The 115,871-nt window shown below is 39.6% G+C and overlaps 1 protein-coding gene across 1 annotated transcript; it reads left to right on the top strand.

The window, feature by feature from the left end:
- Positions 1-42,970: 42,970 nt before the first annotated feature.
- sema3b (sema domain, immunoglobulin domain (Ig), short basic domain, secreted, (semaphorin) 3B) lies at positions 42,971-114,409 on the top strand. The gene is made up of 18 exons (XM_085258994.1): positions 42,971-43,681; positions 92,385-92,903; positions 94,923-95,080; positions 96,753-96,815; positions 102,823-102,942; positions 103,276-103,369; positions 103,502-103,621; positions 103,741-103,883; positions 103,975-104,089; positions 106,474-106,543; positions 106,673-106,817; positions 108,145-108,364; positions 108,454-108,545; positions 108,927-108,968; positions 109,340-109,497; positions 109,621-109,676; positions 110,508-110,647; positions 110,868-114,409. Exons 2-18 carry the CDS (start codon positions 92,714-92,716, stop codon positions 111,357-111,359), a joined length of 2,418 nt encoding a protein of 805 aa, XP_085115120.1. The 5' UTR covers positions 42,971-43,681; positions 92,385-92,713; the 3' UTR covers positions 111,360-114,409.
- The last annotated feature ends 1,462 nt before the right edge of the window (positions 114,410-115,871 follow it).

Raw genomic sequence — 115,871 nt, 5'->3', positions numbered from 1 at the left:
CACACTAACTCACTCTTGTCATTCCTCCGTTTTTCATAGAGCTTAGTAGAATTTAAACACGTGGGATTAGTTGAGACATGAAGGATTTTTAACCAGCCAATAATCCTTTTCTGTGTGGCATGATCCTTTTCCCTTTTGACAGGAAGGAAGGAAAGAAAAAAGAGGCTGGACAGAGAATGAAGGACAGTGGAGGATAGGGAGGGGAGGAGAGAAGTAAATAAAACAGAGGCATTTCATTTAAAATTTGAACCTCAGAGCACAGTGAAATGTAGGGTACACAGGCTAGATAAAATATGTGCAGTATACTAAAAAAACAAACAAACAAAAAACGTGTTTCTAAACAAAGCATCAGAAATGCCTCAATTCTTTATGGCATACATTCAACACGGTGCTAGTAGCATCACACTGCAGATTTGTTGGCTGGTCATCCATGATGTGGTTTTTCCCATTGTACCACATTCCAAAGGTGCTCTACTGGACTGAAATATGGTGAACACTGACATGTTCAAAAAAACAGTTTGAGATGATTTGAGTTTTGTGACATGGTGCTGGAAGGAGCCATCAGAAGATGGGTACACTGTGGTCCCAAAGGGAGGGACATGATTAGCTGCAATACTCAGGAAGGCTCTGGTGTTTAAGCAATGCTCAGTCAGGTGCCCAAAGTGTCCCAAGAAAATATTCCCTACAACATTACACCACTACTATCAGCCTGAACCACTGATACATGACATGATGGGTCCATGCTTCCATGTTTGAATTCTTACCATCTCCAGCAGAAATTCAGACTCATCTTCTGTTGTCTGATGTTGGTGATCTCATGTGAAATGTAGCCTCAGTGTGGTTCATGTCTAAACACTGGTGTTGTCTGCTGATATAGTCCATGTGCTTCAGGGTTCAATCTGCTGTGCATTCAGAGATTCTCTTCATATACTTTGGTTGTAAGGAGTGTTTTTTTCAGTTACTGTTGCCTTCCTATCAACTTGAAGCAATCTGGCCATTTTTCTCTGACCCCTGGCATCAACAAGGCATTTTTGCCCACTGTCACTCACTGGTTATTTTTTCTTTTACAGACCAGTGTCTGTAAACCATAGAGACGGCTGTGTGGGAAAATTCCAGTAGATCCACAGTTTCAAAGGCTCAGCTGATCTGGCACCAACAAACCCGTGCCACTCGACATCACTGCATTTTGTAAAGTCACTTTTCTTCCCCATTCTCATGCTTGGTTTGAACTTCAGCAGTGAACAAACGGTGCTTTACTGCTTTTATCTGCCTGTTTAGGATTATATTGGTATACAGTCTTTCAAGTACAAGGTTTGAAGATATGGCATGGATACATGGTCAGGGTAAACCAGGGCTTTGCTGGTGAACACTACAATCTCCCCATTGAGCTCTATGGGCTCGTGTTTTGTTGATCCTTTATCTCAGACATCACCTTTTCTTTAGTAGTTCAGGTATGCTGCAAGAACAACAGGCCCATTAACAATTGACCTTACAAACATAAAAACCCTGTGTTAAACCTGACGTTACCTTCTCGCTTCAGTCAGCCAACATGTTTGCAGTGTGTGCGTGTCAGATTTTAGTTTACTTGGCCTGTATCATCACTCTCAGGTGTGTCTGTTCTGCTAGGTTACTTGGCCTTTGTGTGTGTTTTTGCGGGTTGACAGCTGTGTTTGCGCGGAAGCACTGGCAGAGATTGCTACATGTGGAGATGAGCCAGCTTGTGGTCTGTGTGCTCTAAGGGCGAAGCCTCATGCAGCTCGCTGCGCCTTATGATAAATACTGCACTCACTCTTCCTCACCAACACACAAACACACACAGTGACTAATGTTTGTATATTCGAACCGAAACTATAAGTCCTAACCAGTACGTGCCTTAACCCATCACTCGCCTCACACTTAATCTTAATTCTATGTTGGGCGGTTCAAACACTTTGGCTTCCACCCTGTATCTCTCTAAATTAGCACAGTTAGCACATTTAGGAGCTCCTAAATCATGTGTTATTGTAGCTCTTAGTTCACAACATTACATGCTTTTCTAACAAGTGGTAATTGGGTAGTATTTAGCAAATATCACCATAACAGCCAATAAAATTAAAAGTACAGTGCGTAGGAGGTTATTACATTTTAAAAAGTGGATCTGAGCCAAATGTTGTTCTTAGAGATATTTTATTCCTGTCATTGTTTAAGTATAGAGAAAAAGGACATGGATGCAGATGCTATAGTTAATAATTCAGCCATTGTTGAGACAAAACGGAGGTGATGGTAAAATGTGATTGGCAGCTTATAAACTGACTTTTGAAAAGCTTTTTATAATCCCCACCATCTTCCTCTCTTCTTGTCTGAAGCCACATGAGTCATCAACCTGAGCGATGTATAAACACACTGAACAACTCAGAGTATACACTGAAGCGAAGCACTGCATAATCACACATCAAGCAGGAGGGATATCGTGGATTGATTACTAATCCTAGCCTCATTGTGCGCTTAATCCCTCTCTGGATCTCAGCATGGAGCGGCTCACTCACTCACATTTCCTTATAGCCTGTCTATCACCACGTGGCAGTTACTGTGGTGATGGTGTCTACGCCTGTCAGTTGACTCAGTTAGGGTGCTGCTGTCCCGTCAGTCACTGCTGTTTTCTCAGTCATGGGGATCAGACTAAGTGTTTACAGCCCCCTTATGGTCTCCTAGAGACGGTGACCTTTGACATTTTGCATCCTAGATGTTTTAAAGCAAAACAAATGAAGTTTTTACATGTTTCTGGTATCTATTTGTTGTGTCTTTGGGCAGATTAGTAACTTTTTTATGTTTATGTAGAACTTTATTTATGTAATCATTAAAAAAAAAAGAAAACTTGTAAAGTCTGCCTCGGTTAACTATAAGAATACTTTTAAACATCTGTTTTGAGTGGTGTGTCTTGTACATCTATGTCAAATGAAATGTGTAAGGTTTTTCTTGGCACTCTTGGCTTGTTCTCACATTTGTAGCTACAAGACCTTCTTGCGGTTAATGCTACACACGTCAACTTGTCAGTTTTATGAGCGAGATTGTTGATACTGTGTGGGTTTTTATAATGTATGGGTGGATGTCTGTGCATATACAGTATGGGTATGTCTGTTCCATGTATAGAAGGTCTGTTCTGACTGCTGATTTACTGACAGGCTCCAACAACAACACTCACTCTGCAAGGGCGGAGACACTGTGGAGGTTTCTCTTCGTCTTTATTTATAATTTATATAGATAATTTATATACATTTATATATTATTATGAAGCTTGTGGCTCATTCACACTAGATGCAATTGGGAAAACCGGTTATCAGATTGCAAGTAGCCGTGTGCAACATCATCAAGCTCTGGGCAGCCACCTGTCTACACACAGTTGAGATCTGTCTGGAATTGACTAAACTGGGTGCCAACTGGTTGTATCTTGGTTATATTCCTATTTAAAAGTAAAGTTGCTCAGCACATATGTCATTCTGCAGTTAAATTGCCACCCTACAGCAATTACGTCACTATTTGTGGATCAATGTCTGAATTTCTGTTTCAAATTTGTGCCTGTAATCTGGACGTAATCAGATGATGTGAAATTAAATTGATAAAAACACATTGCATGCAACTGCCAACTTGACCCCATTCAGTCACAGACCAACAACAGTGTTATGGTTATAAAGTGTTACCGTAGTTGATATCGCTTTCTTGATGCACCAAAGTTGCTTTTAAAGAAGCAAAAAATTTCACTGAGACCCAGACACAAGTTTACTGCACACAATCGTAATAGCTTTGGTCATGCTGTTGTTTCCAACCACTAGCAATACACAAAATAAAAGAATAGAAAGACAATATTCAGTAGAATATTAATGAGAATCCTATGCTTCCCATTCACTGAATGCAAGAAAGCTGTTCCATGGAAAAATTATTTTAAAAAGTCTATTTTTGTTTTTGCTATTTCCTATTATGACCTTACCTACTGGAGATCGGAAGCCTTTCTGGATCTTCGTCTTTATTTATAATTTATATAGATAATTTATATACATTTATAAAATGTCCCACCATGTGGGACATAAAATGAACCAGCATTTTGGTTGTGCGCAAAGCGCCACGTGTAGAGTGAGTAAAGTTGAAATGAGAAGTAGAGACTAAAGAAAACAGAGCCACAGGTGTTTCGGATTCTTAGACAAGGGCTGAATTCCTCCAAGTAACACTATAGCAAGTGTGATGTAGGTCATGGAGTTGTGTTAGAGGTCATGTGGCTGTATGAATATGAGGCTTATGTGTTTGCACTTTCCCTTTTTTGTTTATACCCATTTGTATTGTGTGCGTCTGGGCACTGGGTCGTGCAGTGTGTACTCTGTCTGTGCTCCACATGCTGTGTTTTAAGGATAAACATGATATCATGCCCTTGGGGTGTAGCGACAGGCTTGGGCACATCTCTCTTTACAGCACTGCTCATCCCTCTGGCCCCTGACCTTCAACCTTTGACCTTTTATCCCCTCACAATATATGCGCTGACAGCCACACAGTGGGTTAACCTCAGGGACTACAGAGTGAATGCCAAGACAGAATATTTTAAGCATCTTGGCAAACATGAGAAAGAAATTTGTTCCCATTTCGGGACATTCTGTGCTTTAGATGAATTATGATCACACGTTCAAACAAAACCACTGATCTCAATTTATTTTTTCACATCACAAAATCTGGATAGCGTTCAGCCCGCATTTGAGCAACATGAGCATCGACTGCAATGTTGACACAACATGGATCCAATGTCGAGTGCGACCTGAAACTTTTTTCTTCCCAGTTCTTCTACACTGTCCCTCATCCCATCATCTTTTCTACACAGCCCCTGGTTCATGTGAAATGAGTTGTGACCACGTTGCCTAAGGCAAGATGAGGTCATGGGTTACCTAAGACCCCTTCCTTTCTTTCTCCTTCTTTCCTTCTAGTTAGTAAAACAGGTTTCTACCTGTCCAGGTGAGCCAAGAGCCCCATCATTTCTGCACCTACACAATACTTTTAAATCCTCGTAGAGCTTCGTGCATATGGTCTTGGCTTGAAGTATTTCATCTGTATACTTAGTAATGTAATGTTTCACGTGGGTGATCTTTAAGATCGTTAATTTCCCTTGCTGGTAATGTCAGAAAATAGAGGCAAGAAGAACCCTTTAAAGCCTGAATCCTGAAATAAGAAAATTACATTTGTTTGAAAATGGAGTGTTCGTTGAACCTTCTGATAATAATTAAAAATAAGAATATTCATTTGCACTTGAGTTTTGATTTGTTTCGTTTTCGTAAAGGTGAGCATTCAGTGTAATTACCGTTTTATCCTTGGTTATGCTGCTTTTAGACTGTAGTCAGCAACTGTTCACATAAAGTTACTGCAATTCAAGAACAGTGGCCAATTTCCTCCGATCTGCTTTTGAGTCTGAGGAGCAATTTGTATAACCTCCTATTAAAGTTTTCCAAGATTATAACCTGATATTTTCCCTATTTAATTATTTGTTAAAAAAGCCTGGGGTTATGTTTCCAAATCTATTTTCTAGCTGTGCTCAAGATCTTGTTACTAGATCTTTTGCTTCACAATGGCTGTAACGGTGCAATTAGATATATGTTTGCCAACTGATGTGTGACGTAAATTATGTGTAAATGTATCCCCACTCTACCTTAATAACCCATGTCTGCAACTAAAAAGTGTTATAAATCTTTTTTGTTGCTTTCACTGGTTCCACTCTTGGTTGCTGTTTCACATGAGCTCAAACTTCATTCAGAGGAGTATCAGTAACATCTTTGAGTGATTGAGGTAATAAAAAAAATGTATTTCCTGTGTTCCAGTTGTGCGCTTTGTTTTAATGGCAGTGTTAAGAAAATAAGTTAAGAAATAAAGCAAAAAAACCCAAAGCCTGGGAGGAAAATCATGCACACAATAATGCTGTTTATGAAATAAGTATGCTAATATTCTAACAACCATCTTTCTAGATGATTGCACCGGGAATGAATAGTTCCAAGATTTGTCTCAACAGTTGACCATCTACAAGTTCCTCTAGATGTTTACTGACTAATTAGTACAGTGAGCTATTATTTATCCAAAGAGGGACAATATTTCAATGCACATGTGTGTCTGCTGAAAGGCTGAACCTTATCAGTAAACATCTGCGTACCCAAAATTCTGCCCTTGTGTCAAATATGCTAGTGCTTCCACATTGGACTCAATACGTCCTTTTACGCAAATCTCTGATGTCCTGGACTTTTGTCCAACTCACACAAGAATAAAAACAGGATGCTATGACAATGACAAACTAGTTTTTGTGCAGTAATGACATTGAAAGTTTTTTCTGTTGGAGACTAATAGCAAATACTTACAGTGACCAACTGTTCACACCCTCAACCTCTGGGCGACCACTTTTGATTTTAAGTTGATATAGCAGGTTGACTTGTGGGAGGCGACCTGTATACAAAAAGTCACTGTCAGACAGATTGGTGATGGTTTGCAAATTATTGCCATCAGTCAGTCTGAGTCACTCTTGCACAATGAACTTTTTGCAATAGGGCATTCGAATGAACAAGTGTCTTTGCCATTTTCCAGAAAAGTCCCTGGGTTGCATTTTCAGTTTCTGTTTTAAATCTACGAGGTTCTGTCTGGATTCTCATTGGATTTGCTTTACCACTGAGCAAAGCTGAACATTCAGGACACAAAGTTCCCAAACAGGTGAGGAGCTGCACTCTGTTTGGCAACAGATTCTGAAAAAATCACCGACACCCCCGGAGGCTGTTCAGTCAGACTTTGGTGCTTTTTAAAAGAGGATCATTAACCTGCAGCCTACAACATTGTCATGGCTCGTGATTCAAGACCTGGGGCCTGTTCTTCGTACCGCGCTAAGTGAGTTAGCTGGATTTGATTGTTGACGATTTCGCCTGATCTTGGATCGTTCGGTTCCCCGAAGCTCATCCGGGACTTGCTGTCATAGCAACAGAGCCGTAAGCGTAAACCTGCTCGGGAGCAGGTTTACTTTATATAAACAGGATTAGATCGCGGCCACGCAGGTATGTCCGCTTCATTTATACGAAAGCAACAGCGATATTCCACCACTGTTTCACCATAAATAAATAACATCAATGTAACTAAAGACAATGCAGCACTTGATCCATTTATTGATTTCACACAGATACATACAGGTCATTTCCTAAAAAAGGGAAATGTACTATTAACATTCTATTACATGTATGTGATTATTACAGATGTAATTCATATTTCAGAGTAGCAATTGCAAATTACTTTGTGTAATCAAGATGAGAGACCACGGCTATAAAAGCGAAGGTGGATTTGGGAAGCCTGTCGCAGCCATGTCCTGTCCGTATACGCGAGCCACCCATTGCGGAAGGTGCAAGATTGATAAGGAGAGTCCTCAGAATTCAGCGTATATTGCGGGACAGACAGGATCCTTTAGCTCAGCGCGACAGTGTGCTCATAGAGAGATATCGATTTTCCCGTGAGGATACTATTTACTTAACCAACTTGTTGACGAGGGGGTGCAGGACCACCACCTGTCTTTTGTTGCTCTGCCCTTTTCTTGGTTGCTGTTATAAACAAACAGATTATTCCAGGGTCTCTTTCCAAGAGACGAAAAGCAATATAAGTGATAAACATTACCATTCTGTAGAATATTCTTATATTTCACTTTTACCTGTTCCCATGTTCTAGTGGGTCCTGTTGTGGCTCTAATGTGAAAGGGGATATAATATAACATATTATAATATAATATAATGTAATATAATATTGGATAATATAGTGTGATATGATAAATCTACCCTACCGCCTACTGGTGTTGGCCAGAGGGGCCGATGGCGTGATATGGCAGCCTGGCTTCTGTCAGTCTGCCCCAGGGCAGCTGTGGCTACAACCGTAGCTGCCTCCACCAGTGTGTGAATGTGAGTGACTGAATAGTGGCATTGTAAAGCGCTTTGGGTGCCTTGAAAAGTGCTATATAAATCCACTCCATTATTATTGTTATTATTAAATTACTTACGAGTTTAATTTGTCAGCAACTTTCTGCCAGCCCTCTCTCCTTGCTTTTGCAGCCTTTGCAGTGTTCCCTTGCGTTCTGATTAAACTCTGAAACTCCTGAAATCCCTCACTCAAGAGTTCTTGCTCTGCTGCCGAAAAATACCGAGCCGAGCGCGCTCCGTCGACATTTTCGCCGACCAATCAGAGGGTTGCCGATCAATGTTTCCACTATCGATGCGTAGCCCCTTTTACGACACCCAGTGATGTCACATTACTGCGTCCAGCTGTACTAATCGTCAACAGCAGGTGTGTTCGGGGAACCGGATTAGCGAGCTCACGGTTAGCGCGATGGTTTGGTCTTGGATGTGTCATTTGATCTTGGATGTAGTGAGCGACGTACGAAGAACGGGCCCCAGGAGTCTGACATCACATGTTTACTATTTTAATGTGTTTTGCACCCAGTCAAGCGTTTTTTTTTTAAAGTCCATCATAGCCTGAGAGATTTCTAGAAATAGAAATCAATTATTTAATTATGTGTGTCTGTTAGTTTCTTACAGAATTATAGGCAGAAAAAAAACTAAATAGCTGTGTTAACTCAGTGTATCTAAGAGGTGACTTTTGTGTCTTTTCTTTAGAAACAACTCTAAACCAGTAGTCATATCTGCTTGTGCCATACATGTGCCTTACAAAAGCATCAGGATGAACTCTTAACGTACTTCCAATTCATCTTTTAAACTAAAAGTAAAACCACAATCTGAAAGTAACAGAGGTGATTTACTTCATCTCAAAATGTGATATGCTTCTCTCTGTCTTACTACAGTTTCTGCTACATCTTTTATTTCCAAAACAATCTGCTCATTGGTTTGTTGCCTGACACATCTTGGCTGTGATTACACATGCAGATTTTAAGTTAATGTACTTGAGCAAGAACTACATCACTGCTATCAATTATTTTCAACCCCCCCCCCAATACTGCAGTGGGATTTATAGTACTGTCAGTGATGACAGGTTTATGGAGCCTCATGACTCTGCCCGGTTCATTCCACAGCAAAAGAAGTTGGATGAGTAAGAGGGTGTATCTGAACAGGGTCATCGAAAAATAGGAGGGGCCCTGTCTTATGCAGGTATACACAGGCAAAGATATGCTCATTCTCATAAACACAAAGGTGCCTAAACACATGCTCACATACTGTACAAATGCTAAAACGTATAGCCATTGCACACACACACACACACACACACACACACACACACGCACATACATGTTGCAGCATGTTTGGTTACACATGTAGAAGTCTTTCTGTACAGAACTGGTATGAATGATATGATAACTGAAATGACATATTGCTTAATTACTTCAAATATTTTATTGAAATATATTTGTATATATATATATATAAGGCAGCACGGTGGCACGGTGGTTAGCACTGTTGCCGCACAGCAAGAAGGTCCTGAGTTCAATTCCACCATCAGGCCGGGGTCTTTCTGTGTGGAGTTTGCATGTTCTCCCCGTGTTTGCGTGGGTTCCCTCCGGGTACTCCGGCTTCCTCCCACCGTCCAAAGACATGCAGCTTGTGGGGATAGGTTAATTGGATAATCCAAATTGCCACTAGGTGTGAATGTGCGAGTGAACGTGAGTGCGAATGGTTGTCTGTCCCTGTGTGTTGGCCCTGCGACAGACTGGCGACCTGTCCAGGGTGTACCCTGCCTCTCGCCCTATGACAGCTGGGATAGGCTCCAGCGCCCCCCGCGACCCTGAAAAGGATAAGCGGAAGCGAATGGATGGATATATTTGTATATATCATCTGTCCACCGTGTACCTGCGTGTTGCCCTAAGGTAACTAGGATAGGGGTTAGGGCTTAACGCCCCCATGATCCTGATAAGAATAAGCGGAAGTGTATGGATGGATGGATGGATGGATATGTACATATTTGCTTTCCTTAGAGTGAGTGTATGTGTCTCCCTATTAATTCTATATTGATTCTTATTCTTTAATCCAGGCTATACCCCAAAATGCTCCTGTATTCATCTGATGTTCTGTGCCTCCTTCTTTTTCATTTTTTTCCCTTACTCCATTTTGTTTCCGTCTGTCATTTTTGAAAGGCTGGGCCGACTGACCTTGGGGTTTATAGTAAGGGAAAAGAAAGAAAATAAAGGAAAGCGGTGGAAGCAGAGGGAGAGGAAATGAGAGCAGGAAAAGTAAAACTATAGTTTTAGTTTCAAAGTTCAGACAGGGGACTCTTGATGGTTGAGGAAAGTTGAACTGTGACACTTTTAGAATTAAAAATCATTTGTTGCTGCACACAGACAGCTGAAGGTGTGTGTAAACATGCTAATATTGTTATAAAATGATAACAAATGATAACATTAAACTGAAATTCAGCCAGAACCAGATTTGAGACAGCAATTGTTAAATTCCTCCACAAAGAGTAATGTTGTTGCTGCAAAATGACAAAGGCACTTGGTAACCTTGCTTTTATATAGGAGTATAACCTGAATACAACCAGCTGAGTAAAGTCCACTGTTGCAAAGAGACACATCACAGGTGCATCAGTGCAGCCCGGGGCAGTTTACTGACATGTGCAACCACCCATTTTTCCTAGTTCCTATTTTTACTACAGTATGACGGAGCCATAATATGTGAGAGAAAAGGATTGGGTTAATTATGAGTTGCAATAAAAAAGTGAAAACAACAACCAGCAACTTCCTAGTCAAAGTAGACAGTTCAGAATAGTCAGTGTTAATCAGAGCCGAGCCTACAGAAGAGTCTGCATTAGAGGTCATAGCCAGCTTGGATGAATGCTCACACAAGAGAAACACACCCATGTTGGAGAGAGTGACATTTTGATTCATAGACTGTTGCCAGAACCGTCACATGCACACCTGGAAAATGACATTTTGGCTGATTTTGTTTGGCCTAAAAAGTAGTTTCCAATCAGGTAATCACACAACTTTTCTGGAGTTCTTATAGAAATAACTAAGCTTACTCAAATCCCTCGGTGCTTAATCCTGCCAGGCCAGCAGGACTCTTTGTGTACAGCGAGCTGTCGCAGTGGGAGAAAAGTATAGGAGGAAAAATAACCTGACATGAATCTTGATGTAAAGTGCTTCGTGACACATGCTTACACAGGAGGGCCTGTCCACTCCATCGCCATTAGGTCCAGAAATCTGTGTGCGTGTGTGTGTGTGTGTGTGTGTGTGTGTGTGGGATAGAGCGAACTCAGTGCTGACTCTGCTAGAAGTGCCTGACCTATATTTAAAGTCATAAGGAGTGATGCCAAACCAAACCAGACTTACCAGTGAGTGTGTGGTTTCTTGCTTAGGAAATCAGGATATCATTTAAACGTATAACATTCAGATTGTCAGATTCTTTCCAACTCTTTCCTCTTTGCTCTTACATACTTATTGTCCTTGAAATTTTAGACCACTGCAATGCAAATGCAAGGGAGGCTGTATTTTTTGATGTGGTACTAATGATAGCGTTCAGCAATCTCCCATCTTCACAAATATTGACCTTAAATATCAAAGGAGACAGAGTACAACGCTTCATTGGGAACTGGTACTCATACAGATTTTGTGAGAAGAAAATGCTCTGAGAAAAAGGTTCTGTGGCAGAAAGAGTGGGCTTCTGGGCTTTTCTGAGCTTTACAATTTGCGTCCAGTGCATACTCCTCAGTAATAAACCTCAGTACCCCATGTTAAAGGATGTATCAGTTCCTAAACATATATCTGGGGGTCAGCGGAGAGAGAAGGCTGACTAGAGGAGCTGTAATTAAAGATGCACAGGTGAATCCTTTGGGTGTGTTTCTTTCCCTGACAACAAAAGATGTGTGGCACACAGCTGGAATGTGGAGGGAAGATAAGCATTTCTTTGTATTCAGAAGATGTTTTCTAGCTTGATACAGTTTTCCATTTATGTGTAAGATCAATAAAGAAGATCTGTAATGACTCATCCGCCTGCTTTCCTGGGCGTTAGGCTGCTTTTCTGTTCTCTACATCCCTACCTCTTTCCCACGCTGTCAATCTCAATACTGTCATCATTACTCTTGTCCAATCATCTTGCTGTTCGCCTTCTTTGGGCCAATCAGCCTCCACTTTCCATGGTTTAAATCTGTGCTCTCTGTCATTCTCCCTTTCAGACTCTTGTTTGTGCAACGCACCTCCTACCCATCTCCACCTCACAGACACCTCCTCAGTCTTCATCTTCACCACCAACAGTGTTTAGACTCCAGGGGATTCTGTCCTAAATCCTATCACCGCTGGGATCCTGTTCTGCCATCATGGGTCATACATTATTTTCTTTATCTCAATAAATCAGCTTCAAATTCTTCCAAGTGATCTCTCCTTAGTGAACTTAGATCAGTTTAAAATGATGGTTCAGAACATAATCATCACAAAAAGATAGCCCCCAAGAACCTGAAGAGGGAGCCTATTTATTAGGTGGCCATTGCTCTGTTATCTTTTCACTGTGGTATATAACACAAACCTGCCCGTGGTGCCTCATCCTGGCCATCCACCTCTTATGGATCCTTTAATCAGATCTGATCCTAATTAACATTATCAGTGAGATTTAAGGAGGCACCTTTATTCTAATGGCATGTTCATGTTTAAGCTAAAAACTTTCAGAGTGTTTTGTTGTGCAAGCTTTCATCATGAAACAATGGTTCTTTTCCAGTGATGTTCCACCAGTTGAAATAGACACTACCTAGCTTTTGGAATTGACCAGAGCCCTCTTTCCATATGGTTTTGAAGATTCTTACTGGGGAGCATCACTGGTGGAATATTCCACTTTAACTCTAGGTGGTATTAATAGAACGCCACTAGAAGGTTTCCAGTGCTTTAATGAAATCTGTTTAACTCCCTGATGGAAGCTTGTACATCAAAATGTGTTGGACTTCTTCCAGGTGACTGTGCCGTGAGAACAAAGGCATTTTAAATGTTATTAAAAAAAGAAAAAGAAAAGAGTGCTCTGGAATTTCTTGTGATGTTGTAGCCAATACAGCAGGTATTAGGAGGGTGGCAGTCTGCTCTATTTTCTTTTGTTTTTTTACCATCTCTTTCTTTTTGCTGCTTGGTAAGCCTTTGATACTTAAATACAGTTGGTTACATTTATTGCAGGTCAAACCTGCAGAGCCATACTTTGCATGTTGAAAGAAAAATGATGTTTAAGCAATGTGTTGAGGACATAGGGTCCTTCAGTGTCCATATGGCAGTGGTTTAGCTCACCAGTGCGCCGTGACTTTCCCTTAAAAAGCATCATAGTAGCTGTATCATGTCGTCTGTGATAATACTACGGTATGTTCTATCGGTGGTTCAGTATTTATTAATTTTTTTGGTGTAGTATTGCTACTATATTGCCCACCAATAGATGTTTTTTAAATGAGAACGGGCCGCTTCTTCTCACTGGACCTCACTGAAGGCTCGGTCAGAACGTCACAAGAGTTTAGCTCAACTTCAGGTTTGAGCTTCTCCATCTGTTACCCAGGAATTCAGTGTGTGGTGTAATGCAATCACTTCCAGTGAATCTGAGTTCTGAATCTTCACCTGCTCCTTTAAAGCATCTGTGTTTAAGACTTCAGTCTATAAACAGTAGGGGTTGGCATCCTAAAAGGATCAGAAATGCTGTTTTGCTGTAAAATAATCACAAAAACATTAACAATGAAAGCATGAATGCACGCAGGTGTAGCTTTTACTAATTGGACATATTGTGAGCCATTTGCGGTTCACTGCTCTCTTCCTCTCTCAGGCATACACACAGCAGGGTGCACACACACCTTGAATAGGCGAAGGTTCTTTGCAGAAATGAACGCTGTTTGTTTGGAAAGGAAACTTAGCTGAGCAGAACTGCAGACTGAATAGCAAAACAGAAAAGAGAGAGTGGAGAGGCGAAAGCGACGACAGGAGAGGAAAACAGCGTGTGATAAAGGAGAATCAGAGATGTGTGTTTAACGGGTGAGAGCAGGAGCTCAGGGTCAGACCTCCCCCGAATGCTACACAACAGGAGCACAGGGCAAGCAGATGGTTATCGACCACACGTAGATCCTGACAAATCGCATCCTTGAAATTGCTTCCAGTTTCAAAAATGGATGAGCTGGTTGGCTATTTAGCGCTCCTGGTATGCGGTATTTTTACTTCTGAGGCTGCCTGAGTAGGAGAATAATTCAAAGACTCCTTCAGTACCATTTAGCCTACAGTGGAGGGCACATTAGGTCACAAGTGCCTGCTTGGCTTCACTCTAAATAAAAACCTTCATTGACTTCTTTCTTTCTTCTCTAACAAAGAAACTGCTGAAACAAATACAGTGCAGCTTGTCTGGATGAAGGAGATTTAACAATACAGCCTTGAATAGAAAATTACTTAGAGTATTTTCTCTTTTGTCTGATTTCCCTACAGCAGTTAATACTCACCGTTTTTAACCGGTCAGTCTCAACCGGAGCGTCATACTGAATACAAGGGAAAATTTAAAAACAAATAAATAAATTCAAATAAAACAAACACAGCATTTTTGTATATTTTGATACACAATGGCTAATTGTATTGACACCAGTTGCTAGATTACTATATTAAAACATTACACATTAATGTAATTGATTAATCTGTATTACTATAGATATGATTACTGCTGCTGCCATTGGTGCTTGAGCTTGTACTAGACAGGTTCAGGGAGATTTTGGTGGACCTCCTCCTCCTGTATGAGCATTATGCACATGTGATGGGATTGGTCTTTTTTTCAGTTTGTGTCCTCAGCTAAAATATCTGAGTCTGGCTTGCTGTTTGTCTTTATTCTAATATTTATAGTTCACACTCTTATGGGGTTTGAGGGTTTGATTCTTTTGTTGGTTTTATTTTGGTTCTGGTAATACTTCACAGTTTTTTTCCTTTATTTAATTATGTTTCCTGCCTCCCACATATTCCTCGGTATTATGTTTTACTGTGAGTTCCTTGTCTCTGTGTTTACAGGTTATCTTCTGGGTTATTTAAGGTTTAACTTTGATAGTTCGACACAAGAGTGTCTTGTTCTGAGTTGTACTTCCTCCCCTGTGATTGTCTTGATTCAGTTTAGCTGTGTCATTTCCCTTCTGTTCCCAATTCCCGATTACTTGTGTGCGTAGATGGTGCTGTCCTTCCCCTTAGTCTCGTTCTTGGTATCTATGTATTTAGCTCTGTGCCTGCAACAGTTTTGCCTGTTGCCTGTAAGAATTCGGATCTGATTAATCACATTTAATCCTTTGTTATGAACTAGACTTTCGGACTTTACATTTGGATCTAAACGTAAAGTTTTCTTCGTGTTGTTCAGCCTACTTTAAGTGCTGACTTTGTTTCCTTCTCTCTGTAATATGTAACTTTCCATCTAAAATATTTCTTTCTAGCAGGTCACTGCGACCTGTTTTGTGTGCTAATGGTTAAAAAAATAATTACATCTGAAAACTACACATTGAGTCCTTTGATTATTGACATTAATGTTGCAGTAAATCCTCTTCTAGTCTTCTATTTTAAGAAAACACACAATTTAGTACTTCATCTTCCCAAATACATCGTGTGTGGTCTGAATATCTACACCTGCACAGGTCATTCATTCTCTTTGCGATGGGCAGTTAACACTGAATGAACATTACTGAGCACGCATGCATTGTGGACACCTGCTTATACATATGTCTGTGTTAGCGCTCTCACTGCAGCAGTGTCTCTATTCAAGGTCAATTATGTGAAACGTTTTGTAGCAACAGAGGCAGACGGAGGTTGTCTTCACTACACCGTTACAAAAAACTTAAAGCAAACCAGCGCCTTCTTTTTGTTTCTGATTTCCAGTCAGAGTTTACTCGAGGTTTCCTCTTCTGCTAGTCATTGCTAATCATGTAGTTGCAAAGTGAGTGGCAGTCCAACTTTAAAGCCTCACGGAAAAGAGAGCCTTAAAAAAGATGAATTTATCAAATGAGACGTGGGCAGTCAAACATGTATCCACCATTCCCGTGTATTAATGTGATTTAATAATTAATTTATGTCTGCTCTACATGCAGCACAAATATAGCCTTGGCCTTGAATGTGGAAGTGGTAGAGATACAGTAGTATACATCATTGAAAGGGTAGCAGGTTACAGGCTGAATGATGGAATGGAAAGTAGAAGTAAAAAGAAGTTTTTCAAACCTGTACAGCTGAAAGAGTCAAATGGGGCTCGTGGAAGTAAGAGTGGGGTTAGAGGTGCAATGAACAAGTGATTTCAGAGCTGAAAACGGGGAAAATGTGAAACTGGGCTGAGGGCAATACAGCAAGGAAGTCACCCTTATCGAAGGGAAAGGAAACAGGATTAAAATTGCTGCAGAGCCAACACACACACACACACACACACACACACACATACACACACACACATGCTCACTCTCTCTGAAGTCGAGATGGAATTATTTATTTGTAAGATTGTTTGTTGAATGTCAGGGGTCGTTGTTCAGTTGTAAATGCACACGTGGATTTTTGCAGGAAAGAATTCTCTCGGCATAAAATATTCAGTTATCACATACATGAGTGTGTCTGCATGTGTGTGCGCACTCAGGCAAGCTTTCAAATCAGGCAGCAAGCATGTGCTTTTTAAAGCCTCATGCTTATTATTACATCCACACTGTAGCACGCTTTTTAACAAGAGGTGTGGTGTTTAGTCAAACCTCTAAGTTTGTTAACCCTGAGGTGAGAAAAACTCTTTATTGGAGAGTTAACTGAAACAGATGTTTTGGTTTAACAAACCCAGAGTTCTGTCTTCCCTCCTTGCTGAGCCTGAAGCAGGTGTTGGGCACTGGCCGTCGTTGTCTTCCTCATTATCTGTTCATTGTTAAAACTGAACACAAATTAATTCAATTCAACCTCTTAGGCCCCAATGCCCACAGATACGGGGGCAAAAGGCAGGAGATCGGTTAGGCGTTGGGGCTTAATAGGCTAACTCGAAGGCATAAAAGTTAACAGGACTTACTGCCCCACCACGCCTCCAAATGCAGACTTTTGTCACGGTCTGGGGGGCAGACGCTGGACTTAATGAAATGAACAGTGGGTTTATTTACAGTGAGGTAAATGTACACCACACATTGAATCTCCAAAAGTGCTCCCTCGACTCCCGTGACGTGTCTTCTCCCAAGTGCTGGTATCCCGTGCTCTCTGCCCCTGTGCCTTCACACACCCCGTGTGTCTTGCAGTCCTGTGTTCCACTCTCCTGAGGAAAAAACACAGACACAGCCGTTATGGCACCAACTCCAGCAGGCATACACTGACCAGCACTACAAACACTGACATGGAGTCTAACTCAACGATCCTGCGCCGGAGGAAGCTCCATCGCTCTGTTAAGTAGCTCCCCCGACGATCCTGATCAGAAGCAGGTGTGTGGTAAGCTAGGCGTGACCAGCAGCTGGCAGGGCCACACCCATCAGGCCTGCAGGTGGCTGTCCTTCATCCTCCAGCCTCACACACATACACACACCAGCATTGAACACAAGAACACAGTGCAGCAAACATACATCCAATACACTAATAACAATAAAGGTCCACACTGTTCACGAACCCCGAGTCCCCGGAACCGGGTCCGTGACAACTTTTTCATGCCGTTTGATAAGAACATGTAGGAGCGGCCTGGTGAAAAATTGCATTTGGGAAATTTGAAGAACACAAAAAATCCACGAGAAAATGCTATCAAGTAATGCAAATCAACGGGTCACAAGTGCATCACAAACTGCTGTGATATAGTCAAAACCAAGCGTGTCACAAGTGAATAGCATCTAATATTGGGGTTTTTCATGAGTCTGTTTGTTTTTCCTTTTTAAATCTCATAGTTTCAGTTACATTTTATGTCTTTTAGTCCATTCATCCATCCATCCATCCATCCATCCATCCATCCATCCATCCATCCATCCATCCAAGGGCCTGATTTCAGCACTGAATTTTTCATACTCCAGAGAGCCCCGAAGTTTAAACTGACTATATCCCTGTAACTTTAGGACTCATAATTCACCCATTTAAAAATGAGTTTTTTACTATGGAACCAAATGGACATGACTCACTCCTGTAATAGTCAACACATGGTCACTGGTCAAACTCAAATAGATGTATCTGGGGTGAACAAAGGAAAATATGACAGAAATGGAAGAAAAAGAATTTGGGGAAATTCACAGAAAGGGGAAATATTACCATTGTTGTTAATGGGTGGAACAGGCACGCTTTAGTCATGGGGGGTGGTGGATGTGCTATGCCAGTAAATGCAGGTTTAACAGAGACGTGCTTGAAAATTATAAGGATTTGGAAACAACGTTTATAAGGTGAGAGCAAATTAAAAAAACACCATCAAACAACTGGCAACACTCAAACCGACACCCTGTAAGAACCAAGGATGGCATATGTGTTAATTTTAAGTGATAGGTTGGGGGGAAAAAGTGTTATCATAAAGTTAAGTCAGATTAATGGGAACCAGGATGTTGGAAAAAGGAACAAACAGAGAAGAGAGAAGAGAAAGAAGACTGAGGTCATGTCTGTATTTGTCTATCGCTGTTTTAACAGGTTAAGAATGATAACAGTGATGCATCGAGTTAAAGCGAGAAAAATAAACAGAAAAACATGAACTCTGGAAGGTTGACCAAAGAAGGAGAGAGCAAAAGAAACCAGACAGACGAAAAAAATAAAGGACAGGAAAGGCTGATTCATACTTCGGGATAAATTGTGAACCCTTCATGGTATTCTCGGGAAATTGTCATTACAGTTTCTTCACCACGGTACTTTGTTCGTGTTATGCTGTGCTACAAAAGAAAAAACAGGATTTGATGGCAGAATCACAGGGTGTCAGACACAGGCAAAAGCATGTGGCTATTATAAATCACTCACGATCTGTCATGTTTAAAACAACACGAGGACGCAACTTTTAAACCAATCACTTTGATTTGTGAGCCTAAACAGCAGTTTGAGGCCAAGTGTGGCAAGTGGCACCCGAAGCTCTCACTATGTTCAGTGTAGCTTTAGCCTGATGGAAGAAAAGAGGAGAAAGAAATGGAAAAAATGACAGAAGAAAAAAAAAAAAACAAGGAACGAGCTTAACAGGTTGAAAATAAAGATCCAAGAAAAGCATAATGATGGAATACCCGACTTCGGCCAAAACATCTGCAAAGTTAAATATGCAGAACAGAGAGACACTTTGCACAGGAAAGAGTGAGGGGTGGGGGGTGAACTCCCTGGTAGGGCTGGGCTGGGCTCAGCTCACTGGAGAAGAGAATCTGTAAGTGATGGAGGGGACACAGGACACAGACTTTTGTGTATACGTGCACAAATGTACGTATGATTACACACACTTTCAGGAGGAAGTAGGGAAACATTCATATATTCTTTTAAAAAAACAGGTTTTGTTGAAGCTGCTGACTGGACAAGTTCTGGTTCTCCAGTTACTGGAGTGTGAAATACCACTGTACTACAACAGATTAGGGTGAGGGTTAAGGTCATCTTACAATGTCATGTACATTTACTGCGCATTTGTCAGTTGGAGACAGGTAGTTACAGTTGGATGATTTCCTTATAAGTGGAGATTTATAGTATGTTACACCCAGTAATCCATGAATGATTCATCTAAAGTTCCACAAGAGAACTACTTCGTTATAGGCCAGGGGTAGGCAACTCCAGGCCTCGAGTGCTGGTGTCCTGCAGGTTTTAGATCGCACCCTGGGTTAACACACCTGAATCAAATGATTAGTTCATTACCAGGCCTCTGGAGAACTTCAAGAAATGTTGAGGAGTCATTTAGCCCTTTAAATCAGCTGTGATGGATCATGGACACATCTAAAACCTCCAGGACACCGGCACTCGAGGCCTGGAGTTGCCTACCCCTGTTAGAGGCTTTCACACATTAAACTGTCTCTTGTAATCCTCATTAGCTCTGAGCTGTAACATCCGCAAACTTGTAGTTTATTGTTAAGTCTAATTGTTGAATGTTGTCATTGTGCTTCTTAAATTTGTAACCTCTTAGTTCAATCTATAGGATCAAGACATTCCTTCGTCTCTGACCACCTCTCCAGCCACTCTGTGCTGGGGGAGGATTATTGTAGACACATCCCTTGTGAAGATTCTGTTTGATGTTTGGTAAGCTTCCTGCCCTTTGTATGGCTTCACTGTGTTGTGCAGTTGTGCAATTTCTGTATTGGTGAACCAATACAGAAATTGAACCATATATTGGGTGTGGGGGAGATTACCATTCTATGACTAAGGATGTTGTTAGAAACAGTTGGAAGTCACGCACACAGAGAGACACACATTCTCACACACTCACTCAAACACACACACACACACACACACACACACGTTCTTGCACATGCATACAGATGCTTACACATACACACACATAGTGCCTTGTCTTAGAACCATTGGGGGTTTTACGGTGGGAGGTGCTTGTGTTGTATTGTGTATTGTAACAGTTGTCAATAAATAGCTGCCAGCGAGCTGCTCTTTGAAGGACTTTGGGCTGGAAACAGGTTAGGAGCGTGAGCTCCAAGAGCTGGTTCTTGACCAAAGACTTTCCTCGCTAGCGGGTTGAAGATGTTCTGTTATGACTTGTTTTCTTCATGATGAATAAGTCTCTAAACTAGCGGGGCTTGTGGAAACACAGACCCAACATTTATAGTAATTTACACTGTTGTCACGCTAAATTTGAGATATTCCACACGCAGTTAAAATTGACCAAAAAGACCAAAATGCCAAAAATATCCCCAACTACAGTTGCTTTAATTATTTCGTTTCCACCGCTCGGTGAGACGGGGTGAAAGAAGGGTGAGGCAGAGGATGCTGAGTGAGTAGTTTCCAGAGGAGAGCAGCACTGCTCACATCACGGAAAATACTGGCAAAGACAAAGTGGCTTCCCTGATGGGAAGATACCAGGAAAAGAGCCGGTCGGATGAAACAGGGAGGAGAAAGGTTAGTGAAAGGTTGCTGACTGTGAAATTTCTCCAGAACAGGATCAGCTAAACATAGCAGCTAACAGTATGGAACAAGCTGGCAAAGCACGCATAGATGAGGACCTTCAAAGTTAAATTGATATTTATTTTGCTTTGCATTGTAGTACTTTTTAATGTTCGGTTTTTCAGGTAACACAGTGCAGGTGGCCAAAAGTGCGTGAGGGCTCAGTAAGAATAGAAAGGAGCTCTATAAGAACCAGTCCATTTACCATTTACCAAAAAAGAAGATCCAAATGATTTGTCCTTGGCAAGGAGCTGTAAGCATTTCGTAATTTATAGGCTGTCTATGCTGAGGAAACAATCCAAGATCATAAAGAGCAACCTTTGTTTTACCACAGAATATTTTCAGTAAATAAGACTAACAAAACTGAACAGAATTAAACCAAACACAAGCATCCAAAGAACAGCCCCACTGGGAAAAACCAGACTGTAAAAGAACAGACAAGTTTTGAAGTTAATAGCTGAGATCAAGAAGAACGGGTGGAGCAAAGCAGCAGATCAAATACAGAACCTAAAACACTGGAGGCACAAGCACGCTACACTGAAGCTATGATCAGGAAAATGTTCAGATGGAGATTTGGCTAAAAACAGATCATTTGACCTCTGACCTTTGCTATTTATATGTTTGAGTTATATAAATGAGGAAAATCATCACTTGTATTGCCTTGATGCTTTAATTATTTGCTTTTATGTGTTAACCTGAAGTACAAAAATAGTAAATTACTTAGCAAGTTATTGTATCTTTCTCTAAGAACTTCACATTACTGCGTGATTTCTCCAGCTGGACTTTAAACCACCACAGGCAATAATTACTCAGACATAACCAATTCCATCTGCTTTTATTACAGCTTTTGGACGAACGCTCAGCCCGTGTTTCAAATTTCAGCCACACGGCATAAAGAGCAGGCGCTGGCCAATGTTGATGCTCTCCCTACCTGCTGAATCACACTAGGCTAGGAGAATTTAATCCAAAATCCAGATCTCAAACTGTGAAAAAACAGCCAGCATATCCCCTCTGGAAGAGATTAGCAGGTAAAGATCAAAGAAAATAAAAGAAGGAAAAAAAAACTTGCCATGCAGGGTAATCAAAGAAAGAATGAAACCAGCAGGGAAGGAAAGGCACGCTTGCACCTTCTTTTTTTTTTTAAAGGTGCAAGCGAGAAAACAAGGCGAGAAGTTAAAGAGAACAAAAGAAAGTTGCAACAATTTGAAATGACAGGGGGAGATGAGGACAGAGAGGCTATTCTTAGGACACATGGTGGGAGAAGACGGGCTGATAAGAGAAAATGGGAATTAAAAAAAAACTCAGCTTAATTGTAACTCTAGCTAAAATGTTTGATGTGAGAAAACCAACGTGCACGTAAGACACATAACTTGTTATCTCTGTTCTAAACATCCATTCCTTAAACCTACTTAAATGTTACATTTTGATCATCAAGTCTGAAGAAGTGCGATTCAAAAGTTTCACCAATTAAAAAGAAAAACAATCTTTCTGCACCTTTTGACCACTTCCAGGACTGTGGTGCTGTGTTCAGGTCGCTCTGTGGAAGTCCCATTATGACCACGCACTGTTGGTATACTTTCGATATTATGTCACAATATTTCAAGACATTTTGCTGTAATGACAATAACTGCATTTATGAGGGTAAATAAATGAGGTTTTTTTCCATCCTTCTTTACAAAGTGTTAATCTACGGAAACAAGGTGCCAGCAATAGTATTACAGTGCTGTAATTTCCATCCACTGATTGCTCTTTCTGTCTTACGACACATATTGGCAGCTGCTAGCAACTCGTTCTTCGTAGCTTGACTGCACTCATCTATTTTTTTTCACCCTAAGTGTTGAAATATGCTTGTTTCTGTTTTTAGTGATAACAGCCTTTTTCAGATTTATTTCAGATTTTTCAAAGTACGGTGCTTTATTGCAGGTTGTTTAACTAGCTTACTTTTCACTATAGATGCTAAATCCTCATCGCTGGCTAACATGTTGCTCCTGCTCTCGCATGTGTCTGGGCTTATCTGGTTGTTTAGTGAACTAGGGAATGTAAATGCATGGTGTTTCTATCTGCTTCTTAATTTTGACATCATTAGCCATTTCCGGGTCCAAACGCTCCTTCACTTTCCAAAATCAAACAAACACTGTGGCATCACTGAGAGTCAAAAACGGTCTTTTTAGTCTCCAATTACAGGATCAGTGTGGCTGTGCTCACAGGTGTTTCAATAAAGTTTAACATCCAAGAATCTTTGAAAAACAGGATTTACAAGGTTTAACTGACTTAGAGGTTAGCTCGCTAGTTTCCATCTAAAGATGATGTGCTGTATTCTGACTAAAATATTTCTAAAACGCTAAAATATACAGCTTTGCTATCACGTTCGACATTAATAAGGGTGTAAAACAAACACAAGCAGTATCTGTAGAATTACTGAAGTTGGGCCAGCTGACATATCAAAATTACCTGGTGGCTACCGACTGAGCTATAGCTGTGGTAATATACAGTGAAGCATTAGCACAGTGAAGATGAAGTGTTATTTTTTCCCCTCAATAAAAGTTAATTTGAGGTTCCCCAGTCGACAGAGAAAATTCAATCATATGGCAGGAAGAGGAAACAGATCAAACTATTCATCATGAGTCTTTAGTATGCTGCTGCGTATGAAAAATCTGTAATCCTGAGCTTCATCTCTCAATTGAAATCCTAGTGAGCCTCAGAGTGATTATTTCCTGCAGTGTTCAGATATTTGATGTTTGCTAAACTATGAACTGATGTGCTGTAGGTACACCTTAAGCTTTTGAAAAATGAGGTTTGCAGTAGTGTTGGACGGGAATAGTGCTAATAAAAAGCCAGAGAGGCAGACAATAACCACTGAGTAATTTTAGAGGCTTGTTTATAATCAATAAAACACAATACAAAGAATTACAACGCATTAAAAAGACAACTGCCTCAATGAACCCAGTAGTACCTTGGACCCAGAAGCAGGGTTGGGATATCATCACTTAACAACCAAAGCAATGAAACTCCGATATGTCTTTTTTATATCACATGAAAATTTATACTGGTATGATAGCAGACAATATAACATGGAGACACAGGGATACACAAGCTGGCCTTGAGTCTGCCCTGGGGCCTCCTACTGGAAGGACATCGTCAAAACACCTCATTTAGGAGGCATCCAGGAACTATCCCGGTCTGATGCCTGCACTGGCTGTTGAACTACGTCAGTAGCCAGTTGAGGTGGTTCAGGCAGCTGACCAGGATGCCTCCTGGCTCCTTTTCATGTAGAGAAGTAGCAGCTCCAGTATCAGTCCCTCCCAAGTGACTGAGCTCTCCACTCTGTTTCTAAGGGAGAATATAAACACCGTTTGGAGGAAGCTCATTTCCACAGCTTTCCAACCTCTGAGAGCTTGTGACCATAGATGAGGGTTGGAGCATAGATCGGCTGGTAAATCAACAGCTTTGCATCTTTCTCGTATGCCATAACAGATCACTACAGCATGTGCATAGCAGCTAGCAGTGCATCAATCCCTCTGTCAGTCTCCTGTTCCACTCTCTCTTCACTTGGGAACAAGACTCTGACATATTTAAATTCCTCCACTTGGAAGACCAACTCATCATATATCCAAAATGGGACCTCCACCCTTTTCCAGCTGAGAACCGGAATCAGAACTGGAGGTGCTAACTCTCCTTCCTGCCACTTTACATTCAGTTGCGACCTACCTCAGTGCAAGCTGGAGGCCACCACAGCAGAAACCCTCTGCTGCTCGACTGTGTCTGGGACACCCAAGTGTCCCAGAGGTGCTCTAAAAGACAGGATTGAAGAGGAGATCGTCTAAACTTAAATAAGCTGTAGTATTTTTATGACTAGAGTCTCATAAGTTTTAGATCACGCCTTATACAGTGGAGTCCTCACACAATTTTTCGTCAGGGAATAGTTATAATGGCATTTGTGGTTTATTCATGCTTTTTCCTTCTAATTAAGCGGTTTCGATGACATAATTGTTGAAGTTAAGCTTTGAAGGAACTCTCACTTTTTAGGTACCCCCCACTGTTTGTTATCTCTGAGGCTTTGTGTCAGAGTTTAATATCATGCAATGCCAATTAGTGAGAACCCAATTCTTTGTTGCACAAAAGCTGTTTAACTGCTTTATTTCTTACTTTCTTTCTTTCTGCCATTGCTGCTAAAAGACACTGCAGTCAGGCTATCGAACTAACGTGATGATCTTGCCATGCTGAGATAATAAAAAAGTATTATTATGACACTAATTGGAAATTATTCCTTTGGATAGGGCTCATTAAAAGCAGTATGCTGCCACATAGGTTCATACAGGAGGTGTTGGTGTTTGGTTGGGTCTGGATCAAATTTTCTGGCCCATCAAACTCCGAAAGGAAATGGCTGTTATGAGGTCTTGTTAAGCTGTTACAAATCTCTCATCTGGAATTCAATTTTAGAATTGAAAGCTGCTTTCACCTTTATGTGGTGAGCGTAATATGACACATATGCACAAGGACGCACACTCTTCTCTCTCCGTGACAGGATGCAACCAGCAAAAGAGCGACTTTGAGAGAATTATAGAAGAAGACAGAAAGACCCTTTGGATGTCTTGAAATGAATCATTCTTTTCTCCATTTGCTGAGGTCATATGGCAGAAATGATGGTCTCATGGGTCACAAATGAAGTGGGCGGCTCTGGTTAATACGTGGCCCAGATTACTCCGAAATGCGGGATAATGTGAGAGATGGGAATTTATATGAGAAATTCGTAGGACCCTTATCTCCGGCTTCCCTCGTAATCAAACTGAAATTGTTTGGTAGCTTTAGTAAGTCATCATGTTTACAAGAGCAAGAGACTGTATTGTCCAAAATTACCAGTTCAGAATAATTACTTCCTTCCTCACAGGCTCACACCTTTAATTCATCTTGGGTGTTACTTTGTCATTCGCCACGAGATGTGGTTATTTTGTCATCAGCTGACAGTTGTGTTTCACCGGTGACTTCACTGTTCACAAAAGTAAATGGGTGAGCTCACTGCTATTCATCACAACAACCTCTTTCTGTTATAATTTCATGCATTTGCTCTTTGCTATCTTTCCATCTACCAGCCTTTGGATAAGATAAATATAGTCTGTGAGTGCGTGACAGAGAAAAAGGATATATATATATATGAAGAAAGTGAGTGAATGGATGTGATGGCCATTTCTGATAAGCATCATCTAGCTTCTCATGTTATTCACAGTGCTCCACATGGGCTCAGTAACTAATGAACAGCGTTCCCTGATGTACGAGGAGTGACATCATTCACTCCTGTTGTGGCTAATTTTAGGCTCTGTGAGGGTCTGCTGTTCAGATGGCAGCGTGTTTGTGTTTGAAATTTGATGTTTAAAAGATGTCGGTGTTTGTTTGTCTCTGATGGAAATGTTCTGTTGGAACGTCGCAGTGCTCGCTGGCTTGTATATTTTGTTGTATAGCTGCCTTTTAACTAAATAAACAGTTTCAGTCAAATTCTGTTAAATCAAATATGTGTTCCTTAAAAACTGTCAAACAAAATTTGTGCTTTTGAACCGTCGCCGAAACTTTACGCATGTAGTTAGACTGCAGGCATAACGAAATCTATGGCGCAGATGAGAACTGTGCTAGAGATTTAGTTGCTGCAATCTGGTGAATTTTTGTGGGATTTTGCAGGATTCAAAGCCCATCATTAAGACCTGGTCTTAACAGCTACACCCGCATTTTTTTTCTCTTTTTCCCTTTCTCTGGCTCTTTTCTTTCTCTCTCGCTAAGGCTTCTGCAGGTGTGCCAGTTTACGACGGGATTAACGATTTAACAACAGCTCTGTTTCCCCCGTCAAATCGGCTGTGCCTGTGAGGAAATCAGGTAGGACCATTAGTAAGAATTTAAACAAGGAAGCCATTTTTTTTTAACTTCAAATCCTAGTCAAAAATAAATAACTAGTATATAACTAATACCCAGGGCATATAATACCAATATGCTCTGGTTTTTGGCTGACCACTTTGTGGAGTGATATCAGCGGTGTTGCAGAAATTCTTTAAAAAGACTTTATGTTTCCTCCTAACAACAGTGGTATACCTTCTTCTTCTACACGACCGAGTTGTTAACCTTCACATGTATTATTCAACATTTTCTGGCCTTTGAATATCTTTATCTTCAGCCAGTTATCTGATGGAGCACCAAATTCCTGACCAAAGGCTGCATTTTAATGTTAATCTCCATGGACTTCTTGTTCCCTTGTTATTATCGCATTATCCCTCTTATTATCTTGCTGTGGATTTATATTCTAGTTCTTGTCTGTCTCTCTGTATCAGCATTTCTGTTCACAAAGAGTGCATTCCTCAGACCCTGGCCTTTGTCTGAATGTGTCATTGTGTTCATATACTTAGGGGAAATGTCTGGGACGTTGGCCGGTGTGTCAGTGGGTCTGCATGTGTGTACATGTGCATTTAAACAGAAGTAAATAGTGATGACTCTCGTATGTCTCTCGGCCTTACATAAGCCTATTTTGCCCCCCGAGAGGATTCTCACCTTCTTGCTCGTCTTCTCTCTTTTTACTCTTTATCCTGCTAACCCACCCACTCATCCCTTTAGCGCACAGACTTCAGCAAAGAGTTTTACCCATGCTTAAGGGTTTTTGGCCGAGACTTTAATCATGTCTGGCACAAGTTCACAGTCTTCACCAGTGTCGATACCCATCCCCGGTACCTTTGCATCTATTTGTCTCTCCTCTATCGTCTCCCTGTTCTCTATCGCTTTCTGTCCCAATCGCTCAGCTGATCCATCTGGCATCCATTCTTCCCCTTTGGGTCACTTTCTTATCCCCTTTGCACACATTCATATTCTCCCATCCTCCCTAAAACCCATTCAGCCTACCCTTGCTGCTATCTCCTCACACTCCCACCCAGCATTTACTGTACCTTCTTCCTTTCCCCCCAGCGCTCCCATTCAATCCCTTCATCCAGCTGCCTTTCTGTTGTTGTTTTTAGTTCATTTGTTTTAAGGATTGTGTGAATCCGTGTTTATTCTTTATTTATTTATAGCTTGGCATGTATGTAGCCTTTGTATGTATCCTATTAAAGGATATTCCCTCTATTTTCCATATTTTGTTTTCCTGTCTTTCACTGTCTTCCATATGTCTTCTGTCAAAATTGTTCAACAAATCACTTTAACTTGTCTGTCCTTCAATTTCAAAGCCAAGCATTAAATATTGTTTTCATTACTGAGGAAAATGACAAACAAAATATTCAATGAAAGAAACAAAAGGACCAAAAAAAAGTAAAATGTTAGTTTGTTGCTAAAATAAAGAAAAGCAAAAAACCTTCACAGCTGAGAGGGTGGAACTAGGTACTTTTCCATTTTTCCAAAATTGATCTGCTATTTCTGGTGACGTGCTAAATCCAAATGATTGATTTATTTACTTAACATAGTTTAAAAAAAAAAACTGTGGTCATGTTCAAAATAAAAAAAAACCTGCCAAGTAAAACATGCCACCTGTGTGGTGAAGTCTGTGAATAAGGGAGAAGCTGAAAAAATGTTACTTTAAAAAACAAAACAAAAAAACAGTCAGATTAGAAAATTTAGATAGAAGGAAATCCTGCATGTGAAGAATAGACACCTAATGTACATCTACCTGACTGTTCGAGCTTAAACCATTTAATTTAATTCAATTTAAATTAAATTAAATTAAATGTTTTTTGTTATTTTGTGAACAATGCAATTCAGTTTTTAAAGCTTTAAAATCTTTAACACATATGCAGAACATTTAACAAGTCAAACTTAAGTGAGCCCCAATCTTGTTAATTTAGTTAGGTTTAGTTAAGCTCGTGTAACTGTAAGGATGGGCGTGGCAGTCAGAGAAAATGAAGAGAAAAAATTAAACATCCAGTTGTGAATATTAATACACTGAACATAAAATACAAAAACATTTTAGATTTATGGGGTGTGTACTCAAGATCTTAACCTTCCTGATAACAAAGATTTTTCCTTTAATCTTTTAGTGAAGTCTTTCAGTTTAATGAAACTGTTCTGTCTCATTTCTGCTGTGTGCCTTGTGTTTTCTCCTCCAACACCTATTTCTCGCTATTTATTTATTTTATTAAATGAATGAAACCCAAAGATTTTTCCACAGTCACGCATACATCTACACAAACCTTTGTTCCTGTAATAAATCAGCACACAGTGCGGTGAAGCCTCTTAGAGGATGGCAGTTGTATCTGGAGATAAAGCAGGAAAGGCACACAGATACAAAAAAAGGAAAAAAGCTACGGATGATAATAGGAGCAGACAGAACAGGGATCAAGGGATGAGAGCCAAGGACAGGAGAGTGAGAGAGAAAGTGACGGAGAAAGTGGTATGAGAGAAGACAGAACAGAGGGAAACATAAAAGACAAGGACAGGACAGAGACAGAGAGGAGAGTGAATTAACAGAGAGGGAAGGGAAAAGGAGAATGTCACCTAATGTGTGTGTTTGTGGTGTGTATTCAGACATTAACTGCTTTCTACTGTTTATTGCTGTTGCACCTCATCTTCCACATCATGTTCATTTGTCTTCAGTTTCCAGTAGCGGCCTATTTTATAACAATAATAGGAGTCAGTTTCTGTGTGTGTGCGAGTGTATGTGTATATATAGGTATGTTTATCTGTTAGCGTGTGAGACATCTTGGCTGACTGCTCCCATGGTTCCTACATGTGCGTCTGTTGTGCCATGCAACTTATCAGCATTTAAGCGTCCTTGAGTTAAACTGAAGAACATACACATATTAACACACATCCAGACAATCGCTCTTAAAGAATGTGACACACAAAGAAAGTAGAGATGACAAGTATGTGTGTGAGGACATTCAATGATCAAACCCATAAATACACTTTGTTGAAAAAAACAAAACAACATTGGCATAAAATCAAACACACACACACACACACACACACACACACACACACACACACACACACACACACACTTGTTTCCCACAGAGTAGACGAGTGTATTTAGTCTGTGAGCGCCAGACTTATCTCTTTGTCCTGTCCTAACAGAGGTATGCTGTGGGTACAGCACACACACGCACACGCACGCGCGCGCGCGCGCACGCACGCACGCACACACACACACACACACACATAAAGAAAGACTTGGGCACTTGGCCTCTGAAAAGGTCAAAGAGACCTTACACAGGAAGCAGTGATATGGAAACTAATAGCAGCACTCCTCAACAAGAAACGTACACACACATACAGTTTTACTGTTTGTGCATTTCAGAGGTCAAGAAATGTTTTTGTCAGAAGTGATGAAGAATTATAGGTTATAGGTCTTGCACATGTGCTGGTTTACAAGTACTGGCTGCAACTGTGTGATTTCCAAACTTCAGGCTTTCACTTTCACCATCAGTTTTATTGAAATCTGTTGCTGTATAAAAACTGTCTTTTATCATAAAACAGGAAGGTGTTATAACTTAAATGCATAGTGTGATTTCTCATGCATCTGCACATTCACATCATATGATTTACATGGGGTTCACATGGCAACATCACATACTGAGCATTTAACATATTGTAGATGCAAGTAGTGGTATGTAACTCATTAGTCCACCTTCCCATAAGAGTTCAGGTCTTATAATTGCTGCTCCACGGAAGTGTGGTGCGCAGTGGCATGCTCCACCTTACAAAGACCCATTCATCGCCGCTTGCAGCTTTAATGGCGATTGTGACCAATTTTCACAGAAATTTATGTGCAGGGATGAATGAGGTTTTTTTTTTAACCGTTAACCCTCTACACATTTGGAAATTGGTGCCACATGGTATCAATTTTCATTGAAAGAAGTGCTGAAACATTTTTATAGATGCAGATGTGTCTTTGCTTAAATTTGGGACCAATCTGGTGGCCAAGCGACACGCAACCATGGGTTCAGTTTGATAGAAAAGGTATGACTCTTGCATACAAAACAGACTTTTCACACCCAAATAGCTAAATTGTCTTGTTTTATCTTGTTTTTTTAATACATGTAGGTGTAGAAATGTTGTACATGGCTGTGGGATTTGTCATTACAATGAAAGAAGGTTACTTACAGTTTGAATACTGGTAACTGTGTTACTGAAAAGGTCATAGCTGCATAGAGAGCTGTAAACCCCGAGCATCAAAAGAAAGTTTGGATGATATGCTCGTATGCTCTTCCTCCCTCTGACTCTCACTTAATATTGAGTTTCGTTGATTTCTATCTCACTCACGATGTATGAGCAAATCAAAGAGATCAGGAGAGGAAAGCAACTCAAGGCTACAAGAAGAAAGGAAAGAAAAAAGGCCTTAGGAAAGACTGCCTTAGGATCATGTTGCACTGCCAGTAAGGTCAGTGTCCTACTTGGAGGTAGAAGGAAAGAAGGAAGTTAAATGTAAAAAAAACCAGCACAAAATTAAGGTGTGCAAAAGAGGGCTGCAAATACTGCCGTGTAATATTTGTCTCTACAAGACAAGTACAATTATCCATGTGCAAAGTGACAAAATGAAGAGTTTTACTCACAGATGTCTCATTTGATTAAAAAAAAGCGTCAGAGTAGCACAAACCATGTAAATTAAAAAAAAAAGAAAAAGCTCCTGAGTATGGACATCATGTGTCTGTAAAACACATTCCGCATCTTTTACTTATTTGTAGTTAAAAATAAAAACAGCGTTCAAATGAAAAGAACTTTTCAGCCTGTAAAATACATGTATAATTAATGAAAGACTTAAGACAATGGGTCTGGGAAAACAAAAGTTCAAAAAAGAAATATTTAGAGAAAAATAGAAGCAAATTTTCTTCTGAAATTATTAGAACGTTATTTGATTTGAAGTCAAAATGCACTAATAAGGACTTTGGAAAACAGATGGTCTAAGGAAGGCAAGTAGTCAGTAGTGGAAGGAAAAAGATGGCGCCAGTGATGGATGGATAGGAGTGGTAGAGATAAAGAGGTGTACCGTGATGGAAAGAGCCAACCAGTTTAACAGAGCTGGAAAAGTCAGATAACCAAAGCAGAACTCGCTAAGAGAGGAGTGATTATATATGTGGGTCAGTTATAGTTGGTACATTTTAAAAAAAACAAAACAGTACATATAGTGTTACAATTGGACAATGATTGTGGTAAATGATTCCAGTAAACAGAAAATGAACAGTGATGTCCTGTGTTGGAGTTTATTTTTATGTTCAACCATCCATCAACCGTGACCTCCTCCCTGTGTAATTCTACGTATAATACCATTACCTGTCTTTTTTTCTTTGCCACTGTAATTATTGCATGATTTAAGCTAAACTTAAACTCTGTTGATCCCTGAGAGACTTTCCTGAAGAGGGTAACGTGTAAGAAATGAGGTGTTAGACTACACACTGCACAGAAAACTTGACAGAGTACCAATAAAGAAAAATGAGAAAGCAAGAGGAGAGGAGCTGGTGACTGGGGGGGAGGGTGACGTTTAGATACAGTAGCTACCAATTTCACTGCTTGGACAGGCAGTTTATCTAATTAAAGGGGCCCTGTGCAGTGAACTATGGCGGGAATGAAGAATGATCAGTCAAGTGTGTTTACCTTTGGACAATTCTGAATTCCTGTCATTACTTAAAGGTCTGGACAAAGGCACAATGAGAGGGTTAGAAATAAAATGAGGCTGGCACATTTGATGTGAATCTTTTTTCTGATTTTGTGCAGCAGTAATGCATTCTTCTGAAATTGATGAAGCTCACAAGCATTTGTTTTTTTTTCCCTTCTCCTTTTTCCATATATCTTTCACCTGTCTGCTCCTTCTGTTTATGGGAGCTCCTCCGTTCATGGGACTGTGCCACCGCATTCCAAAGCCATTCACCTCAAAATATTGTCTCAGCTCTGGCGCTTTGGACCTAATGTGCTCTGGCAGTGTGTATTTTCCCCTAAGCTTCATTGTCATTCAGTCCTGTCCTGGCTCTCGGTTCTGGTAACTTGGTTGACCCCCAATCCTGGGAGAATCGCCCAGAACTCTGGAATTCATAAGGGAGCACAGGGAACACTTTGTCCTCTCTTTTTCTTCTTATCATCCTCCCATTTTAATTTTTCCCAGCTTCTTCTTCTGTCTCTTTGTTCTGTACATTTCTCTTTCACGACTCACTCTTTCAGAGCTCAGAGAGAGAGAGAGAGAGAGAGAAATCTGTGGGCTCAAATGTCAAAAAGTCAAGGGTTTCCCAGCCAAGCAATTACACAGACTGCAGGACAACAGTACCACACACAGCAACACACACACATACACGAAGGTTTACATCAACATCATACAAGCATGCAGTCTACCCCCCCCCCCCCCCCAAAAAAAAAAATACAATTTCCATATGTCTAACCATGCGCATACTTTCCTGTTGGCCACCTGTCACTCATACGGAGGCCTGCAATACTCACACACACACATGCAGTGCAGCGGTCAGGTGGTTTTCCCATCAAAGCTGCTGTGTGCTCTCCAGAGCAGTAAAATGATTTTTAGGTCCACTGTTAGCAGACTTTGATGGGTCTAACACACCAGTGCGTTCTGGTTCATTCTATCTGCCTACAAAGGCTCTGACAGACGGCTGGTCGACTGTTGTTAAGCACTGCAGATGCACCTGCTTGATATGTGTGAGAACGCACACACAGACACACACACACACACACTCATCAAGAGCTATTTTATAATGTACACTTACAGATTACAGGAGAATACCTCAGTGTTCTCAGTGTTTTTTCCTTGCGTTCTTTAAAAACACCCTGGCCTCTTCAGAGAAGACATAAAAAAAGGCCACAAATCCTCTGAAAATAAACGGTTAGAGAGGTTTAAAAGCCACCATATGAAAACAATTGCAGCTGTTGCTGAAATGACTGATTGTTCAAGTCTTCAATGGCAAGAAAACAACTCTTCTGTAAGAAACTGAAGGCCAGTTTACTGTCAGATAAAATTAACATGACACTGCGTCTGAATATTTTCTTTTTACTCTGCTGATATGATCGATTCATACTTCTATATCGCTTGTCATCATCTAGATATGTTACTAACTCTTTAACTGATTGTTACTCATGAACCTGGTGATACTATAATGGTCCATGTAGATCCTCATCAAGTTATGAATTTATTTATTTCAGTTTGTTCAGTGCTTTGCTTCATGAAACATACCAAACATGTGACATCACCCTGGTTATAACCAGTGGTGGACAAGTTACTTTGAAAAAGTAATTAATTATAGTTACTAGTTACTTTTTCAAAGTAACTGAGTTAGTAACTGAGTTACAGTATTCTAAAAGTAATTAATTACTTCAAAAGTAACTATTGCGTTACATTAAAAAAACGTTTAACTCTCTGGGGTCCAGGGTATAATTGGCCATTTTTCACTACTTTTGATTTACTTTGCCTTTTTTGGTGTCATTCTTTTCAGCACAACCTCACGTGTCTAAATTTACAGTTATGTTTTCATTTTGACATACTGTATTAACACAATTGATCTAAAATCAGACAAAAAACATTGAATCAGAGTAGAAAAAGTTATATGTTTTACTGTAACAACCACAAACACGTTTAATGAATCACATTTCATAACTTTAAATGCAAATATAAATTGTCAATTTTAAAATGCACAAGTTATTTGCATCCATTAACCTTTTACCTTGATTTTTTAAATAACCATTTCAAACTATTTACAGAACAATCAGCTGTTCTGCATTAAATAAGATGCCACACAAATTATTTGTGCCACTCCAAAAAAAAAAAGAATTTCTGTCCACTATAAAGGAGAACATCACAGGCTGATACCTGCAGGTCTGACAGCAGCAGGTGTATCACTCCTTTTTCTACCTGGAGAAAGCAGTTGCCTCATTGTTCTGACACACAACACAAAACTATCCACAACACTACACACTAACTACACAAGACAACACATTAACTACACACCCCAAACATGCTAAACGTCACAAATCTCTCACATCTCAAAACTCTCTCTCTCCTTTTCTGCTCTCTCTCTCTCTCTCTCTCTCCGTCACTCCTAAAAAAAGTTATGTTTTAAAACCTAAACCCCGTTATTTTTTGGTTCTTTGCTCATAAGCAGAGAGTGCTTGCTAGCGCTGTCCTTAGACAGTAAACATGACAAAACTATATATTGTTTATCATGACTCTGGTTTTACGTGGCCTATCAACACAATTTAAAAACTGGTATATATCACCTTGTTGCTTTTTCTTTAAGTGGTCATGTGACTGGCTTACCACAACTACTTTATTCTTCCTCAGTCAAACAGCAGCACTCATGCGATTGTTTTGCCCAGGTGTTGTGCTAGAAAGTGATCGTGATTACCGTCCGTGGGAGCGCGTCCAGCTGCTTAAAACTGTAGCGTTCAGATTACTGACAGCTACTTCCGTGCAACTGATATAAGCTGAACACAGCTTCAACCGTCTGTTTGTAGCAAAATAGTAACGGACCGCGTTTTCTTGTTAGTAACTGTAACGGCGTTGTAACGATAGGAATAGTAATTAGTTAGATTACTCGTTACTGAAAAAAGTAACGCCATTAGTAACGCCGTTATTCCCATCACTGGTGCTAACATGCAAACTCAGATGGGGAACAGCAGTAACGTTATGGTATTGATTTTGCATTTTAAGCATGTTAGCGTGCTAATGTTATCATTTAGCTGTTGTTTGGCTCACATTAATAGCTAATTGCGTGTGTGTGTATATATACTAGAGATGGACCGATCCGATATTACGTATCGGTATCGGTCCGATACTGACCTAAATTACTGGATCGGATATCGGAGAAAAATAAAAAATGTAATCCGATCCATTAAATATCACGAAAGCACCTCACAAAACTTGCAACACGCTGTAACTCACCTCAGAACGTTAGCACGTCGGAGCAGTATGCATCACGTGATAGAGCGGCTGTGGCATGCGGGACCTGTCGGTGGTCTGGATAGCATTTGGAGCTTCGCTAGCAACCCGGCATTTCATCTCCGACAAAGTTATCCCGAGAGAAGTAAAGCAAGTGTGTAAGTCCATCTCTGAATGTTTGTAAAGCATTCCTGCGTTAAGCTTAACAAACGACTGCCTCTCCTGCTGCTACTTCAATCATGAAACTGCTTAACGATCAGCTGATCGGCTTTTCTGTCGCGAGTCCGTGTCTCTAGTTTGCTTTTGGCCCACTTTGCACCAGAAAGAGGAAACCAGCGGCTGAACAACAGCAGCACGTTTAAGCTCGATAAGCTGTTGTTAGAATTTATTTAATATTACTTTCTACTCGAGGATCTTTTTCTACGTAGCTGACAGCTGGTAACTGTGCAGGGGCGGATCTAGCAAAGTTTAGCCAGGGGGGCCGATAGGGCATTAACTGGGAAAAGTGGGCACAAAGACATACTTTTCTTTCTTATTCTCATTTAAAATGTCTAGCTTTTAATAAATAATTATCTGACAGCCAAAGTTTTAATTTGATGCAAAATGAATAGAAGTCCATTACTGTATATAGTAACTATTAAGTCTAATATATATATATATACCCTAGTAAGCTATAGTGCTTTTTCCTTTGGGAAGGTACCATCTGTGCAGTCTGCAATTTTGTTGAAGAAAGATGTTGAATCTATTTAATATTTCTTGAAAAATAATTGATTTCTGTGCATTTTTTTTCACACTGCATCAAATTAAGGTTGATTACGTCGATTAAGCATCATGAGGTGGAGCGTGAGGGGTGGTTCCCTATTTTTTATTTATTTATTTTTGTTGTTGCTGGGAGTTGGAACCCTATTAGTTAGGTTGCTTAATATTTATGCTAAGTACTCTTTAAAATACCAGAATAGGGAGGATGGTGTAGGTCTAAGTTTATTAGATTGATCAGTATTGCTGAACTATGAAATATTTTTTTTTGCATACAGGTATAACAGAATAGCTTTAGTGTAGTTGTTGTTTTAAACTTGAGTATGAACTTATACAAAATGCAGCAAGATATTTAAAAAACAGTTTTGTTGATTAAAAAACACTATATCGGATTCATATCGGTATCGGCAGATATCCAAAGTTATGATATCGGTATCGGTATCGGACATAAAAAAGTGGTATCGTGCCATCTCTAATATATACCACACAACACCTCACCTCACCCTAAGAAAAGAATCACTGAAGTTATAAATATGGTCAATCTTAGTGTCTGCTGGTGTCAAGATGAGTTTTATATAAGTATACCGTGTAAAAAAGAAGTACATCCTGAACTTTTATAATATAACTTCTATTTTCCTCAGTCCTAAATATAGTCAGTTACTTTATTTTTCTTAATAATCTAAAAAATCTATTTCCATTTACACATGTTGATTCAACTACTGTAAAAGCCTTCTATGATCTATTTTTAAATTTGGTTAAAGAAATTAAAATTTTATGCTCCTCGCCTATCAAATGTAATCCAGCCATTAGATGTGATGGTTAATATTTTGATGATGCACGGTCTCATGTTAGATATACATAAATATATATATGAGACCCTCTGAGATATCTTTTGGCTAAGTATGGAGCTACAGGAGTTTTTTGGAGAGCAGAATCTATCAGCTCTTCTCATCCTCATGACATGAATCATTAATGGGGTGTGTGTATCTGCCTTCACCTCTGCCTGGTCAGTATTTAGTGTGTGTATGTGTGTGTGTGTGTAGGAGGGATACATACATTGGGGTCTTTGAAGTGTAAAGTAACAGGCCTTTTTAACTTTTGGATGTGAAATATTTATTTGGGCAAGAGTGCTGCTTTGGGAGAACGGGGCAGAAAAAGAAGAGAAAAGAGAGACAAACTTAAACAAAAAAGCAAAGGTCCATTAATGAATTGCATTAAAACAGTTTGTTCATGTTCTGTTACGTATGTGCTATATTCTTTCTCATTGCCAGAATTATTTTAAACATTGTGACAGGTTTTAAGAATTAAAATTACACTGGAATTCACTTATTTGTTAGACCAGCTTTCTGTATTTCCTGTATTTCCCTAAGAATGAATTCTAATTATTCACATTGGAAGAATTTTTTCACTCTTCAGTAGTCTCAGACTTAAACCTTCAACTTTAATTGGTTTTAGGATTAGAATCTATTTCCTTTTTTCAGTCGTTGTCATGAAGTCACTGTATTTGTTTTTTTTTTATATTCCAGTTTCTTTTAATTTTAATTTGAAGAATTAAAAAGCACTTTTTTTGCTTTTGTCAATTTTATTTTTTATTTGTTTGAATAAAGTGTCACAAAGATGATCGATTCACAATATCATCTATCCATAGATACACGTACAATTCAGGGTCACAGGAGGCTGTGGACTATCTGATCTGTGACTGGGCTAGAAACATGCTACAGCCTGCACAGGCTGACAGTGCATCACACAGGCAATATCAGTACCTTTCAATAAAATCAAATATAAACTTCAGATTCAAGACACGGTTATATGGGCTGGTTTTAATAACAATGAAGAGTATGTATTCATATTGAATTGCAGTTAATCTTGAGATGCTTCTCTAAATGTACATTTCTTTGGTGAATTTCAATTGTCAATGCTGCTCCCCTCCCTCCAGTCTAATTGAAAGCGAGTATTAAAAACTAAACCCAGCGATTAGAGGACATGACAAAAGACACAGGAGGCTGAGACCTTTATAGAGAGCCATGTGTACTTTCCGGCGCATGTTTATAAATGCATGCGTCCATGTGTTTGAGCACACATGAGTCTCAGTGTGCATGTTTGTCTCTGTTCTGCAGGCCAGACGTCAGTATTGACAAAGGGCTGACCTGGGAGGAGACTGACTTCGTTAAAACAGGCCTTGAACAGACAGAGAATAGAGACTGAGGGATAGAGGAAGGGAGGGAGGGAATGGTGCAAGGGCAACCTTTGGTGGGGGGTAAGAGAAAGAGAGGGTAGAAAAGGGAGGGAACGGTGCAAATGAGGGAAACGTAAATTTTCAGCATTTTGGAAAATTCTGTAAAGAGTAAATATTGGCTTGGAGGTGTGTAGCAGTGAAAAATAGGACTGAGGATAGATTGATAGAGGAGTAAATGAACCAAACAAGTGGAGGCAGAGGGGGGGATTAGGGAGGTAGTGGGAAGCAGTGGGAGAAGGGGAGCTAGAGAGGAGGCAGGTGAAGTCAAAATATGAACGTAAATGGTTAAATAAGGAGGAAGAAGGAGGGCAAAAAAGGGTGGGGTGAATGAGAGCCAAAGGTGAGAAGATTGGAATGGAGAAAGCAATTTTAGATAAAGGCAGGAGAAACCTAAAGAAAAACCACAATCTTCTCTGAGTAAACGTTAGCTGTGACCAAGGAAAGGGTCAAGCACGAGTCTGTGTGTGAGTCTGAGAACGAGAGAATGAAAGAGTAAGAGACAGAAACACAAAGACACAGGAGAATTCGCTTTACTTTGCACATCTGTTTCTGTATGAAAGAAAAGGCTTGGCGGGGGAGAAAGGGGCTGAAGCTGATATGTGCGCGAGAGTGGGCTGCTGTAGAAGGAATCAATAACTGATAAATAAATTATAAGCCACAAATTTCAAAAGGCACCGGCAAAAACTAATGATCCAAGCAAACAAATGATTTGAGCTAGAAGAGGGAAAAGATGAGCGGGAGAGCTGATCTTCAGTGTGTGTGTGTCTGTTTGTGTATCTTTTGTTGCAGTGGAAAAAAAATATGGGGGACTCTGTTGTGGTGGTATTGATGATGTCTGACATCCTATATCAATTAATGTAGAACTCAAAAACATGCAGCTGCTGGTATGATCAAAAGAAAGGAAAGGAAGCAGGGAATTAAAGAAATCCAAAAAGAGGTTAAAAATGCCAGCAAGAAAAATGCTGCTAATTAATTGTTATTGAAAACAGTAAGTTGCTGTAAAAGCTAATGTCTTTGGTGCAATACTGTATCATTTCTCTGGCAAATGTACATTTTTATGGTTATGTAAATATTAAACTTTTTGATGTGCTTAAACCTTGGTTGTTCTGTCAGTGTGATGTGATTTCCAGTCAGATCCCAAACAGTGCAAAGCTTTAGCTAGGAACAGTCCAACATGACTGACACTCCTGTAGTGATTAGTTAAGTCTGGCTAGTGTTCATCTTCAGGGTCAGACACTGAATTCATGCTCCACAGGTGAGGAGACGCAGATTATTGTAGTAACAATCAAATAACAGCATGACTATAATCCCACTAAACAGCAGACAGCATTATTTTGTACAGCTTTTATTCATAAATGGCACAATATATAGTACTGTGCTGTTTACACATGAAGATAATGCTACTGTAGTTTACAGTAGGCACACTGTAAAATCACAGTAAAACGCTACCAGATCTTTACTGTAACTTAGCAGGGAGAATTGTTACTGTGTATTTGCACTATATTTTCAGTCATCTATCTTATGGGTACATTTATTTGTTAAACACCATTAATTGTGAGATATTTTTTATAGTTTTGATATAGAAAGGAACAATTACCAGGGCAGGTTTCATCCTTTGTTGAGAGTACAGACCATCTGCTGTCTTACCGAATGACATAAACAAGATTATTTTATTGCAGAACCAAGTGGACTCAAACCTCGGGTGTGCATGAGGAGAAACAGTTACAGTTTTGTACATGCTATTAGTTCATTGCACAATAGCAAACATGTTTTGAAATATCTACACAAAATTATAAATGGCACAGTTATAATTGTTCTTTAAATCAAAATTTCACTTGAGTTTTGTATGATCCGTTTTCAAGGGAAACTGCAAACTAACAAGGATGAAAAGACAAGAAACAAACAAACAAACAAAAACTTGAAGTGAAACATGGTTAACAAAAATTCCTGCCCAAATCTTTACATCAATATCTTTCTGGCCTCATAAAGCACATGTTGTAAACATTTTAAAGGAGTTTAATATTGTGTACTTTCAAAGAAATGAGGTCAACATTTGCCCCACAGTGACACTGACCTTCAACCCTCATGAAACCCTCAGCAAAATATCTTCGCTCATCTAAATTTTCTTCATTTGATCTAATTTACTATTTATTTATTTTTTTTGCAAGATTTTGTCATTAGATTATGACTGATTGAATTATGAGGCAACAGTGATCTTTGACTAGCAGGTTTTAACCCTATAATGCCAAATGTATCATATTTGATACAGGAGTTTATGTCAGTTTTTGAGACATCACTGTGATTTGTTTTTCTCTGAAAACCCGAAATAAATTGTACAATCCATTTCTACGCAATAAACTAAAAAAAAAAAAAAAAAAATACAGAATGTAGCAACGACAAAATTATATGAAACAAATTCAAAATCGTAAATGCAAATTATAAATATACACCAAAAGAATTTCTATAAATTATTTAATGGGTCAGCCTTTACAGGGTTAATTAGTTCATCCTGTAGTCCAAGTAAATGTTTTTATTAAATGTGACGAACTGAATCTGTTAATCAAGCGATGTACTTACCTGAAAACAAACAAGTCTTTGCTAATCCTATAAAGGTAATGATGAAATGCTGGCTGGTGTTTAAGATTTAATGTATAAAATGAACTGTTGTCCAGGCTGCTGGTTTCTGTCTAAAAAGTAGAAACACTTAGTTAAACTCAGCGCAGCTGCATTAAAACTGATTACAGTAGAAAGACAAAATCAGCATCAGCTAATGGGGGCACATCTGTTGATACCACATCATTATAATCTTTAGCATTTGTCAGTTTTCTGTGATTGCATTGCCTCATTATCACATCACACTCGGTTGTGTTTTGTTGTCTAATTTGTTTCGTTTTATTCGACAAACTGATTTGCAGATTTGCATTTGAGTACCCACAAAAACATGTGTATACACACTTGTTCCCCCAGTGTGGACTCTCTAAGGACCTGCCATGTGTGTATTACATGTGTGTGATAATGAAAGCTGCTGACTGGCAGTTGTGATTGGCTATGTAAGCAGCCTCTAGAGATGGCTGTCCGAATGGTGCCAGCTAGACGCCAGACAGACTGCACAGCGTGTTTGTGTGTGTGTTGTGTGAGGTTGTTTGCATGCAGTTGTGCGTAGATGAATGTACCATCAGCAGGTGTTTGTGTGTGTGTGTTAATGAGAGTGTGTATTTGTGTGCATACTTTATGTGTGGGCTTGTGTCTCCAGGTGTAAGTGGGAATGCCCATATTGCCAGTGTCTACATAACTAATACAGACGTAGACACACACACACACACACACACACACACACACACACACACACACACACACACACACACACACACAGATACCATGCTGCATCCAACTGTCTGGAGCCTGATTATAAATACAGTGAATTAGTCCATGTTTTTTTGTCAGTATGTCCCATGAGATGTAGGTTTCCACTCAGGATGTTTTCCCTTTCTCTTTCCTCTCTGGTTTTTACCTTGATATAAATATTAAAACAGGGCTTTAGTGAGGAGTGCGGTTGTTGTATAAGTACATCATTAACTTTAAGTGTAGACTCAATGGTTAACAAAAAAAAGAGTATTACTTAGTTTCTCTTCCTCCTCTATATTTATCATTGTGCCCCTGAGATTCTTTCCACTAACAATTTAGCGATTAGACAACACCGACGTGTGCATCTTCCATAAGTGTTAGACAGCGAGGACTGGAGATAACGAAAAATTCCCAAGGGTTTAAGTGATGGCGGTGGCTGATTTGCACAATCGTGTTGAGATTTAAAATGAGCCTGGGCTCGTTATTACCAGAATTTCACCAAATATTTTTAAAAGCCTTCTGAGAGAGCATATTTGGGTTTATTTTAATTTAATCTCATCATCTGAAATCATGACATGAGCCACAACATAACAAGGATTGAGGATTTGATTATTAAGGTGTCACTGTTGAATTGAAAAGCTTTGACCAAGAGCAACAAATTCGCAAAAGAGCAGTGCACTCATGGGTGAGATGTTTAAGATTGTGTGACCCCCGTGAGGGAACTTCAAACCGAAATGAAATCCAAGTTTTAAGTGCACCCCTATCTCCTCTCGCCCTCATCCTTATCACTACTACATCAGGCAAAAACTTTGCAGGATCACTTAGACGCACAAACACAAAGATCCGGCTCAACCTTTGAGGATAAGGTGTGCAGGATAACAACGGTGAGAAAAAGACACTGTGGCTCGTTGACAGAGCAAGGGCGACTTTACCTCTGGACTGTGGAAGAGGGAGTGGCATTAAAAGAAAGAGGAGGGTGTGAGTGTGACAGGGAGAGCTTTGCTTTCACGCCTTGCTGAGCAATGAAAGAGTATCTGTCACAGAGAACACGCCAAAAGACAGAGTGCAAAAGTTAGGCGAAATAAAAGAGACACACAACAGAGGAAGGGAAAGCAGGGGATAGAGGAACAGACAGCGAAAGAGTTGGCTGAAAGCAGCTTCTGTCTTCTGTCCCACCCCCTGACTGTCTTCCCCTCCTCTCTGCCCGGACGGGGAAAAGGAAAAAAGAAAAAGAGTGCAGGGAGAGAAAGACGGAGAGGGAGCTCAGCCACGCTCGCTCTATAGCGCAGGACTCAGGAATTCCAGGACCTTTGGAGTTGTGAGCTCACACACACACACTATCACACACACGTGCTGCTTTTCTCGAGGTGATACAAATCGAAACAAGACTGAGAAAGGGAGGAAAAAAGGAAAGGCTGACAGCAACAAAAATTTAAAATTAGCTATTTCCTGTGGACTATCTGACCATGATGGCACCTGCCAAGGGGAACGTGGCTCGGAGGGACTGAGGACTGAAACGGGACACAGCCAGAGGAAGCTGCTGATGAAGGTGAGGATTTCATGAAATGGCACAATCCCTGAAACTGAAGCATCTCCCTTTGTCCTTTAGACAGAGTCACTGTTTATATGACTACAAGTAAAGTATTTACTCTAGAGACTCTGATTTAATGATAATCTGATATAGGTGGGATTATTGTTTTTATTGTACTGCTATTTTTTATTCATTTTTAAAAATGAATTAATAAGTAATAGCTAAAAGATACTTTAAACTACTGTTAAGTACTGAAGCTGGGGAATGCCCTGTGTAGGTGTTTGTACTGGAACAGATCTGAATGCGTGGTCACTCTGCTGTATTTGTGATTTCATATCTGTGTTAATCATTAGGGTGAGTTCCATGAGTAACACAATAATGCTGCTTGATGGTGCGTGTGTGCGAGTGCGTGTGTATGTTTGGACATATTGTTTTCAGAGGAAGTGAGAAGGCTTTTTTGGGCATGTCTTTAATTGGATTTGATCAGTGGGCGATTCATCTGAGCAGGAATCAGGAGAGGAAAAGAGTTTTCACGCATGTGGGACTGTCTGTGTGTTTTGGATGTTTTATTTCCTGACGGTCCATCAGTGGAAGTGGGGGATTTCGACTGAATTATTATTGCTTTTGCAGGAAATCTGGCAGCACTCATCAGTAACATTGAAGTTTCTGTTTCAAATTGAGAACATGATAAGGTCTGATAAGGCCTTTGTGCAAAGTTTAAAGCTTTGTGGTGGAATAATAGTGACTGGAAATCACTGCTGCCATTGGTGCTTTTACACCTGCTGTCCCCTCTGACCTTCATCCCACCATACTCTTCTGCTTTTGTCCTCTAATCTCATTGACTTCTACCTTTTTTGGGTTTTTTGCAGTTTTCTACTTTCTTCCACCTCTCTCTTCTTTCTTTATCTTTGTCTTTTTAACTACACCGTAAAAAAAAAATCCTAAAAAAACAGTGATATTCCGGCAGCTGGGGCGCCAAAATAATACCTGAAAATAACAGAAAATAACTTTCTCATGAAAATACGGTTATATTCAGTAATGACAATACAGTTTGTTGCCCTACATGGGATTTTGCCTTTTTCAAGTGCTTTTAAACATTAAATTAGGAACAATTTAATGGGATTAAACAATGAAATTACCTATAAACAAGGTCAATGAATGCGGTAATATGAATAATAATATTTAAATGTACAGAAATATACAGTTAACAGTTGGTTTAAATATTAATGGATTGCATTCATATAGCAATTTTTGAAACCCTCAAAGCACTTTACAATTCCACTTTATAATTCCCCTCTGGCCATCACCAGTAGGTGAAGTGTCTTGCCCAAGGACACAACGACCGAGAGTGTCCGAGCCGGGGCTCGAACCGACAACCTTCTGATTACAAGGCGAACTGCCAACTCTTGATCAACGATCGCCCTAAATAACATTAATAATAATAATTATTTGATGTAAACAAAGTTTCTAAGAATCATTTTATATATTTTTCCATAGCATTTCATTTGAATTTAACAGTTCAATCTTTCAAATAACGGACAAATATTTGTGAAATTATGATGCATTTGTGAATGTATTTTAACAATATAAATATGCATATGTACAGACATTTAAAAAACAAGAAAATTATGTTTTATTACATTTACATTGATTTTATGTTATTTTACATTTGACATGTAAAATCACAGTCTATTTATGTGAACTTAATGATATTCGCAGTACAAAACTGTAAAATACACAGTAAACTACTTTTATATTGCAATTTTTTTTTACAGTGTATTCATCTGCCTTCATAAAGCTTGTTTTATGTAACCTCAGAGGCCTACTTTTTAGTATTCTTTCTCACTCAGTATCCTTGGTATTTTGCGTGTGAGCGGGTGTATGCGTGTTTTCAAGCTCACAGGTGTGCATTTTGTCTGTCATTTTACCTATTCAGTCTTATAATCCGTGGTGTCACGGGTCTTTATAAGCCCTCCCCCCCTCATCTTTTACCTGCATACTAACCCTTTCATTACCATACCATTAAGTCTACACATTACACCTTAATTTACCTTTTCAGTCTTCGTCCAACTAAGAGCTAAGTAATCATTTTTGAACTTGTACACACATTGTTCTTGTGTTTTTGTGATGTCTAAGTCGATAAGCAGTAGTTTAGTTATAGCTTAGCCAACAAGTGCGTCTTGTTTAAACAGAGGCCTCGAGTTGATGCAGGTTGAGTAAAAAAGATGTTTTATGACAGAGAACCTGTTTAGCCGTCTTTGCTTCCATGAAGGAAAAGAGTATAAAGCCCCCTTTTCTCTCTTATGGGAAGTGGACATTGAACTCAAAGATAGCACCCACTCGCTTACGTAAAAGCGCTTGCCTAATGCGTGAGCCAAAAAAAAGTTTTATCACTTCCATGTTTGCTTGCATGTGTGCATTATGCAGTTTGGTGTGCGTTAATGTTGGTGTGCTGAGCCGCCAATGTTGTTCACATGATCGACTCTGGGAAGGTGTGAAAATATGAAACCTCTATGGATTTAAATAAATTATGTTGTTTGCAGCTGGGGTAAAGTTTTGCATATGTCTTCTGCATACTGGTAGTCTAAAGGGAAAATGCTTTACAGAAACTTTTTGTCGCAATACCACAAATGCCCACTGGGGACTGCAAATCGAGGTCACAACTAAGTGTTCATTGTGGTTGAGGATGATAGGTACAACAGTGAATTGTTTCGGGATGTGTTGTTTATTGAGGGAAGCGAGGGTCCCAGACATTTCAAGCCTCCTTCTCGTCTCTGCCTGAGGTATCCCTTTCTTAATATACTAAACTCTCTAAATAAACCGATCAGGTTGCATTGTTGGTAATTCAGGCATGGGAGAAGAATTTGCCGAAGTACTGAAATATTTATGTTTATGATGGACAAAAACTGTCCATTTGGGCAATGGTTGAAAACCAGTCACTCAATGCATTAGTCATATATCTCTGATTTGCACTCAGTTATTTGTTTATCAGTGTGATAACATATACTATGGTGAAAGCAGATATGGAGTGATACTTTTGTGACTAGGCCTTTCACTTTAAGGAACATACAGCAGTCTAGTGTTTGTGGTTTACCAGTGTGTAATATAGGTCCAGTGTTGTGGTGAGTTAAGTAAGTAAGTACACTGTGCATGCCTACAGGGGTGTTTAAGTGATCATCCAGTGTCAGATATGCTTAAATATTGTGTGTTCTCCTGTTAGAAAAGAAATGTTTTAAACAGTAAAGATCCAACCAGACTGAATACAAAAGCTTGAAAAACTAAGTACATGCATGCTGCCTGTCTTCTTATTCAAACATCATGTCAACCAAAAGAAAAAAAAGAAGAAAAGGAGTGTTTGAGTCATCACAATGAACGGCCAAGTCCAATTCAGCTTAGAAAATTATGGATCTGCTTCCACAGTATCCATTGTGTGTTCAAAGACATTATTGGAGTGCAAAAATAGCTTGTTGAAGTCCAAAGGCAGTTACGCTTTGCTTTGGTGGCTTGTCTTGATATTGAGCAGAAACATTTCCATAGTTGACAAAATCTTAATAAAGTGTTGGACAAAAGAGCTTTCCATTCAAAACAAAGGAAACTGGTTCTGTATTGAATTTGTTAAAGACTGTGATTGGTTATTAAGCTGTTAGCTGAATCTGATGAAACATTTGTCTGACTAAGACAGACAGAGGCAGACTCAGTGAAGAACCTCTGAAACGCCGTCTCTGCTCACAAATTGAATGTCCTGCTGGAAAATGTAGTTCTCAAACGTCCTCTCTGTTTGCACAGAGTAGATTTAAATCTGTGCAATTTAGACTCTTTCACTTAGGCTGACTGTAAACTGTATACAGAAAACTTACAGACTAAAAACAGATATACTAATAGAGATAAAAGCTTGGAAAATCTTATGGAAAAAACGTAATAATAATAATCATAATAATAAACTAATAATAATTTAACATCAGAGTGCACAAAATGTATTTAACCTAGAGTTCAAGGTGGGTTTGCTGATTGTCTGCTGATGAATCGACTACCAAGGTAACTGATGGTTAAGGTGGTTATACACTGATCAATTGCCACACCTTAAAACCCATTAACCCCTATCTCAACCCTTGCTGAACAGAAAAACACATTAACCTTGCTCTTAACCTTGTGCTAAGCTGGAAATATCTACCAGGTCAGCGGAAAGTAGGTAATAAATGTATAAAGCAAAAATATAAGGATTAAGATAAGTTACAATACCTATAGGATATGTCTGTGTAGGCCATTGCTTTCATAGATCCTGTTATTCTATCACGTGTTCTCTTAATGTGTATGAAGTAAGAAGAAAACTGGACAGACCTGATGAGTCTAGGTGTGTAAGAAAGACAGAGAGGCCAGGCAGCGATGTCTTTGTTTGAAATATTCAATGAGTGCCTCTGCTCTCTTGAAATATTGACTTTTTCCCCATATAGCCAGAGGGGACAGGCAGGAGAAGAGGTTGTTGTCCCATTCAAATAAAAAGCAAAAGGCTGTTAGCATCAAACTTTTATCAGCTTTTCCTTTTATTATTTATTTTATGTTTTCTTTTTCAAACCTTCTAATTAAACATGATACTAGCCCTTAATCTGAATGCAGCAGCTAATGAAGGGTGTAATCTGTGCATGTGTGTGACAAAGTGGGAAAGAGAAAGCCTGTGTTTAGCTCTTAATTCAATTTGCTGTTAGCAAATATGGACATGTACAATATGTGGAAATTTGTGTGTCCTTTTTTGTGTGCATATCAATGTGTGTCTGTGATGCATTTGTGAAAATGAGCATATTACAAAAATTGATTCTAAGTGTTACGCTGTCTCCTGATCTTCTCACACGTCTGAAAATTGCTCTTTTCTTCTACATCAGCAAACATTTAGTCTGCGACTTACAACACTGCTGAGGAAAGAGCTCAAAATCTCCTTTAACGGAAACAGCCGTTGTAGTATGCTACAAGTTAGTTAGAGTCCTTCAAGTATATGGTAAACCATATAATATTACATAGTGTGCTTTAGAAATGGATTAGTGCTACAATTATGAGAGTATGAATGCCTATGTACACGACTTATTGTCGGCTGCAAATGTCGTTAAAGTTTAATATCACAGTTTACCCAGTCATATGTGCATCAAATGAAATATGTGCGTTATAACACATAGACAAGAGATTTGCAAAAAAAATATGGAAATTGTGGAAAATGATCAAACTCGTGTTTTAAGGGTGTCATTTGATATGTGTGGCTAGCCTAGACCTTAACGGATGGCTGGATAACAAATGGGTTGAGCTTGAGGTCAGCGAGGATAGTTTCCCTAATTCATCACTTTGTTAAAAAGGTAGATAAAGCATGTAGGTACCTGATTTTCTTGAATGAAGCTCAGCCTTTCAAGGTGACGTGATCCTAAAAGATAAGACATTGTGCACAAACACTCAACACACAGCATTTGTTTAACAACTATAAGCTAAAGGAGAAAAAAAAACGGTGGCGCCAATATGAAAGGATCGACTTAGAAAAGTAAAGTAAGTCTAAATAAGGTTAATTAAGATCAGAGTGGAGTTAATTAGGTTTGCTTGTGTGCACAGATGTTGCAGATACAGGGTGGTTAATGGGGCCGTGGCTCTATGTCATCAGATAAAAGGAGCTCACTTATACACCCCGATGGCCTAAAGTAAAGGTTAGACTGGGGACAGCACGGTCAACTCACAATCAGTAGACGGCTGAAGACAAAATGATGTATGATCCAGCCATATGTTTTTCTATTGACAGTTATAAGGACTAAGAAGTTAAAAATCAAAGAATTAAAGCTCTTCGGTGCAATCGATTTGTTAAAAATGTGTCCGTAGGTTGATTGAGTAACATATTTTTCATTTAGATTCCACTGGGTTAATGGTTTAATATGCTGTACTGCTTTCCTCTGTCAGATTGTTGTACTTAGTTCTGCAGAGTAATGGACTCCGAATTACAGAATTACATTTTATACTAGTCAAATAGTTGAGTATCAGTCATTGCACCATTTTGTCAATGAGCGCAGGAGAAAACCTGCATTAGTCGAACACCATCTGATCCAGTCTGCCTCAAACACTGAATATACAACATTTTAACTGAACAATATAAGCTTGTAATGTATTCTAAAACCCAACATCATTCCCTCTAAACCTTCTTCCAGAGTTACCTTTCCTTCTTTTATGGCCTTATCCTCTGATTCCCCTTCCTGTACGCAAAAATACACACACACACAAATACTTGCTGTCCCTCCTAATTTCTTCTTTTTCACCACATGCTCCAGCCCATCTATCAGTGTTGCAGAAGAGCTTCTTGTTTGCCAGACTAACCTGTAATTGCTCTCTTGATTTGTGTAGCTGTGTGTACGCATGCATGTGAGAGAGTGTGTGGGTCTCCAGTCCTGTCCTGTCCTGTCACCTTGAGCAGTCATGCAATTTGGAAGGTGAGGTGGAATTAGTCAGCTTTACACAGGAAGACAGGAAAATAACGAGTTTCTCACCGTCCCTGTCACACATGCATTATCACACACACACACACACACACACACACACACACACACACACACACACACACACACACACACACACACACCTTACAGTTTCAGGAACTCTTTCTCTCTCCATACACATACACGTTGGAGTGTCCCAGTGGAGTGCTCGAGGGGCTTATGCAGAGGATTTTGCTGTTCTGCAGTGTGCCTGTCAGATAAGGGAAGGAGATGCAGGCGTGCCTTGTGACACAAGACTGAGCGTGAGCAGTACAGCCTCTTCTCTCCTTCCCCTTTCCTCTTTAACCTGTCACTCAACTACCTGCCACACTCTGCTGCCACTGGTGATGATACCACACGCAGGAACCGTCTGGCATCTCATTTAGTAAACTCATGAAAAACACACACACACACGCACGCACGCACGCACGCACGCACGCACGCACACACACACACACACACACACACACACATTGGAGGGGATTCTCCTGAGTTCCCTATTTTATCTGTGTCTGATTGGCTGATTTGGTTTTGGGGAATGACTGCACAGCAATCACCAGACTGACATATAACCACACCTATATTTTAACATTGTAAACAACCCTAATGACCATACTTGATGATAAAAGACAGACATTTAATTTTCAAATGACTATTTTTGGCTTTTTTTAATCTCTTTGTCATTCCAATGATTATTTCATCATCAGCCTCTTGCTCCTTTGTACTCGCTCTTCTCCTCCATGCATTCTCTCATACACCCATACTGTTTCAGGCTTCTTTTACCCTTTCTCCTATATCTACCCTTCCTTCTTTACCCTTTCTCTCAGCCCCCCTTCTTCTCACCACCTGTAATTCTGCTTAACGCTATTCTGCAGCTGCTTGGGATAGCAAATACAGTGTCATAAAGACATACCAAGTTTGCATATCTGTTGCAAGGATCTGTTTATGTCACTGTTTTGGGAGAGGCTAGTTGCCAGTGGTGATGTTGGTACATTAATCCACTCCATGGATGGCAAGAAATTTGCGCACTGTCACTGTTACATTATCATCCCTATATTTCTTTTTATTCTTCATCACTCCGTTCTTGGATTTCCCCCAAAATCCTCAGTTCTCGGTCTCCGACCCAACAATGAGAGGAAGGTTGTTATGTTTTATGAGGATTATAACTGCAGGATTAATCAAGAAATAGTTATTTTTGTTATCTTGAATAGAATTTGAAAAGATTAAGGATATTGGTTTTACTACAGATCAGTCTGTCTTGGATCAGTCTATTCTTGGCTTATTGTTTTTACACTTTTTAATAAAAAACTACGAAGATATGAAACAGCTGGGAGGCTTGCAGTGAAGGGTAGATGGAGTGCATCTATTCTGTCACTCGGCTCATTCATCTACTTACACACTGGGGACAGTGAGTGACTATGAAAGATACTGGGCTGACCATTGGGAGCAATTTAGGATTCAGCATGTTCCCCATGGACACTTAGACATGTATACAGCAGGGACTCTAATTGAACTGCTGGTACTGAGATTAGTGGACAATCTGCTCTACCTGAACTAGACACGGAATATATTTGCTATGTAATTAACATTTTTTTTTTGGATAATATTCAAAAGCAGGATATATTTCTGTGTTTGGTAGACATGTACAACCCCCCCACTCCCACCCCACCCTTGTCTCTGTTGGGATTTAGTGCCCAGTCTTTCATTGAACAACTGCAATTACATATACTGTAGGCTCGGTGGGAAGGTCTTGCACTTGCTCTACAGACATCAAAATATATCACCGTTCACCTCTCATAGTCTCAGCTTTCTCAGGTTCTCACAGTTTTCTCAGTGCGCAGCAAGATGCACGCTGATCTATTCTGTTTATTCTAGCTTCGTACCCTCTTCATATTCCATGGAAACCCTCCTTTCTATCGATGCCTTGTCCTGTCTCAACTCGTCAACGACCAACGCCCCCATGTCTACCATCACCACCCTCTTTACCAGCACCATCCCCCCAGCCCAAGCCTCTTGGCAGCTCCTCCAGGCAGGCTAATTGACTCACTCCCAGGAGGGGGGGGATCATGCCACATTTCTAATTTGGCTTCCCCTCCTCCAGATAAAAGCTGCATACATCCATTCTTCTAAACCCCCCTCGCTTAAAGCCCTCAGTCTCTATCAGTGTACCTTATCTCTTCTCTTCAATTCCCTTTATCTCTAAATTTTTGTATGTATTTATCCTTTTCAAGTTATGTTAGTTTAACTGAAAGACAAAAAATGAAACAAAATAAAAATATATATACCGTATATTCTTTTTTTGTTTCATTCATTTTTTTTTTAGTTAGCTGTCTGATCACTAACAGCCTAAAATACAGATATTATAGACAACTGAATACATAAAAGGGCAGATCGAGACACACACACACACACACACACACACACACACACACACACACACACACACACACACACACATAGAACACAGCACCCCGCCTTTGCTCACCATGGGGTTCACCTTCAGAGAGCCTCCATCTTCACAAACCGCACCTGGGGACTTTGATGGGCGTGTTTCAGTGTGTGAGTGTGTGCATGCACATGTGTGCCTACAAACCAAGCTTTACCCAGCTAACATGCAGACTGATGGAGAACAAAGATGCTTTCTGATTTCCAAAATCTGTAGAAATAACAAAAACATCTTCGATTTCTACATTAGAGAACATAGCAACATATTAAATGTCACGTTATTTATCATACAATGCATTGGTTGTGCATCCAAAGCTCATGCTTTTGTTGTGTGTGCATACTCATTGCACATAGCAGAAGTGCTATGTGACCTGTTTGGTTTAGAGTAAGAGCTGTAGCTGTCAGTGAAATGGTGTTTTCAGATGTACATAAATTTTCTTTCAGGTACTTTAGCTGGATGGTTGGAGTCAGCTTGTGCTGTGGAAAGGACATTTGACAAGAAGAGAATTGTTACCTACAGTGCAATATGTGGAAAGAGTTTATGCCTGCTCTACATATTTTCATATTTGTTGTGAAATACTTATTATGTCATAACAAGTATTTTATTATCTTTATGGCTTGACAACTATAGTAAAAAGAAAGTGGGAACCATTTAACAGTTGTTGTTTTTTTCAGTAATTTTGCCCTGTTTCAGGTAAGTTGTGAACTTATATGTAGTGGGAAGTGGTAGTTTGTGTCACTAATGACCAAACAAAGAGTTCACTAGAATTTTTAAAGGTCATCTACTCGTGACAACTGGTACATAGATCCATAAAACGTAATGGTGCGCACATACATAGTAGAATCTATGTCACTACTATGTTGCTGTCTAAGGAGCTTGGAAAGAAAAGCGTCTGGACTTCTTTAAGTTGCTTGAAAAACCAAATGTGAACCCGAGCAGTGCAAAGCAATAAGAGGTAGCCAACCAAAATCTTATTGTATTCTTTGCTTTGACGATACCAGAAATGCAACTGATTGCTGTTCTTTTTATTATTGTGCCCAGTTACAATATCGCCTTTCCTCCAGGTTAACAACAGGGGTGTCACCAGAACCAATCCTTCCACTACCCTTTCAATGCCCAAATTTTGATAACGGGTCAGTACTTATTTTACTTTGGTATTGTACAAAGACAGCTATTCTTCCAGAACTGAAGGGGGCAGCATACAGCTACAAGTGTTCTAGTCGACCCTTATATAGAAAAGAAGAAGAATAAAGGCCACAAACATAGGAAAACCCTACAAATGGAATATAAAAAGCCCACATGTAAGATGGCAGCTAGTGCAGTTGTTGTGATAGCAAACAACTATCGTGTTTTACAGACCAAGGGAAGAAATACTTCAATTTAGCGAAGCACATGTAAGTCTGACATCCAAGTCTGTTCAAATAATTCAAGCTGAATAAGTTTAATTCACAGTAACATCATCCAAAGTATTATCATTCTTATTTTATCCTGAAGTGCATACAGAATGATGATGGCATGATAATTTTGTTTTGGTATCAAATTGGGGGTTTGAGAACTACATTTCTGGTATTTTGACAGCCCTAATTAAGAATGCACTTGTGGACTGCAAGGGTATAGTGTGCTAGTGTTCCCCAGAAACTTCAAATTCAGCCAGTCTGTATTCACAGTAACAAAACAACAATTCGAATGTGCTCGTGCAAAGCCATGCAATAAAGATATAAAATACCATGAAATAAGGAAGCAGTTTCTCTTTTACTGCATGAAAGTGCAGAACCTGAGATATTTCCAGAAGAAATGTTTGTAACAAAAACTATCATTATTTTACTTCCTAGTTGGTTTATTTACTCTGTTTTCTCCTATATAATCATCTCACATCATTACTAGGCAGATGTTGATTGGTTTGGTTATGTAAGAATAATGAAAACACGCTGATAGTATCAGGGTTTACGACATCCCTTGACATGTGGGTATGCTTTAAAGAACTAGTAAAGCATTATCACCTGCTCATGCTAGAAGGAAAAAATGTTTACAGCTGCTCTGAAGAATTACTTGACCTCTAGACACCTGGCAAATCATCGTGTGAAACGGGTGTGAACATCTCCGGAAAGTTTCAGGAAACTGTCAGAATTAGCCCCAAGTTAGAATATAGGAAAGGTGTGGGGGAGTAGCTTTCTCATCCCATTGGACAATCCAATATCCTTTCTGTAGGAAAATACCATTGCCTTCAGGGACACTGATAAGGAGGTTGGACATCTGGTGGAGCTTGCAGGAGGACAGCTTTTTTTCTCGCTTAGAAAGGACAATTAAGATACTTTAGCAAGGACTTGTAAAGGGATTCTTGGTAAGTCCAGCTTGAGGGAGAGCCCCAGGCAGCCCTGTAACACAGTATTTTATATCCCAATAGGACTTCCATAACCCCTTTACTGACTTAACTTAATTTATAGCTAATATGGTTTAAAATAACTTTGCACTAACAAAATGATACAACCTATAACAGCTGGGTCGTTTGCCAGAAAAAAGCATATACAGATATGCTGAGATGGGCGCTCGTTGTGTGTCTCAGTAAAGCTTTTGTCCTTTTCTATAATTCACATAACTTCTGTCGCTGCGATGTGTCATTAAACACCCCACATGAATAATGAATAAATGTACATTTAAATGAGATAGAAATTCACAGTCTGGACAGTCATTAATGTGACCACTAACTATAAAATGGAAGAGAGTTGGCCAGTGCTTTATGTGTGGGTGAGGCAGCTTCAAACAGGAAAGCCTTTCATGCTTCAAATCCCATATGTTTATATACTGCTCACTGCATCCCTCATTAGCAATGATCTAGTGTGTGTGTGTGTCTGTGTGTGTGTGCGCATCTTTAATGAGCATCTATATGAATTTTCATGTTGATAAAAGAGGAAGATTCTCTTATCGCATATATGCATTAAATTGCCCAAATAAACTTACCCAAATGCATCTTCAATGCATGTTTTTGTGATATAGCACGGTGTTTTACTAATTACTGGAACTTACAGGAAAAAGTTTCCCTATGATCATATTTTTCTTAATTAAATTATATATATATATATATATATATATATATATATATATATATTTTTTTTTTTTTTTTAATTGATTTTTGGTTTAAGCTTCCTTTGAATCACAAATATAGACAAACACAGTCTGGCAAAACTAGTATTACATAAACAGTATATTTCATATCTGTGGTGTATGGATTACAGGCCCCTATGAGCAAGCACTTAGTGACAGTGAGAAGGAAAAACTCCCTTTTAACAGGAAGAACCCTCAATCAGAGCTAGGCTCAGCCATCTGCCATGACTGGTTGGGGGTGAGAGGAAAAAGACAAGACAAAAGACAAACTGTGGAAGAGAGCCAGAGATGAATAATAACTAATGGTTAAATGCAGAGAGGTCTATAAACACATAATGAGTGAAATAAAGTGAGTGAAGAAGAAACACTTGGTGCATCATAGGAAGCCTTCAGCAGCCTAGACCTATGGCAGCTTTACTAAGGGAGGGTTCAGGGTCACCTGATCCAGCCCTGGCTTTATCAGAAAGGAACGTTTTAAGCCTAATCTTAAGAGTGAAGATTGTGTAGCACTAAGATCTAACTGTTGGAAAAAAAAAATCTACATGTCTTCTGTTTCACAATTTCTGTTATTCTTTGGGTATACTTTGGGTAATTGTCTTATATTAGCAGCCTCTCCTAGGCTTTAAGTGATGGACTGCTGCTCCTGACATTCTCCACTGATTACAAGGTGTTCTCCCTGAGGTGGTAAAGCAGCTCCAAAGCCTCTACCACCATGTCTGACAGAAATTGTGTAAGGTATTATAATAAGTTGATAGGTTTATGGCCTTCACTGTGTGTGTGTGTGTGTGTGTGTGTGTGTGTGATTAGTGACAGTAGTTACTTTAGTCAGATTGCACTTGTCTAAAATTGTGAAGGTTAAGGTCGAACCACATAGTCTATTCAGGACAGAAGTCCTGTTACATAAAAAGGCTCTCAACCTTTTCTTGAGAAAAGAAAAGAGAAAGAGGAGAAAATGAGGTGGAAGATGTGAGTACGAGCGAGGATAGAACAGTGACAGATTAGAAACTTGCTGCAGCAGGTTGTCTGCTGCTTGGCGTAAAGATGATAAACCACATTATTCTCAAGCAAAATTCCTTGTTTAGGACAGAACGTTATTGGTGATTCTTCTCCATGAAAGTCAGGAAAGTTTTTCTTCTCTTCTTTACTGAAAAGACCTTTTCCTCACTTTGTATTTTCTTAATTCCTTGCCTTTTCTCATCTACCCTCTCATGATTTTTATCTCTTCTCTTACTGTTTCAGTTTCAGTCTTTGTATCCCAAAAAGAAATGGAATGGGAAAGAAGGGAAAGACTGATGAATGATGTAAGGAGGGTAATGAGGCGGGTAAAAACTGGGGCAAGTGTTTGCTGATAGGGTCAGAGTAAGAGGTCATAAAAGTGATACCTGCCTGAGGGCAACATAAACACACCCTGTCCATCCTCTTTAACTCTCTTTTTATCTTTCTTTCTCATTTATATCACTTAATTGCCTTTCAGTGAATGCAAAAGTGTAGTTCATATGGTGAATGTATGTTAGAAAATTTAGTTTCATTTTTACTCCAGTTAAAAAAGTCTAACTAATTCTGTGTTCTTGTAAATTCCTTTGCGTGTGGTTTTGACAAAAAGCCAGCGACTTAGGTAGTGACTGTCGTCCTACAGGGGGCTTAGTCTGTGTGCAGAAAATATAATTGGAAGGGGTTTGTGGGGGAGAGCAAGCAGTGACATGTTGGTTTCACCTACATACCTGGACACACATTCATGCTGCAGACAAGTACTTTCAATGGACTCTTATGAATCTATTTGTGTTTAAAGTAGAAAAACATCTCAGAGTGTGAGAACCCTGTGCTTAACGTGTACAGTCAACATGTGTGTGCTTTTTATTAAGAAGTTCAAAAATCTTTGTTTAACTCACGTGTAAAGATAACATAACTAAGATAACCAGCATTGCTTTTGAGTAGAACTTTTTCTGTTGTTGTCATGATTGTAATATAATAATAATAAAATAGTGGTTGCACACATGCACGCCCGCACTCACTCACTCACTCACTCACTCACAGACACCATACCTGTTATTAACATGTGTAATATAATGCATAATGTAATATATGCAGTGTGGTTACTTTACGGACAACGCTAAAACATTGGTCCCTTGTTAAAAGTTTCAATTATTGCTAGCAAACTCCTGAAAATCACTGATCACTTAGCTACCACGATTTTGTTTTCCCAATTCAGAGCAGTTGTTGTACAACTTGCAGGGATCATTGATCTTCTTACTTATGTTGGAAAAATGACAATTGAGCAGGAGTAACTTGAAATATGATTTTAACCAATTTTAACCATCTCTCACATTATTGCAAAGGAATGTTGGTTTTTCACTTGTACTGTGGATGGAGGTCTGGACATTGGCTGGGTCATTGCAACACCTTGATCTTTTTTTCAGCCATTCTGCTGCGGATTTGCTGCTGTGCTTGGGATCATTATTCTGTTGAATGACCCAATTTTTGCCAAGCTTTAGCTGTCAGACAGGCGACCTCTTTGACTCTATAATACTTTACTAGTACAGAGGAGCTCATGGTTGACTCAGTAACTTCAAGGTGCCCAGGTACTGCGGCTACAATACAACTTCTAATCATCACCTCTCAACATTTTGCTTGACAGTCAGTGTGAGCTTTTTAGAGATGTGACCCTTTTTCCTGACAACCTTTTAAAACAACTCATAGTCTTTTTGGCATTGTGCTGTCCTGAACTTCAACGTGCTGCATGAACTTTAACTGCTAATTAGTCTTTTAATTCCTGTGGAAGCAGCAAAGGTTTACCTAGTTTTTCACACAACTCCATGGAATCCTGTGAAAACCTTTTTCAAGTGACTGTACATTCATGTGAAATCATAGCACCCAGTATTGGATGGACATGGTTCTTATTTTACAACCAATGGTCTATTGGTTTTCCAAGAGCATATACTCAAACTCTGCCACTAAACATTCACTTCCACATAGCAGTCCCACAAGATTGATAACATACACCGTAAAAAAAAAATCCTAAAAAAACAGTGATATTCCGGCAGCTGGGGCACCAAAATAATACCAGAAAATAACAGAAAATAACTTTCTCATGAAAATACGGTTATTTTCAGTAATGACAATACAGTTTGTTGCCCTAATTTTACATGGGATTTTGCCTTTTTCAAGTACTTTTAAACATTAAATTAGGAACAATTTAATGTGATTAAACAATGAAATTACCTATAAACAAGGTCAATGAATGCGGCAATATGAATAATAATACTTAAATGTACAGAAATATACAGTTAACAGTTGGTTTAAATAATAATGGATTGCATTCATATAGCGCTTTTTGAGACCCTCAAAGCACTTTTCAGTTCCACTTTATAATTCCCCTCTGGCCATCACCAGTAGGTGGTAGGTGAAGTGTCTTGCCCAAGGACACAACGACCGAGAGTGTCCGTGCCGGGGCTCGAATCGGCAACCTTCTGATTACAAGGCGAACTGCCAACTCTTGAGCCACGATCGCCCTAAATAACAATAATAATAATAATTATTTGATGTAAACAAAGTTTCTAAGAATCATTTTATCATATTATATATATTACATATATTACATTTTAATTTAACAGTTCAATCTTTCAAATAACGGACAAATATTTGTGAAATTATGATGCATTTGTGAATGTATTCTAACAATCTAAATATGCATATGTACAGACAAATACATTTAAAAAACAAGAAAATTAAGTTTTATTACATTTACATTGATTTTACATTAATTTACATTTGACATGTAAAATCACAGTCTATTTATGTGAATTTAATGATATTCTAGAAGAACAGTACAAAACTGTAAAATACACAGTAAACTACTTTTATATTAAATTTTTTTTTTTTACAGTGTAGTTTGAGAACAGCATATGCATGTGTGTGTGTGTGTGCGTGTGTGTGCGCACGTCCAGGCAAGTGGGTGTGCACAAGTCCAAGTTATTTGTGTTTTGACAGGGGTGTTTTTTTGACAACCATTCAGCCGAACAACTTCAAGTAAAATGATAGGAAGCCAAGTATGTGGAGTATCTCGTTTGCGCTAATTCGAATGAGGGATGATCCCATTAATGGGTTTTCCCCCTAATCGGAGTGTGATTTCATCTGAAGACTGATGAACTACCAACTTGAATCTTGTTAGTTTGGATCTTATGGCAAAATCAATGAGCAGCAGTAGTCAAGCCTGCTATCTGATGTTGAAGAAAACACAACCAGGGCCAACAAGATAAGTTTTTTATGATAACAGACAAAAATAAATGGATCAGAAAAAAAGAAAGTACAGAGATCTGCTGAATCCAAGCCCGTATTTAGTTTCTGGCCTTTTGTCCTCCTCTCTGCTCTCTTTTCCATCCTGACATGAAATAGTCATTAGATGTAGTGGTAATTCAGCCCAGCCGTCTTTCCACATTAGCTAATGTGCATCAGATAAGTCAGAAGGGTGTAGGTGTGTGGTGTGTGTTCGTGTATACAGTATTTGGAACCCTGTATATGCAGGTCTGTGTGCGTCAGCATTCAAAGCGTGGTTCTGTCAAGACTACAGCTTTAGCACTTGTGTGTTTCTACGTCAGACAGCTTGCATGACATGGTTTTCTGTTCTGTTGTTGACAGGTGCTAAATAATAAAAGCGCCAAGAACAAGTACGGATGACGGAAAAGGCAAAGAAATACACGAAGAAGAGACACGGAGAGGCAAGAATAGAAAATAGAGATGAGAAGAAAAAAGTGAGAGAAGGCTGGAGATGTTGCTTTTAAATGCAGTTGCATAATCATCATAGCTGCCTTTCATATCCTGCATCCATTTAAAGCATTTGTCATGTGCACCATTAGAAATAAGTGTTCAAAATACGTAAAATGCAGCTCTTGAAAATGAACAGTAAAGGTAGTATGGACATATGTCCATATCATATCAGCATATCAGCAGCACAGGTCACGAGGAACATCATAATGACGTGGAAAAATTGCAGTGTTGGCAAATAGTGGAGAAGAAGAGTGAGGATCACAGGGATAGTATGCTTCTCGACCAGTTAACAAACAACCCTTTGAAACTGACATTAGTTTTCCAAAGAATTACATGAAAATTAAGCCAATGGAGACAAATGCAGTTCCTCTACTGGCCACTTGGGGCCAACAGAACAAGAGCTCGTAGACCTTACCTATTCTACTTTGTCTCTTTGAAGTAGACATTTAAACCATGTTTGTACCTTTGGTGGCTTTTGAATTTGGTTTTCTTTTTTAAATTGCAATTACCTAACATATATTATGACTTGGTGGATTGCACCCATACTGTTAATACTAATGGAGCTTGCATCGGCTGACAATTTGGTAGACCCCTCTCTGTTCTGCATGTGGTCACTTCTGGCTGCACAAAAACCCAGAGAGGCTAAAGAGAGTTGCACAAAGACATTTATAGCCTGTTGTTTATACTGTAGGTGGTTAAAAAGCAAATCTCTGGCCTGAAAGTCCAAACCTCTCATTCACATTATAATATTCTACTTCTTTGATACTTTTCCTCCCTCCTTATCTCTCCCTACCTAATGAAAGCATTTTTCTTCATTCCTTCTCAGCTGCTGCTGATGAGAGGTGCCAAGCAGCAGCAGCAGCAGAGTTCTTGTAATTATGGATAAGAGAGGAGTTTGTGAGAAGTGGAGGGAAGCCAGCACTGAAGGGCATACCTGATGGTTTGTTGGTATTGTGTGACTTGTGTGTGAAAAAGATAATTTCCCTCTTTGCAACATGAACTCCTGCCATAGAGAGAGGCAGAGAGTAGTGTGTGCAGCTTAAACTGGAAGAGAGACACAAAAGAGAGAGGGGGACATCACAAGGTGACATCACCTGTCAGGTTTCTGCGTGTCGCCTCTGTGCCCGTGTCCTTAATTGTGTGTGTACGATACATTTGTGGGTGCATTTGTATAATAGTCCAGTATGCTGTCGAGTCGAGTCTGCTTTCAAATGATTGTGATTTCATATTAGCAGTTTCGTGTCTAACTCAACCAAAGATTCACCTGTATCTGATGAAATGCAACTGCTCTGCTCAGCATTAAGCAGAGGGCACAATGACAGTGTGTCAACAGAAAGTGTCAGTTATCTACCAGTGTTGCATTTCATGGATTTAAGCAGATCTAAGACAGCTGTACTCTGGGGCCCCTTAGTAACTCTATACGCAACACACACATGATCTCAGAGGCACACACCTGGGCACGGTGAATCCTATCCCAAGGGCAGCTTTGAGTGGGAGAAGGAGGCCAAGATGAAGTACCGGAAGGGTTAAGTGTTACTGAGAAACTTAAAAGCTACCACACTGAAGTGCTACTGTTTATAGTCTCAAGATTGTTGATTACAGATGAATAACGGTGCTAAAGGTGGACACTTTTTCCAGCTTCTTATTAGAATTAACGTCAGTAATTTACCCTCTACAGTTAGATAAATAATTTTACAATTTTGTATAATTTGAAGTTAGTTTGCCGATTCACATTTGGCTGGTGATGTCAAAACAACTCCTAAATGAATAAAAAAACAGCAGCAAGCAAGAAACCAAAAAAATAAAGCCACATATCTGCCTTCTTCATGAATGATAGGAGGGTTAGATAAATCAATACATCCTACCCTTTCCAAGGCCATGTAAAAGGAGCTTCTGAACTCATTTTGATTTCTCACAGTTGGCCAGGAAAAACTCCGAGATATGGGATTTACTGGAGGTTGGCAGTGAAGCATTGTGTAGACAGAATGATTGCTATGTATGCATCTACAGTGTCAGGATGGGTGAGTAGGCTTTGGCCTGAGGCGCAGTTTGGACAATTAAAAGAATTCCTGACTGCATTCTTTCTCCCATGAAAAACTCCCATACTCACCACTACGCAGTATCTCTCTATCCTCCTCCCTTACGCTGGCCCTCATTGTTGCTCTCTTATTCACATAGTTACTCTCTGTCAGTGTTTTCGTGCTCTTGTTTCATACTCTCTTTAAATATATTATTTTACTGTACTATTTTACATTAACAAAATACATAAAAAAAACTGGAAAATTTGAATAAAACCAACATCCATTACCCTGCAACTCCTTAAACCTTATATTTAACTGAAAATAGTAAAACGGCACCATATTACATTGAAGTCAGAAATATATGCTGAATTTGACTTAACAAGTTTGACCAGGGGCACATTTGTCACTGTGTAGTATTATTTCTTCTTTTAACAATCCTCTGTAAGTGTTTGGGAACTCAAGAGGGGCGTACCACGAAGTGAGAATAATGAATTAGTGACGTACGTTGCAGTTACAGTCAAAGTTTTGAATGTCACTAACACAGTTGTCTCTAAACCTTGTTAAATCACCATGGTTATGCCGAACACATTACCTGGTTAGGCCCAAGTTATGTAGTTTATTGCCATTGTAGGTTACAGAAGCACAAACTGCCCGTTGTATCATCACTTTCTATCTAACATGTGTGGTGAACACACTAGGAGTAACTCAGGATTTGGGATTCTTGCCCAGGAATACTTTAGCATGCAGACTGGAGCAGGGATTGAACCACCATTCTTCTGATTAACAGATGACCTGCTGTACCTCCTGAGCCACAGCAGCTCCAAAATGCATATTTGGTCCTGATCCACTGCCTATACCAATGACAAATGACACTGCTGGGATTGCAGCAACACAGATTGCAAAAATAAATAAATAATTCAAATTGCTCAGTTTCACCACAACATTTTCCCTCATAGTACTTGGTGTTTCATTTAATTTGGGCTTGGAATGAGTTGCTAATTTTCACTACTTGCTTTACCTCTCTTCCTCTCGTTCTGTTTGACAAAAGGATGAAGGGACAGAAAGAGAGAGTTAGTGACAGTACTGTGCAATTCCTTCCACCGTATGTGTGTGTCACTTCATTATGACACCATCGCACACAGTGAAGCTTATTACCTCCCTGCTGCTTTCCTCCCCCAGCGTGTTTCGTGCATTCCTCAGCGACTATAGATGTTAGCTTGTGTTTACAGCGTGTATGCATGAATTTAACATGTGATTTCAGATTATTTCTCAATGAAAGCCCAAGGTGACTTTATCTTTACACAGCATATTCTCAAACTGCTGACGGCAGATACCCCGTGTTGTTGCTGGAATCCATTAATGCTCCACTGCCATGTGAATACCCCAGCATGCAACACTGGCTGACTTAATGTACCAGACACATGCATCTAATCTGCTTTTGCTGTAACTTCTTCTTTTTCTGCAAGATTTTCATAATGTTGACACTTATGGAAATGAAGTGAGCTGAAGATAAGGGGATTTCCGTCCCATCCCATCTGTCATCTTTCTAAGTGGTCTCGAATCCCAGCTTGCAGTGACGGATTATATACTAGTACCTCTGAGAGGATAATGAGCAGGAATGTGACAGAGGCCGTTCACAGGTTTCACTTTTTACTGCTTATATTGAGAAAACTATCATTGGAATGGCTATATTCCCAAGAGTGCCGTGAAAAGATATGTGAACAGCTGTTGGGATGAATTGCTGAAATGTGTTACTGTTGACTGGTTTTACAATCGCAATTCTAAAATTTCCACACCATTCCTGGGTCTTTGGAAACAAATCTGTAAATCGCAAGAGCTCTTCAATTAATTTATTCCGAAGCTTTATTTTCTGATATTTATTTACTCTCGTAAAGACTTTTTAGTTAAAGCAAAAAACAAACAAACAACAATGCAAAAAGTCTTCTTCTGCCCGTTAACCTTTAATTCTTCACCCTCCTGAGTCAGGTCTGACATATTGGAGCTTCTTTGCAGACGACTATACTTCACGTTGTCACTATAGGAAATGAAATGAGCCAGAGCTGCTTTGGATTTGTTATAAATCCCATCTGCCATCCCTTTTAAGCATTTTCAAATCCAAGGCTGTTCATCCTTACTAAAGCAATTACATTTTTAGGATTTTATCACTAGTGTTTTGACAGTAGTGGATGTACAGCATCTTCAAAGTAGCTTCTTAACAAGTGCTGCACCTGTTTGGTTTCACTGCCAGAGGATATTTTGTGGTTTATTAACCAATTAAATGTCATAAAACATCTTGAAAAATGTGCAAATACTGACATACTGGTAAGGATGCAACACGTGAATGTGATTGTTACATATGGCTGAAGTTATGTTCTTTTATTTAGTCATTCATTTATTTATTTATTACAAAGGAACATTTTGAAGATTTTATAATTCATACTCTCCATTTTCTCTGTTGTCACTGTCTGTGGACACTGCAGTAATGAATACACCACAAATACTGCCCAGTATGCAGTATTTATTTCACTCTCACTTCTTGGTCAAATATGAAACAGGATATTTTAATTCAGTGTGAAGTCAGTTGCATTTGCAGTTGATGAGATACAATCGGTGGATGTGTTCAATGTGTTTCAGACTCATTTCTCCAAAATGGCCACAAGCACGGTGGACCTTCAGTTAGCCTACCTCACTGTGATATTCTTCTAAAGGAATATTAAAAGTGAGGGCAGCAAAGGAAAAGCCTCTATCTGCCCCTTCATGTTTCAATTAGCCTTCTTGATCATGTTTACAGAAAATGTGAAATCAAAGGGAAACAGTTTCATGTTCCTCTGACAGAGGTTTCCTTCTGGTCTCAGGATTTAAATTGCTAACTCAGAAATTGAAACTGCACCGCTAACCTTTTGACCCATTCCTTTCCTTTACTCTCCACCTCCTTCCCATATATTATTAAGCTCACATGACGCTTTTCAGAAAATGAGTAAAACTTGTGATACTGGTGTTCCATGTTTTGCTCCAGAGTCAAAGTGAATTATGTTGGAGTCTCTCCTCACTGTTGTCTGATCCACCCAAAATCAGGAGCATAAGCCACAGCGAGGCTTAGCTGGCAGACCGAGATGGTTAATTGGCTAATTAACTCCATGAAGCCCCAATCAAAGAGCCAATTAACATGGGACACATGCAGTTTGGCATGGCCAATTAGTGCCAGTGTTCGTAATGAACTCGTTATGTATGAAACTGTTAAGTGTGTTAATGAATTAGGCAGGGTGAATGAGGGGAGCAGTGAGGACCGAGTAATCACACATTTTATTTCTTAAGTATCTCCCTGTGAAGCAGATACTGCTGAGGCTTCTGTGTATGGTAAATGGCCTGTATTTATATAGCGCTTTTCTAGTCCCTAAGGACCCCAAAGCGCTTTACATATCCAGTCATCCACCCATTCACGCACACATTCACACATTCACACACTGGTGATGGTAAGCTACATTGTAGCCACAGCCACCCTGGGGCGCACTGACAGAGGCGAGGCTGCCGGACACTGGCGCCACCGGGCCCTCTGACCACCACCAGTAGGCAACGGGTGAAGTGTCTTGCCCAAGGACACAACGACCGAGACTGTCCAAGCCGGGGCTCGAACCGGCAACCTTCCGATTACAAGGCGAACTCCCAACTCTTGAGCCACGATCGCCCCATGCATGTATGCATGTGCAGCTTTTAAATTTGTGTGTACTCGGTACAATGTGCAGATTATAATACAAAATATATGCTTTGCTGCTCAGATGTGAGTCTTAAGAGCCACATTCACTGAGGGAAATTAGTACTACTTGTAGTTTTTTGTAAGCTTATCTTTGTGTTTTCATCTGAATTGTAATTATATGACAGTTGGAGAATGATCTAAATATATTTAGATCATTCTCATAAAAGTTAAATTATGTTTTTGTATGGCTCACCAAATGATATGCAGGGAGGCATGGCTCCCTTCAAGCTAGAGCAAGAGCTCCTGCACCAATTTTTCAGTAGGTGCTTATTTGAAGAAGATTCGCCAAATGGGGTATTGCTATGTTTGCAACAGGGAAGTGAACTGAAGTTTGTAAGTATGAAGCCTTTAAGTGTCACTGTGCATGCATGATTGCAGTAATCAGGGATGACTCAGCCGCGCTGGAGTAGGAACAAGACAGCAACTTTCTGACGACTAGGAAAAATTGGTCATTGCCCGGTGGTTGCATTTAATCTTTTGCTGTTGGAGACCAGTTACCACTACAAAGTATAGTTGCAGCGACAAACTGCTCGGTCAGATGATCTGAACTGTAATGGTTATTGAACAGAGTGACTAAAATTTCACTTTTTCAACAAATAAACCCACAAAATCAAATTATAAAAATGAAATTAAATTAAGAGACACAAGGTTTTGTAAGTGTGCAGTAAAAACTATTTAATGGTCCAGTAGAGGGGATCAGAGGGAGGTTTCTGCTCTGTGAATCTCTTTGTGAACTACTTATATTAAAACCTGAGAGAAATTCCTCTGCTCTGCTCTGACCTCTTTGTGTCTTTTTTTTTTTTTTAGCTCATTAGTTTAAAGATGGCGTGGCTGACATAATTATTCAGCCATACCAGGTTATGCTGGGGTTTATTATTTCAGTGCTTGGCACTCAGTGTTTGGAATAAACACTGCACTGGAATTACTGTCATTGGGGCACACACACAAAAAAGGGTTTGCAAAGTACGGCAGTATTTTTAACACAAAGAATAAAATGAGTTCACGCTGTGGAGTTTCAGTCGCAGGTGTCATCTGTCAGCCAATCCCGGCCAATCGTTTCATTCAAAAGAAAGCAAAAGTGCTTTTTTAACATATAAAACCAGCAGCATACTTTCAGACCACTGCAGTAGTTGTTTATCAATGTATCACAAGTGCACTACAAGTGTTTTTGATACTGTGCGATTTTCACTTGCCAACAACAAAGGCAATAAACTCTCAAACACAGCAGTAAAGCAGGAAAGCATGAACTGGGAATCGATTATATTACCTTATATAGCAGCTGGTGAAATAAAGTAGGAATCCAGACATTCACAATATACAGTAACATGTCACAGACTGTTACCTTAACTGATGTAGTTATGTGGTGCTCCAAGTGGGACTCTGATATTTGGCAGCCTGAGAGCGCCACGATTGAAGAGGAGTGAGATGTGTAGTCAGGAGGGCAGAAAGTGGAGAAATAAAATGATTTATGAGTCGGCACTATTATTCTTTCCCTGGTTATTCCTCGGAGTCTCCCGTCTTTCCTCTTGCCAGCTGTTTTCTCTTTCTCAAAGTTTTTCTACTGTTTTTATCATCCCGTCCTCTCCTCTCATTCCTCCATGTTGTCGTCAGAGCCCACCTCTGTTTATAGAGCGTGTGTTGTTTGGCTAACCTAATTAACTATGTGAGGCCTTTAGCCACACATACTCTCTGGTGAGCATAGATAGTAGTTCCATTATATCACCCGTCAGCCACTGCAAAAAAGGGCATGGGAAATTAAATTACAGATAAGAGGAATAATCTGTTTTTATGACAAGTTTCCATGCAGAGGAAATAATCATTCATAATAAGGATTGTCTTTATGTAATGCTATCTGGCCTTTATTTCGAGGAATTGATTAATTGCACCAGTTTGCCGTAAGTTTGGGGACTAACAGGTTGTTTCAGATTTAAAGATACTATTTTTTTAAAACTTTTGCCTCAGTAGTCTTTTCAAAGATAACAACAGACTGACATAAAGTAAGACTTCAGATTGACTTTTAAAGTGATATTTATATCCATTCAGATCAGAAAATAACAGAGTTAACTGGAAGATCTTGCTTCCTCTTTTCCTTGAATTCTGTCCATATGGATTCAGTTCAGTCTCTTATGAAGTAGAAGGGGCATAAAAGCAGTGCGGCCCGTGTTTCATGTCTACAGCCTTTTGTTATTCAAGATGGATATTTTAACTAAATTACTTCTAAGCTCTGAAAACCTTCTATCTTTAACAAATCTTTGTTGCAGGTGTGGTGTGTTTATCTGGCTTTGGATAGAGCGCAGATCCGAGTGGTTGTCAGTTTCCGCAGATCTTATGGTGTCTGATGCATTCTCCATCTGAGGGAGTGAGTGGATCCGCTGGCCAGAAGCTGCACGCAGGGAAATCCGTGGCAATATGAAAGGCAGAAATAATTAACCACAGTGGATACGGGCTGCATTTGCAGTTAGTTTAATTTATACTTATTTCATTTCATTTTATTGTACGAACTCTTTTAGTGGAAAAGACAGGAAAGGGAGAAGATAAAAAAAAGTCACCGACGATGGAAAGTTGATCTTTCGGGGCGGAGGAGAAGCAGGCAGAGGAAGATTAAGAGGGAGTGCAAGAAGAAGGAAAAAATGAGAATGACAAGGAGGGGAAAAAATGAAATGATTTGTGAAGAAGAGGAAGACACAGAGGTTCAGGACATTTTAGAGGACACGTAAGAGATTCAAGAAAAAGGAAAAGGGGAGTCAAACCTACTCTGATCTTCTCTAGATGGCATCATGCTCTTGTGGTAGTGGACCGTTGCCAGACTCTGCATGTGTCTGTGTGTGGTTTTCCTACCCACTGTACAACTTATTCACAACTTTGCTCCTTCATTTTTTCCTCTAACCATTATTGGACAAGTCCTGACCACATATTTACAGTTTTGAAAGGCACCACCTATTTTACAATCTTTCCTTAAACATAATGGTGGAGAAGCAATTTGCGGGCGAATTGCTGTGCTGACCAACGTGCTCGCTATCAGTTTGCTGTGGTGGCCTTGACACGTGGGACATCACTCATGGGGCATCTCCTTTTATGAATTAGTCTTAGATTTAGAATAAGCCCACCATGTGATGGTTTTGCGAAAGTTACACTCGTGAGATGCACAAAAGGGCGGGGAAAACATGAACACGCTAGCATGCTTGAAAACTTTGTTTATTGGATACTTGATGAGCCAAACCGCTTATATGTAACTGTTTTACATCTTTAAAAATAGAAATAAAGACTAAAGCCACTAAAAAACATTTACAAATGAGACAGACCCTAGCAAGCAAGCTAATCACACAATCGCACAGTGCTGCATTACATGAAAAAGTTTGCGGTAAAAGAAAGAATGTATATGTTGGCTCATTATCTCTATCTTGAAAATTCACATTTTTTATTTCAAGGGCTTTGACCAAGTCTTGGTAAACCACAGGCAATGTTCTTTCAATATCCTAAAACACTCAGCATATGCAAGGGTTATGTGAGGTTGCATCCAACACACACACACGCAGAAGGAACACACACTGTCATAACATCGTCTGAAAGCTTGAGTGGAAAATTGAAATTTACCACTTCTGGGCTCGTGCCAGTTATCTATCATGTGGAAAAATCTGAAAAGGGAAATTAATGTAACATATTGTGCATCGCATTTCATCCTCTGTAAGCTTACCTACGTCAAGCGGCTTTGAGATCGTAACCCCCTAGTTACTGGTTGTCAGCACAGAGTCTTTTAGGAACCTGTGTTGAATATTATATGTTACATTAAATATTTTCTTTGGGGAAGTTTATCCTAATCACTTTAATTTAAATCATTCCTAAAATTCATCACATCAGATTGTGGTTTTGGAGAGAACAGAAACTCGGAATATGATAAATGGTCAAAGCACAGATGCCAAAGGGGAAAGTGAGTGTAGTGTAGAAAATACTGAAGCAAACAGAGGAGCGTGCAGCAAGAAAGAAAGCAGGACAGAGAAAATATCAGAGGGAGAATCCCACTAATGAAGAACAGATGTTTGAGATGACACACACAGCTCACTCCTGCTGCAATCACACTAGAGAAACCATTTGTTGGAGAACATGGCACAGCAAAAAGTTCTGCACTGAACTTAAGATCTTGTTGCATTTGAAGACAAGGAAGAGGTCTGCAACCGCCTGCAGTTTGATGCCAATTTTTGTGCATCAACACAGCATTAAAGGAGCAATAAGACTGAGTCAGTCTGCTGTCAGTCTGATGCCAGAAGCAGCTGAATGGGGTCTATTAACATGCCAATTACATACAATCTGTTATATATATAAATGATAATTAGAAATCTGTAAGTATCAAAATTAACTATGTACAGCCAGAGCCCAACCGGAGATTCGAACTGAAAGAGAAATTCATAAGTATCTCCACAAAAGTGACAAAGTTGCTGCAAGATGGCAATTAAACTGCAAAAATGACAACTGCTCGTCAACCTTCCTCTTATAAAGCAAAATAGTCTGAATACAGTATAGTGGGCAACCAGCTGTCTTGAGTCCCTTTTGCAAAAAGAAAGATTTGCAGACTTGTTTTGATTGTAATGTTTTGATAACCTGTGTTCAGAAATTAGACAGCAATATTTGCAAACCGTTTGAGTCAGACTGTGATTATTTATACTCCTACCAGATGACCTGTGCACTTGGGAATGCAAGGCGTGCTTCACGCTCAACCTCTGGCAACCAACTTGCCAAAGGGTCCACACTATCAAGCCAAATGAAGTGTGTCAAATGAGGCCTGAGACTAGGAGCATCCTCATCAGATTTGTCTCTCTGCAACGTCATCCATGCTGTAAAAGTAAAAATGGATTTCAGGCATCACAGTTATGACACAGCTGGAGAGCAAGGGACTTCCACAGAGAGATCCAGAAATAGTAGCAACACTAAAAATGGTCCAGAGGTGGATAAAAATCTATCCCCACAATGTAAATAATGAACCGCACTGATCTGTAACCTTAAGACCTGTCCACATGTCCATCAGAATTTTTTAAAAACAAAACTTTGTCTATTTTTAAAGGTAGACACTTTTTTAAGGAAACTGAAAACTGAGCTTGCAGAAAAACAGCTTGAAGCATGAAGCTATTAGGAAACTGTGTTGACTTTGTTCATGTGTAGACATGAAGAAACTGATGCTTTTGAACTCAGTGAAGTGACCACCAAACCTTCGCTTCCTGATTGGGTCTTAGGCAAAGCTCAACATCACTTTCCAATGCTGACCCCACAAGTTTGAAAATGATCTTGACACTAAAAACAACCCATCTCCCATACACGCAGACACACATTCCTCTTTATCCACGTCATCTGCTCTATCTCTTATGTGTTTAATTCAGATTGTGTGCATCGTATTGGAAGAGAGATATAGCCAACAAATTGTAGCCAACATGGCAACTCATATTTAATAAGCAAAAGCACATGAGGCGAAGATGTACTGTTATGTTTTTTATGGGAGCGGGTGTGCTGCGGTCGCAGGAGGGAGGTTGCAGGCTGTGTATTTAATGTGCTCGGGAGTAGTCGCTTCAGCCAAGTTGGCTGCAGTGTGTTGGTGAAAATGGCTTTGTGGTTTCATTTATACAGAAAAGGGGATAACGTACCATGTGAGGCACTACTGAAAGGTCTTGTGTCGTGTCCAGGTGTCCTTACTTGCGTTTCCTCCCAAATAAAAAATCCTTTTTTTTGGATAAAATTATTTCACTGAAACCTTTAAAAACTGCTAACATCTAGGTGTTCCATAAATGATCCACTCAACAAAATTCAGCGAGAGCTGCACACAGAACTCAACTTTGATAGAATACTGACACTATGAAAGGATGGCACTAAATCAGAGACAGATGGCCTCCAGAGACCCTGCAGCTGCTGGATGAAACGAAGTCTCTGTATAGGTTCTGAGGGAGTGTCTTCCAAGTTTTATGTTTACTTCCAACCTGACTGAACTGATTATTTCAAAAGAAATGTGAAATTCGTCTATTTAAAAGCTAAAATGAAGGACTGTGCGTGTGTTTGTCGGATGTTTATTACGTGTGACCCATCCTGACGGTGACAGTAAAGCTGTTTGCTGACTTGAAGAGTCAGTGTGTCCTGTCCCAGTGTGGTCGTGACACCACATTGAGACCAGACCTAGATTTTGATTGGTGCCTGCCATGTTTTTCCCTCTGGTCTGCAGATTTTTGCATTTCCATTTCTTTTATATTTGCCATACAGATTCACGTTTAAATCCAAGATTTTGACTGACTTAAAAAAAACACTCACGTTCAATGCACGTGTTTATATTGACTTCACTCACTTGTTGAGAAATGCAAGAGGGAAATAGAAATAGTCAAAACAAGATCGTGCAGCAGATTAGGCAGGGTGTAATGTTGCCGTCCTGGCATGTTTGTGGAAAATTATGAAGTAATACAGCTCTTAAATCTTATGATTGACTGCTGTGTTCTGTGCAATAATTGAGATGGTTTGTGCTGTTCTTGCCACTAACACTTATATTCAGGATGCCAACTCTAAATCATGCCACATCCACTTTATTTCTAGCATTGATTCTTAAAGGTCATTTGGTGTCATTACTTTACTATTAAGATGTGTTTCTTGTGTTGAAAAGATGTCAGGAAAAGCGAATTAAACAGTGAGGATTAGTCTGTAGTCTGAACCAGAGGACTTCTAGTTATGAAAAGTTATGACATGTGTATGACATGTGTAAAGGTAGGACACATCATTGGCGAAACTTTATGCTTACCTATTTTTGCAGCAAGATGACTCTACAGAGGATTAACCATTTTGCTGGAAGAAATATTATTTTTATAGGATTTGAGCATTGCCTCCCTCTGTACCTTTCTCCTCTCCTCCTTCCCTGCTCCAAGTTTAAACAGCTTTGTTTTTTTTCTCCTTGACACGTTGGCTCTGAAAAGAGGGGAGGAGTGGCAGGAGGGACAAAAAAAAAAAGGGGAGGAAAGAGAAGATTTTCAGCCAAAACAGAGAGAAATGACAGTTTGTTTGGTTAGGGCACCCTATTACTTAGAACACACTAATCTTCCTCCACTTGGCTGGCTACCTGGAACCTCAAACAGGAGGCATGGAGGGAGCCTGCAGACAGATGCTGTGGTGTAGAAATAATTTCGTTATATACTTGTATATTTAACCCACTTTAGCACCATAAATAGAATAAACTAGCAGGTTCTGCTTGAAATAGAAGCAGCAAGGGTATTTCCATAAATTTTAGTCTTAAAATAGCTGGGACACATGAATGAGGCAGGAAATATTTGACTTATTTTATAATCAAAGGAACACAAAGATGACAAGATTACAGACACGAGCAGAAGCACCACATTTGTAACTTTCCTGAACTCAGAGTTGCTATGTGATGCTTCAGTAAAGCCTCCTGTTAGCCAGCTGTGGCCGGACAGCTTGAAGTGATATGCTTGTCCAACGCAGAACATGTTTTTCTATCTTTATCTAAGTTTGGCATAAGATGAAAATGAAAGTTGGTAAACACTTTTTTCTAGAATATATGGATTCCAGATTTTTGGTGTGTTTAGACATCAGTGGGTGATCATGTGGTTCTTTTTTTGGGGGGGAGTGTTTATGTTAATGACAGCTGTTACCCCTGCAATAATGAGGTGATTTCCTGTTCCCCCGGTAACCCAAAATCTCACCTTATGTCCTCTACTGCTGTACAGTGTGTCTGTGTGTTTGTCAAACTGGTTGACAGACTTCTATTTGCCCTGCTTCGTGTCTGGAATAAATATGGACTCAATAGTTCCTTTAACAGCCTTGCCACTCAGCTGCACGATGATAAAAATCTTTTGTTCTCTGTTCAGGATCTGTACAAGGTCTTAAAATTTGAGGGGCATTCAAATCCTAAACATGTGGAAAATTTTCTGCAAATTCTCATTATGACTTTGTTAAATTCTTGGTTGTGTGAGAAGTTGTCATTGCCAGTCAACAGAATAAAAAGATGGTGTGCTGAACATAATAAAGAAGAAAAGGTTACTTACTTTTTTTTTTACTTTATTTCTCTACAATCAGACATCAAGTGTGTCCACCCCATTCTATTCCTAGCGTGCCAAATGCTGGCGACACACAAAGTGCCCTTTGGCGTTTAAGCAGCTGCAGTGAGTGGGATTCAAAAACCAAAAGCTTCTACTATAAAAGAGCAAGTGTCTGCTTAAGGGAGCAGAGGGATAATAATTTGTAAATCAAATTCATGCATGAGAAAGCAGTTTGGGCAAAGACAACATGCTGCACTCTAAAGGAACATTAATGCCAAGTGGCGCAAGTGAGGTTGACACACAGATTTAAAAATCACTGCAAATACTTTAACTCTATTGCTGTCAGATGTTATTAGTACCAATTATTTGCTGGAGATCTTCTCTTATGAAATAGCACAAAGAGCATGAGGGGAGTTTAGGGACGAATTAAACCATGATCCTGTTGGCTTACTGTAGACTTGCTGATGGAATGTAGAGTAGAAAAGAACTGTATCATCTGCATAAAATAAAGAGCAGCTAAAAAACATTGTGAGGCAGAGCGTTGTGTTCACCGCTGCAAAAGAAAGTTTCTTAGCATGGTAACAGTGTTTTCACATTTTGATTTTTCAAACTTCTGCTTGGTGTTATGCAAGTTTTTTTGGTGCCCATATTTAATGCACTACTAGATACTTTGTGTGTCAGATTGTAACCCCTAACATGTATGTATGAGGTTAGCAATATAACTCTTTATTTCTCTTGTGCTGCCAGGGAAGCTTTCTGGCAGTGCTATGTTTACTAAGTACATTTTTGGATTTGAAGTTATTTATTTTAGTAGATACATGTTTTCCTATGCAGATGTTAACTGCTGTCTTCCTGAATTAGAACTTGGTCTCAAAAACTCAGAGAAACCCAGTATTACTGCTGCGTATTTTTCTGTAACCATTCTGACCTGCAGTAAGACAGTAATTAACGGCCTTGAAATGTTCACATGATATTACTTACAGTACCATGAAATAAAATAGTCTGAAACTGAAATGTTTTAGGTTTTGAAGATTAAGAGCTCTGCTGTACAAGTAAAGTTTGTATTCAACATCACAGAGAAATATCCTTCGATTGCCTGCAGCATAAACTGCGCCTTGGCTGTGCATTTGAACAAACAGCTGCCTGTGTTAATGGGTGGCGGTCTGGTGCAAGATCATGCCCTTGTCAGTGCATTAGTGGTCGACCTACAGAGTTGTGTTCGCTCTAGGATGGATATCACCAAGGAAACTCGTGTGTCATGACATGTTTCCACCTTCAGCAGTGAAAAGCCCTGCAGTGCGGGAGAGGTGGACATTTTAAAATGTAACACAACAGGCGCACAAGTCTGCAGCAAGTCTCTCCTTTTTTATTTTATTTACATACTTTCTTAATTTTTCAATTTGATGAATGATTATCATGTATTTGTTTTTATATTTCCACATACGTTATGGGTGGCCTTAATAATAATTGTATAACTATTACATTTCATTTAACCTTCCACTCATCCATTCCTGCATCTCCCACCCACTCCTTTATTCATTCGACACACTTTTTTTCTCCCCCTCTAACTATCCTCAATTACTGGTTGATGGTGGGGATTTCTCTTCCCTGACAGACACAGACAGCTGTCAGTGCACCTGAGAAATAAGTGTATATGCGTGTTTTTGTCTAATTGTTTGTTTTGTGAGCAGCTGTTTTGACTGCCTAATTTACAGAAAAGTGAAATTTTGATTATGAAAAGCTGAAGCCCTTCAATGTTGCCCTCTGGCCCTCTGCGTCTGGCATGTCAAGTTTTGTGAAAGTCAAGGGTTTGTTCACAGTGTAAGGTACTGAAAATGGGTTGTAATGCATTTGTGTATATATATATATATATATATATTTTTTTTTTCTGACTTTAATCTCAGAATTCTGAGATTAAAGTCAGAATTCTGAATTTTTTCTCAGAAAAGAAGGAAAAAAAAGATGTGCCCACTTTTTTTTTCCAGTGGCCCTAATCCTCTTCCGTATATAATAGCATGTAGCATGCATAATCTTGAAATCGGGAAATTGGATTATGAATAGTAAACTCACTCAGTTACTCAGAATGTGGTTAATTATAATACACTTCATTAAAAAAGGGATTTTGTAAGGTATAGCCAAGCTGTACAGAGACATTTCTTCATTGTGTTTATATATGTATTTAGTGGCACTGAAGAAAAATTTCAAGCTTTAATAAAAATTCTGAAAAGCAAAACTGTCACACAGTAGCAAAAATAGGACTAATACACATTATTAAAATTTGTGGGATGACCAGAATTATTGCGATTGAGACAGCAGTAAAACTACAGTAAGACTGAGTAAGTCTGCTATGATTGAATACGGTCAGTTACATGCATCCTGTTTCTAAAAATATGGCAAATAATTGTGATAAATCAAGGAAATGCAAAGAGAAATCTGCATAGACCACTTTTATTCAGAATTCAGGAAAAACTTCATAGATTTAAAACAAAAATCCAGAAATTTCCCCACAGATGGAAACAGGCTTAACATAAAAATGATGCAGGTGCTTAGAAACCTTTCTTTCATGCAGAAATAATCAGAATAAACCAGTTTAAGTCAGAGATGAGTCTTGCCCATCAGTGCAGAGTAACTCTGCATTATATGTCTGCATTTATAATGGAGTTATTTGCGGACCTTTGACAATTTGTCTGTGACTGACAAACTGAGGGACTTGTGCAATCATGATTAAAAGTGATCACCAAGACGCTGTTGGAACCAGCTGGTTGCCCGTACTCGAATCAATTTGCAGAATACAGATAAATATGATTCAATCAGTGGATGAGTACTGTCTGTCTAGTGATTCAGGTTTCTGTCCTATTTTCACTGTAGTGTGACTGAATAAATACTTTTTATTGCAAGTTATATTCACCCATTGAAAATGGCATTCATACAGTACTTTGTTCTACTTATACATATTAAATTGAGCAACTTTGTCAGCTGGTGCCATTAGATCTGTTCATTACTTAGCTTGTTAGATTTTCTCTGGGGCGGGGCAAATGTGCAAACTGTCACACTAATAACTGCACATTCTAGTGTTTCCACATCCCCTCAAGAAAGTGTGTCTTTTCATGCGGCTGCGTTTATGTGAGTGTGTGATAAATCCTCGAAGATGCTGAGAGTGGCCTGTCTGGGTGGATCAGTGCCCATCAGGATCAGGAATCATTTCACTGGATCTGCTCACTGCTATCACGGCTCAGGTCCTAACGAGGCAGCACAGCAGTACTGCAGTAGTATCTGCGTGCCACATTTCCTTCAGCCTGTATGTCAGCAAAACTGTCTCTGCAATCCAAGTCCCTCTAAGTCTCAATTTGTGTCAACAACAGCTTGTCAATTGGACAACTTTTGTAATAAAAAGACATGTCCGTGGGACGATATTACAGATTCCAGATCGGCTGCAACCACTGGTTCATTTAATCACTACAGTTATCAGAGAAAATATTCTTCATTTTAATGAGCAAATGCTGGCCTACAGATTTGCTTTTAATCCTAATATATACATGTAACATCCACTAACATATTTGGCACTATGTGAAATGTGCGCTAAAAGCAGAATTCGCTGATCTTATCTGCCGCAGTGACTCATTAGAAGCAACATTTTCTGTACTAGAAAAAGTCTGCATCCTCATTTTTATCACAGAGATTCACATCAGACTCGAGGAACAGGTTGAGTTGAATCACAAAAGGAGGAGGTATGTGTATGAGATGTATATGAATGGACCATGCGACAGGCATGATATGAGAAATATATTCAGAATATTAAAGGCAGAATTTCAAAGCTTCTGTGTAAATAAAAATAACTTGTGGCATCATTTTATAGCATGCAGGCACTGATACATGTGCGGGCTTCTAAAAAATGTGTGTTTGACTGTCTGCGTGCGGGCTGAAGTTTCAAGGCTGTCTTTAAGTAGGTGATTTCCCCATTTTTTGTCTTTTATCCAATCTTCACTGTGATCTGTAGAATTTTCCTCCGAAATAGTAACAGTGCACCGACAGCACCACTTTGATTAAAGTGGAGCTCAGAATTACAGGGCCCTTTGTAGAACATCTGGCTCAGAAGCACCCTGTGCCTGTAAATATGACTGTAACATTCGTCTGTATTTAATAAAAAAACTAGTACCTTTAGTCCGATTTTGTGCACCGATGTCTTAGTGAGTATGCTGATTCATCATAATACAGTATTTCAACTGTCAGTGTGACAATCCAATAACAGAGCGCACAACCCAAAACTTATAATTACATTAAAAAAATAATACATCAACTGCGACATGTGCCCTCAGTGCAGAATAGCAACTGTCACAATCAATGTTGACTGAAAATGATTTTAATATATATATATTTTTTTATCTTTTTGTCCAAAACTAGTTGAACTAGACCTTCATTATCTCCCGATTAGTCATTGAGATTTAATAGTGGTGGGAACTAGTGCAGAAATGTGCATTCCACTGAGAAGTAGTTGATGTGCTGTCAAGCTGTGTGTGTGTGTAAAACTATATTTGTGTGAAAAAGACAAAGCCTTGGTCATGCAAGGTGCTGTAATCCAGTCGGTGACCTCCAGAGCCTGCTCGCTATGTGAATGTGTGTGTGTGAAAATGTGTCACCAGAGCCTTGCTTATGTTTGATGGTGGTCTTATCCACCCGATGACCCTCTGAACCAGATGGTGTGTGACTGCATGCCTGTGAGAGTGTGTGTATGTGTGTGTGTGTGTGTGTGTGTCCCACCTCTGAGCCTCCTGGCACTCCAGTCAGTCCCCACACCCACCAGTCCTCCAACACCACACACCCCACTTCCCGCCCTCCTTCATCCTTTCAGTTGGGTGTGATCACATCAAAGCAAAAAAGGGAGGATTACAGGTTTGTGCCCCAAAGGAAGCTAGCATCCCTCTAACTGTAACTCTCTCTCGTTCTCGCTCTCGTTCTCTCTCTCTTTCATTCCTGCCACTTTCCCAGTGGGGCCCCCGTAATCCCTACGGTGTCAGAAGGTCAGGGGACCGTGTCATGGATAACCCACTGGGGCACATATAATACAGCTAATAGTTAGCTAACATGAACATAAAGACAGATCCAAATTTTTTTATCTTCTCTTTTTCCCCTAGGCTCTATTGTTCATTTTTTTTCTTTATCATCTTTGTTTTATTTCAAGTCGTAGTAAAAACCATAATTCCCAGCAAGAATGGGAGTTTTCTGCTGTTTAGAAACACTTGTATATGGCTACAAGTGTTGCTGAACAGTAGACAAATGGTTCAACTCCTGCTTTTAAACATAAATTCACACATACGCAAACACACACATGCAAATAGATAAGATCGGTATGGCGATACAACTGGCAGAATGGACTCGACAGTTGTAATGACGCTAATAGTGCACTTAGTCCTGGCATTTGTTTTATGTTGGGTCAGTGCGCGACACGCACATAGCCTTCAAAACACAAAGAGAAAAAGCAAAGCTCTTGTTTTGGATCAGTGTTATTTTATGCTCTACTTTTGCAGCCGTGGCATCTCGGCCCTCATGCATCTGTTGAGCAAATGTTTATGATGCGACGCCGCTAGCAGGTGTCACTCTAGTCTCAGATCAGTTTTCAGGGTACGGTTGGTCCACTGTGGATGTAGGCCAATTGAAACTATTGTTTCCTGTTACTCTTGAAGAGTCTATTGGACCGTGCATCTGTCCTCGAGGATTTTCATAACATTCCACGTCAGGGTGCAGCAGCAGTGTAATGCACGTGTGCAAATTCGTCTCAGTTTCCAGATAAATTGAAAGAGTTGTTTAGGAGAATGGATGTATGGTCACTGGTCGCAGTGAATGCCAAAAAGTGCGTGAAGTTTTATTCTGGGTTCCTCACCCATCTTCATCTATAAGTAGGAAAGGAGCCTCTGCTGAAACAATTCTCCAGTCTCGATTTCAGATAAACACTCGACCATCTGTTAAACGGTCATGTGGCCTTATTGCAACTGTGTGACAATTTAGTGACAATTCACCAGATGCATTAAGATTTTTCAAAAGCCATGTCCAGCTAACTGAACTAAAATGAGTTACTTGCCAGTGCTTGCCTTCTCTTTTGAGAAACAGGAAGCTGCTCAAACTGGACACAGCTATAAGATGCCCTGTAAAGCCCAGGACCAGTGAAGTTCACTGCTGCATTGAACATGTATGCATTTTATTGTTAAGATTGTTGAAATTACCACAAGGTTCAATATTTGGCCAAGTAATTTCCTTCCAACAGCAACCCACTGCTTCCCTCAGCACTCATGCTAATGGGTGCACCTTTTAAAGTCAGTATGGCGTCATGAACTTCAATGAAGTGTAGAAGCACTGGCAGATTTTCTTTGTTTCTGGCTGGTTTCTTTACAGTTTCCTTCAGAAATCCTTCCTCAGAAATGTTTCATCGCTACATTAATATTAGTAGTGTGGATGCCTCATGCCATTAAATAATCTGGCTACCTTGCAGACTTATTCTGGGGTTTGGCCTTAAGGACAAGAAGCCAGACTCTAGCCTGGCTGTACTTTTTTCAAGCACCAGAAGTTGTAGGCAGCAGAGCTTTAGGCAGCTTCTGTTGTTCCACATCAGTATTAGTGCTGTTCTCACAGCTGAGTAACATGTTTCCATAAAGAAACTACATCTAAAAACTACAATCTTCTACAATATAAAGGTGATATATATGCAGGCTTAAGCAATTTCTTCTTATTTTTTCAGGACTGATGTAATTCAAAGTGTTAGCTTTTGGTGGTCATGGTTTATCATGCCGTCCATCATAAATACGGTGCTTTATATAACACAGAGACATGGTAAAGTTAATTAATCATCCTAAGAAACCAGGAGTCTGTGGATCCATTTCTGTAATCTTAGAAAAAGATAAATATTTTTGTGTCATAAAATATGCACTAAGCATATTTCAAAAACACTATAAATGTTTCTGATTCATCAAATTAAGAAATCTTTCATGAGGGCGAGGATTAGAAATAATGTGTCGCTCTATGAATAACTATGTATGAAAGGAACATCTGTCAAAGTATAATTAATTATTTCATTATAGTCAAATTAGAAATCATGCCCACATAACGTGCACTGCTTAAATGGTCTTAAATACATACAATAGCCGAATTAAGTCCTAGGCTCTCCAGTCTGATTACACAACATGAAACTAACACAACCAAATCCCACCCTCAGCTTATGAAACTCAATCCAGTTAACACACTTTAGCTCAGCAAACCCTGTTTTTGTAACAAACTATTGAATCTAAATTACTGCCTGTATCTATATTTTACTGCGAGTAATAAGCATCGTGTCATGAAGAAGCATTTTTTAATTATTTATGATTTCATAGTTTGTCACACTTGTTTCAGATCATCAAACAAATGTTAGTATTAGACAATGATAACCTGAGTAAATACAAAACACTTTTTAGATGATTACGTTCATTAAGTGTAAAACCTGCAAAGCCAGAACTGCAGTCGAGCATTTGAGATAACTGGTAAGGAGTTCATGTTTGGATCAGTTAGAGCGAGTTATAGGAGGTCCTGAAGAAGCAAAGCAGCCCAGACCATCACACTACCACCACCCTGCTATGATGTTGTTTATATGAAATGCTGTGTTTTACACCAGATGTAACTGGAGTCAAACCTTCTAAAAAGTTCAACTTTTGTCTTGTCAGCCCACAGAATATTTTCCTAAAAGTCTTGGGGATTATCAAGAATATTTTTTTTGGCAAATGTGACATTAACCTTTGTGTTGTTTTTGGTCCGCAGTGGTTTTTCTCCTTTGAGCCCAGTCTCTTTCTTATCACTGAATCATGTAGACTACACTAACTGAGGCAAGTGAGGCCTGCAGTGCTTTAGATGTTGCTCTTGGTGCCACTGTTCACAATTTAACAACTGCATTTTGTATTTCATCTGGTTATCTTTGCCTAATAGTAAAGCTTCTTTGATCTGGAACGTTTAAGTGTGACAAATATGCAAAGAAACGTAGATCTCCAAATGGGCCAAATACTTGTTCACAGCACTGCAGAGCACAATGAAGACCCCTGCGTGGGAGACACTTGTCTGATGGTGATCCCGGGCAATCTAAAAATCATTTCAGTTCAGTGACTTGTAATAAAACAAAGATTCACTAAGACGCTATTAGGAAACTGAGCCCTCATCTTCAATAGCTCACAAGCTTCAGCTGGGACAAAAGCCTTTGTTGGGACACAGAGCTCACTGCACAGCCTGTAGAGACATCAGACTAGTTTATGACAGACGGGTCAGCAGGGGGCGGGCGGTGGGCTGAAAACATACATATAGCTTTAATTGTACTCATGGCAGTGTGCATGAAAGTCTTTAAAGCGCTGAAGATAAGTGTGCATTGTTTGTAAAACTGCGAGCAATCAGGGAGACAAGACACACACACAAACTTCAGTGAACCCCTAATGTGAGACCCATGACCTGGTGAAAGGGGTTTTCTAGGTGTGTGAGAGAGTGTATGAGTGTGTGTGGGTCAGGGTTGCCAGGCACAGTATGCCACCTGCGACTGGAATGAAGACTAAAGGAGTGGGACAACAGAGAAGAAGATGCACAACACAATGTGACTGTGAGTGCTACACTTTCAGTAGACAGGCCCTACAGAGTGCTTTACATCTTATGAGTGAAATATCTTACTGATGGGCAAAAAAACCTCCTACATTAGAAGTTGAAAAAATAACTAACTAAATAAAGAAATGGCACCCTCTGCGACTGTCCTGCCCACCTAGTTAGCAAGGCATCAGTTTGTACTGCCTTGGTAAAAACTTCTCTCGTTAAAACTTTTCATTTATTTCTTTGTTTATTAGAATTTCCATTAGCTCAGCTCTAAAGTGTAGCTACTCTTACTGAGATTGACTTTAACAGCAGTAAATTAAATTAGAATTGAATTCCAAACTTGAAGTTTCAGTGGCTTCTTGAAGGAAACATTTGATGCAGATAGAAGTCATATACTGTAATCAGTCAGTGTGCACTGTATTTCCAGCTAGTCAGTAGTAACTTGAAGTCTTGTATGTCCTTGTTGAAAATCCTGTATGTCAGGAACTACATTTAACTACATACTCACATCTTTTATCGGTATCAAACATCTAAATTGTCAAAAGTGAAACTCTGGGAGCTTTCAGGTTTTTGAAAGGAGGCTGTGAAAGCTCTGTGATTAGCTTAATACATTAAAAAGCCTTTGGAAATGACCAAACTCCAACAACGCTCTGGTCCTGCCTTGGAGTATTTGGGATGTACTGACCGTTCTGTTTGAATGGACGGACGAAAACATCGTCCTGGAGGAGTTGTTGCAGTTGAATGAATGCTTTTATACTTTTTTCCCCGTGAAAATGTATCAAAGGAATACATTGTAGCTTACCATATAGAGACTGACCCCAGAGAGCGAGAGAGAGAGAGAGAGAGAGAAGACAAGGCTTCTGAGCCCACCATCACATCAAAGACTGTCACTAAAGATTTTGCAAAATATACATTTTTGGTCCATCTGTAAACCTAAAACACATGTAAGCTGTTTGAAAAAAAGAAGCATATTTATGAATTTGTGTATTCAAAAGCCCGGGCATCATGAATGGTTGACCAAAGCTTCAACTCTGATATGTGTCTGAATGATGTAAACCCTCATGTTCTATAAATGTGTGCCAATTACCCTCTTACCAGCTTCAGCGTACGTGTTCTCCGCATCAGCCTGAGTCACTCTTATGTATCTGGAAATCTCTGTTTCTCTGTGTGTTTATAGTGACTTTAACTGATCTCTTATCTAAATGCATCAGTAAACCAAGCCATGAGTCATTCACTGTAAGTGTCAAGTCACGTCTCACAGCACATATAACCCTGTTTCAAGGCTCACCTGAGCTCGCATGTTTATGTGCATGTAACAACACCAGGAACGCACCAAACCAAACCAAACCAAACAGTTTTTAATAGAATGTCACAAAATGCAACGCAAAAGCAATGTGAAAAGAAGAAAATCTGACTGGTTTATTGGGATAACAGCTGGTAGCATGAATTCTTAAGGCTCATACCATTAGACCTGTAGCTCTCAAACCGTGGACTGGGCCACACTGGTGTTGCAGAGAGCCATTCAGGTTGGGTGTCGATGGCTAGGCAAAAAAAATGGTAAAATTCAATTGAACAAGTATGTATTTTTGTATGAAAACTGGTTTAGCCAACTATATTTAAGCAAAATTTTAACATCAGTTCTAAATAAATTATCAGGTGGGTGGCGAGGCTTTTGGCTTCTGAAGCATTGCGTGTCAGAAAAAGACTGAGAACAGCTGCATTAGAACAGCTGCATTAGAACAGCTGCATTAGAACAGCTGCATTAGAACAGCTGCATTAGAACAGCTGTAGAATAAGTGGAAGCAGTTTAACCTGAAACAGTGGAAAAAATGTTGGTAATGGTAATGATGGACTCTGAAAAAGAAAACGTTTCAGCCAGGTCCCATCACAGATACACAGTAGCATATCCACACACACTACGGACAGCTCAGTGTGTGTCTCTGCCCCCTTTGACGCCCCTCCTTTAACCTCCCACCTTTTCTTCAACCCCTCCCCCTCTCTCTCTCTCTCTCTCTCTCTCTCTCTCTCTCTCTCTCTCTCTCTCTCACGTTTTCCCTCTATCTCTCTCTCCCTCCCTTGAATTAAGTCCATTATCCCAGCCCGCTCTGCCTCTGAGCAAGTCTACTCTGCTCAGCTGCTGCGAAAACTCCGTGTATGTGTGAACTCCTTGCATGCATGTGTTAAGAAGAGTTTTATGTGTGTGTACAGGCTTGTGTGTTTTTGTAAGTAGAGCTGAAGTGCAGCCGTTCATCAGTGGAGCTGACTGCAGGCAGGGGGAATACTCAGATCTCGCTTTGCTGCTTTTTAACTTCACTTACTTACTTTTTGGACTTTTTGAAGACTCACTGGACATATTTTGCACCACAGTGGAACTCTGCTGTTATTCTCTTTCTGTTCATGCACCATTCCCATAACTGGAAATAAATTATTTTTTTCTATTTTTTTTAATCAGATTTCTTAAAAGTATTTTTCAGGTATTTCCACCTGTTTAGCTGATCTCAGCTCTCACTTTCTGGACTGGTCAGTAACTGTTTTTTCATTACTCCATAACTTGTCTTATCTTTCTTGCTTAAATCAGATATGAAAAATCTTGGGAATGGGTTTTTGAAAGCACGCAACAAAAACTGAAAAGGTTTGTGTTCAGTGATTTCTGCATATAAGTAGAGGAAAGACTATGAGAAAGTAAAATGAAACAGAACAGTGTGGTAACAATGGATACTGTCTGCGCTGCCAGAGGCATGTTGGGCTCAGGTGGATGCTGATCCCGACCTGGAATGTTCTGAACTCCTGTGGAATTTGGTTCCCCTGGAAACGGATAGGCAGGTAAGTTAATTTGGACTCTGTTCCAGTAAGATCACCATTTAAGTCCGTAAAGTCAATAAAATTAGTTCAGTTTAGTGAAAGACACTTCCAACCACAAACGGACTTAACTTGTAGATGAAGTAATAATGAAATCATGACTCCTGCTGTGCCGTTAAGTTCCCGGTTCCCTGAGCCTGCTGTGCCTGTGACATGACCACCACGTGCAGCACTGCTTATCCCGCACCACTTCAAAACTAAAATATCTTTCTAAAAGTCATGCCGATGACATGTGGGATTTCTCTCAGAGTGTTTACTTGAAATCTGCTCTGTTGTTTCATTTGAGAGAGTCAACTGAGTTGTCTTTCCTCTGGGAACAGTTTGGAGCAGATCCAGTCAGGAGACCAGAGGCTGCTCTGTAAGGTCTCGCCTTACTGCTGCTTCAGGGCTTTACACAGCCAAATGGATAGCTACCAGGGACCAGCAGGCTGCCCTCGCCTTAGTGACTCCTTCATTATCTCTTATTTCAGAGTTTCTTCCATGAGATGAGAGATTTAAGCTGCATGACCGCAAGGCAATTTTCCCACAGTAATTAAGCAGATTTCTTTCTTCAGTAGTATCACTCCAATCACCTCTTCCCATCCCGGCGATACAGGCAAAACTGGTGAAAGACTGAAAAGTTATCCATCCTCACAAATGAGACCGGTATGAGCATGAGCATAATTAGTGAGGACAGCAAACACCCAATTAGCAAGTTTTAGTGACTCCAGTTTCAATATTTATTTTTTCCCTTCACACTCTGAATAATAAGAATAGTCAAACTGAATAAATGCTAGCCATGGGGTTTGTAGACTGGGAAGTTTTCCATTTGTGATGCTGGGCCAAATGGCTCAGGACCAGCGGACTGCCACAGCATCTCCAGCTCCTTCATTCACTTACACTCTTTTAAAGGGACCCGAGGACTCTGCTTCAGACTGTTTCGCTTTTCTTTCTCAATATGTTTCAGCTTAAATCCCATAAAGACCGGTGCTCACTTTTGGCTTAAAGCTAGGGCTTACTTTGTTTCTGTTGAGTGTGTGTGTGTGTGAAGCTTCACTTTGCTTCTATGACTAGCATTGCCCAAAGACTTAAAACACTTCAAATAAGAATGAACTTCTGAGATGCTTATTAAATTCTTTTGTAGCCTTCATATGACTCAGGCTTGTGCCCTTTTTTCCTATGTACTTTAAAAGTTTTTCAACTCAACTTTTAGTTGTAATTTTTTTACATTTATGGGCCATTTATATCATAATTATAGCAGAAAACCATCATTTCAACTTACTGCTTTTTCACTATAGGTGGTCTGTCTTTATGAATGTTTATTTTTATAGTTATCAAGGGAAATGAAGCGCTGCGCACCTCGTTGTCCTTCCCAGAAAAAGCAAAACGCTGTCATGCTTCAGACCAAAGCGCTGTCACAGCTGTATTCATGGTTAAAGTCACAGTTTTGCATGACTCTTGTAGAATTTGTTTGTTAAAGTCTGCAGCATTTACATTAAGCAACGCCTCCCTGCATCACCCACACATCTAAGACTTTCTGCTTCCGTGCTTCTTTTCATTCTTGGAAATGGGGCAAAAACTGGCAAGCCAAAATTTTTCAGTCAGAACTGAATCAAAACACAACTGTGCTTTAAAAAGTATTCTTTAAATGCCAAGGTGGTAACTTAGATTGGAGGTCCACGATTTGACATGCTCACTATACTATGCTACTATATATTGTACAGATGCATTCGGTCCCTGGATGGGTTCACTCTAACCATCACATTTACACCCTGAATACCATTTCCTTACTAGTGACTTAGCTGTCACTAGTTAATATTTATCCTTTTAATCCGAGAAAAATAATGTGACACAGACTATTAGTGCTTTGCGTTCTGACACGTATTATGATCACTTCATCAATACATGAGTCAAATTTATTGCAAAACAATTTCTGAATTTGATTAAAACAGCAGTAAATAACCAGAAGGAAAACAGCTGGTGGCATAACATTTGTGCTTCCAGCTTCAATTCTTTTCAGATGTGTTTTATTATGTCAAAATGACATGTTTCAATGAGAATGCAGTTAACTCTTTTATGTGGTCATATGATTTCAAAACTATAGACTTTATAGTATTTCTGGAAAAACATCTTGGTTTCTTTGGAAAAGACTTATCTGTTCACCTTACCAGCCCTCTTCTTAACCTTCTTCTCGCTCTTTGCATCCATCCTCTACTGTCTTCTCTCTTGCATTCCTTCCCTTCCTCTGATTTACTTCCACTATTTCACAATTCAGCAGTACACATAATTATAAATAGCCATAGATTAAAGGAGCTGCATTGTCAGTGATAATGGGAGAGAAGCAGATCTTTCTCTGGACTGACTTTTAATAAAGGCTTTTGTGTGCCAACATATGTTTTCCATAGCACTGACTGCTTTCCTGCATTCAGTGCTCCACAGAAAACCAATCAAATTAGATAGTATAGATGGGAGGGGGACTCATCACCGTGATGATAAGCAAGTATCTCTTTCACAGTGAGCCAAGTCTTTTCTTAAACCTGACCGAGTTGGGGAGCTAAAAATCATAAAATAAGATGGAACTATGGAAAAATACATGGAACTCCTATGCTGTTCTCCTGCCGTATTCCTCATTCATATGTAAAACACACTTTGTAAGAAACAGAGAATTCAAGTGAGAGCTTTGAATTACATACGAACTTTAAAAAAAAAATCTTACTGTATTCTCTTTCACCCCGTCGCTCGTCCCATCTGTCGCCCCCTTAGCAAATTAACTGGTGCAAAAGCCACCAGTTACCTGCTGTTACAGCTATTTTGCTCTGTAAAGCTCTCCCTCCCCTCCTCACCCTCTCCACTTATTCTTCATCATCATCCATCCATCCCTCCCGCTTTTCATTTCTCACTTGCAGGGAGGCTTAGACTTATTGCTCACAGGCCAGGGAACTCTTTTTTTCCCCTAGGGGAGAAACAATTGGCTCCTTTCTCTCCATCACCTCCTGCCTCACTTGTTTCTTCTCCATTCCTCCCTCCCTACCTCTGCTGCATTCTCCTTTTTTGTAAGACTGCATGCATGCAGGCTGGCTGCAGGGTTGAAGTGCAGAAATGTCTATATCCTGTTGTTTTGTTCACTCCTTTCCACGTTCTCTCTTTTGTTGTCTTTCCCTGCCTTTTCAATTCTCCCCTCCCCGTTCTCCCTCCTTTTAGACTTCTAATTCTCCTTTCCTCTCCCTTTCATTCACATTGCCTTACTGCTTCATCCACAATTCATCTTTCAACTCTTTTCACACGTTTTCCTTGCTCTGCTCCTGTTGTGATTCCCCTCTCTTAACCGGCCTCTCAACAACTTCTTGCCTCCTGTCTCTACATCATTTTGTCATCTCTTCATTCTTCCCTCTGTAATGTTTTTATTTGTCTTTGCTTCCTTTTCACCTACCTGTCTCTTCATATATCTGACCCTCATTGTTTCCCCCTCTGGCTCGGCTTGCTCTTGATCTCCACTGTGACCTGTGGCAGTGGTGGTCTACAGGTTAAACTGCAGATATCCATTTATTCATTACTGCATACAATACAGTAAAGTTGCACTCTAACCCCACTCTGAAAAAGCCGTTTCACCCTGGAGGCGGGCTGCTTTGTCTGCCCATCTCAATTTACTCTGGTTTTGACAGGACAGCCTGCTCCCCCCCCCCCCCCCCCCCAGAATCTCTCTCTCTCTCTGTCTTTCTCTTTACTTTTAATCCATTCCCTCTTGGCATGCTGCTGCTCCATGTCTATTGAAGCTGAACTGAATGCAAGTGTCAGCGGCCCCAATGGCTTTTTTTTATTATTAAGATCCATTATGGAACATGCAAGGACTTTGTGTTTGCCTCTGCATGTGCATGCATGTGTGTGTGTGTGTGTGCTGAGAAGGGCTAGTTTTTTAGGTGGGGATATATTCTCCTACATCCTTGTTTATGAATACATACAAACGTTTGTGTGTGTGTGCCTGCTCACAGGGCTGTGATGTGATGTGATGAAGAGGAACAATAATAGACTCTTCAACTCATGAAGAGTTATAGGATGCACACAAACACTGCAACACACAGCTCGGGGTGTCTCGGAGGAACAATGGGACCAGTCGTTCCTTTTATAGCAGCCAACAGGAGTGTGAGGGTTTCGCTGCTCCTCTTGTCGCTTCCAGGGAGTGTGACGTGAATTGCGCGCGTGTGCGTGCTCGCTTCTGTTCTTGTGTCACGTAGCTGCAGCTGATGAGAGTGCTGATGTCCTTCCCCTTGAAATACTGCAGCATCTTTGCAGTTCAGTGCAGAAACTTGAGCGTGCATAGACATGCAGCCTTGTGCTTCGGCCTTTCTGTTTCACAGACCTCAGCACAGTTTAGTGCTCTTGTGATCACTTCTTTAATGCTAGCTGGGAAACTTTGCACTCAGCGAACATCTGTGAAATCACCCAAGACCTCTTCAATTCGAAAACAGCGAGTTAAAGTAGCAGATAGCAGGCTGTGCTGGGATATAGCCTTGCATGTATGCTTTTGTCCATTCACAAATGTGCGTGTGTTTAGATACTGGAGGCTATGTGAGAGTTTATGTTCCTGTTAAGCTGTGTCTTGTTGTGTTGTGGCCTGGGAGCCATGAGCTTATGAGAGCTCTCCTGTCTCTACGCTTCAATAGCTCCATTATTCATAAAACTCTGTGCCAACAGCGCAGACGGGTCTATGTCTGTATAGTGTATGTGTGTTTTCTCATCTTATGTATATTGTGCTTTAAAGTGATTCTTTAGTTTTCAGTGATAACCAGGAATTTGAAACTAATAAGAAAGTTGTTCCAGCTTAGAGCAAAGTGCGTATTTGAAAGCTTGGCATGCTTTAAATATGGCTGAGATGATGTTGGTGATGACAGGCCTCACTCTGTTCACACAGTCATCCTCGCGGAACGTAGACACAACACCTCTACGTACACTGAGGTCAGTGGCATCCCACTACAACTAATGGCTGACAAATCTCAGATTCTGATATTAAACTTCTGCCTGCATCTGCAAGCCACTTTACAATCCAAAATCAACCCATATGTGTCTGACAATCAGTATCATGTCTGTTGTTGCAGATGCCTAGTCTATTCTTCCCACCTTATTGTTTCTGTAGTCGTAGAAAGGTGAGGAGGGCTGTGTACAGCGCCATGCTGCCAAATCTAAATTACTCCAGGGAGAAATACTGCTTCTTCTTTTTCTTAGTTGCTCTGACTGATATCTTTTTCTCTCTTGGATCATCTTTTGTAGTTATTAGTGGAAAACAAATGTTGTATTCCTTTATAGTGCATTACAAAGTCAGCTGATTTGGCTCTAGTTGAAAACATATGGCTAGCAATAGACTGCAGTTTAAATATATCCACAAATCTTTTTTGGCCTTACCCCTCATTTAAAGTATCCCAAGCAAAGAAAGACACTGTTATTTTACGTCTAATATTGCCCCAGTCAAGACAGGGAGATCTAGTCTGCAGTAAAGAGCAGATTATTATTGAACAGCTGATTTTATTGCCAAGACACAAGATGGGTTTTTATAGAGGGTGACAGATGAAGGGAAGTGAAAGAGGTAATTGTTAGAAGGAGGAAAATAAGTAAAGATTGAAAATGAAAAGAGGGGAAAAGCCAACTGTCTGCCTGTTACTGAGTGCCAACTGTGAGGTGCAATATAATAAAGGAGACTGTTTCTACTGAAAGGCTTTATTGTTCCTGCTGCCTGCAGAGTCCAAAGTACTGAAAGAGAGGTGTGTGTTCACTGCGCACTTTTTTTCCCTTTTTTTTTTTGCAGCACAACATTCATATAGATGTAGGACTACAAGCCACTGACCTCCCTCATGCTTTGGCATTGACAGTGCCGTAAGATGTTATTGGGGAATTTTCTGAAACAATAGCAAGTCTGTCTCATTAATTTCCGCAAATCCAATACATCAGGAGACCGAGAAAAAAAAACCATTATAGAAGCCATGTGTAAACTAGATTGGGGAAAAAGCAACACTGTAAATCTCTAAATAACTTGTAATTTCATTTATCTATTACTGTGTAAGTCAATATTGATATCAGAAGCCAACAGTCGCTCATTTTGTGAGGCTGGATTCGCTCACAAGTGACACTGTTGTAAGAACTGATGTGCTCATCCATTCATCCATCTTCATCACTGTCGGCTCATTAGTCCCTCACAATGAAGAGATCTCATTCAGTGACACTGTCTGCCAGTGTGGAGGGAGCGAGGAAGAGTGTGAGCAAGCAAGCGAGTGTGTGAGTGCTGGATGCGTATATGTGTGTGTGAGCTGGCAGTGCCACAGACATGGAGAGTTTGCGCTTGGCTTGGCAGTGCGCAAAGCATATCTCTATCTCGCACACACAGTATTCATCACACAAGGTCAGAGATTATGTGTGTGTGTGTGTGTGTTTGTGTGTGCGCGCGCGCTTTGGATACTGTCCCTGAGTCTTGCTGTAATGTGAAGAGATTATAGTGTTGCCATAATGGAGGCTGGCATTAGCATAGCCTGGCAGGAGCATCAATCTGAGTCTGACTAAAAATACCTCAGACAGCAGTGTGTGTGTGTGTGTGTGTGTGTGTGTGTGTGTGTGTGTGTGTGTGTTTGTGCATGGGGGCATCCCTGGCATAAGCACACGTGTGCTAGCAGTGCATATTTCTAAATTTGTTACTTCTCTGTCTTTATTTTCAGGTCTATGTGTCCATGTTTAATGTTTATGGCCCATCGTTGATGTGAGAGTTCAGCTTGATCATCCTTCAGAGTCCCAAGAGAACGACGTTACGCTGATTATTGAGACTCTAAAAAGAAGACTGGAAGAGAAAAAAATAGAAGCCAACACTTTTTCAAGGATCCTTCCAATAAATCCTTAAAAGGCCGGTCCCTGCTTCTGTCACACAGATTCTGAAGACTGAATCAGAACCAGGACACAACTATAGCTTCTATTAATAAATTAAAACTTAAATAAATAAATTGACAGACTCCGCTTTTGAAAGAAAGGAGTTTGCTTTACGTTTGCCAAGATGATGACTATGATGATGATGGTGGTGGCCACGATGGTCACCTGCAGCTCTCTGTTCCTGCTGGGGCTGGCCGCTGCCCATGTGTCCTCCAGCACCGTGACCCGCACCTCCTCTTCAGCTTCTTCTTCTTCTTCTTCTTCCTCCTCCTCTTCATCATCCACTTCACCGCGCATGAAGTTATCATATAAAGGTAAGAGCAAAAGCTTTGAGGATAAAAGTTCTGGTTCTTTCTAAAAAAAAAAGGCAATTTCTCTCTTCCACTGCCCGTAATAGTTAGAAAAGTATCTACACAAACCACACGCACACACACACCCCACTTTCTCTGTTTCATGTAATATTCAGCTTTATCCTTTTGAAAGTATATGCAGCTGAACAGTAGCCAACTGTAATTTGTGGCTGCTGTGATTCACAGCCATAGACACACACACACACACAACTTAAACACACACACACACAACTTAAACACGCAGTAGCACGGTTTTGTGTTTCATCTTGGGTATTGTATGTTAGAAGAAGGCAGCTCAATGCCCAACACAGCCACATAAACCAAGCTGGTAATTACAGCCTGAATGAACTGGCCAAGGCCATGAAGCTGGCTGCAGACCGTTTGCACAGCTGAGACATATACCCGCCTGAATTTGGGCTGAAGGTAACTTGAAGCATTTATTATGAGAAGACTTAAGACTATTCTAGTTTTATTTGAAACACAAATGACAAATGAGTGTCAACAGTGAGAGTTTCTTGGTTCCTAATTAGGCTGTAGGCGGTTATTAAAATACTACTTTGACATAAAAGTAGAGTCCTATAAACAATTTTAGCCACTTTAGCAATGAAGCTAAATTGCTGATGCCTTTCTGTGTGTTTGGTAATGGTGCTGTTGTTAGGATTTTAGCAAACATAAACATAATATGTTAAACATTAAAAACAAGCGTTTCACAATGACATGCTGTACAGCTGATCTATCTGAGAGTATATTAATTAATACTACATTTTTTGTTTTTAGTTAGCAATGTAGCATTAAATGGCATTTTTGACTGCTGCTTTTTATTGAGTAGAAAGCATTATTACTTGTTTAAAGGATGAAGTAACCATTACTTAACTCAACTACTTAAAGTAGATTTGGGCTGTCAAATAATATTTTCTTGACAGATATTCTGTACCAGCGCTCAAGAAAGGAGCAGTAAAATATTAAACACCAATACACTTGGATCTTAAAGTAAAAGTAACTGCATTTAGCAGAAGGCAGGTATCATACGCATGTTTTTAACACACTATGCCCTCAAGCCCAGGGTTATTGCCACCACAGTATGGTGGGGCTGAATAAAAGTCCCTGATGTCATGCTGGCGGCTATTGGGTGGCGTCAAAGACTTAATTAAAGTTATAAATTCACATTAGAACAATGGCAGACTAATAAAAGACATTTTAATGTCGAAGTGAGGAGGGCTTTGGTCTTGTTTTCTTAAGCTCCCAGTTTGAGCTGAGCACGTAGGGGAGGATGTAGTCCCTTTATTTCTTAGTTTCCTCAAGCCAAGAACACAGTTTTTAATTCTTTTTTTTTTCCATTAAGCTTGGGGTGACTATTATAGTTTAAATTTACAAATACAAGCTAAATTTTCCTGGGCACTGTTCCTCTAGAACTTTTTCTTGCCAGTTTGGAAATGGTAAAGACATTCAGTTTTTCCACTGAAACTAATATAGTGTCATTACTGTCAGAGGATTTCATCCTGCTCGTTTCACAAGTCACTGGCCTTAGGACACAGCTCAGAAATATACTGAAATACATAAGATGTTGAGGGTTTTTTTTTTTTAGCAGCGTGACTTGTGGAAGCCCTGTAGCCAACTAACTGATGTGGATCTGAAGACGCCGATGACAGCTTTGAATGCAAAGATTTTATGATTCTTTACTTACTTTCTGAAGAACATAATTAATAAAAAAGTTTACTTCGCTATACAACAAAAAAGACAAGTAAAGAACAAAAGACTGGTCCAAAACTAAAGCCCCTGCAAAGTTATCCGAGTTATCTCTTTTCTGTATACATATAAGAACATTTCTCCATAAATACAGGCAAACACATTGGCACCTACACACTAACACAAATGCATAGGCGGGTTCTCCCATACTTAATATCTTTATCTTTAAGTTATGTGGAAATCATCGACTCATATCAGTGTTTGACTGAGGTCCACCCTGTAAATCTACATTTTCAGAGTTGCAGCAGTTCCACGGAGTGCGACGGTTTGAGCTGGAGCGTTCCTGCTGCTTTAGTGCCCTGCTGTTGGATGAAGAGAGGGGTCGACTGTTTGTGGGAGCCAAGAACTTCCTGCTGTCTCTGTCGTTGGACAACATCGCCAAACAAGAACACAAGGTTGGCCAGAAACAACCCCCAAAACCAAACTTGTACAGCTGTAAAACATGTGGGAGTGTGAGCGGTCTGTTGATCAAAACTAAGTTACTGCTGCTGAGATTTCAACATTTTCAACTCTGTGTTTTAACGGTTATGAGTAGATTTAATTTTAGATTCTCATGTGCACAAGGCTTTTTAAAAAGTTATCCATAAAATAAGGAACTGTTTTATAAACACAGCATTTTCCCTGGTAATACACAAACCATTACCAGAAGAGATAAATCTCAACAACTCCAAATACATTTGCCATGAAAATATTTTGTGACCTTTTGTTAACTATCTTAGGTGATTATACTGGCAGAAGATGAAAGTGAGTCATTCTTACAACCACTGCAACATTGTTTACTTTCTAAGAATCATTTATTATTTTGACTCACAAAGTTAGTCACCTGTGGTTTGTATTCTTGCATTCCTGAAGGAAATATTCAGAAGTGTGGAAACATTTTTTACAAACACACCCTTTAGAAAATAACATCCGTGCACATATGAGTCTACTTAAGTGTCTGACCTGAGGGGAAAAGAGAAGTGTTGTAGCCATAGAGGAAGGTAGAAAATCAAAGAGCTGGACGGAGATAAGAAAAAAACATTTATGCAAAAGAGGTTATGATTCATATCAAAAAGGTACACTTTGTGAGGCCTTTGCCTTTGGAGTATAATCAGAGCTGCAAAAAGACTTGAGTATACAGTACACACACTGGCAAAAGAACTGAAATGTATAGACACTAGAGTTACACACAAAAAAAGCCCACAAAACACATCCGTCCACAGCTGCTTGGAGTAAATTGCAAGTTTCTATCTGTCAGATATGAAACCTCTGTTGGTTTTAGGTAGATGAGGGAGTTTGATTTATGAGCTGGGTGTGCAGATTCACTGTAGCTCTCCCTGTTTTTTTTTTTGTTTTTTTTTTTGGGGGGGGGGGGGGGGGGGGTTGCAATGTTGTTGAATGGCTGCAGGATAAAATAGGTTAGAAAGAAAGAGATGGATCAAACTGTTCTTACACTTGATGGTTTAAGTCCTGATATTAGAATAGAATAGAATAGAATAGAATAGAATAGAATAGAATAGAATAGCCTTTATTGTCATTGTACAGAGTACAACGAAATTGGAGTGCCACTCCCTTGGTGCAAGTTTCAATAATAAATATAAATGTAAAATATAAAAAGTACAAAAAAAACAATCGTAAGTACTGAAACAATAGTATGTACAATATATACAGGATAGCAGCATTAATATAATGACAGTATGAATAGCAGCATAATATAATGACAGTGACGGTATGGAATAGGTTCAATTGTTTTTGTGCTTATTTACTACGGTGATAGCTCTGGGAAAGAAGCTATCCCTGAATCTGTTTGTCCTGGTTTTATGTGACCTGTACCGTCGGCCTGACGGTAATAGTTCAAACAGTTGGTTGCTGGGGTGAGAGTGGTCCTTGATGATATTGCCAGCTCTGCTGAGGTACCGAGAGTTTGCAGTGACCTCCAGGCTGGGCAGAGAGCAGCCAGTGATCTTCTGGGCTGTGTTATATTATGAGGGAATGCATCTCTGGTACACTCTAAATAATCTAATTTAGCCAAATTAAAAATCCAGAGTAAATTTACAAGATGGACTGATCTTTGTCTGCCTGTTTCAGATCTATTGGCCTGCCCCTGTTGACTGGAGGGAGGAGTGTAACTGGGCTGGCAAAGACATCACTGTAAGTGATCACACCACACGTCACCTTAGCCCTGTGATTTCATGTTTTCATTTTTACCAGAGAAATAAAAATTGATGTGGGTACTGTGATATCACCTGGTAAAGCCCTGTTTTCAAGCCTTCCAATAAATGTTTTTGCTGTCACCAGCTTGGTTGAAAAAAGTAAGGGCAGGTCTGACTGTGAAACCACGCGCTCATTCACTAATGACTTGTGATTGACAGCTAGTTAACCAATGAGCTTGTAGTTTCATACCAAAGATAATCCATAATTCTGAAGCATAGAAGGACTGAGATTTGCAAGGTAGACTTCATTTTTTATTCAGTATAACACAAAACAAGTGACCGGGAACATAAACGAGGCAGGAAATTGCTTACAGAGGTAAAGACAGAGAGCTGTTTCCAGATAGGCTTCAATGGGGCTGGAAGTCCTTTTGCAACCACAGCTATCACCATCCAGAAGCCTCAGATAGAACGATAGAAAGTTTTTAAGAACACCAGGTATTGGCTTTATTGGCCCGACCCCACAGCTACGCCTGTGTTTTATCTTGTCTGTGATCTCTGCTTTGATTTATAAAAGTTTACAGCTGATACAGTTCAGATGTGGAACCTGAAAGTTTTTAGAAGTGTGTTGTCATCATCCTATGCAATAATACACACTGCATTATTATTATTATTATTATTATTATTATTATTATTATTATTATTATTACTCAAGGAATATTTAACTACAACCTGTTAGCTAAACTGAGTTTTTATGAGACATAATGCATCATAACATCCACTTTAACCATGTCCCATTTTACATACAGTTCAGTAAGCATTGCTACTGAGCTCCAAGTGCAGAATGTAAGCGTCCACTCCTACCCAGCCTAACACAATGCTACCTTTTAATCCACTCGAGTCATGGGAGTCATCACAAGACAGAAACACCACATTTAAACAGATAACATGTAATAATAGGTGCAGCACTCCTACTTTTGGACCTGCCATGTGGTGAGATTACTTCCTCCAAATTTGTTTCTTTGAGCCCTATTTGAATGATATCCACACAGTCTGATGTAGAGCTCACACTCAGTGTTTACACACACACTGTCTAACCAGACAGGTTTGGGATCAATGCAAACATTTCATTTTTTAAATGTCACTTAAATATTAAACTTTGTATTGCACTGGGTTAGTGAATCAGAGAAACTCAGTTGGAAACACAGTTCTTGCTGAAGATCTTTGATATATTCACTATGAGAGCAACTCACTGGGTTCTTCCTCACTGGAAGAATATGTGCAGCAGAAAATAACAGTTACATACCTTCGCTTTGACGATATGATGCAATGCAGTGAGGTCACAGAAATCTAAATATTTACCCGTTGCTTGTAAAAATGTGGCTCGTTACATTAGGTTGAATTGGATGTTTATTATCTATATGAGGATGGACGGACTGAGTGAGGTTAATAAAGAGCATCTTGGACATGAACTGCAGCAGTAGCAAAAAGATGCAGATTAACAGGAAATGAAGCAAAACCCTGATTGTTAAAGTGTTTCTATTTGGATGATTTGATCTGATTCTGATTCCGTTCTGAGATGACTGCATGCACAAAGTCTCCATGGCTGAACTCATGACCTGCTGCAGAACTCACAGCAGAGTTTACCAAAAGATACGCCATCATCAAGTTCCCTTGACTTATTATTTAAGTGCCAAAAAAAGATTTTCTGTGTAATGTTCTGCATGTGGATGTAGTGTGGGCAGGGGAGGCTTGGCTTCACTGACCAACATGTAGAGGCCACCAAGAACCTATAGACCACCCAAGATTACAATTAGATAACTGTACAGGTCAGTGTGTGTGTAGGTACTTCGTGGCTTTAACTGTTTAAAACAGTAAAATCACATCTGCTTATGCAGATATACCATAAATGTGTCTATTTATACTCAAGTGTTTGACAGTGTCTGTGTGTACATTTATCCCTGTATGTGTAAGTTTCCAGTGTGTGTGTCTAATGTCTGTGAATGTGTCTTTATGTGTGTGTAAAACAAACCCGTCATCAGTGTGATTATACAGCTGTAGCAGACAGACAACGGGCTCCATTCATACAAAAATCCAGGCTCTAATTTCACCTGACCAGGAGTCTGTGTGTGTGTCTGTCTGTGCATGAGTGTGTTCAGTTTTCTGTATGCATATGTCCTGTTCGAAAGTGCGAGTAACTGTGGAGACTGTGAGTGATGAAGAGAATTAATGTAATGAAGAAGATAATGAGTTATTGTGGGAGAAAGAAAGTGATAAGACAAAAGTTCAAAGAAAATGACAGATTTTGCATTAAAGTAGTTTTTTTACTCACATTTCTATCCTTTGAAATGTTATTTTTATCCTCTTTTATCCTTTTCTGTGTGAAAACTCACCCAAACCTCCACCACGCACTATTGACCCTAATTACAGAGAAATGTGTTTTCTATAGGAAGAGGTCAAAAGCTCTCCCTGCCACTTGATCTCTTCCCTCCATTCATTTTCCATGTTTGGTCCTTTCTTCATATTCCCTGTCCTCATCTAATATCGTTATTTACAACCCTCCAGTCCTTCAAACAGTAAAACCACCTTGCATGTGCCAGGACACTAAGACAAACACAGACACATGCAGATAAACAGAATTAGAGCGGGGCAGTAAACAGTTGACAGTTTACCCAGACACTTGGTCTGACTCAGCACTCTGAGGCGTCACTGTAAGGCCGGAGTCATATTCAGAACCGCAGAAGTGATAGATTGTGTGTTTATGCTGTCATTTCAGTACCCACTTGGTAACTTTCAGTGCCTTCCAAGACCCATTAATAAATCAATGGGTAGGAATTAATAATAAAAATCCTTTTCTTTATTTCATAAGTATATCATTCAAAGCAATTTCTTATGTAAAATGCTCTGTGGAAGATGCATTAATCACAATTGTAAATCAAAATTGATTTTTTTTAAAGGTATCCAAGAAGCTGCATGTTGCACAATGAGTTCTGGGACATTATGAATTAGATTATGAATGAAGTCCAATAGCTCAATGGGAAGAATTAATTTAAAAAGGAGAACTCTTCCAAATACTCATGTTAGTCTTTCTGGAAGACACAAACTGAATTGTGTTAATCTTTAACTACTGAGAGAAGAAGCTCAGTGACCACCAAGTATGTCTGAAACCACCAAAGAACATTTTCTTTTCCAGCATTGTGTAGACGATCACTGTGCAGGAATTCACACACAAACAACGGTGAAAAGAATTGGAAACAAATGGAAAGAAGGCACCCTCTTATGTATATCACTTAGAGAGTTGGATTCCAGAAATCAGTCCATTTTTAGGAGAAATGTGGCCTGCCAGTATCCCCTGATACTGCATTGTCCCGTTTCACAGAGATGATCAAAGGCATTCCTATGTTATTACACTGTGATATGTTGTGTATCTAATGAACATCACCATTCCCATCAAGTCAAACCCTCTCTGCCATTAACTTTATTAAAGCTTCCTGCATCTCTTGGAATCTTTGCTTTTACACAAATTCAAACAGTTTGTTCTGGTTTTAACCAAATGGAAAATACAAGCTTCCAGCAGCTTTTATAACAGCCTAGTTGTTTTTTAAAGTTAAGTGACCTCCAGAAACCATGTCATGTCTTAGATGGAGTGCATCTAGGCACCCTGGTAACTTAGCCAGTGGAACGAGCTAGCCAAATAGCTTTGGTGCCTCAGCCTAACCAAACAACAAGTGAAAGCAAAACATAAAAATGGTCTCACAGTCAACACTCCAGTCTCAGTGAAAAGTCAGTGATGTTTCTACTTCCACACTCTTCCTGATCTCTCTGATCGTATTATGGATTTTATTTGTATTTCAAAAGCAAACTACGCTGTATATATATTTAAGTAATCCTTACTTGAAGTGTTTCAGATGTCGAGGACAAATGAAAAAATCTGATTTAGTTCAAGGACATCCTGGTAGATTAAATTTTATGCACCTGACAAACACAAAAATAGCCACTGAACCAGAACACGTTACACTTCACATAAAATGCTCAAAGAAGCATAGTTTATATGATAGCAATCGATATGGAGCCAAATACCATAAACAGAGCACAGATAGTGGCTAAAATACTACATTAATGCTGTAGATCAGGTTAATCATCAACAGAAGGAACAAAGAGAAACAGAGAAAAAGACATCTACAGCAGAACAATGCAGCATTATAAAACGTGAAGGCAAGACTTAGAGCTCAAGCTGCTGTAAGGTCACAGCCCTCATTTTGCTCACTGTTTCAACTAATGAGTCAGTGGCATGTCAAAGGTTGTCCAGGGAACCCGTTAACCCCCCCCACACACACACACACACACACACACCCACCCAACCCTTCCACACACCCAAACCCTTCTGTATGTATGCACACACACACACACACTGATCAGACAATGAGAAAAAGTGATTGCTGTCATCATTTCACCTCATTCTTTTTGTATCTTTTCAGGGTCGCTCATGCATCTTTTCCCTACCCTCCTGATCTCTCTCCTTTGTCACATCAAAGACTTTTCTCTGTCAGCCTCCTGCTCTGCTGAGTGCCTCACCTTTCTCTGCCCCCTGAGACACACACACACATATCTATAACCTTCAGTGGTTTAGAACAAAGGCTTCCCATTCAGCCTTTAAAACCTACCAGGGGATTAGAGATGGAGTTGTTGTGTGAATACACAAGTTTACTTGTTGTAGTGTATACACGCACACATAAAGGTGTTTAACCAATCGATTGGCTGACTAAACTGTTGCCGTGCAGGAGACCTGGAAAACAGCAGGCCAAACAATTCACTTTCTATGAACGCTTACACAGAAACTGATATTCTGCATATTTACTCCAAAAATGATTAATTTGTCTTTTAATTGTCCAAATGATCCAGGCTCTGAGCTGTTTGCATTATGACTGTCTGCTGTTGACAGTGAGATTCATGTCTTTCCAAACCTTTAGATCCACCAATACTCACAACAATCGACAGACAGATGTTACAGTGACCTGTCTGGGGAGAAGTAGACAAGCGCAAAATGGAAAGATAAAAGCTTAAATGTGTGCTACAGTGTGTGAATATATAAGAAATAAACAATGTACTGATGACATGTTGTTTTGAACACTTTCGTAATCACAATACAGAAAATCATTTATAAAAATTCATATTCAATATAAATCTGTGGTGTGAGATTCTCATGATAATGGCAATAATTGTAGTATCCACAGCAGTCCACATATAGTATCATCTCTTTATGGGCTAATCACCTCAAAGCGTGGTGTTTGAAGACAGGAAGAAAAATGTACCATCCATTATCTTAGTATACAGTAAATCCTTTTTTTCCAGCACTCTCTTGAGATCCATCTCAGTGTAACCTGATTCTGAGATGAACAGATGTGTCTATGAATCAATAACATGCTCGCTTGTTATTAGAAAGAAGCCAGGATAATGGAAATAAGAAGACATAGAACAAAGATTAAAATGGTTTGAAAAGATATAAGTCTGGCAAAAATAAAATGGATAATGAAATATAAGTTTATCTTATTTCTTTATGTAACTATTTTGCATTCTTTTCTATAAATGTATACATATAAGTCAAAGAAACTTGACAGCAAGGTTATTATAGAGATTGGTGATATTATAGCAGTTTAGGAAACATGGTTAAATTACGTGTGGATATTCATTTGACCATTTGATTGTTAGTCAGTCGTATTAACCAGGACACACATGATGTCAAACCTGTGAGTAGGAGATGGATCTGGGGACATCATAGACTAAATGGCAGACAGCTATTTACTGTATTTAAAGGTAAACACTACCACTATGTCAGGCTTGGAAAAAAGGGCATTGTATTTCATGCAAGAATTGTGTTTCAGTAGTGTACCTAACACTCTGTCTCAGAATTTGTAGAGTGCCAATCACAAAACAGTTTCCTTCCTAAAACTTCCTAAAGATCAGCCTTTAAGTTAATAATAAGTACTATATGTGTGTGTGTCTTTCAGTCTGACTGCGTGAACTACGTGAAGATTGTACACCACTATAACCGCACCCACTTATACGCCTGTGGAACGGGTGCTTTCCACCCCACCTGTGCCTTTGTCGAGGTGGGACACAGGATGGAGGTGAGGAATGTACAAAACACAACCTACACGACACTCACTATGCAACAGTGTAACAAGAAAGTCTAAAAATATTATACAATGTCTTTATCTGTTCTCATCTGCTGAAAATAAGATGTTTCAAACACAGAAACTTCAGTCCTCTGCCAACCAATTTAGTCTCTATTCAGTGTACCTGTCGACAGACCCTTAAAATATGGTCTTAAGTGTATAAAGAATTTGGCATTTACATCTACTTTACAACAAATCTCAAAAATAAAATTAAACCCCCAATTTATAGAAGGACTATGCAAATATAATCACGCTGTAAAATCCCTTCCCTCCTCTGTCCATCAGGACCACGTGTTCAGGATTGACCCCTCTGAAGTGGAGGACGGGAAAGGAAAGAGTCCGTATGATCCTCGACACAACGCTGCATCTGTGCTCGTCGGTAATTGCACCCATGCAAACTAATATGAGATGACTGAATAAGAACGTTCATTTAATGGGTCTTGAAATTGGGCTGATTTGACGTACTACAAATATATTATCCAAACAGTCGTTGACTAATTCTGTCTCCTAGGTGATGAGCTGTATGCAGGCGTGGCCACAGATTTAATGGGAAGGGACTTCACCATCTTCAGAAGCCTGGGGAAACGCCCCTCTATCCGCACTGAACAGCATGATTCAAGATGGCTTAATGGTGCACTTTTGTCTTTTTTTTATCAGATTATGTGTTGAGACGACTCAAATGAAGAATTACACTGTGTTGATAGGAAAGGTTATTTTTGACTAATTTTTTTCTTTGATTTTCTTTACCAGAACCAAAGTTTGTTGGGTCCTTTTGGGTCCCTGAAAGTGAGAACCCAGATGACGATAAGGTCTTTTTCTTCTTCCGGGAGACAGCGGTTGAGGCTCAAGGGTTGGGAAAATCTACCTACTCCAGAATCGGACAGCTGTGCAGGGTAAAATCCAGCAGCAATTCCAGCTGGATTGTTGACAAATATAAATAAAATATCCTCTTAAATTTATCTTGGCTATTTTTTCTCCAATCAGAATGATATGGGCGGTCAGCGAAGCCTGGTGAACAAGTGGACAACATTTCTGAAGACCCGTCTGATCTGCTCGGTACCAGGAGCTGATGGCAGCGACACGTACTTCGATGAGCTGCGTAAGTACAGCTGTGCAAACTGTCAGAAGTACAAGTATGTACTGTGTGAACTATTTTAAGATGAAAATTGTGCTGAGTAAAAATATGCTATAACATAAATGAAGTAAACAAAGCTTTCACTCGACATCCTCCTCCTGTTAGGTTGTTTGCCACTTTCACCAAAAAACTTTGGTCATTACTAACGTTTTGTTTTTCCTGTCACCGCTTCTAAGATATTGTGCATTATAATCTGGTAGTCTCACTTTTCAGTAGACAGAGAACAGAAAAGCAAAAAAAAAAGTGCTGATTTTCCTTTTTGGATTTTTATCCAGAAGGACATTCTGCGGGCAAATGGAGAAAAGGTCCTGGAACGCATAATAAAAAAAAAAAAGGATTTCTGACCTCAATTGTAGATTACCATTCAGTCTAACATTCCTGCAGACTTGGAGCAAGCATGAGTGAAAGATTAATTGGTAATAGATTTTGGCCTGATCGAAAGCCAATGTTTTTGCTGTGGGTTTAGAGAAAGTTAGAGGCTCGTCTCTGGTAACTCTTCATATGACAAAAACCTATAATGTGTTTTCAGGGGATGAAATCCAGAAGTGAGACTAAATTTATAAAGCATATCAAATGACAAAGAAACCACAATTTTCCTGTAAACCTATATGAATTTCCACCGAGAAGTTATACTTTTCATTATATATATATGTATATATGTGTATATTTTTAAAAGCCTTTTCTAAAGACTGTCCTGTACACCTTGCACACCAAGCACACATTCCCAGTTTTGTGGTCTGTTTAAGCTCCAAAACCTTCCATATCTTCCTCTGACATGACGGTGCCACTCTTTCAACCCCTATCCTTTGGCTCCAGGAGGAGATTTATGAGTTTGGCGCATAGACGCCAATTTCTAACCACATTTTGCAGTTGTAATAAAATGAATGTCTGGTGAAATATAGTGTGATTCTATGAGGGATCCTTGGACTCAGAGGACAAATGTAAATCATGTTTGTTTCTCTGGAAAAAAATGACCCTTTTTTGAACCCATCCTCAGAGCAGTGTCCAGTACCCATACCCATAAGAAGTTATAAAATGCAAGTCAAGCTGATGAGTATCCTAAGAGCAATGTTAGGCACATTTTTTGCCTTTTAAAGCTATCTGTGAATACAAAATGGACATAGCTGTGATGTTTGGTAGTTTGGCACTCCTCATCTTGTTTTTTGTTTTTTTTATAAACTGAAATAGTCCTGTTTATAATAAATTTAGCATTAACCCGCAGTGCAAAAACTAATTGTGGAAGTTATTCCATCAGAGAATAGACACTAACAGTGAGTCTGTCATGAAGATCAGAAGACCTCAGTATCACTTTAGCACAAAGTCTAAGTTTTTATCAGAGACCTGACATTCAAACATGATTTACAGTCGACATTCAGAATTTTTCTGTTGTAATTTTTAAAATCAGCAATAGTGCTTTAAAATATAAACAATAAAGCATTTAGGAACCTTTTTATGGGGTTTTCACCTTCATAATGAGTCAGTTAGGTGTAATAAAAAGACATGCAGGCCAGTTATTTAGCTAACTATACCTGAGATGACCAGAGATTTCTTTCAAATAAAAAACAAGTTGCTTTTGGTTTGTTTCACTCTATCTGGAATTCAGGATTTACTTTTACCAAAATGAGAAATTACTTATACGTATTAATAAAATTATTATTGGAATATATTTTTAAAAGAAGGAGCTATTTGTTGTTATACAACTACTCCCCGAACCTGCAGTCATGTGGTTTGCTGAGCAGCTGCACGAGTTTCAGCTCTCAAGATGTTTCCGATAGAGCTTTCTTGGCTGTATCTGTGGGCTATAATATGATCTGTCTTTGTGCTTATCTCATGACATAGTGAAAGGAAAAGTAAGTGGTTTAGGCTAAAGTCTAAATTACCCTTTGGCCACATCTGTCCATCACATTCCCTCATGAACTTTCAGTCTCTTGTCTTGACCTTGATTTTTTCCAACTATATCCATGTAAAAATAAATAATTGTTAATCTGAAGTTTTTGTTCTATTAAAGTATGTGCACCATGTTATGTCTTTAGAAGCAGGAATTTCATTAAAGTACATGGAAACACATTTTGTGGCTCAAGACTAAGAAATACGCTCTTGTTTATTATGGAGATCTCAAACCTGACAATTGAAGCAAAAACTTAATGAAACTCAGTTTGTTTAAAAGATTTTTATAAGCTGCATGAACCTGTGGTGGATTTTGTTCCATGTCATGACCCTCAGTTATCAGTAACATGTCTCGTTAAGGTTCTTAGACATGGCCAAAGGGTTTTGTTTATCTTTCACTCAACCTTTGACCGTTAGTCTACTGCCACCTGACCAGTGTGTGTGTGTGTGTGCATCCTTAGGCGATGTTTTCCTGCTGCAGACGAGAGACAGAAAGAACCCTCTGGTTTACACCGTCTTCTCCACTTCCAGGTCAGAATCTGTTCATATTACGTGTGTATGTTTGTGCATGTCTGTGTGTGAGGAGAGACGTTTTTGTGTATTTTGCGTGTTTTGCGTGTTTTTGTTGCATCTAACCCAACTCCCTCTGTCCACCAGCAGCAGTGTATTTAAAGGCTCAGCTGTGTGTCTCTACTCCATGAATGACATCCGGAGGGCCTTCCTGGGGCCATTTGCTCACAAAGAGGGGCCCAACTACCAGTGGGTCCCCTTCCAGGGAAAAGTGCCCTATCCCCGCCCCGGAATGGTATGTCAGTAATCATAAAAGCGCATCAGCGTCACAGTATCTAGAGTTTCCAGAAGTGCAGTGTTGGCTGATCAAGTAAATGTACACATATTTGCGTAATTGTGAGAAACTTTTACTTGGAAGTGTATATTTTAGATTACGTTAATGTTTAGTTATTACTTAAAATCTGATTTTAAGTACAAAACATATATACATCCTATAATATATAACACATTGCCATAGATTTAATGACCCAATAAATTAATAATGCTAGACCATCACATACAGTGGAATATTCTTTAGTATGTCTTCAGTGTTGAATTTGTTGCCTCAAACTAAAACTCAAAACAAAACAAAAAAGTTGCAAAAAAATGGCCTCATAGTCACATTGAGACAGTATTCAATATTAAATATTTTTTTCTTCCAAACCCCCTTTCCTTTCAATCAATATGTGCTCATTATGGGCCTTTCCATTCAGCTAAGCACACAAGTGTAGCATCAGCATGATTTGTTATGCAGAGCTTCAGCTGTTACTGCTGCTGGAGAACAATCCCTATTGTATGAATGCAGAATACTAATTGTATTTGGCCTACAGAAAACCCTCCCTCACGCCATCATTACCTCGCTGGATTGTAAAATTAGCAGAACAAATCAGATTTTAAGAACGCGATCTTGCTTACAAGTATATTTACGCAAAAAGTGCACATAATGCACATTCTGATTTAAAATGCATAACCCACAAAAAAAAAAAAAAAACAAACAGTGTGGCTCAATAAAGTGCAAATTAGTAAAAAGAAAAACGTGGAATTGTATGAGAATAGACGCTGCATGATGCTAAATTGAGTTTTCAGCATTTAGAAAATCCAGGACTGGAATTTTAATTAAAGAGGGTGGCTGGACTCTGACCTGGTGTAAATCTCTTTTAAGTCCTTGAGACCCATCACACCATAATCACCTCTCTGTTGAACTGTGCTTTGTGTACTTCAGGTCAGCTAAAGTGCTGAGAAGTTCGGCATTTAATTTCAGTTTACATCCAGAAAGACAAAACAAGTTTACTCATCAAATATCAGTCATTGTGCAATGACCGAGTCCAAACATAGTAAATAGGAGAGCACTGACTCAGAGTCAGCTGTTTTTTGCAGAGCTTTACAGCAGCCGCATGCATGCACGTTCACGCATTCAGGTCCTGAGAGAAAATGTGTACTCACAGTAGTTTCACTGTAGTAGTAGTTTTTTAAAATCCTCTTTTTATTTGTATCCCCACTGATGTTCAGTAAAGTGCACTAACCTCAATGTAAACTTTTTAAGTTCCCAAAATACTAATTCGATTTTTTCTGCCCTTCTTTAGTGCCCCAGCAAGACATTCGGCAGCTTTGAGTCAACAAAGGGTTTCCCAGATGATGTGATTCAGTTCGCGCGTCACCACCCTCTAATGTACAACCCGGTCTACCCTATGAGCCGAAGGCCCATCTTCATCAGGACCAATGTGGACTACAGCTTTACACAGATCGCTGTGGACAGAGTCAATGCTGCTGATGGACAGTACGATGTCATGTTCATTGGCACAGGTGAATGAGCAGTAATCATTTCTAACTCTAGGGTTAAACAGGAAAATGATGAAATTAGTTATTAAGCGGTTGTGTGTGTGAAATTTCAGATAAAGGGACAGTACTAAAGGTGATCAGTGTCCCCAAGGAGAGCTGGAACAACATGGAGGAACTTTTACTGGAGGAGTTGGAAGTTTTCAAAGTAAGAAAACTGTGTACATGAAAGTACATGTATTTAGCACATTTAGTCATCATGACATGTTGTATTCTTACAAGCATTAAATCTCAATGAAGTGTTGAAATTAATGGATCATTCAAACTTGCATGCCTTTTATTAAGTGTACTGTACTCCCTGGACACGACCTAAAGAGGAAAACAAAGGATAGTTTGAAAGAACATTGTATACATATGCATGTATACATCCATTGTTTATTGTATTATTGTAGTATATTTACCTTACGATATAAAGCACCTTGAAGTTTTGATTTGGTGCCATATAAATAAAATTGAACTACATACTGATAATTTTGGTCAAATCTAAAAAGTATGTTATTTAGTTTGGTACATCTCTTCTCCTTCCCAGGACGCCTCATCTATCATCAACATGCAGATCTCCTCAAAGCGGGTATGCTTGTTTAATTCTTAAAAGCCCCAAAATCATGTTTTTAAGAGTATGTCAAACAGTGCAGCACTGTATTATCTTTAGTCAATTATTTCCTCTTCACAGTGGAAATGGTTGACATATCTAGACTTAGAAATTAATCGACCTGTTTATCTGCACAGCAATATATTTATATGCCCCGAAAGAGCAATATAGTATCTGAGGCTGTACTAAATCAGAATGGTGATGATGGATAATGCACAATATAACCAAAGAGAGCCAACATAAATTGCCATAATGGACACATGGATGGTATTTCTGGCACATAAGCTGTTGTGCTGTTTCAGAATAAAGCATGTTTTAAATGCTTCTCTTTGCTTGCTTTGTTTTCACAGCAACAGCTGTATGTCGGCTCTGACACAGGCCTTGCCCAGATTCCACTTCACCGCTGCAGTGTATACGGGAAGGCCTGCGCTGAGTGTTGCCTGGCCAGAGACCCGTACTGTGCCTGGGATGGAACTTCCTGTACTCGCTACCTGCCAAACACAAAGAGGTCTTCGACATTAACATGACCTATAACAGATGATCTTTACTTAAAAGAAAAAAGTGAATTTGCAAATACTGTCGTGCAATAAAACATTCCTTTTCTTAAACTAAAATGTCAAACTTGTTACAGACGTTTTCGCCGCCAGGATGTAAGAAATGGAGACCCTAACACTCTGTGCTCAGGAGGTACAATTCTTTCATCATTTCCATATCTACAACAATGATTTTTGTAGACATGTTAGGAAAACTGGTGTTAATCCTATTTGTTAAGACTAAACTATGCAAGCTGTAGTCTGATGCTTCTTGGACTCACTGAGAAGCTTGCCATCTGAAATCTTACAGTCCTTATGCCAAATAATCTAAAATATCCCCCGCTTTCACCCCTGGTGACCTCTGTCCGCTCAGGCCACAATACCAGCATTTTGTTGCTGTCTTGCTGCCACAAAACTGAATCAGGCTAATCGCTCAAACTGAAGGAGCTCCTGAGTAATGCGATTACATCATTTGGCATGCAAGCTGTGTTGTGTAAAACTAATGAAGGTCCGAGTAATTGTCTGTGATGAGATCGGCACTACCCCAAAGTACCATAAAATGCTGATCAGGAGTCTGTTTGGCAGTTTGTAGACCATTGTTTCACCAGTAATCTGTGTAATCCTCTCCCCACCTCTGGCCTTGATGTAGGCTGACTTTTAAGTCTTTGAGTACTTTTGTGCAATTTTATGGCTGTGGTTAAGATTTAGGGTCATATCACTCATTTTAGAAAATGTTATCAAGTCAAGTCAAGTCAACTTTATTTGTCAATTCTGCCACATGTACAGGACATACAGAGAATAGAAATTTCGTTACTCTCAAACCTGTGTCTGCCTGTCTGTTTTTTCTAGTAACATTTCTGGATTCACCATCCTATCCTTCCAGGTTCCTCTGTCTTATTCTAACCTGGACATGTTTTGTTATTAGTGAGCACATGTGCTGCTCTACATTGACTCATTTTGTGTTTGTCTCTGCTGCCCCCTGCAGATCATCATAAGCATCGTATTGCAGAGAAGAAGCTGTATGGTGTAGAGGGAAGTAGCACTTTCTTAGAGTGCGTCCCCAAATCCCTTCAGGCCAGAATCACCTGGACCTTCCAGAAACATCCACAGAATCGACGAGAAGAGGTGAGAGGAATGGCTGACACTGGCCAGAGATGATGACCGAGAAGTCATTAAAGTATACTGTGGCATTTATAGGTCATGAAAATGTTTTGTGTGTGTTTGCATCATCAGATCAGATCAGAAATCAAATTCTTTCGTTTATAATTACTTTAGCAAACAACAGCTTTGCAGCTTTAGAGCTTATTTCTTTTCATGATTTAAGTTGGTTTTTTCTTGCTTATAGGTCCGTCTAGATGATCGCATACTCCAGACAGACAGAGGTCTTCTGATTCGCCGTGTCCTGAAAAGAGATATTGGCATCTACCAGTGCCATGCAATGGAGCACGGCTTCACCCAAACTTTACTAGGCATCACCTTAGAACTCGTACCTTCCACACCTTCATTTGTCTCCAATCTACCCTCCGATGCCCCTGTTCGATTAGACCCCCGCAGCGGAGGCGGACCCCCAATGACCAATCAAAAGCTTTGGTACCGGGACTTCATGCAGCTGGTGGACCATCCGAACCTAAACACAGTTGACCAGATTTGTGAGCAGGTTTGGGCACGCAGGAACACCGGTGGTGACCAGGTGGGTAAGGACATCGCACCTCTGCGTCCTGCTGTCCGCCCACCTAATAAGAAATGGAAGCATCTTCAGGAGATAAGGAAGGGGAGAAACCGTCGGACCCACGATGGGAAACCAAACCCGCGTGCGCCACGCAGTGCAGGGGAGTAACGATGTGGAGAAAGAAATGGAGGGAGAAAAGAATGACTGAAACAAGAAGAAAGCAGGAGAACGACAGAGACTGAGAAACCAAGAACTCCTGGAGGTGTTCACGCATACAGATACACCCACATACGCACACACTTACACACACGGACACACACAGCACCTCCTCTATTGTGTATATTTATCTATGGATGCCCCCACTATATGGTAGTCCAATCCCTGAGTCCTCATCCCACTGGCCAGTCCCTGCATGTGCTGCTCTAACTGATTCTGCACGATCCCTTTATAGTTCCACTAGATTAGTGAGTTTACTAGCAGATACATGGGAGTAAACACACCTTTATGTGTGAGCAATAAACTCACTTACCTGTCATGGGTTCATAGCAAAGGATTTCCACATCTCAAAAAATCCAATTACACATTGCGTGTAGTTAGTGCGTCACAGTGTGCACACTGTTTTAAAGGACTGAACCACAGAAACAAATGTAAGCCCAAAAATTTTGGATTAACTCCAAACGGCTTTTCTGCCCTGAAGATTTCCTGCCAGCGTAGCAAAAGTGTGGACTCTTGTTTTATGCACAATGGGACCGAACGGAGCAACTGGAACGTACAAAAAAGTAACTGGAAACACATTACTATTTAAGTTCAATTGCACAGGCAGTTAAAAAAAAAGTAACATTTGAAACTTGTTCATAGAAATGAACAACTTCCTGTGGTGTTGTACACAGCAAGTGCATTCATAATAATGTCACCTTTCCATGGTTTTGCGCATATTACATAAAGCTGTCACAAAAGAAAGAGCTGGCATCCTGGCATCACAGCAAATAACTGGTTATGTTATATTTTGCTGTTTAAAAAAATATATTTTGCAGTTTCCTCGGGCAATTTAAGGCATGTCACAGCAAACTAAATTAAACAATGCAAAGCAGGTGGTCATAGTTAGAGAGCAGGCATATTTGGCCTGATGTGATTACATATATTGTTTTACATACTGGCTTGAACCACTGTAGAAAGAGTAGAGGAAAATCTACTCGGAATTCCATGAAATGACAAAAAGATGTTTACAGTACAAAGACACAGATGGAGCACAAAGAAATCAGTTTGAAAGCAAATAATAACCTAAATAAGTATGTCTAAAACTAACCTGGTATCTGTTATGTGTAAAAATACAAGAAATACAGTAGGAAGAGCTCTGACATAATCCAAAACCTCACTCCAAAGATTAAAAATTAGCTGATTTCAACATTTTGTGCGTAAACATTAAGACGAAATGATGACGGGTGTTTTTTGGGTGAGGAGCATTAATATGGCAAGCAGGATGAAGAGGAAAAGGAAAGATATTGGTGGACTCCAAGTATGACAACCTGTGTTTCTGGGCTACGTTGCGGTATATATATTAGCATGATATTTATGAGTGAGTCTATAATTTTAATTTTAATTTTTTTTTTTTTTTGGTATTCGAAGCGGTACTTCTTTTGTTTTACACTGTTCTTGCATATATTGTTTGTTTTTAAATAGTTATGCAAAGATTTAAATTAAGCGAGTCACAGATTCTTCGTCTAGCACGGTTATAAAAACCACAGCGCATTTTCACTGCAACAGAAAAGAAAAACAACTCTATCTGACTTCATACACTGTTGTAATCACTTCTCGGTTTGGTGTTCCGGTCATTAGTATTACTGATTTCTGCTGCTTAATGATGTCATCCCTACATAATGGACAATTAGTACTATAAGGTCTTCCTTCTCATGTCTTAGTCTAATCTCTCGCTGTGTACTGTCTGTATAGAAGTCTTTGTTTGTTGGTTGTCTGTGCTAACATTGTGTGTGTAGCCCTGCCCCTAGTGTCCATTGTGTGTACAGGCTTAGGTGAAGCCTACCTGTGGTACCATACTTTAATGTATCATAGTCTATCCACATGAAAGAAAGTGAAACTGGCTGGCCTTGTAAAATAAAACATGCTTTTTATTTGCGTTCAGTCTGTTTTTCATGATGAATATGTGGTCTGTTTATGTTTCATGGCATAAACTAGACCTGTGAGTGGACTTTTGATGTTTGGATTCATTGTTGCTGTTATTTATATACCTTCTTTATAGAGATGTAATTAACTCGTTAAACTGAACTGAACCGACTGACGCCTGTAAAAGGGACACTCTGCATTTTGACACCACGTCCAGGTAGAGAGGGGTTACTGCATAAGTAAATAAGTAAACTGATTTTCATTGCAGGAGCATGCTGCTAGTCTCTGCATGTGCCAACGCCTGCTTTTTATTCACAGAACTACTTAAGTTGTGCTAATATTAACTCTATAGGGGTTTTCCTTCTTACAAAACTGCATTTTTTTTACACTGGTAGTGATGTCAAACTGCCTGAGTATTCCTTTTAACCCAGCTGTTGTTTTGTGCTTGAAATTGCATGACCAATGTTAGTGGCTAATGCATTTGACAAAGGTGTGGTGGCAAGAAAGAGATGGGGAGAAAGAAAGCACAATGTTGAATATTATTATTATTATTCGTATGTATTTATGTGCAAAGATAAGCTGATATGTTGTGGTGGATTTTTATTTTTCCTATACATGTAGATTTACATCTGTGTTGTTTGTGTTTTGCTTAAAATTACTCATCCCCAACAATTTTGTACATTACAGCCAATGGAGAAGCTCTTCCTTAAAGACAGTGTCCACTTAGAGTCTTTGATGTGCACACAGTCCTCCAATCAAATAGTCCTGTTGGATTCCATGTCATGTGACGCACCCCTGTTCAACAGCTCACAAGGAGAAGCTTGTATGTGTGTGTTTGTGTGTGTGTGTGTGTGAGGGTGGGTGAATTGTATGCTTCTGTTTTATGCGTGTGTGTCCGTGTGTGAGTCTCGGGGGGGGGAAGCAAAGCTCTGTATATAATGGCAAAGGAACAGCTGTGTGTAGAGTGGTCTGTAGATGAAAGTTCAAAGGTCGAAGGCCAAAGTAACGTGGTGCACTGTAATACTCCCAGTTATTTGTGAAATGTCTTGTCATGTTTTTTTTCATTAACACAATAAAAATATGCAGTTACTTCCACATTTGCTTGTAATCTCTCCTGTTCAACTATCAGAATGAACTGATTTCATGAAGTTACATAAATATGAAAAAACAGGAAGTTAGCTGCACATAAAATAGTAACTAAATGCACTTCACACTACAAAAACATTCAACTACAGGTTCTCAGTACCTCAGAATGATGGTCCAATAAAAATGATGACAATTTTAAAGAACAGAAAAAAGGAAACAACTAAATTTCAAACACTGATTTTTAGTCTCCTTGCAGGTTAAAGAAGTGTAAATATTACATTTTTAAGTGACTTACTTGTTTTATATGTTTTACAGAGAGATACATTTAGATCAATCTTTTATTAAATTTAGTTTATTTCAACTTTTACAGTTTTTTCTGAATGCTTAAACCCTAACTGTGATTCCTGTAGCACAATCTCTAAAACTATTCAGACTTATAGCAAAACCACTCACTGAGTTTGCAAAACTAAAAGCACAAAAACTGCTTTGCACTCAGTTTGCAATTTTGTAACACACACTTTGCAAAACTGTAGGCACAATTCACTGCACAACACTCAATTACCAAATTTCCAACACACTCCTAGCAAAAGTATACACATGTATGGCTATCATTAACACTAATTTGCCAACTGTCTGGCACACTGTCACATGTGAAAACTTCTTTAGATAATTAGTTCACTTTGCAATCAGCCTAAGCACTATAATACAGGTAAGCTGTGTTTGCGGAGTACAATGGAGGGAGCAGAAAGAGTGAGAAGAAGAGGAGGCCGAGGAAGAGGATGTGGAGGTGAAGAAGTAGGATGAAGAGGACGACAAGGACAAGGAGGAGCAAGAGGAAGACGAGGAGGGGGGAGAGGAAGATGAGGAGGGGGGAGAGGAAGGGTAGGAAGAGTAAGAAATAGAATTGCTGATGACATCAGAGCTACAATAATGGACCATGTAATCAACCGTGGAATGACCCTGAGGGTAGCTGGCCAACAGGTCCAGCCTAACTCGAGCCGCTACACTGTAGCAAGTACCATAAGGACATCTTGAAATGAGAATCGGTTAGTACAGTCACTTCGCACAAAGATTTGTAGCACTGCCATATGCCAATGAGAAACACACCAACACCATTGATGTAAAAATACTGAAATTGTTACTTTACAGAATTGCTAGATGACCAGATGCTGGGGCAGAGGAAGCATGTTCACTGCAGACCAAGTAACCCATATAGTCATTATGGCGATTGCAAATAATCCTATACTTGGAAATAAACACTTGTGTTTGTTTTGATGTGTTTGAATAAACACCAGTACTTGAAGTTTGGATCCCTCTATGCTTATGGATCTATGACAGAAGTATGAGCTCAAACTGACATAGCCTACCTTGTGCACAGGGAAAGCAAAAGCCAGATGTGTTTTGCATTCATACCATCAGTGTGCAGTTGGCGCATTGTGTGCTTAGTAGATGATGGCTTGTGTGTACTGTTTG

Source organism: Mchenga conophoros, linkage group LG20 (assembly GCF_057382185.1).
Source record: "Mchenga conophoros isolate Kocher_MC1m ecotype Shallow Benthic linkage group LG20, M_conophoros_male_GT1.1, whole genome shotgun sequence".
In the NCBI taxonomy this organism is placed as follows: Eukaryota; Metazoa; Chordata; class Actinopteri; order Cichliformes; family Cichlidae; genus Mchenga; species Mchenga conophoros.
Note: the sequence above shows the minus strand (reverse complement) of the source record. Positions and strands in the feature narration are given on the sequence as shown.

Bases quoted from the DNA above. Each gene is read 5' to 3' on its own strand.
- sema3b (XM_085258994.1), top strand. From the start codon at position 92,714: ATGATGACTATGATGATGATGGTGGTGGCCACGATGGTCACCTGCAGC. The intron at 103,622-103,740 runs GTGCACTTTTGT...TTTCTTTACCAG, and splicing joins TGATTCAAGATGGCTTAATG to AACCAAAGTTTGTTGGGTCC. The intron at 108,365-108,453 runs GTGAATGAGCAG...GTGAAATTTCAG, and splicing joins TGTCATGTTCATTGGCACAG to ATAAAGGGACAGTACTAAAG.